We start from the raw sequence: 108,460 nt of genomic DNA, 5'->3' as shown, positions 1-108,460 counted from the left end.
AATTTCAACTCTTTCAAAGATTATTTGAGATTTTGGTTTTAGACGTTAGAGCTCTTTGGGATGGTAAAGCCATTATATATGGACTCAAGAGTTTGAAAGAGTTTGAAAGAGTTATAAGGATCAAGACTCAAGAGTGTGTTTAGATAGTGTGCACGTACTATTTCCTTAATTACTAACTAAATAGTAATACATTTATGTATTTTTAATATAATTCATATATATGATTTTGACATGTGTGTTTTCATGTATTTAGATTGTGACACGTAATTAAAAAATGACTAGAAATTAAACCATTAAACAAAAATTGATTCAAATAACTACATACAATGTATGAATTGTTTTTTTTTTGGTAAAACTCTGTATGAATTGTTGACCTTATTATTTATTTACAAATTTGATATGAAATGGAGTGGAATCTTTTGCAAATGTTTCTTTCATGATCTTTCTGGTCAACCGCAGATAGTCAAAGATTTAATAGAGATACACAAATTTGAAAAATAAAAAGAAAAAAAAAATCGTAAATTTGGAAAGCTTCGTTAAAAGTCTTAAACTACAAAATAGAAAGGAAAACAAAAAACAAAAAAAACAAAGGATGTGAAATGGAAAATATTTGCAAATAACACTGAAATTTGGCATACAGTTGGGCCATAGGCCCATATAAAACGGGCCAAGGGAACAGTAGTTAAACTTTGTTAAAATTGATTCCGGCTGGTCAGAGGTGAGTGAAAAAATGGCCGATCATCTTCCGGAGACATTGGAACCCTTCTTTCACAGAGCCACCGAAGCTGAGGTATCATCAATTGATTCAAACTTTGGGTTCTTTTTGTTCTCCGTTTTTCTGGGTTGAGTTTCTTTTGGGTTTTTCTAGAGAGTTACCTCTGAAACTGGGATTAGATAATCGGTCATTGATGTTATGCGATGACACGAACAAAACATTTCTTTCCACATTCCTACCGTTAATCTCTCGATTGGCGTATTATTTGGCAGGAGAGATTGGCGAGGCTTGAATCTGCTCTTGCGTCGACCAAGATAGGTTCTTACTTGCCACTAATCTCTTGAATTCTGAAACAAGTGATTGACTCGGATCTTGAGTATTTATCTTCGTCTTTTTAAGTTTATATATCCTATGTTCCCAGACACTCCGGATGCGGAACTTGTGGAGAAGATCACCCAAATCCAGTCAAAACTCGAAGAAGCTAACGAGACGGTGAAGCAAGAACAGAAGAAGGTAATCTCTTACTGTACTGTACGCATTATTTTCATTACCTTATTGTTACTTGTGTTGGTTTGTAGCTTTGCTTTTGGAGTTTTTGACTGTGGATTCTATTAGGTGAAGGAATTGACCACTGAAAACGAGAAGCAAAGGTACCGTATTGAGCATCTTGTGCGCTCTCTAAAGGCTGCTGATGAGAAGCTTGCGAAGATCTCAAAATGATCCGATTCTTGGTCTCTTCTTGTTGATGCGTTTCTTAACATCCTCACAAAGAAATGATCTATTTTTTTTGCACTAGACACATTTTGATGAAAGCTTTCCTTGTCTTGTTCTTGGTTTCTACTGGTGTTTCTAGAGCTTTGCTGAATGTTACCCTGATCAGGTCCCGGAGATGAGCATGTTTGATTTGATCATACGTTTGTTTGTAACCAAGGGTGAACGAAAATGTCCTTCACCTTCCTCTCTCTTAATTCCGAAAAGATACGTTGAAACACAAAAATTTAGAGTTCATTGGGTTTTAGAGTTCATACAGTATCTATAATTGGCAATTCTGAGTCCAACTTGAGTTCCTGGCTCAAGCTCGGCTCTTATTGGAAAATTTGTCCTTATAAAAATTGCTGCTGATAAATTATCTCTTTATATATAAAATAAAAAAACTGATGAAGCCACATCAGAGAGCGTATGACTCGAAAAAGGTAAATAAACCATTTCTCATTCTAATTTGTTCCATCAGACTCAACCTACACTAAGTCCAAATATTTGCCTATAGAGAGCGTATGCCCGGATCAAGTGTTAATCTGGGTGGATCTCAGTAGAGTAAGTAAATTATCACTAACTGTAATGTTATTATTATCTAGTAATATCTACTTTCTCTATATTATCAGACATAAGCTGAAACATATGATTTCTCAAACCGATTGCAGATTCCGTCTAAAGATGTTATGTGGGAAAGTGAAACTCCTTGATACCCTCTTATGCACTCGTTTGAGATATCTTTTAGTATTTTTACAAGTTTTGATGTTGTTTGTTGATAATTAGAGAAGAGACGACGCAAATTTTCTTAAAAAAAAAAATGAGTAAGAGAAAGAGAGACTCAAAAGAGATGAGCAATGGTATGGAAAAAATACCCGATGTTCTTATAGAATATATCTTAGAGAGACTTGGTGTAAAATATCTTGTAAGATTCACAACTGTTTTGAAGCAATGGAACTCGATGATCAAATCAACATACTTTGCATCGACACATCTAATCAGAGCGCAGTCACGGAATCCGTTAATCCTACTAGGCGGTTGCTCGTATTATGAATCTTCTCGTTCAGCATCATATTCTTATCTAAGGACATTGGAATTATTAGGATGTCCAATCTCGAAAAAGATCCATACTATTCCAAAACCAAAAACATGTCTTGCAATGACCAGAAGCTGTGATGGTCTTGTTTGCGTCTACGATTTTCAAAAAGAGCTGTATGTCATCAATCCAGCGACTAGATGGTGTCGTTCTCTTCCTCGAGCTAAGTTTCAACAAATTAACCGCATTAGAGAAAATCTAAATAGTACGTCAAGTTTCTCGATCACTTTTATATTCTTTTGCAGTTTTGCTTGATTTATTTGTTCACATACTACGTACGTAATTTTTTTTATTTATATACGTAAATATGCTTTGTATTATTTCACTAGTATTGCTTTGGTTAATAGTTAATACTTAATTGATTTGTAGGAAAATCCAAACGAAGTTGTCTAGGATTCGGTAAAGACACTATGACAAACAAATACAAGATGGTATGGCTATATAACTCTTTAAAAGTAGGCCTCAAACTAGATGCGAGGTTTTGAGTTTACCACTAATGCGTGGAGACATGTAATTGGCTCTCCACATCGGATCTGTGATGATTTCAAATCTGAGCCGGTATATTTAGATGGATCACTTCATTGGTTTACTGTCAAAGTTAAAGGAGAAACGAAGATAGTATATTTTGATCTTCACACAGAGGTTTTTCATGTTATGTCGGAAATTCCGATCGCCCATGCATCTCCAAGTCGCATTATCATGTGGAGTCTGAATAATCGTCTTTGCGTATTGGAGAAGAAAATCAACAGTCAAGTGATATGGTCATTGAACTCACACAATGTATGGGAGAAGACTTATAGCATTACTTTGAACCAGAGCTGTGCAAATCTCTAACTACGAGTGGACCAATATTTTAAAAAGAAGAAAAAATCACAAATACGCACCTGGGAAGAGTCGAACCTTGACAAGTCGAACCTTGACAAAGGTCAATCATAACACTAACACGTATTTACTTATTCAAAAACCAACTGAACTAACTTAAACTTTAGAAATTTGGCCAAAAAAAAAATTTAACTCCTATAGCCTCGAAGCACATGCTTCATTAGCCCTGTGCTCTGGCACGGCTCTGCTTTCAACTATTATGATGACTCAGGTTTTCCAGTAACACCCATCACATTTTTCAACAAAACAGAGTTACTATTTCTTCTTTACCCGTTTACCAAAAATCCTTGTTTATCGGTACAAGATACTAAAATAGGTAATTCATTATATTCTCCATATTTCATTACTTATGGTTTGGATCAAGCTATTTCTTTTGTTCCAAGCTTGATCTCTATTTAGTTGAAGATTGTAACGTTGTTTATGATATTTTTTTTCCAACGAATTAAACTTCTTATTCGAATGTTATACATATTCTTATTCTCTTATCACACGTTCTCATTTCAAAATAGCATTTTCTTATATTCCGAGCTTGATCTTTTAAGCTGATTTTTTTTTTTTTGTCAACGGGTTAAATTAAGTTTTCTTATATTGCTAAGTTTAATCTGAAGGCTCATATTGGGTTTAAGGTCTAAACAGACATCTGAAGTCTGAGAGATGTTTTTTCCACAGCTTGAATATCAACCATTCATTTTACAACAAAGAAGAATATAAATTCTCGAAACGAGCAATCTTTGTTTTTAGGCGACGACCAAAAAACTTTATTTCATATCCAAAATTGGTCCAAAGAATGGGTCACAGTTCCACAACCATAGAACGTTAAAGAAAAGAGAATAACAATTCCAAAATAAGTTTTAAGGAAATCAAGAGATTGGGTTGGTGGACACACAAAGACAAAATAATCAAACCCACACACCCAAACTGTTTATAAAACAAAAAATAATAAGAAAAAAATACCGGCAAACGCAAGACGTGTTAGATTTATACATATTGAAATCAGATCACTATCCCGGAAATTATATCAAAAAGAAAAAAATCATAATCAAATATAGAAAAATGATGTAGCGATCACGAGGAAGTGGGTCAGGCAGAGTCAGATGGACCAGAAGGAAGCAGCTCATAGCCATCGTGATGACGGTTCGACTCAACCGGTATGCATTTAAGACCAACGGCTAGAATCATACTTACGGATCCAATCAGAATGCAGAGAAGCCAATGTTGCCAGCTCAAAGGAACAGTGCTTGCAAATGCTCCAAGGAACTCAACAATGATCACTTGGAATCCAACTGTCGCAGTCATCACAGCAACAAACACCCAACTGTTGAACATTCCTTTAAACACGTTTATCTTCTCTATCTCTCTGCTGTTTACCTCGTTAAACACCTGTTTTGTGCAAAAAGCATTTTTAGTGTTGTTATTTTCAGAAACACTTTTTTCCCGTTTTTGTGGTGAATGTTGTTATTTCTGTTTTTACCTGGCAAAAGACAAAGGAGTTGAAGATGATGGTGTTAAGAACGGCTGTTGAATCTGGGCCGGTGAGGTTGAGTATTTGTTTTCCAGAAAAGTTGAGGATGCCGAGAACGATTAACTGATAAATGCTCTGACCAATGATGTTTCTCCACATGGCTCTGGTGATGAAGCTTGCAGTTCTACCAATTGGTTGACGTTTCATTAAACCTTCGTTGGGAGGTTCGGTCGCTAGAGCCAGTGCACCGAGCGTGTCCATGATCATGTTGACCCAAAGCAACTGCACCGCAGTGAGTGGTGCAGATCCTGAAAAGGTGTAAAACAATAATTGGTGAATCTGTTCTTAAAAATATTGTGCGTGTATTTTGATTTTTAGTTACCTGTGATGCAAGCAGAGACAAAGTTGATGATCAGAGCAACAACATTAACAGTTAACTGGAACTGAACAAACTTCTGGATGTTTATATACACAGCACGTCCCCATCTCGCCACATTCACAATCGTTGCAAAGTTGTCGTCCATTATGATTACATCAGCATTCTCTTTCGCAACCTGTGTATCCCGAGGAGTTTTAAAATGAGAGAACATTCAAATTTGTAGAACATGCAACGCTACCGAATTCCAGTGATACAATATAATCAGTAACAAAGGCTAACCTCGGTTCCAGCTATTCCCATGGCAAGTCCAATGTCAGATTCATGCAATGCAGGAGCATCGTTTGTTCCGTCTCCAGTCACTGCAACTACCTCTCCAATTTTCCTCAAATTGTTGACTAGTACATGTTTGTCCAACGGCAAAGACCGAGCCATCACCTGAAGTTAGAGAACAAAACAAAAAGGATATTCTAAGATGCTCTAAACATTTCAAAAGAGAGATGAGAGGATTAACGATCTGAATCAGCACCTGAATTTTGGGCAAAATGGTCCTCATTTCATGAGGAGGCAAATTACGGAATTCTGAACCTTCTATAGCTACACCTCCTGCTGTAAGTATTCCACATTCCTTTGCAATAGCTTTGGCTGTGCTTAAGTTATCACCAGTGACCATACGAACAGTGATTCCAGCAGCTTGACAAGTCTGAACGGCTTCTCTAACACCAGGGCGAACTGGATCCTTGATTCCAACAACTGCAACCAATGTGTAGCCACCATCAGGAAGATCCCCACTGGGAGCTTCATCAAGATCTGTGTAAACCAAGCAGAGTGTCCTCAGAGCCTCTGAAGCAAATCCCTCTATGACTTCAGAGATATTTGCAATCTTTTCTTCAGATAACGGAACAGATTCTCCGTTTGAATCCAAAACCTTCTCGCACATTTTCAAGACAATTTCAGATGCACCTTTGCAGAAAGCGCGTACACTGCCACCAGAATGAGACGTAAGAACAGACATTTTCTTCTTGTCTGAGTTGAAAGGCTCGATCTTGAGTATCTTATGTTCTCGGCGTTGCGTGTCAACATCACCGCCCAAAAGCAAACCAAATTCCAGTATCGCCCTTTCTGTAGGTGATCCCAGGATCTGGGTTTTTCCTTCCTTATCCTTCACGACTTCAGAACCAGTGTTCTGAAATATGGCCTGTATAAGAATATTCTGAACTTGTTCAGATAGGTTCAACTGGAAGTTTTCCTCCTGCCTCTCCTTGATATTTTCACATATCCAAACTTTGTTGACTACCATGTGGTTAGTGGTTAAGGTCCCTGTCTTATCCGTGCAAATGCAGGTAGAAGAACCCATCGTCTCACAAGCAGCCAGATGCCTCACAAGTGCCCTGTCCCTCATTAACTGCTTCATGGCAAATGCCAGACTTAAGGTCACGGCCAAAGGTAACCCTTCGGGAACAGCAACGACTATGATTGTTACAGCAATTGCAAAGTAGTCAAGCAGTTTCAGTGCATCTTCAGAAGACCACTCGGTGATACTACCAGCAGTGGCTTTCTCCACAACGAACCTTATGCACAACACCACAAATGTCAGCACTGCAAAGCCTAAACCAATCTTACCAATGATTGTGGCAACCCCGTTTAGCTTCACCTGCAGAGGGGTCTCATCCTCTCCACCTTCACTTAGAGTTTCCATCAACTTTCCCCACTCAGTCCTCATACCAACAGTTGTCACCAGCATTTTTGCAGAGCCGTTTTGGACTTTGGTTCCTGAAAGCAGAAACGGCTTCTCTTTATTCACGTGTGATGGTTCACTCTCTCCCGATAAGCTTGACTCGTCTATCTCAAGATTGTATCCGGAGACAAAAATCCCATCAGCTGGAACTCGATCCCCAATAGATAAATGAACCACATCTCCAACAACCAAGTCATCAATGGAGACCTCTTGTCTGTTCCCATCCCTGGTGACTTGAATATTAATCTTCTTCTTCTCTCTATCCAAATCTCTGAACTGCAAAGATTGCTTGTAGTCACTGATAGCAGTAACCATGACCACCAAGATTATACTTAGCAAGATTCCCGTCCCATCATACATGCCCTTTGGAAATCCTTCAGTGGCAACTCCAACTCCTATCGATACTACAGCGCAGACCATAAGGATGATAAGAGTAACATCTTGAAGCGCTTCCCAGACAAACGTCAAAAATGATCTGGCTGGTTTCTCAGCATATCGGTTTTCCCCATAGATTTTTTCTCTGATGTGTATTTCACTCGAACGGACACCTTCAGTGAGAGATACAGACACTTTCTGAGCAATTCCTTCAGCTCCTCCACTGTTCGTCAGGCTCTTTGTGTCATGATTGCGAACCATAGAAGCAAGTTCATCTGCTTCGACATAAAATCCCGCTTGTTTGACCTCATCAGTGAGTTTATATTCTCTCCGTGAACCAGCTGAATAGATACAAAATGAAGAGAAAAGGATTACAAACCATAAATCCCCAGTCACCCACCAAATTCTGCAAATCATGCATATCTGAAACTCAAACATTGCATATCTTACCATCAATGAACTGAAGAGCTGCCTTTTGAACGTAGAAGGCAACCCGTATCTTTTCCTGGTTATGAAATAAGGAAAATGTGAGCTGGTTGAAAAAAACTAGAACAGCTAAATCGTTGGTCACATAAGAAAGAACAAAACAGACATTACTCTTTATGGAAACAACGAAACATTCCAACTGTCATAAAGATTGATAGCTTATTTTGTTTGCATTATGCTTTCTTAGGCAGAAGAGGGTATTAATTAATCTTTCCTGCAACACCAGCTAACTGTTGTTGTATGCCAAAGTTTCAGTGATCCAACAAGCGACAACCGGAGCTACCATAATTAAATAATGTCTTTGCCTCTGAAACTAAAACTCAAGGACATTTGATATATCTGCAAGAGTTATTTTAGTTTGCTCAATAGCCATTTGTCATGATTATAGTCAAACAGCCTACTATTTTATTCAAATGTTGGTTTAAAAGTCTGTTGATGTTTCTATTTCAATAGGAGAATAAAAAATGACCAAAACTGAGAAGAAAAAGACCAAAGGACTTAAATTCAAAAAGATTCCAAAACTGCTTCTTTATTTTATTCACGCAAGTTGACAAATAAAGTTGATGTCAGTTTCAGAATGGTATGGATCCGCTCCACGAAATTTCCTCGCAACTTCCTAAAGGCTAAAGCTAAGAGGTAATTGAACAAGAAGTCAAAAAGAATACACTACCACAAAGTCAACAACTAGAATGAATATTAGAGACCGTTAATTAGATTACAACCAGTTTTAACGTCCAGAAAGTGCAAAATAAAACGTGCAACGATGAGACGCCAGGAAAAAATTAATTGATTCAAAATTAATTGATTCAAAATAAAACTCAAATGAAACTCTTAATTAATTTGAAAAAATTAATTGATTCAAAAAATTAAACGTGCAACGATGATGACCTCAAATGTATGTCATTTTGGAGCGAATAAAGAGCCGTATTATAAATACTCACTCATCCGTTACACGTTTGATTAATATTTACCCCTTCCCTTGCGGAATATTCTATATTCCTTCCTAAACAATTTAAAAGACTCAGTGAATCCTAACATACGCGTCAAGTTGTGTTTCGTTGACTGAAAATAAAGAAGGATAAAAGTATAGGGGTTCGAAATGAAATAAATATAATAATTTATATCCCATTTTTTGGCAATATCAGATGAGAAAAAATGATAACCGATTATTTTGGATCTTTCGTTGCGAATCGGGAAAAAAAAATTGGAAAAAAAAAAAAACTAGAATGGTGAAGAAAGATCTACAAAAGACGATTAGACTCTGCAAAAAAAGAAAGTAGTAAACAATAGCAATAATGGAAACAATTCCTAAACTCAAGGATCGTAGAACTTTTATTATTAGTTCATTTCTTCGTGATCTGTTATGCGAAGAAGGAAACACCAGAAACTGTAGTCGAAATGAGTAAATGCTACTGAAAACATTAAACCACAATAGGACTTTCCAGGCATTTTCCCGGAAACCAAATATTCTCCACGAATCCAGATTAAAATAAAAAAATCAGACACTCAAATTACACACTCCATCTACGTCGTATGCATCACGAGAACAGATTAAAACCCAGGAAATCGGAGAGAGGAGATAAAAATAACAGACCTGGATCTGGCATCTCTTCTTCTCATTCTCAGCGAGGGCGTCGAGATTGCTGATCATACGGAAACGACGAGCCCGATTTTTGACGATAGTGACGGAGGATCTCCATCGCTGGCGAGCCTCGAGCGATGGATTTTTGGGGTCGACCTCGAAATCCTTGAGGAGATTAGACATTTTTTTTTTCAAAAATCCTCTCTACTTCTCTCTCTATTCGTTTACTTTCTCTAGAGAGAGCTGTTTCAACACAGAGAAATCTTCGCCGGCGCGAAGGAAGCTGAAGAGGAGAGAGAGGAGTGAAGCCTCCTTCCTAATTTACTTATGCTAAATCTCTCTCTCTCTGTCTCTGGCAACGTGCGAGTTTGTTGTGAGAGTGCATTTTTATGTAGTATCAAAACCCGGTTTAGTCGGGCTATCGGGTCGGATAACCTTTTCGTATCACTGCCCCACTTGATCGTTTTTATTTGACTGCGTCCTATTTTCGTGGGTTTCGCCTGTATTTGACATTTGTTTAGTCCTTAAATAAATGCTGTTTCCAAAAGAACGGAATTAGATAAATATCCATATTCAAGATCCGACCCCAAAAACCAGCCGAGTATTTGGTTTTGTTGTAGCAAGTTTTCTATAAATGTACATTAATATTTTTCAAATCTCTGTTTCTGTTTCCACTAAATCAACAAAATGAGTGATTTTTATCACTCACCCGATTGTGAATATATTGCACTCGGAGGGTTCTGCTTTTGCAGATGATTCTCCATTTTAATGTTGGCTAATGTCTTAGATAACTCTTTCTTACAAATTATGTTTCTATTTTTCATATGAATCTATGTTTTGTCATTTTTATGCAAAGTCTCTACATGTATATTTAAAAATAATTTCTATTTCTTCATTATTATTTCAGATTTAAGATCATATATTAAAAAAAAATTCATAGCTGATTTATGAAATTTAAGAGCTATCCGATATCTGTAACTCAATCAGTTAAAATCATTAAAAAAGAAATAGTATTGATAATAATGGAGATAACCAAATTATATGTGAAAAAGAAATTGAATATATTACGATCTCTAATCCAGTGAGATTATCTCATAACCTCTTGGTTAACACAAAAAAATATTAAACAAAAATACGTGAAGTAAAGTAAATGGATCATTTGCTTTGATGGTGCGTGGGCATTATAGCAGATGCCATCCAACTTGCTCTGTTTTAACTTTTAAGGATTCACCTTCCTCGCTTTATGAGGCTGCGCTGCCTTGTCTTCGCTTACCAACCTTTTCTCTATTTTCTTTACGCACTTTTCAACACACCTTTCCTCACCAAATATTGTAAGACCGCGAAAATCCGATTAAAATCACGAATAGAAAATAGCAATTTTATAAACGATATGTTAAGGTAAGAGATTAAAACGAGAGTTAGAAAACCGATTGAAAACAGACGAAAACACGGAGTCGAGATATGATCTCTTTCCTTAACTCAATAAATCGCCCGTAATGTATGACGGTTTGTTTGCGATTTTTGAATCACAGGATACAATCGTGATGAGACTATTGCACAACACCCGTAATAGAATCTGCGAACTGAAATTATACTACGCTATAGCTCTCGAGACACTTACGATATTAAGACGAGAGGGATTTGCTGGAAAGAATTATTTGTTGTGTGTTTGGTGTATTCGAGAATTCGATGATTTAGAATGAGAGAAGAAGGCGTCTATTTATACTGGAAAGTTCAGTTTGATCCGCAAGGAATAAGCTTTGGCGAAAAAGGAATATTCACGAAATATTCTCCTTTTTTCCGCAAGTAAAAGGATTCGGAAATCTTCCGTTATTATCTGGACGCAATCTTTTATTTTCTAAGATTTATCCTTTCAATATGCAAAAAATATTTCGCAGGAACTAAGAAGCCCACGACCCACAACGAGCCCGGCACTGGCACCGGCGGCGGCGACAACGCGCGTAGGTGTTTTTGCATAACACCCTTTTACTTTCATAATGCTGTTGACCCTTATCGTGAGAAGGCCATATATATACTAGAGATTTTTCTCCTTGATGAGCAATGTGGGACAAATACACTTCCACTGAACTTCCACTTTTAGTTATAGCCAATAAGAACATTTCATTTCCATAGGCTAAACCCAAATCTCAAATGAATTTATAAGGCCCATTTGCTTATTAAATTTCATTTCTTATTCACACACAAACTCAATATTACAAGTTCAAATGCTTATTAATATTGGGTTCCAACAAATATTCAAGATTTTTTTTCTTCATGTACGCATTTTTTTCTTCGTACGCAAAATCCATAAAGCACATTGACTACTTGTTACAATTACAACAAATAATATATGAGACGGCTACAAAACGTGCTCGAAAGACTTCAACTCTATTTTTTCGAATTAGCTTTCTGTACATATATGTGGTTTACAACAAGTTGACAAACAAAAACTTTTTTTTTTGGATGAATAATGAAAAACAACTTATCACACATCTGGTGCCTTTAAATAATCCATGAAAAAGAACAGATCTAACAGACATCTTTAGACTTAAAAAAAAAATCATACGTCATAAGCAATTATTAGAAGAAAAACTAGTGAGAATTCAGAAAGCTGGTCAATTAAAAACACATAAATATATCTATAATAGTGTATAATGTGAGACTGAAACTATTAATGAAAGAAAAGCTTACGCCCATAGTCAGAATAATGCATTTAATCACTAATGGGGGCCTCATAGCTGTCCATTTGCTTGCCATCCATGTTTGACTCAGTTTCTCCGAATTAGCAAGTCTTTCTTTTAACAAACCCAAAAAAGAAAAAATTCTAGTATCATGTACACAAAATATAATAACAACCCTTTAAAGTTTGTATTTATATTTTAACCACAAAAAGAATGTATTTATATAATATGATATTAAGGCTGCCACTGCCAGAAATAAAAACCCCTCCCCTCTATTCATTTTTTTTTTTTATATCACCCCTCTATTCATATTTTCGTTCATGATATGTTGCTTTGTTGGCCTTCTTCAAGTAAATAAGCAGCACATACAATATTTCACACAATCAAGAAACACAATATAGACAATATTCTAACATTTCTGTTAAAAAAAATATAAAACCATATCATGACCATATATATAAGAGAAAGAATACATACATTTTATCGATTTTTTTTAAAAGGAATAGGATCAAAGTAATGTTTATCTTTGTAATATAATCTGAGTCATGGCAAAAGAGGCTCTTAGGGTGATTATGATCATTTCAAGCCATCATGATTACAGGAAACAAAAACGACTGAGAAGGAGATGAGAGCATATGGAGTGAACAACTCACAGCTTTAAAGACTGTCTGAGTACTGATATTGCTCCTTCTTAAAAATGGGAAGTTAGTTAGACCTTCAACTGTCCAACTTGGTATCAAGTATTAATTCAATGCATTTTGTAGTTAAGAATCATAGGCCCATGAAGAAAGAAGATATCCAATGAGAAAATCAAAAATTAGCTAATGACTTATATGTCTAGAGTAGATAATTCTCTTGCAGTCTCCATATTTGTCCAACAAAAATGTCTTATGGTAAAGAACCATCAGAGTATGAAAGCATGATCTTTGAAGGCATACAATTTGCTAATAAATCTGAAAGATGCATTAGGATGAAGAAGATTGACATTAGCTAGCCAAGGACAGCATCAAAATCTGTATATGCTTATATGAATGTAGTTTTAATTTGCCAAAAAAGTCGGATTTATAATTAGTTTGAGCAGTAAGTTGGCCTAAGCAAATACTACAATCAATTTGTAACAAATTTCAACTATTGAGTAACAGAGCGTTCAAATAATCTGCTCAGAACAGAAGATTGAATTAGTCATATCCCCTCCTCGCTCACTCTCTCTTTGAGACCAAAAACAGTCGCAACACTATCCTATTGAACCGAACCGGTTTTAAAGAACCCGGTCCGTTTCGATTATACGCATCAATAAATTACAGCCGGAAGAAAACCAGACCAAATTGCTAAAACTTAAGATAACCGGAAATTGTTGCTTGTCGGGTACCTTGTACCGACATTGGTATGCTGATCTCAGATTTTACCATTGGAACTGTGTCTTTATCTCGAGAGCAAATAGTGTCCTCCATTAGTCGTCTTGAAATTTCTTCCACATTCCAATCTGAAAATCCGATCGGTGAGAGAAAGAGAAACCCTAAATTCGAAGGGGCTCACTATACCTCTCGACAGTCTCATGATCATCGAGTTTCCCTTCTTTGACACTCGGTATTTTACTTCTCTTGATTCTCTCAATCTGTTGTTTTCTAGGGCATCGTTCGGGATTTGATTGCCTGAGGGAAAAATGGATGGAAACAAAGACGATGCGTTGAAGTGCCTGAAAATCTGCAAGGATGCGATCAAAGCCGGAGATCGACCTCGAGCTTTGAAATTCCTCTCCAAAGCTCGTCGTCTTGATCCAGATCTCCCGATCGATGATCTCGTATCTGAGCTCAATAACCAGGCACATGAACCAGGGTCTGGGAAATCGCCTGGATCTGCCGCCGCAAAAGACTCGACCAGTTCTTCAGATCGGCCTTCTTTACGCCAACGCGGATCGTCGACGACTTCATCGTCTTCTTCAATGTCATACACCGAAGAACAGATCTCTGTCGTCAGAAAGATAAAATCGAAGAAAGATTATTACGAGATCTTAGGTCTTGAAAGCAATTGTTCAGTGGACGATGTGAGGAAAGCGTACAGGAAACTCTCGTTGAAGGTACATCCCGATAAGAATCCAGCTCCTGGCTCAGAGGAAGCTTTCAAATCCGTCTCCAAGGCATTTCAATGCTTGAGCAACGAGGAAGCTAGGAAGAAATACGATGTCAGTGGATCCGATGAGCCAATCTATCAACCACGACAATCTACTAGGAGTAACGGGTTCAATGGAGGATACTACTACGAAGATGAATTCGACCCTAACGAGATTTTCAGAAGCTTCTTCGGTGGAGGAGGAATGCCTCCTGCGACTGCTCAGTTTCGAACATTCAATTTCGGAGCTACTCGTCATAGAACAGCCAATACTAATCAAGCTCCTGATGCAGGTTTCAATGCTCGTATACTTCTCCAGCTTCTCCCTGTGATACTCATACTTCTCCTCAACTTCATACCTTCTTCTCAACCAGTTTACTCGCTTTCTTCAACTTATCCTTACCATTACAAGTTCACCACACAGAAGGGTGTCAATTACTTTGTGAGATCGTCCAAATTCGAGCAGGATTACCCACGAGACAGCTACGATCGACAGACACTTGAAGAACAAGTTGAGAGAGATTATGTGTCTATACTTAGTCAGAATTGTAGGTATGAGCTGCAGAGGAAACAATGGGGATTTGTTCGCGAAACGCCACATTGTGACAGGATGAGGAATTTTGAGACAGCTTCTGCTAAAACCCACTGAAGCTAGTTACCAATACGAGTCACAAAATGGGTAAATGATCAGCTTACAAACGTTTTTTTCATGTCGATGCTTAAAAGAGTCAGAACTGATATATGCTTTTCGTTTGTTATTGTTTTGGATTATGATGCTTTAGAACCTAACATACGATCCTTGGATTTTGTGTGATTATCTCTGAGTTAAGATTTTGGTCTTGCTATAAAATACTTTTGAGCCAAGAAAAAATTTTGCTTTTATGTTGAGTAACAAAACTGGGTTCAACAGCTTCTTACAAGATCTTCTTAAAATCCAAAATATAATTAGAGATTCTTAAATTCAAAAGCTTCGAGCCACCTTCTCATACAAGTCTCGAGGCCAGTTCTGGTGTGTGTTGCTTGCAAGAAACCTGGCAATCTGCAAAAGAAACCATATCATGATCTCTCATGATCACCATATATGTATGCATTAACAGTTAATGATGTACCTTAGATCTCATGGCCCGGATCGATCCATCAGTGTCGGGTACGTTGTCCAGACAAGTCAGAACAACCTTCAGTAAATCAGGGACACAAGTCTGGAAGTAAGAGGATGCTCTCTGGAACTCGTCCGGGTTTGTGTCAGATAGTCTCGGATCGAGATGAAGGAACGGGAGCTTCACCACTTCTCTCAAGGCGTCTAGATGATTGCCTAGTCTGGCCAACTTGTGGATCGACAATATTGACTCAAGCTCTCGAAGTATTGTTTCTTGTTTCATGACCCGATCTCTTTCCTGGATACTGGTGCATACAAGAGCGTGACACTTGTAGTGAGAAACTCCTTATTCAACTATTAAAAAAAAAATTAAGACAAGTAAATAAATGCGTTTGTTAGAGTCTGAAATTTACCCGACTTCAGAGTAGTATTTGTAGGACTCAAGAATATCGTTTGCTGAGAGAATGAGTCCCGCTGTTCGGCTTTCGCCATCTGACCTTCCACGGATAAGGGAGCAGATGGCTTCAGATAGACACTTGTTTATTGTTTCCAAGGCAGCCGAATAGGCACCAACTCTCTTCTGTATTTCTATACACTGCATTGGACAGTAAACAGTAAGAGATTGAAACATGGTGAAAGAAATAAATGATTGGTATGTAAAATCACTTCATTTGAACAAAAAACCAATCGATAGTTTACCAAGCATGTTTCAGTTATGATCAGAAAGCTACTTACTTTGTCGTATAACCCAGCTTCTTGACATTGATGCGCAGCTTCGATCAAGAACTGCTGCCTCAATTTTGAATCAGGAAGAAATCTTCCAAAGCTCGCCTTCTTCACCAGAACCTCTACCACCAAGCATAAAGTTTATACCTCCTTCTCGTAATAAAATCTCAGTCAGTAGTTGCTTCAACATCAAGTTCCTTTGCCTTTGTTGATCCACATTACTTCTTCCGGACCAAGCTAGTTGTCCCCCACCTACCGCAATAGCAGCTTGTGCATAGTATTCCAGCGTCATCTGCAGATCACCATGATGCAAATACATCGACCCATATTGCCTAATCATGCTAGATGCCTCGGCATTAGCATCCATCACGCTTAGTTTGTGCCCAGTCCCAGATCCTTCAGATAGAACAGAATGGTCCACTAGAGAAATAGCCATATGGACAGCATCAATGTTGAAACCTTCATCGCCTGCTTCTGTGGACATGTGCATGATCGCTGGTAGTAACTGAATGCTAAGAAGCAGAACATAAGGGTATACTAGAGGGTCTTTGCCATTCTTAGTGTAATAAGAAGGCTCAAACTTATTAAGATAAGCCTGAAGATCATATAAACTGTAAGGAACTAGCCCATCATTGAAGACCACAGATGAAGATCCACTAGCAACGTCACGTATGCAAGATAACTTGAACCAGAGAAAATCTTCTATTGTGTTAAAAAGCGTCGAAAAATCCCTCAAGATGCGATCAATTTGCCTTCGGGAACCAGATATGATAGTGTAGAGTAGGAGCTTCTTCTTGTCATATGTTGTTTGGCCCAACCGATCACCCAACCTAAGCAATTTCTCACATTCTTCAGAAGCAATAGCGGCGTTATTTGCAGCCACAATACCACCTGCGGTAATCCATTATGTAAGCTGCCAAAAAAAAAAGCAAATCAAACCATGACTCCGGAATTTGAACGTAGGTAACTAAGACCTGCAAATATACCAGAGGAGCAAACTGTTGTTGAGATGACCGAGATGATTGGACAATTTTTCTAGCCTCCTCATAATAACCACTTCTCAAGCAAAAATATATCTGTGATTATAGAAATATATTTGATCAATCTTTTGTGTGGAACAGCAACGAAAATATTTTGTAGTTCAACTTAATTGTCCAGGATAATGGTGAGAATTCTAAGCATGAGGAAAAATTATGCGAAACCTGCTGCCAAGTAGTATCAAAAGGAGGTTGCCGACACGCATCACCTGAATCAAAATTTAAAATCCCATTATCCCTTAGACGAATCTGCACAGTATTCAAAAACAGAATCAAGGAAGCAAACAACTCAATGTATATGATTGCCAGTAAAAAAAAATTACTGTGTATATATGCTTTGTGTTAAGCTCTATTCTATCGCACTAACCCGAAGAAAAGCACGAATTCTTTGCAAATTTCCAACAGATCCACCAAGAGCAGCCTAGAACAAGATTAGAAAAACGGGATGTTATGAGTATTAACGCAGTTGAACTCAGACTGAAAGATCAGGGCACCTTTTCAGTTGACATTCTTGAAGTTATTATTTAAATAAATGCATGAAGAAAAATGTGACATGCGTCATCAAAAAAAATGTTACATGCGTTAGCATGCACACGGAAAATAAATACAAGACAGAAACAAGTACTTGTGTAGGATGACTTTGAATTGTATCCATTATATGTTTCTCATGCCCACATTCCAAGTGGCGCCTTGCACCTATCACGAGGGACATCCTCTTGGAAACACCCTGTTGTACTGCTGAATCTTCACCCGTCATGGCCTATTTTTACAGATTGTTAAAGGCCTTGAAAATGTAAGAACAGTCCTTAAAGGTACCTTTTGTTATAAAATGAGAGTTCCAATTAAAAGATCACCTGAATAAGTTGCCATAGTTTCTGCATGTTGACTGATTTTCCATGAGTCAAATCAATTCCTAGACTTTCATAAGCACCCTTGAACGATATTGCAGGCTATAAAATGCATGAATGGGAAATTAGTAGGGAAGAAGCCAAACAAATCAGTAGATAGTCAACGAGGGTAAATTAACGCTGCACTAAAAGCAGTCATCATCATAAGGTGTAGCATGTACATAATTCTTAAGCAATCCAGCTGGACTTCTGAAAGCAATAAAGGAAATGCATAATCTTCAGTTGCAATTATCAAACAGGACGTCGTTTAAAATGCAATCAAAGAGGTACAGGAAGACCATACCATGAATGGCAAGCCTCGTTCTCTTGAAGAATTTAGTTTCTTCACAACCTCTGCATAGACATATGCTTTCTTCTCATGAATTGGTTTTTGAGCCAGAGACGCAAGTTCTGTTCCAGGCTTTGAAGACACTACAAGAAAACAATCGTTTTCCAACGGTCCATTACGACGGTTTATAAATCGTCGCAAATTTACAACGATTTTACGACGATTTTACGTCTAATTTAAAAACCGTCGTAAAACCGTCGTATATAAAAATCGTCGTAAACTCGACGTACAATTTACGACGAATTACGACGATTATACATCGATCACGAGAGATTTACTAGTAAATGTAAATTACGACGAATATACGACGACTACATTTCGATGTACATATTACGACGATTGTACGTCGAAAAAGGAGTTAGGTGAAAAACATTTAAAACATGTTTACCTAACAATTGTAGATGAAAAATTTTATCTCAAAATCGTCGTAAACTCATTGTAATATTATTGTTGAATGTAAAACCGTCGTAAAAAGTCGTCGTAAAAGCGTTGTAAAGCCCGAAATTTTCCTATAAATAGATCTTCATTCCTTCATTCAATCACAACACATCATCATTCAAACATAAGAGCATCTTCATCTTGGAGACCCATTGTAGGTCTCCTAAATTTTAGTATAGTGTTGTAAATCCTTATATATTGGGTTGTCCATTGCTGAAAACCTGAATTAAGAGTTATATTACTTTGAATCAAAGAAGTAATAATATTATAAGGTTAATTTACTTCATTCACGTGGCTAGACGTGACACAAGAGACCACCTCCTTTATTGTCTAATCAATAAAAAGAGATAGTATTTTGAGTTTATTTTCAAGATGTCTATATACGAGCTAAGAAGTTGGATGTATATGCGTAAAGATTCAGATGGGGCGTCGACAGAAGAGTTCAAGAACGGGTTAGAAATATTTATGTATCAGACTACAAATATGGAGAGAACGAAAGATAGTGGGAAGATGTTTTGTCCTTGTTTGAAATGCAAGAATACGAGGTATACACTAACCAAAACCGTGTGGACGCATTTATTAAATAGAGGGTTTATGCCGCAATATTTTGTTTGGTATCTACATGGAGAAGGATATGGCAGTAATACTCATGGGAATGCTGGTAGTAGTAGTAACTATCAAAGTCATGTTGATATTGATGAATCGAATTATGGTCATCAGCCTAATCAGTATCAATATGACCAAAGTGTAGATCATGATAGGATGCATGAAATGGTGATTGATGCATTTCATGAAACGCATACGAGTAATGCTGTTGAGGAACCTAATGTAGATGCCAAACGATTTTATGATTTGTTAGACAATGCTAATCAGCCAATCTACGAAGGATGTAGAGAAGGCTTGTCCAAATTATCGTTGGCAGCTAGGATGATGTCGATTAAAACAGATCATAACCTGGCTGAGGTTTGCATGGATGATTGGGCTGATCTTCTGAAGGAGTATCTACCGGAGGATAACTTGGCAGCGGGAACATACTACGAAATTCAGAAGTTGTTTTAGTCTTGGTATACCTTCTGAGATGATAGATGTATGTGTTGACAATTGTATGATTTTTTGGAAAGACGATGATCAGCTGGAGGAATGTCAATTTTGCCATAAACCAAGATACAAGCCTCAAACTGGTGGGCGTAAAAGGATACCGTACCAACGTATGTAGTATCTCCCTATAACTGATAGGTTAAAACGGCTTTATCAATCTGAAAGGACAGCTGCATCAATGAGATGACATGCGGAACATACACAAGTAGATGGAGAAGTTGTTCATCCATCAGATGCAAAGGCATGGAAACACTTCAATATGGTATACCCAGATTTTGCTAAGTTCAAAAGGAATGTCTATCTTGGTCTGTGCACTGATGGTTTTAGTCCATTTGGTATGTCTGGTAGACAATATTCATTATGGCCAGTAATCCTAACTCCTTATAACCTTCCTCCAGATTTGTGCATGCAAAGGGAATTTCTTTTCCTAAGTATTTTGGTTCCAGGTCCAAATCATCCGAAGCGAGCTCTCGATGTATTTCTTCAGCCACTCATACATGAGTTGAATCAGTTATGGTATACTGGCGTTCGTACATATGACTGTTCTACGAGGAAAATTTTTACTATGCGGGCTGTGCTTATGTGGACAATAAGCGATTTCCCCGCTTACGGTATGCTATCAGGATGGACTACACATGGGAGGCTATCTTGTCCTTATTGTCTTCATCGAACTGATGCGTTTCAGCTAAAATATGGTAGAAAAACTTGTTGGTTTGATTGTCACAGGAGGTTTTTACCGGATAACCATCCATATCGGAGGAACAAGAGGTTATTTTTGAAGAACAAAAGTGTACGTGTCCCTCCACCCGTTAATTTAACAGGAGCTGATATATAGGCGCAAATAGATCATTGGAGGGCAGAAGAAACAGTAACTCGTGGGGGAAACTGGCACACTCCTGCAAATATGCCTGAAGGTTATGGAGTTCATCATAATTGGCACAAGAAAAGTTTTGATGTCATGCACATTGGAAAAAACTTTTCTGGCAACTACCTTATTGGAAAGATCATCTGCTCAGACACAATCTTGATGTCATGCACATTGAAAAAAATTTTTTTGATAACATCATGCATACAGTTATGAACGTAGCAGGAAGAACAAAAGACAATGGTAAATCAAGATTGGACTTGCCTGATTTATGCAACAGAAGTGAGTTGCATCTACTGAGAAACGGGAAAGCACCAGTTCCTGTATTTTGGTTGAGTGCAGATCAAAAGTCAGCATTGTTCAGATTGGTTTCTTCTAACGTTAAATTTCCTGATGGGTATGTCTCTAATCTTTCCAAATCTGTTGAGAAGGGGGTAAAGTTTGCTGGGATGAAAACCCATGACTGCCATGTCTTTATGCAACGATTATTTCCATTTGCATTTGCTGAACTCTTGCCCAAAAACGTCCATGAAGCTATTGGAGGCATTGGTGCTTTTTTCGGGATCTTAGTACACGAACATTATCAGTTGATGTAATATCACAACTGGCATTGAATATTCCAATCTTGTTGTGCAATTTGGAAAAGATCTTCCCACCATCATTTTTTGATGTTATGGAACATCTTCCTGTTCATCTCCCATACGAAGCAGAGCTCGGTGGACCCGTTCAGTACAGGTGGATCCGTTCGAGCGTTTCATGAAGCATCTTAAAGGCAAAGCCAAAAATCTAGCTAAAGTGGAAGGCTCAATTGTGGCGGGAAGCTTAACGCAAGAAACTTCACACTTCACTTCATACTATTTTGCACCGAAAGTACGAAGACGCAAAAGAGCTACTCGTCGATATGATGATGGAGGAGTTGGCCTTACATATGCCGTTGAAGGTGTACCTGACATATTCTTGCCGATCGGACGTCTTAGTGGAAAACTAAAAGATGTTTGGTGGTCCAATGAAAAAGATTATCACAGTGCACATACGTATATCCTGTTAAATTGTGAAGAGTTATCATCGTATGAAAGGTACCTTTTTAATTAATAATATCTTTATATGAGTTGTCAGTATTAATAACTATTTGTTGTTTTTCTCAGCACATTTGTTGATGAGGTTAAAGAATGCATATCTGGGGTTTCTGAAACTGAAATCAATGATCGTAAAGATCAACACTATGCCCAGTGGTTAAAAGGGCAAGTACGTATAAAATTTTAATTAAAAAGAGTACTACTTTAATTTGCTATATATCGAAATCAAGATATCAAAGCGGATTTTTTTTCTTATTAGGTGGACCCGAATGACCCGGATGAATTTCCAACATGGTTCCATGAGTTACTACTAGGTCCGATGGCAAAAATAACTACAGCCTCAATGTAATTCACTCGGGGCTATGTTTTTCACACATATCGTCACGGTGCAATGCGGGCGACAACAAACTATGGAGTTTGTGTGAGGGGTGAAATCGATTTTTATGGAGTTGTGCAAGAAATAATTGAAGTAGAGTATCCTGGATTGTTAAGGCTGAAAATTGTTCTCTTCAAATGTGATTGGTTTGATCCAACTGTTGGACGAGGGGTACGTCTAAACAAGTTTGGAGTTGTTGACGTGAACAAATCACGACGGTACAACAGGTTTAGGGTGTTCCACTTCATCAGGAAACTTGCGTAGATCTGTCTGAACGAGATGTTGATGAGGAGATTTTCTTAATAGACCCTCGGAACAGGCAACTTGAAGATCTTCCCGATGATACAGAAGAAGAAGGTGATGATGAGTTTGCTGAAACCGATGATGACGATTTGGCGGAAGAAGACGGTGATGGTGATGAAGTAATAGAGGAAGATGAATCTGATTGAGTTTCATGCATTGTATTTAGTGAATGTTTGTTATTTGTTTGTTTGTTTGTTTGTTTATGCAACTTTGTTTGTTTGAATTTTTTTAAAACCATATAATTCGATTTTACGACGGTTTTACGACGGTTTGTCTAAACCCTAAACCCTAAGTCTAGGTTTTAAGCCCTAAATGAATAGGGTTTCAACATTACGACGTCTTTACGACGAACCATCGTAATTTCGTTGTAACGTTACGACGGTTTTACGACGAGTACACTATTTCGTCGTAAAACCGTCGTAATGTTGAAATCCAAGAATTTGAATCTTATCTTATTGGTTGTAAGGTATTTCACAATTGTTTTTGATTGGTTATCTTATTTTATATGAAATGCTATCAATCTGATCAAAATTAAAAATTTGAAAAAAAACATACATATTTACAAGTTCATGCATGTTTTCGTAAATGTTAAGTGAAAGGTTATATATTTGATTACGGAATTTCATTTTTTACTATCTCATGTCATAAATCCATCATACTTGCAAAGTTGTAAACCTTTTATTATATGTTAGGATACAATAACCTCTGCATTGTTCTTTATGCAATATCACATTTATAAGATTTAGGGTTTACTCACCTTTTTAAAAAACATCGTAAAACCGTCGTAATATAATCGTAAATTTACGACGGTCTTACGACGATTAAACCCAAAATCGTCGTACAACCGTCGTAACGTTTGAACCGGATAGGCTCTTGATCCGAGGTACGAGGTTATAAAAGTTTAGTCTTTATGACAGTTTTACGACGATATTGGATTACTCGTTGTAAAACCGTCGTACAGTTACGACGACTGTACGACGACGACGTCACGACACGTGTCGTGTTATGCAGTGGACCGACTGTTATACAACCAAATCGTCGTAAAACCGTCGTAAAGTTACGACGGTTTTACGACGATCACAAAATCTATATAAGGGACGCGAGATTTTTTCATTCGTCGCTCATTCCTCTCAAACCCTCTCTCTCTAGAAATCTCTCTATCTCTCTAAAAAAAAATCTCTCCTTCTCTCCCTACTCTCCAGCCAATTAATCTGTAAGTATTTTTTTAAATGAATTTCATTACATATTATTTTAAATTTAGGTTCGGAATTTAGATTTAGGTTCGGAATTTAGATTTAGGTTTCGGAATTTAGATAGGCCCGGATTTTGTAAATTTTAATAAATTTTTTTTGAAAATTAGTAACAAATTTGTTTTAATTTTGTAGATTCTGTCTCGATGGCTCCTCGGGCTAAAAGATTTCACTACCGACAGCTCGTCGATTCTGACGGTATGGCCCCGTCTACCTCGGTGACCGGCTCAGCCACCCCGGAGTCCTCGGGAACACAACGGACGGTTTCCCAACCGGTCGTTGTTCCGCAGCTGCCACCGCCTCCACCACCACCAGCCGAACCAGCGGCTCCCGCACAGGCCGAGCCAGAGGCTGATCCTATCCCGCCTGTACCGTATGCCCAGTTTACGGTACAGGATCTTCTGGCGCAACCCGGTCGTGGGACCATGAACAAACTCGACCCGGATCGAGCCCCCGGCACCTTTTGGTACGTAAATTTTTGCCAACAATATTTTTAAATTAATTAATATTTAGTCTTATATATTTGATATTAATTAACTATTTCTCTTTCCATTTGACTAGGTTTACGACCGACTGGAAGAAGTTGGATCAGGCCACACTTGACACTTGGTTCAAGTGTTTTGCGGTAAGTAATTTACCATTTCCTTTAATTTTAATTTTAAATTTTAACTTTTTACAATAATTACTAACTTCTTTTTTTTCCTAGCAAAACTGGCATTGGGAAACATCCGCACACGGACGTGTGGAGACGGTCTTCAAGGAGAATGTCAAATACCGCCTCAACAACACCGTTTCTGACTGGAAACGGAAGTGGGAGGTCGACGGCGACAAGGCCAAGCCGGCGCCTATGTCCATTACCGTCTGGCGGGGCCTTGTCCAATACTGGTTGGATCCGCACAACCAAACTACGGCCGCCAAGTGTTCCGGATCTAGGTAAGTCGTAGTTAATTTCAATAATATTTACATTTTTTTTTTCCTTTTAATAGATTCTAATCAAAATATTTTTCAGGAACGCTACTGACGATGCGGGAAATAAGAAGAACGTCCCGCACACTTCCGGCCAGATTCCTTTTGCGGGAAGACGGCTTATGATGGTAACTAAATTAAAATCATTAATTTTTTTTCAACTAATAAACTCTTATTTCTTGATAATAATTAATTTTTTCATTTTTATTTTGTAGGTCGAAGATAACGGAGGAGAACTTCCTCCGATGACGAAGGTTTTCGCCGGGACGCATAAAAAGCGTAACGGCGAATTCACGGATCCTCGGGCGGAGGAGATCTACAACGCCGCCTGTGCGGCGATCGAGGAGCGACAGACACAGCTGACTCAGCAGGCGCGTCAAACGTCTCCCGGAGGTAGCTCGGTCAAATCGACCCCGGCGCTGACGGTGGCGGAGATGTACCAGATCTACGAAGAGGTACGTAATTAATTTTAATTACTATTTTTAATTAATGTAACTTTAGTTTTAAATTATATTTCTAACCATAATGTTTTTATATGTTTGTAGGTTGCCCCAAAGAAAAAGGGGCGGGTATTAGGGATGGGGTCCATCCGTGATACCCCGAGAGCTACGGCGACTGGTCACGTCCGGGTCCCGGATCCGGTTATCCGCCAGGAGATCGATCAGATGCGGACCCGGTACGAGACGAGGATCGACCAGCTCTACGGTCTTTTCGAGATCATGGGAGCCGGCAACCCAGTACTCATGGCGCAGTTGGACAAGCTGCGGGCTAAATGGGGTTGTCGGATCGTCTGCCGTCGGGTCATCTACTAGGACTCAACCGCCGGTGCAGATGGACGAGGAGATGTTCCGATCTCTCGGGGTTGAGCCTCCTAGAGCCGGAGATCAGGCGCCGGCGGAACCATCAAACCGAAGACCCGGCAAGAAACACGTCCAAGACGATGGGGAGGAGGCGGTGACGGGATCAACGGGATCGACGATTTAGATTTACATTTAGATCTGTAGGGTTTTTTTGTAAATTACAATTAATTTTAATCAAATTTTCATAAATTTTAAATTGTAAATTATTTTTTTTTATTTAAATTTTAATTCGAATTTTTTTTTTTAATTTTCAATTATATTAAACGTCGTATAATCGTCGTAATCGATTTATTCAAACTGTCGTAATTTCGTCGTACATTTATTCAAAGACGACAAATACGACGATTATACGTCCGAAAGTTACGACGAAATGAAGAAATACTTTACGATTGATTTACGACGATTTATGCGTCGTACATTTTACGACGATCTTACGTCGACCATTAACGACCACTTAACGATGGTCTAGGCGAAGACCAAGTCGACGCAATTCGATGTAAACTTGTTGTAAACTGTACGACGCATTTACGACGATTTTGTTTGCCTCGACGTTACGACGAAACAAAATCGTCGTATATTATACGACGATTTGTCTATTACGACGATGACTTTACGACGATTTTGAAATCGTCGGTAGTCCGTCGTAATGGCCCTATTACGACGAATTAACGACCATTTTGACCATTACGATGGATCTTCCTTGAGGACTCAATGCCACAGGCACTAGTTGACCACCATGAGTGTCTCTGCTTGTCTCGATCATCTTGGTCTTAGGTATCATTGAGATTTTGCTAAGACTTTGAAGAAAGTCACGCTTTTCTTTTCTACAGTCCTCCTGCTAGAAGAAGATTTCACATTGACTATGTGAGAAAGGACTCAACCAGCTTCTAACGAATCTTTTTAATTTGCAATAAGCACTCAACCAGCTTCTAACGAATCCTACGTCAAGAGTTTCCAATTCACAATCCATATACATTTGTATGGATAAAGAAAATACTCCTTCGTTTCACAATTACGGTCACATGCCAATATCATTTTCACATCTTTGTTTGAAAATACATAATGAGAAGAAACAAAAGGCGAGATAGATATACTCTACAAGCATTAGACTGCAATGATTATAGGAAAAAGATACGACGAATATAAGTAAAATGGAAATCAAGTCAAAAAAATTGATAGCAGTCAGAATACCGACCTCTAATACTTTCAACATATAATCATTAAAGCTTCGAACATTATCCTTTTGGGCCTCTTGTATAGCCGATACCATTGCCATTTCATGAACCTAGAGACATGAAGAATGCATATAGAACGATCAGTTACTCCAAAACAGATTTATCCGTATTCTAAAATAGGCCATTTTCAACGATAGAATACATGTTGCAAGTATTCTTCAACACTCGTTGTCTCGGCAGGGAATACATCCTCAAATGTCGTCTGTTAACCCAATGAAAAAGAAAAACAAATTAGGCAAGGGTCGTTCAGTAGCTGAGTAAAATGAAAGTAGAAAAGTATGTGAGAATCTTGCAGATAAGTAAGCAAACAAAAATATGAGTCTTATACTTGTAAAAGCAAAAAAGTTAACAGTAAACTGAATAAGTATCTGGTTGAAGCCAAAATATACATATAGGAGACCTACCCAAACACAGAGAAGCATAAGCTAGGGGATAGAGAGAGAAGACTAATAAAATGCTCACCTTCAACTCGAATGACCTTAGATCATGAGACAATTGCTCTGCATTGATTCCCTCTCGTGCAAGTAGTCTGCGCATCCAATGAAAAAATAAAGACTTAATAAAATCATCACTCAGTTGCATATCTACCACCTTCTCTTATGAAAGCTTTATCCACTTTCTGAAAAGACCGACCAGAAAATTCTACAGTGGTTGGCTCTTCGGGACCTGACTTAGGCCTTGCACCCTAAAATTCTTTAATGCCTAAAATTGAGTAACCAGTTTTAGATTCTCGGCCACAGTCAATCCGTTAGACTTCAACGCACGAAAAATGGATTAAAAAAATGGTGAAAAGAGTACCTAGTGGCAGCAATAGACTGTGAAGGAGCTTCGCTTCTTAGGGTTTTAGCCTTAAGTTTCCTCGACAATGCTTCCAATTAATCCAAATTCCTCTAAAAAAACCACACGGTTATCATTTACGAATCAAGCTCATCAAGAAAAAGATGCACAGAACCACAATCGAAAAGAAATATTTATTTACGATGGATAATCGAAAGCGAAAAGAGTAGTGGTGAGAAAAAGAACCTGAAGAGGAGGAAACTGAGCCGAAGGGACCGCTTGCTCGAGAAGCTTTGTCGACGAATGGAGAAGATCAGTCCATCCACTCATCTCCTGGTCGTTCGCCATTGATATTGAATTCGAGCTCTACGGGTAGGAGAAATGGAAAGGGTTTAGGATTTCAAACTTTAGAACATTTTGTTTCCCACATCGACAAACTTGGATACTTGGGAAGGGGAGGCTGCACTATAAGTAAGAGTCTTCATCTTCTTTAAAATTAATAGTAACCCATCCATACTGTGGGCCCGTAGCAAGCGATCCACTCTAAAATGGCTTGATATTGGGCACGATTTATATTAACTAGGAGAGAACTTGCGCATATGCGCGAATCTTGTTTTAATTTATATTTTAATAACTACTATTGAATTTTATGTCTACTATTAATATTTTTTGTATAAAATATTTATATTTTTTTCGATTTCTTTTTGATGATATAAAATTTATAATTCTCATCCAAGATGTGGCCCTTATCGAATTACTGAGTTCGATACCTTCCTGTTGGGCCTGTTTGGGCCCGATTCTGAATCTTAAGTAAGTTGAGTTTTTTAAGAAATCGGTTTAAGGCGGTATAAAATTGGTTAGGCGGGCAATTTTTTAAACTCAGGGACACGTGGAGAGAGGTGAACAACTGTTGAGCAACATTTATAGTATAGATTAGTCTTCGAGTTATAAATAAATCATCGAGTAAGTTGAGTTCTTTAAGAAATCGGTTTAAGGCGGTATAAAATTGGTTAGGCGGGCAATTTTTTAAACTCAGGGACACGTGGAGAGAGGTGAACAACTGTTGAGCAACATTTATAGTATAGATTAGTCTTCGAGTTATAAATAAATCATCGAGTAAGTTGAGTTTTTTAAGAAATCGGTTTAAGGCGGTATAAAATTGGTTAGGCGGGCAATTTTTTAAACTCAGGGACACGTGGAGAGAGGTGAACAACTGTTGAGCAACATTTATAGTATAGATTAGTCTTCGAGTTATAAATAAATCATCGATTTTCTAAAAAAATCGGTTTTAAGCGGAAGAAAATCGTCTTAAGCTGACCGCTTAGTCTTAAATCAGTTTAGTTTGAGTTTATTAAGAGACAAATCTAGTGGTATGCCAAGTATTCGACGAATTGTCCCAGTGAATTCCTTCGACGGAAGTGAGAGATATCCTTTGAAAGTTATGGAGGAAAAAGACTTAGAAGCTTTCTCGTCGAGTGAGAACAAATCTGGCTTTGCAGCAGATGATGACGAAGAGTTTCATTCTGGTGGTTCAGGGTCCAGGTTACAGTTCAGGTGGATTCAAATTCTTTAACTCGTTTCTGGATTTAAGTTGTCTGCGATAAGCAGATTATTCTCTTACAATCAATTTTTCGCTCTTTTATGTGTTCGCATATTGTAGAGTAGGATCTTCCAAGGCTCGTTGGATTACCGAATTAGGAATGGCTCAAGTTGAGATTAAAAGAGGGAAACTTTGGACAACAACAGGAATCATTCGTAGCGGAAAGACATATTGCTTCATAGAAGAAGCTTTGTATGTGGCAAACAATGTTTTTTAGATATCAGTCTTTACCAAAGATATGTTTTCTTAAAGATTTACAGTTTTTTACTCAGTCATCTGATGATGTAGTCTTTTCTTTTTTCCCATTCTCTTCTTCTCGTGGCAGGTATTTGAGTGAAATAGGAGAGTTGCAGATCTTGAGTAATGAAGATGATGATATAGTGATTCCAATGAAGGACTTGTATGAGAAAATTGCAGATGGAAAAAGTGGCTGCTGTTGGGAAAACTACGAGGTTTATAAATACTTAAAGGGTCTAGGTTACATCCTAAGCAGGCATGGAGTTCCTTGGACGTCAAAGGATGCTGCAATTACGACACCAAGTGATGAAGAAGAGTCAGTTTGTGCCGGTAACGAGGATACTGTTATTGAACTCTTGGGGGATATGCAAATCTGTGATGCAAGAGCTGTGTTTGATGTGTATTTACCAAACAGCCGGTTCAAAAAGTCTTCTCCTGGTGAACCGAGCTTTGTGGCTTGCTTCTTCGGGTAATAAGCCGTCTCTTTCGTTCCAACTATGAAACCAAGTTTCTTACATTACACATCTTACTCTCCTCTTTTTGCAGGGAGTCTCCACCTAGCAAAGAAGATATTAAACTCCTGCAAAGCGGTGTAGCTGCGCTGTTAAGGTTCTGTCATATTGCTCAGGGCCGTGTCAGTTTCTTTTTTTTCAGTTCCATAGACCTCCCTGTCTTACCATAAATGTAACAAAAAAAAATGCGTTTGTATTCTTTAGACAATGTAACTATGAGGTTTTTTATTACATGAGACTTGGAGTAACTTTGATGATGCATATTCACAAGGTGATATATACGAGTTTCTGTTTTTCTACAAGGCTTATAAAGGATCTTATAAAGGGCTCCAAAGAAAAATGTAAAGGCAAACGCTTCCTCGAGTGAGATAACATGTATTCTTCTAGAAGATTGATTTGTGCCGTTTTTTTTTGCCGTTTGCATCAGATGTAACCGTCATGTGACGACGTCCTTTTGTCAGTAGTTGTGGCCCACCCTAAATCTCGATTCCTAAGATACTGCAATCATAACTGGTCCATCTCTTTTTTCCCTCCTTTCTCCTTTAATTTAATCTAAAACACACAAAATTGTAAGATCAAGTCTCTTGGTTTAGTTCGAAGTATTTATCTAATGTTTTGAAATTTGAGTGTGTCTTGACATTTTACGAATCTTCGATTTTATCACTATGCAAGTATGAATGATGCAAATTTTTGTAATGTCTCCTGTGTGGAGGTTGATACAGAGTCTAAATCATTTAAAGAAATCTGCGCACAAGCCTGTCATATTATTTGTATATTTGGGAAAATAGACAGTAAATATCACGAAAGGGTTTTTTTTTTTTTGCCCATCCACATGCATATCTTAAGATTCAAAATAAATGCAATGGAGATCATACCTATATTAGAAGAAACACATCACATGCACTCTAGTGCATTCTCTTCCCAAGAAAGTGATCTAACTTGATACTTGTAAACTATAGGCTAATCTAGTTTGAGAAATCGTATCATGGAAATTTATAGTCAAAATCTTGTTATATTCAACTCAAATAAAGAGGATTATTTCACAGCCGGAATTAGAATGTGTGGTATATAGGAAATAAAATACTAACAATTATGTTAAGACCCCCCGAACTTGTTTCAAGTATGAGAAACAAAACTCATTGTATTTATGAATGGTGAAGTAGTTTAATACTATGTATTGTTTAGTGCGTTTTAATTTATAAATGTGACTGTATTATTTCATAGTTTATAATAAAAACGGGTTCATATATGACCTGAACCTAGGCAACTTTTTTTATTTTTACTTGTATTGGTATAGGTTGTAAAGGTATTTTAAATGTTCGGAAAAAAAATTATCCTGACCATTGAAATTCCACCATTGTTGGCATTGATCACCAATTCATAATAATAGAAGTGGTAAGTGGTAACTGGTAACACATCCACAGTAGTAAATATATTCCCTAATTTAGGCCATGTTGATTGTCCCACCAGCTGACTTGCGTAAATCACGAATCTTTTCATCACTTCAATTTAATTTTTCCTTAACATCCGGTTTACATCAATTAAAATATATATTTTATCTTAAAGAAATAAAAAAGTCAGAAATTAGCGAGGGAGGGAAAGTCCATCCTAAGTGCGATATCTGCATCTCATTTTTGTTTTTCTGGTCAACAATCTGCATCTGCAATATTATCAATTTTTGTTCCTTTAGAAATCTTAACGAAGATCCAAAATCTTAAGGCAGTATTAGAAGATTTTTTTGAATTGGAGCGATCGAGGCAAAAATTAAAGTCTTGTCACTGCAACTTTTAGTTGGATTGAACCACTATAAACCGAAGATTGGGTTGGTTTTCAGTTTAATCCAGGTTTCTATTACAAGAAAGAAAATTCCAAATTCAATTTTGGAGTAATTAAGATAGAATCGATTACTGAAAAGTGACAAACCGGAGAAATTTTCAAAGGAAGAAGGAAGAAGTAAAGCCCTTCTTCTTCTTTGACACGTCTCTCCATGCGCTTTCATATGCTGACGGAAAATACTCGATGAAGGCCTAAACATAAAAATTAAATTTTTAGAGAAGTTCATCGAAAGCAACCTTCAAACTCTGAAACATCCTCTCTGGAAAATCATATTTTGTCTGTTTCTCTCTTCATTTCTTGGTGTAAGAGAAAGGCAGCTAAACCCAATAAATAAAAAAATTGTCTTTAACCCTCTCATCTCTCTCTCCTTTTTGATAAAAAAAAAGATCTGATTTTTATATTCTTTCCGGTAAAGGTTCTTCTGGGTTTGCCCGCTTCTTTAGTCAGAATACCAAAAGTCCATCAGAAGCATCGTAAAAAATCGAAACTTTGCTTGTAGTTCTCTTCGCAATTTTTCTTTATTTCTTCGCAGAAATGATGCAATACCAGAGATTAATCAAAAAAGGGGAAAAGCTTAGAGTTACTGTTGAAGAAGATGGTTCCGGAGCCACCGCTGTCTCCGTAGCGAGCGGTGGCTACTTGAAAAGAGTCAATCAGAAGATTCTATTGATTATCTTTCTCTCTTTCCTCTTTTGCTGTTACATCTTCAGCTTCTCCTCTTTCTCTCTTCTAGGTAATCACATATTTTGGTTATTTAGTTTTCAAAACTTTTCTATGTTTTTTTCTCGAATTCTGGTCGTGAGTTTTGGCTTCCTCTGAGATTTTTATTAGCTTATTTTCTTGTGCAGGTGCTTTTAGCAGAGAAAGTGTAGGATTTGGTCCTTATGAACCATTCATTGCTCCTCTATGTTCAGGAATCTCCAATGGTATTTATCTTTCGACAATCTCTATGATTCTTTATAATTACACTCTAATAAATACTGCCAAATCTGATGCTTCAGAGCATTCCTTTTTGTAGCTATCTGAATTGTTTATGTTGAATTCATCTCAACCACTTCCGTTTATGATTCATCTCAATTACAGGAACAATTTGTTGTGACAGAAACGGTTTTAGATCAGACATTTGTATCATGAAAGGAGATGTTAGAACACACTCTGCTTCTTCATCAGTCTTCCTCTTCACTTCCCTCAAAAACAAGTCCAAAATCCCTGAAAAGATGAAACCTTACACAAGAAAATGGGAAACAAGTGTTATGGAAACAGTTCAAGAGCTCAATCTCGTTTACAGAGATGACAATTCTTCGCTCTCTGGTGACGAACATAACACCATCTAAGATGTAGTTTATGATGTCCCTGCAGTGTTTTTCTCCACTGGTGGTTATACCGGAAACGTGTACCACGAATTCAACGACGGAATCATCCCTTTTTCCATCACTTCACAGCATTTCAACAAGAAGGTTGTGTTTGTGATCGTTGAGTATCATCGTTGGTGGGTTATGAAATACGGAGATATTGTTTCTCAGCTCTCCGATTATCCTCCGGTGGACTTCAGTAGCGACAATAGAACTCACTGTTTCAAGGAATCTATCGTGGGGTTAAAGATTCACGACGAGTTAACTGTTGATCCATCGTTGATGCTTGGTAACAAAACGATTCTTGATTTCAGAAATGTGCTGGATCGAGCGTATTGGCCTCGTATCCGTGGATTGATTCAAGACGAGGCAGCGAACAAGACCGGTAAAAGGTTTCAAGAACTCGGTTTAAAAAAACCAAAGTTGGTGATTCTGTCGAGAAACGGATCAAGGGAGCTACTCAATGAGAATCTTTTGGTGGGTTTAGCTGAGGATATTGGTTTCTTTGTCGAGGTTTTGAGACCGGACAAAACAACCGAGCTGGCCAAGATATATCGATGTTTGAACTCTAGCGACGTGATGATCGGTGTTCATGGAGCTGCGATGACACATTTGCTTTTCTTGAAACCGAGAACGGTTTTTATACAGATTATACCAATAGGAACCGAGTGGGCAGCTGAGACTTACTATGGAGAACCAGCCAAGAAGCTGAGGTTGAAGTACATTGGGTACAAGATTAAACCGAACGAGAGCTCCTTGTATGATGAGTATGGCAAAGATGATCCGATAATACGAGATCCAAAGAGCTTTACTCGAAAAGGATGGGATTACACCAAGAAGATGTATCTCGAGCGCCAGAACGTGAAGCTCGACTTGAAAAGATTCAGGAAACCGTTGTCTCGTGCCTATGATTTCTCGATTAAGCGAATTGGACCGGTGTATAGTAGTTACTAACCGGATGTAACCATTTAACCGGGTTTGAGCTTGTATAAAATCATTTTGCTTAGCGTAAACAAAAATTAAAATAGAGAATTGTTAGCTTGTATAAAATCATTTTCGAAGATGTAAACATTCTGTAGAGAAATGCAAAAAATAGAAAATTGTTAGCTCTATTCCTTAGTGGTTCTATAGCCTCATATGACTCAAATTTACAAGAAAAAGTAAAATAATTGATTCTTTGTTGAAATCACTAACCGGAGAAACTAACTAAACTGAGTTTGAACAAAAAGGATCACAGAGTCAGAGAATTCATTTCACACCACATAAAAATGGGCCTTGAGATCCAAATAATTGTTATTCTGAGGCCCAAATAATCGGTGTCTACTTTTCGTTTCTTTTCCTTTTTCTTTTTCTTTTGACCGAGATTTGTGATGCAGAATTTGAATATAGAGCAATATCTTTTGTTTCTATTTACGAAAGATTGACTTCATATTTATAGGAAGAATATTCTATTTTTAGTTTTCTGTATCTTTTTGTGATTATCATCGCAATATTAATTTACACCCTACGATACAGAAAAGAAAGTAAAATGGAAAGAAATTGCATGTAACTACGACAACTGGTTGTTCTGTTTTTGTGTGATTGATATGAAATCCTTCTAATATACAAAATCTTTGAAATAAGAAGTGATCCTTTATCGGGTTAACAACAAAAAAGGGTAATATTCCAAGCGGTTTCCTGTAATATATGTTGGTTTTCTTAAAAAAATTATAGGAGCTATATGAAACAAAATATGGAATTTTCTGATAACTAATTTGTTTTTACTTTCTTTGAAGAAAACAAAAACTTAAGAAGTCACGGCAGTTTCGTATCGAAAACAAATACTCAACGCGTTAATGCCTTCACATATTGTAAATTTTAATGGATACGGGATGTTATTTTTGGTAACAACTAAAGATAGCAAATTGTTTCAAAATTTTTGTTTAGTGTTATAAACTTATAAATAAACTTATAAATAAACCATTTCGTATATGCTATTAACTTTTAATATTTTTGGCTTATATTATTAGAACTAGATGTTTGATTCACTTTCGCTTTGTTTCCTTACGGTTTTTGATTTTATCGGGATATATGATATATCAAAGCTTAATGAAATTTAATATAATATTAGTCAAGAATGTTTGATCCAGATACACCAAAAAGGGAAATGAATTTCCAATGCGACTAAAATGTTTTTTTACTTTCTAGATATTAAAACAACAAAACTGAATCTACACGAAGTTAAAAAAAATGAATAGATTTTTTAAATTAAATATATAATTAACCAAAAAACAAAAAGTAAAAATAAACTTCACCGCCATGACATTTGGTCTGTATTGTTTGAAAACCTGTATGATACCAAAAAACCGCACCAAAAGCCGGGTTTTAAACAACAAATATTTTGATTCTTAAATTAATAAAACAATGTGTAAATCGTTTTTTTCACAAATTAGATATGAAAAAAGAAAATATATATATATATATATATATATATATATATATAATTTGCTATTAGCATTAAATGAATTAAAAGTATATTTTCATAAATTGTCATTTCTACTACAAAACAAAGTAATCTTCTATTATTATTTAAGAAAGACAATTTAAAAATGACATTTATATCATGTGTGATTTACAAGAATGTCATAGTGATGTGTCATTATAAGAAAGTTTCTCAAAACACATATAAAAAATATTTGCTTTACTAGAATAATTATATCACTTGCTATTAGCATTAATCTGGTTAGAGATTAGTTTATATCAATTATATATTTAATACTTAACAATTAATTTGTAAAGATATTATTTTTCTTTCTATTTTTTAACAACCGATTTATAAAGTTTAACACATAATATTACTTAGGTTACTAAACACTATATTTTTATATCATATTTCATTGATTTTAATTTTGTTTTAAAAATTGAATTATCCATCTAATAAAAAAAAATTAAAATTTTCCATGCATATTATAATTAATTTTTTCTATTAAAATTTAAATATCTTAGTCTGATGTTGAATCGGTTAAATAAAACGTATTAATCCAATCAAATATGCAATTTTATTCATATAAAAGCTATTATTAAAATTAATTATAAAACCAACAATTATCTAACATTTATACAATTATACTATAAAATAAATATAATTGTAACTATTATTAATAATTGTATAATCAGTGCATAAATTTGCAATTATAAATATCAGTTAACAATTTTTTAATTGTAATTATATATATTATATTTACATATTTAAATTAAAAAACTATGAATAATATTTATTCCGAGTGCGGGTAATCACATAGTACAGTAGTATTCAACAAAATATTTGTTTACAAAATCTCAAACAGAAATTTGGTGATTTGATAGAACTTAGTGTTTTTTAATGTTTAGATAACTCCAAATACAATTTACTTTCCCTATATATAACTAAGATATAGTCTGTGCTATGTGCAAAACGTATGTAATTTACAAATTTTATCATCTAATATTATGTTATTTTTTAGGTTTTGTAATTAATTTAATTGTCTTATGAATTTAAAAAATATATTTATTTATTAATATTTTAAATTTATTCAATTTATAATTATTTATATGTTTTTATTCAGTAATACATATTTTTACATATTTTTTAGATGGTCAAGTTTTGTACAATTAATTATTTATTTAAAAAAATATTAACATATGAAAGCTTTTATTGAGTAATTTTTTTTATATAAGCTTATTCGTGGAAACTTATATAGAATTTAATGTTAATTTATTTGATTTAATCAAATTTAGGAATTTAGACTACTTTAATCTATTTGACTATAATTAAAAAAATTGTATACTTTAGATGTGTAGATAAACACAAAGTGGTGAAAGTAGAACTGAGGAAATCTGAATATATATAGATATCGGTTACAATAGAAAGTCCTCTTAAAAAGAGAAATCTTCTTTTCCTATAAATATAACAAATTCGGTTCAGGGGAAAAAGTAATTGTGAGATTTTACTATCTATAGAAAGCGTTAAAGCCACAGCTTTTGCTTTGCTTATCATATTCTTCTTCAAGCAAGGCCACTTTTGGCTTTTCTATTAGATCTTGAAAACTTGATAGTTGTTATTTTCGTATATTTCTTAATTATGTGAGGGCTAAATCTAAATCATTATTATATCTACATGGTGTATTTTTTACTTAAGATAAAACACTATATAATTTATAGATAACATTATTCATGTTGCAAAAAAAAAGTGCAAGTTATTTATACGCTATATTAAATTTCCAGTTGACTATGACTAAAACTGTAAAACAGTTGAACATATATATTTCAAATCAACGCTCTAATTTTTTTAAGTCATATCGTGAAACACGGTCAACTTTTGTGAAAATAGAAATTACATTTTTTGGTAAAACAATAGAAATTTAAATAATTTGGTAGATTGTGTTTTAGAACCGCCATAAAAACAAGGCCAAAAGCAATCACAAAAGAAAACCCTAGATATGGTATTATCTATATTATATATACAATAAAAGAAAAAAGAAAAAAAAAAGGAGGAGATTACAATTGGAGAAGAGAACCCAAACCAAACAAGGCGTTATAAAAGGGAAGAAGTTCCAAAAGAAGAAAACAGCCACTCACACCAAGCAAGCAAATTAGCAAAGCCACCAAATATGGAAAATTGCTACTTATAGTAACTCCATCTTTTTATGCAATACCCTAATTTTGGTCTAATTTTCCTTCCTTAGCCCCTTTCCCAATTGTCATATTTGATCAATTTCTAAAGAAAACCCACTCAAATCTCCTATATATACAAAAATCTCTCCATATATATATATACAGAAGGCTACTACTTCCATCTCTCTGTATATATATATATATATCCCATCTCTACCCTGTTTTTGATTTACAGAGCCCAGATTGATTGGATTGTTCAGAGAATATGGGGAGAGGAAGGATTGAGATTAAGAAGATTGAGAATGTGAACAGTCGTCAAGTCACTTTCTCCAAAAGACGAAACGGATTGATGAAGAAGGCGAAAGAGCTTTCGATTCTGTGCGACGCCGAGGTTGCACTCATCATCTTCTCCAGCACCGGCAAGATTTACGACTTCTCCAGCGGCAGGTAAAAAACATAAATTTTGAAAGTATTCTACTTTTTTTGTGGGTTTATGATTATCATCGATATGCATTTTCTTATGTTTATCTGGCTAAATCTTGGGGTTGATGGTGGAATTTTTGTTATGGGTTTTGGTTTAAGGACGATTCTTTTGGAGAATCAAGATCGTCTCTCTGTAATTTGGGGTTTGTAATCGGATAGTTGTGAGTTTTAAACCGTAACTGTTGAGGAAATTGCAATTTGGTACTTCTTTGGGATCAAAATTTGACTGATGCAGTTATGCGATTCAGCTTTTAGAATCTTAAGTGAAGAAATCTGAGGAAGATCTATAATTCTGAGATAAGTAGACAATATTAGAGTCGATTTTGGTGTGTTTATCTCATCTTTCTGAAGAAACTGAGAATGCAGAAGAAAATGCTAAGAGGATTTTCTCATGATTTTTTCGTGTTATGATCAATCAAACCAATTAATGGACATAGCTAACGGAGAGTTTCTCAATTCTGTGAAGTATGGACCAAATTCTTTCGAGATACGGATACAGTTCTGCGACGGGTGATCAAAGACAAAGAGAACAACAACTTCTTCTTTGTTCTTCACAAGAAAATGGAGCTGTGGTATATATATACAACCAGAGATTCTCTGCCACGAACTTTTAAATATCTTTTTCTTGCTCAAATTTGTTTCTCTTACATGCATTCCGTTGTGTTGCAGTTGCGAAGAGATGATTCTATGAAGAGCGAACTTGAGAGATTACAGCTTGCGATTGAGTATGTATCCCCCTTGCAACAATATTTGTGTGTTTCTTGTGTAAAGTGTCTGTCTTTCATTTTGGTTCATCGGTGTATTGTGTTTGTTACTGAGCAGGAGACTGAAGGGTAAGGCACTTGATGGTATGAGTTTCTCGGATCTCATTACTCTTGAAAACCAGTTGAATGATAGCTTGCATAGTGTCAAGGATCAAAAGGTGAAGACAAAGAACTAAATCATTCAAAGAATGAAACAATGAAACCGATTTGTGATTCATTCCTGACTTGAGAATTTTATTTTATTTTTGATTCAGACACAAATCCTGCTCAACCAGGTAGAAAGATCCCGTTTACAGGTAAGCTCATCAAATTCTTATACAGTTGTTATATCTTAGTATCCTTGTTTCATTGGCTTATAATTTATCAGGAGAAAAGAGCACTGGAAGAGAACCAAATCTTGCGGAAACAGGTCAAGATTAAGCCAACCCATTTACATTATAGCTCAGTTATGTTCTTCACCATATATGTATACTGAGTTCAAATGTAATTGACCTTCAGGTAGAGATGTTGGGGAGAGGTTCAAAAGGGATGAGTGAAATACCTCAGTTTTCTAGCCCACAAGCGGAAGCCGAGAGCTCTTCATCAGACGATGATGAGAATGACAACGAGGAGCACCATTCCGACACTTCCTTGCAGCTGGGGTAAACTACAAACCAAAAGCCCTACCTTCTGATACAATCTTTTATCTGTTTGGATTCAAAAAACAAAACCTTCTCGTTTTGTCTTTCTTAGGTTGTCGTCGTCGGGGTATAGTACAAAGAGAAAGAAACCAAAGGTCGAATTGATCTGCGATAACTCTGGGAGTCAAGTGGCTTCTGATTGATCGAAATTCAACTATTTTTCTAATTCTGGTATTTAGGGGTTTATTGTGTATCCACCTTGTTTCTGGGTCTTGTTTTGCTTTCCGTATCTCTCAAGTAGAATTTGTTTAACGAGTTAGGTGAACATTGTTCCTTGAATCAAGAAGGATTGATTAATCAGTAACATTAGGTTTTCTTCTCAAAGTTCCCATCACAGCACACTCATGATACTTTGTGATCAGTTACATTATCTTACAATTTTTTAACAAATTTCTTGAAAAACATCTCGAATTGACGTGAATATTAATCAGAAGAAAGAAAAATTCAAGTTGTCTATTAATTATTTGTTTCGCTTTCTATAGTTTTCGTGATACTACTAAACAAGGTTACTCGATTGCCGGCAACTCAGCTCAACACCAAATGTGATCATTAAAGCTAATCTGAGCTGCATCAACTCGTTTAACAGGATACTGTGAACGTTGACAATAAGCGAAATTCAAAGCCCACCCCAATATATCCGGGCCATTTATATAATGGGCTACGATGGGTTTTCTTTTTGAGATTATGGGCTTTTAAAATAGATTTATGATCAAATGTGTCAAGGCAACCGACAAATAAAATTATTAAAGTTCTGATTTTTATAGAATTAAAAAAAAAAAAGATAAATCACCAGATTGTTTGACAAGCGGCAGAAAGTACAAGTTGCTTTTTTCTCGTCAGGAAGTACAAGTCTTTACAATAAAAAATTGTTTAGATGAAAGCGGTGGACTAGTGTAAGTAAGGATCGTTTCAAACATACTCTCTTACTCGTTCATAAAAATTCATTTTGTGCTAGCTAATTCAAATGAGATTTGTAGTAAGTAAATGTTGATATATGTAAACTTTCAGAAAATTATTGATAGTGATCTCAGACATTTGTTTTGGATCGTTTGTATGATTGGTAATTTGTATCGTAGCGAGTCCATTATTATTTTAAAAGAATTGAGAAAACGAAATGTTGATGACTAGTCGACACAAAAAAATTGGTAATGAGTCTAAATGACTCCTCACTAAAGATATACTAATAAGTATAATTAAAAGAAAATAATAAAAAAGCACAAATCCCGGCCTAAAACGGGAAAATCTGCAGAAGAAGAGAAAGCCACGTGTGCAGGAGTTTCATAAGAAGGTTCCAATGACAATGAGGAGAATAGAGAATTAGAGAGATCCCACCGTCAACACACACACACACTTGTTCTCACGGAGTCCCAAACAAAAGTCAAATCACCCATTTATGGGTCCCACTTTGATATTTTTTGTTTTGTGTACAGTTAATAAATAGAAGACCATTTACTTCCATTCATTCATTACGATTGACGACCCTTCCTCATGTCTCTACCGTCCGATCACGGATCCTCGCTGTAATCAAGGGGGCAGATTTAATGAAGTGGGCCTTTACCACTAGAGTACTAATAACTGCCTTCTTCACGTACCTGACAATATTTTTTTCTTCTTGTATTTTGCCATTTTTGGATCTTAAAAGGATGATCATAATCCAAAACTTTTGATAACTAATTCATAATTAATTGGCCTATTTTTGTTGTTAGCTAGAAATATAGGTTTGTTTTTTTTAAATATAGTGTATCCAATCCCATTAATTACTCACTATTTGATAAAAGGATGTTGCATAGAATTCAATCAGTTTTCATTACTCACCAACAATCACCATTCGATTGCATTCAACTCAGTATTTTGGCTTCAATTCTTCAATGCATTATCATTGTCTCTAATCGTTAAATCAATAATCCTAGCGTAGTAAAACGACTTTTACACGAAAGTAAGGAAAATCACGTTGGTAAATGACATTCCATAATTGCAAAATCTTTGTTTTTGATAACAAATCGCTTCGAAACTCCATGATAAATTGCTTCAACAAACGGGTTAACCGGTCAAACAAAGTAACTTATTTACATATGCCTAAACTTTCAATGTTTCACATGGAGTGAGAGTACGGGTCAAACTTGGTTATAAAGAAAATTAGGCACACCCTTTAATACCGTGTTAATCAAATTGGTTTATTGATTACTAGGTACATAATACAAACTCTTTTTCTTTTAAAGGCTCGATACAATTAACTGAGGACCTCTCTCATGAATGTGTAAGTTATTCGGCGATAAACATGTGATCGTATTCATAGCTATTGAAGACATCTTATTACTGTCTAATTATTCGTATAAATATTAAAAATTAAAATTTCGGCTGCATTCGGTTAATATCTTCTTATTAATAAATAATCTACCCACATTTTGTTTTTTCCAAAACAAGTATCTGAACCGGGTGACCCGACCCGACCATCGTTTTCTTTGATATATATATAAAAAAAAGATTATCATTGATAAAATTTGATGCGAAATCAGAAAAAGCACATTCGAGAAGAAAGCCAAGCCAAGCAAAAAAAAAAGGCGAATGCTCTCAGTCTCAGCCTCTCGTCGCCACTAACCAGAGAAACTTGCAGAGAGAGAGAGAGAGAGAGAGAATGGGTTTGATATCATCAGCGAAAGAGACGAAGAACTCTAATAGCGGAAGAGGAATGGGTTTGCTCTTAGTCTTCTTCCCCGACCACAACTCCTCCGCCGTCGACAACAACAACGACTCTCCTCCTTCTTCATCTTCTTCTTCTCCGGCAACGACGAATCTCTTCCGCTCCAGATCTTCCCGTCTTCTCCTCTCCAAAGCCCAATCCACCATCTCCATCTGCATCCTCCTTCTCTTCCTCACCTTATTCCTCTTCACTCTCTCCACCTTCGAGCCTTCCTCTGGTTTTCCCGCCGTTTCTCCCCGCTCACACCGTCGTTTTCTCCTCAATCGCGACGTCGTCGGCGCCAAAACTCGAGCTATTAGTCGTCGTTCCAACAACTTTGCTCTCCAGGGAATGGGTACTCTGTTTCTCAGAGGAACCAAGAGCATGCACGATTTAGTTGTTGCTCATGTCGCTTCCGATACGACGGAGGAAGATCTCCGCCTCTTTATGCGGTTGCTCCATCGTTCCGGAGTCACTTCCCGATCCGATACCGTCCTGCTCTTTGATTCCCCTTCTTCTGCTTCGAGATTCGCTGAATTGATCGAGGAAGAGAACGACTCGTTCTCGAAACTCGTCGAGGTTCATCGAAATTCGAATTCGTCGAGTCAAATCGATTCGGTTTGGGGTTTCAATCTGTCCCGATTCATGAAGAACCAATCGAAGAAGGAGACATCTGAGCCTATCTGGGGGAAGAAGACCCATCGAGCTAATTCCACATCGAACGAGACCGAGTCAACTGAGTTGACTCACGGGTCGGTCGTGGGTTTCGACGTGACCGAGTTGGACCCGGAAAACTCGTTATCTGGGTTCATGGATCACGTCCCGATAAGCTTGAGGAGATGGGCGTGTTATCCAATGTTGCTCGGTCGAGTCCGTCGCAACTTCAAGCACGTGATGCTTGTGGACGCAAAGACCTCCTTGTTCCTCGGTGACCCGTTAACCCGGATTCGAAATCGGAGCCCCGACTCGGTCCTCTTCTTCTCTAAACACGGCAGCAAGAGAACCTCGGAGATTAACCCGGCGGTTTTGATCGGTGGAGCCAAAGGAATGAGGAGATTGTCGAGCTCGATGCACACTGAGATCGTGAGAGCGACGATGCAGCAGCACAAGAAAAGGAACTCGGTGTCGGAATCGGTCGTGCTGAGTCAACTCGTTGGGAATGTTCATATGACGAAGAACTTTGAAGTGATTACGCCGAGTGAGTCGGTTGCGGAAGCGAGTTCGCTCGCTGAGTTGAGGACGAGAAACTCGGTGGCTTCGTCGATAAAGAGTCATGATATAATACAACGCGGTAATAGTAATCATCCTGACATTATGGCGATTATTATGAAACGTATTTGTTCCTCTGAATTAGATTCTTCTGTCTATAATTACTGTTAGCATTTTATTATTTTGGGGGAAAAAAAATACAAAACAAAAATAGGAAGATTTACGTTCAATTTTTAAATAGATTTGATTTTTGTACACATTTGACATTTGTTATGTTCTTAGATTATATTTTTCGGATGTTTACGTCCACGTTCTACATTCGTTATTTGATTAGGTCTTCTTGTGATAATAATAATATTTTCCATTTTCATTTTCGAAATGTCGGTAATCACCATTTTTCAATTATTTATATTGAGATATACTCATATCTTGACATATACTCATATCATATATTTTTAAAAAATAAGAACAAAAAATGATATACTCATATCTTGTCCTCAATATCTTTGAGAATATTTTTGTACGTATCTCTTAGGGTTATCTTATTTATACCTACCCTTGTATGTTTAGATAAGGATTAGGCTTAACAACATATAATTTAGAGATGTAGGTTACAATTACATTGTACATATAGTATAAACTTAGGGGTTTTTATTTCTCAAAAGATATGTACATTCAAAATATCGTTTTTGAAATACACTTGGTACATTTATTTCATTGAAAATTTTTCTCATCACCTTTTTTTTTGTCAACTTCTCACCATCATTTTTATTAGACCATGTCCATCAATAAACATCTGAGAAAGGGGTTTTTTTTAATTTTTTGTCAACTTATAATTATTATTAAATCGTAAATGGATGATACAAAAAGTTAACAAGCCATATAGGCGGCATAACAAAAGATGAAAAACAAACGTCTGACTCATACGCCCTTTTAGCTAGACAATCTGCAGCTTGGTTCTTCTCTCGATTGACATGATCTAAAGAACAACGCGGTAGTTTTTCCATCCAGTGCCTAATATCATATAGCATGTTCCCAATCTCCAAATTATCTTCCCAGTCATTGATGACTTGTGTTAACTTTTTATTGTCACACTCAAACCATACATTCCGCCATCCAAGCGTCCAAACTGTTTGTAAAACATGTAGAAATCCGGATGCTTCAGCCTGTAATGATGTAGAAACCATCGGTAATTTCGAAAATCCTGTAATCATGTAAGAACCTTGATGATCTCTTATGATCCAGCCTACTGTAATATGAGAGGTATTTGGTCGAAGGCTAATGTCAAAGTTACATTTTAACCAACCTACCCCAGGTGGTTCCCATTGACTTGATCGATTTCTTTCGGCATTACTATCTCGAGATGATAGCGAGTACAATCCTTCTTGTGCAGCTAAGAACTCCGTAGCACATTGAATTCCACGCTGTGCATCTTCATTAGGAGGTGCATTCCTTTTGTCAAACAAGAATTCATTCATAGATTTCCAAATTTGCCATACAACCCAAATTGTATGAACCTTACCTGTTGTGATAATGAAGTGTCTGCTTGGATATCTAATAGTATTTGAATGTTCTCCTCCACATTTGTAGTTGTATTATCGAATTGAGTATAGTTTGCACTCCGCCAAATAGCCTTAACCTGGCTACACTCAAAAAGCACATGGTTTATAGTTTCAACATGTAAACAACACCTTTGACAAATTGGGTCAGCCTGAATACCTCTTGTAATAAGCCTTTCCGCCGTTGGTAATGCACCTGATAAAGCCCGCCAAAGGAAGTGTTGAATTTTAGGTAGTAGTGTGAGTGCCCAAATTTTTGTCTTTAGCATTATATCTCCACCAGGTGGCACAATCACATCATCTTGATCATGGTGAGTCGCAAACCAGTAACCTGATTTAACAGTGTAAACACAATTCTTTGTGAAGGGCCAAATATACCTATCTTTTTGAGCATACCGAGAGAGGGTAATTTGCTTAGCTAGTTGGGCATCTTCAGCAGTTAAATGTTGCTCCAGCTTAGCAGAATCCCATTTCCTTTCCCCTTCCTGCCACAATGAACATACCGGGAAGTTTAGATTTGAATCATTAGCATTACTAACTTTCCTGGGAGGAACAGTTGGTAACCAATGATCATTACTGACACTTGTATCTTTTCCATCACCAATTTGTTTCCTTAGACCTCGTTTTAGCAGATCTTTACCTGCTTGTATTGAACGCCAACCATAAGACGGTTGTACTCCACTCATCGATTCTAAGAACATCGATGAGTTATGATACCTCCCTTTATATATTCTTGCCAGTAAAGAGGATGGGTTGATCAGAATCTTCCAGGCCTGTTTCGCTAAGAGAGCAAGGTTAAACTTATGGAGGTCTTTAAATCCTATGCCACCTTCTTTTTTTGGTAAAGACATACGCTTCCATGATACCCACGATATTTTCCTCTTCCCATTATCTGTTCCCCACCAAAATTCTGATAGTAAACTATTAATCTCTTCACAGGTTGTTTTAGGAATAAGGAAACAATTCATTGCATAGACTGGTTTTGCTAAAGCCACAGATTTAATAAGAACTTCCTTACCAGCTGGAGAGAGGAACTGAGTATACCATCCACCCAGCTTTTCTTCTATTCGCTTGATGACAAACTGGAAAAGTTCCTTCTTTCTGCGACCAAACTGCTCCGGTAATCCCAAGTATTTACCTCCTCCTCCTATATTATCAATCCCCAAAATATTTTGTAAAACAGCTCTGCGTGTATCATCTATTTTCATTCCAAAAATGATTGAAGATTTTGAGAAATTCACCTTTTGTCCGGATAGCCTTTCATATTCGTATAGAATAGAAGCAATCTGTATACAATCTGCAGGAGTTGCTCTACAGAAGAAGAGTGAATCATCAGCGAAAAGTAAATGGGTAACTGTTGGACATGATCTTGCTAACTTCATACCTTGAAACTTTTGTAGACTCTCGGCCTTACTCAACATCTGACTTAATACCTCTGCACATAACAAGAACAAATATGGTGATAATGGGTCACCCTGTCTTATACCTCTAGTGGGTGCAAAGTGGCCATAAGCAGAGCCATTGATCAGTACAGAAAATGACACCGTTGACACACAGGTCATAACCCAGTCTATCCATTTCCTATCAAAACCCATCTTCTCCATTATATTTTCTAAAAATCTCCATTCAACTCTGTCATAAGCTTTGCTGATATCTGTTTTAACAGCAAGATAGTTTTCAGCACAATCTTTGTTTGATTTAATAGCATGTAACAACTCATGTGCCACTAGAATGTTATCCTGAATATTTCTACCCGGTACAAAAGCAGTCTGTGATTCAGAGATCAAACTACCGAGACACCTTTTTAATCGCAACACCATAATTTTGGAGATAATTTTGTAACTAACAGTACACAGACTTATCGGCCTATAATCACTCATCACCATAGCATCTGTTATTTTCGGTATAAGGCATATCTGTGTATGGTTCATACCTGGTTCCATTGTATTTGTTGCGAAGAACTGTTGTACCATTTGACAGACATCCGGTCCAATCTGTGGCTAGAATTGCTGATAGAAGGCAACTGTATATCCATCTGTTCCTGGTGCTTTATCTGGGCCGATTTGAACTACAGCGTCCTTAATTTCCTTCTCAGTGATTGGGGCTGTCAACATCAAATTCATGTCAGGGGTAACATTTTGTGAGATTTCTGGAAAATCATTAGTAGCCGTATTAGCAGTGGTTGTCGAAAACAGATTAGTAAAGTAATCTTCAGCAACCTTTGCAATTGCTTCATCTTTCTTGTGAATTATTCCTTGCTCATCCTCAATGTGTTTGATACAATTCTTTGAACGTCTCGCTTTAGTTGCTCCATGATAGAATTTTGTATTACGATCCCCTGCTTGTAACCATTTATTACGGCTTTTTAGTTTCCAGAACTGTTCCTCAGCATAATAAGCATCACCCAAATCCTTTTTAAGCCTATGGATTTCTGATACCTGCACAGTAGCATCTCGAAGTTTTTCATCAATCTGGTTTCGTAGACTTTGTATCCTTTCTGCTGCGTTTGTACGATTCCTCTTCTTCCATTGAGCCATTGTCGCCCTGCATTTAATCAGCTTGTCAGACAATCGGTAATTTTGGTTATTCCTGTGCTGCCAAGAAAAGAGAACTGCATCCACAAAGTCTTCATTATGATAAAGCCTTTTATCATATCGAAATAAACCTTGTCGTTTCTTCTCCTCATACTCTATGTTAACAATCATAGGTCTATGATCTGATTCTGCTAGATCGAGGAATTCCATTTGTGATGCCGGATATTCATTTTTCCATTCCGAGTTAACAAGTACCCTATCCAAACAACATTCCACCACCTCATTTCTACGTTTACCCACCCAGCTAAACGGATTTCCCGATGACTTGAGATCAGACATTCCACATACCTGCAACATTGTTTTGAAACCTGCACAGCTGCTTGCATTCCTTACTCGGCCACCCCACTTCTCATCCGGAGTGAGGATTTCATTGAAATCCCCACACATCATCCACGATCCAGTTCTAGTAAGAGATAGACGTTGTAGTTTCTCCCAAAGATAATGCCTTAGACGAGGTATTGGATTTCCGTAAATACTAGACAAGTAAAACTTGAATGATTTGAATTCAATAAAAAGATCTACAAGTCTTGCATCTGCGGAAATACAAGTAACAGAAATATAACTTTTCCAAAATACAGCGAGACCACCACTAAGACCTTCTGGTGGGACTATTTGCATTGCATCATAACCTAATAGTACTGCGATATCTCTAACATAGTCATTGTTTTGTTTTGTTTCCACCAAGAACAGCAAGTCAGGGAGATACACCCTCTGCATCTCCTGTAGACGTCGAACTGTCAGGCGCTGTCCTAAGCCTCGACAGTTCCAAACTTCAACCCTCATGGAACCTTTGGTGGATTCGGGCCCACCGCGCCTCTGAGAAGTGGAGTGTCGAACAGGTCTTCGACACAGTTGCTGTAGTCAGCTTGCAGCTTCCGTAAAGCATTCTCCTCTCGAACGTGGTTGTCCCCCTCCTGGACATGTTTGTCAACAACTTCCTCTTCCAAGCGTAAGCGTTTAGAAACCTGGTCTGCGTCAGCATTATCCATTTCATCAAGGCAGACATCACTAGTAAAGATTCTTTTACCTGCACCTTTAGTGAGGGGTTGTGTGGACTCCCGTTCTGACTGAACCGTAGAGCCACTGTTCAGGAAGCTCCCATATTGCATCAGTGACCCAACAGTGGACCACTCCTCCACTGTATCTTCAACGTTAGGTCCAACAGCACCTCCTGTGTTTGGTGTTGTAGGGATGACAGGCTCATAATCAGCAAGTAAATTCTCCACAAAACGATTCCTACGCATTACCTCTTGCAAGCCATACCGGGGTATCATCTCCCTCTCATAGTCTTCAAGACTCGCCAAATCAGCTTTGGTACCCATTTGTGCAGACGCACCATCTTTATCACCTCCAGGTTCATTATCATCCAGACCCTAATCTCGTCATGCATCTTCATTTGCCCTTGAACCTTCTACACCATCATTGGATGTTCCACTAGATGGATTCTCGAAAAGAGTAGCCAAGAATGCCTCCTTCCTCTTCTTTGCATTAGGACCCACAAACTTTGTTCGGTCCCTCACAAAATCCGCGAGACTGATATGGAAATTGTCATCATTGAAAGGAAGATATTCTTCTTCATTTGGACCCCCCTCTTCTTCAGATTGGTCATCATTTTATCCATCCATCGCCACATCATTTGCTTCATTATCCTCGTGAGGTTGTTCCTGGTCACCATGTGCATTCTCCTGAAAATCTTCATTCATGTCATCATCATTATTATCATCCCCTGGTGGCCCATCCGGAGCATTTTCATTAGGTGCTTGAAGAACACAAGCGCCGGAATCATGTGTTAACAAGCCACAGATATCACAAAACCCCCTTAACCGCTCGTATTGAAAACGTAGAAGGGTGTTGACACCAGGCGTGAACTGAAAATTCTTCTGGAACTTCAGAGGAGAATCAACATTCCAGTTAATTTTAACTCGCACAAATTCCACCGCCGCCGCTGCTTCTGGGTTGAAATCCACCGCAATGACATGTCCCAAACGATCTGCTATGTGTCTGATAACCGTCGTGGAAAGGAATTGGAGAGGGATCCCACGGATTTGGACCCAGAAAGGAATGCAATTGAGATCCATTTCTGTCTGATCCGGTGTCCACCTTTGGATAATCAGCATACGGTCGTTAAACGCCCAAGGACCACGGTTAAGGATTGACTGCATCAACTCCTCCGACGGGAACACAAATTGGAATCGCCTGCGCTCCACCACTCTGCCAGAGATGATTCCGGACAAACCCCAAAGACGGGGAAAAGTTGCGACAATCGTCCGGATGTTTTGCTTCCTCGGAATCAAGGCACGTCCAATCAGGGAGTATTGGTTAACTCTCGCCGCCGCTTGACACGCTTCCACCGGTAAAAGAATAGGTTCATCATCGACACCCAAGTTAATGTCTTGGATTGCCCTCCGCAAGTTGTCCGCCATTGAAATGTTTAAAAAGCAGATACAAGAGAAATTTTGATTAGTAGTTGCAGATATGTGATTTAAATGACGATGCAAATAGATCAGAATATATAGAAAAAGTATGCGGTGGTTACCCTCCACGAATTCCTCATAGCAGATCTGAAAACCCACTATGGAAATGGAAGATGGGAAAGTGAGATCGTGGATTAACCGCCCCACTACACCATCGATTGACGAACAAACCGCTTCAAATTCCAGAAACGATTTGATTTGAAAGAGCAATTCAAAAATCGCCCAGAAAATCGCCCTCATCGCCCAGAAAATCGCTCTATTTGATAGAGACAATCCAACAATCCTGAGAAAGGGGTTTATCCAAATATAATAATATTTTTTTTTGGATTTTATTTTTTATTTTTTTAAATTCGAAAATTATTTTTTTGGACTAATCAAGATGCTCCACGTGTGATGAACCTGGATGAACCTGAGTTCTTCAGGTTCGTCAGGAAGAACCTATACTATGAACCTCTATTTTTAAAATTATATATTTTATTGAATTTCGTCTTAAAACCTGTGCCATAAACTCTTGAAAAACTCCTGATGGACATGTTCTTACTGTCTTTCATATATACCATAACTTTTTGGAAAGGTTTAAAACCTGTACGACAAAAATACGAATCGATTCTTACAACTTATCGTTTACTAAAAAATATTGTTTGTATTAATATTTGAGATTTTTAGTGCCATAATTTTAGATATCTATTCTACAACCATTAGGAAAGGGAGAGAATGTCTAGCTACTATTATGCTATTGCTAACAATTTCAAAAACAAAACTAAAGTGACATACCACGATAACCTATGACTCCGCTAATTAATCAGACTCGGAAAGGAGGACAAGTAACTTATGAGTTATGATGATATCACATGTTTCATAATTAGAAATTTTAATTATTTTATTTTTAAAAATCTTGTTTTAACGACACACGTCGCATGTGTTTACATGATCTTTTGAGCTGGTTAAGGTCAATTTGTCCCACTTTTATTTTTGTCTAACACTAAAACTTTTTGAAAGCGTCTTTCTACAATTATTGAAACTATTATTTTAACAGAACAATAATGCCATCACGAGATTCATCGTTGGAATCGGATTCTCAATCTTACCAATTATCACAAGAGCCTCAAAGGGTGACATAAACATAACACGAAAAAGCTCATCATCTAATCACTTTGATTCGGTTGAAACTTTTTATCTCCACTCATTATAGTCACTTGTTATTTATCATCTTTTTTTTGTTTTGTTTAATGCATTATTTGTTGTTATGTCAAAACTTAGCCCAATTGATCAAGTTTCGTAAAAATATAACATTTAGTTAAATCATTGAATGTTTGTCAGTTATTCACACTAAATAATAGAGATTGATAAAATTTGGCGATATTCAAATAATATTAAGTTTATATCGAGTCACACATTTTTAGATGAAATATAACATTATTATAAGGGACGTATAACAATAATTGTTTTGGATATAGATGAAGTCAGTATCTTTGTATTGTCCACACACATTAAAAGCGTGAGGTTGCGAAGAGATATGAACAACAAAATAAAACAAAGGAGGAAATATAAAAAAAAAATAAAAGGTGGGGATTTGTTTCAAGGAGTATGAATTTAACTAATTCTTAACACAGTGTCTTCATTTAGAAGCCAAGAATTCCCATTTACCCAAACAAGCGTGCTTTGCTTTTTCCTTTTCTATAATCTCAACGGCTTTAATATTTATTCGTTTTAATCTTAAATATACAATTCAGGAATCAAGTAACAAACACATTATATTTGCAATAGAAAACCCCTTTAATCTGATATTGGAGTTTTCTAATGATCTTATATTGCAAGCCAGCAATGCGTGTGTGGTGCTTCCAACCTTAGACTACTTTTTATTTTTCATGTTCTTAATTAAGAATTTCTTAAGAAGGAGAAGAATTAACTAACTTACGTAGTTATGTCAAAAAAAAAAAAGAAAAAAAAAGAGAAACTAACTTTAATAAAAAAAGATATATTAAAATAAAGGTTAGAGCTTTAAAGCTCGCGCAGTCGCGGCTTTATATGTCTTTAATAGTAAAACACTGACAAGTGACAAACTTATAAATATTCATTTATTGAATTCACGAAGGAGCTTGCAGAAAATAATAGTTAAACTTTGAAAAGAAATACTTTGGCAATTGACAACGGAGGGTTATGATTTTTTTAATCAAAAATTTAAAAATTGCGGGTGATGTAAATTTTATTATCCAATTAATTTCTTTATGTAATTGTAGCCACTGGACTAGTCCACTCGCTGATTTTCTTAATGAATCTAAAATATAACATTATTTTGATTGACTGAAGTAGTTAAATATTTCGCATTTGAAAAAAAAAATTATTTGGAATGAACATATATATATATGTATATATATGTATATATATGTATACAATAACTTTTCAAGAAATGAAAACCATTAACCTACTACTACATAGTTTGGAAATTGGAAGTTTATGTTACATGATCTAAAGGATGAAAAAAAATTATAACTACTAAATTAACAATAACATAACATACTCCTTGCTAAAATGCATCTTGTTTATTCAATAATATTCGTTAGTTCTTTATATAAAAAAATATTCGTTAGTTAACTTATTGGAATATATATTTGTGGAGGTAAAAGAAGAGAAGAAACGTGAGGTTTATAATATGTTGATTTCTAAAGAATCATTGTTTACTAGTCTTTCTTTCAATTTTCTTATTTTCATCTATAAAAAAGTATCCTTAAGAAACAAAAGTACTATATTCACATCATAAAAAATAATGAGCCGGTGAAAAAGGAACCGACAATCGTTTTTCATACACGTGTCAATAAACCATTCGTGATTCGAGTTTCGTTTTTCCTTTCGAAGTGTGGGCCCTCTAACCCGGGAGAGTTCGTGCAAGACTAATATATGTCACTATAATATGGCTGCTCTCAATGATCAGCCTCTCGGCTTAAAACGTTGTTCGTTTGGTTTCTATTGCTCAGCCAAAAGTACTCATACTCCGTACGTAAATTCTACAGTAAGACTTTTATGTCCGTTTTCCAAGACCAACGTCAGATTAACGATGATTTTTTTTTTTTTTTCAAGTAATGTTTACAAACTACAAGATAAAACGAGTTTTGAAATTTTAGTTTTATTGTTTTTAAAATTTAAACGATTTTTGTTAGATAACGTTTAATGCGATTCGTATAAGTGCAGTTCGTTTAGGCAAAAGCAAAAGTCTCAAATAATCGCGTAGGCAAAGTCTCAAATATAGTCTGTCTTCATACTTTTATTTGATTCAACAGATCTTCTGTGTGTTTCATTATTAATCATCACGCGGGAAAAACAATGCAATTTAGATGTAATCATTCTGATTCCCAACTACATGTAATTTGTTCCCTTGATTTGTTGCACAGTAAAAAAAAAAAAAGAGAAAGATAAGAAAAAGATACCAAATTGGTGGAGACCAGGTCAGACATAAATGTGGTTGTTGCTCTGTAATTCCCTTTCTTTGATAGCCACTTTCATGATTTTGAAAGAGAATTCAAGTACATCTAAATTCAACAAACATACATTATAGGCTGCTCTAGTTTCGTTAGGTAACTAGAATTTATAAATAGAAAACAAGATTAATTATGGGATATATAGTTGCCAGTTTAAATTTAATTGTCAAAGAATGTATGTGCAATGTAGAAATTATAATTCTGTTATGTACTAATACAACTTCACCGATAAACTATAACATATATATACTGTATACACATAGAGGTAGAACAACTAAATTAAATGGCGTGTCTAAATTGTCAAACGCATAAACACTGATACATTGAAGTTTCATGAGTTTACAAGTAGACATTGGTCTTATAATCAAGTAATGTGAAAATCCAAATCAAAGAATTTACTAACCACCACCACACAACTGTCCTGGCCCCCAAAAAAAAAACAAGAAAGAAAAGAACACCAGTTTGTGATCAATCAATGATTACAAAAACACATCACCGTGATAAGAATAGGAAGAATCAAACCCAAAACCTAAAATCCAAACCCACCACCCATGATAGATCATTCTTTCTGATAAACCAAAACAATAAAGGGAAACTGACTTTTTTTGTTTTTTTTTGTTTATAAAGAAAGAAAAAATGAAGTGGTCATCGTCTTCAAAGCTGCAGCATTGAGGTCACCACGTAACCAGTAACACAATGACAAATCGTGTCTTTGTTCTTACTGTATCTGAATTGGAAGATCACGATGCTTCCCGCCTGGAATGTTTTGGAGAATTCTTAGAACAAGTCGAATTTCTTCTTGAGCATATCTTGCTTCCACCTAGGCAATTTGTAGAATGCTTCTTTCTCTATCCCAAATACAGTCTTGAACTCTTCCTCAGACAGGTAAGCCTGATGGATCGGTTTGAGGGATAAGATAACCGACAATTTATGCTCAAATTAAAAGGGTAGTTTTGCTCAACTGATTCACTCACCTCTCTGCGTTTGAAGTCAATTCCTCTCACTGGTTTCTCGGATTTCGCTTGTAGCTGTTCGTAGGTGAAGGTTGCTCCAGTTGTTTCTGCTTCAGAATCATCATCCTGCTTTGCTGCTGCTTCCTCAGCACCCGCGTCTGCTACGGGTGCGGGTGAAACTTCCTCTTCTTCCTTGGCTTCGGTAGATTCTTCGGATGCCTCCACTTCTGAGAAGGCTTTCTCATCTTTAGCTTCAGCTATAACCGCACATACAGTGTTATCAGCGTATTCGAACCATTACCAAAAAAAATGAAAAAAACAAGCTCACGATCAAGTGATTGAACAGTTCAAGATATGGCAAGATAAAGGACTAGAGTCTAGGCTTGTATATAGAGTTCATTTCAGCAGATACCAAATTCTACATTTTTTTTTTTTTACTTTTGTTTCCTAGGTTATCGTGTCTTGTCTGTTTTCGTAGTTACGGATGTTTAACTCGTATGCACTAGATCAAAACTGCTAAACAACTTACCGGAAGGGCTGGTATCATCTGATTTCTTCTTCTCAGCAGTGAGAACTTGCGAGAGAGCAGCCACTGCTGCTGCTCTTTGTGACGCCTGACTTGTCAATCCTGGTCTTCGTGGAGGCGACTTTGATGATGGTGAAGAATTGAATGCGGATGATAATGCCGCTAAAGCTTCAGCCCTTTGTCTTGGACCACCTTGATTTCCATTTGATCTGTCCCGGCTCTGCAGTTAAGTCAATGAGCATTTCAGTCAACAGATCAGGGACTTGGGACACTAGTAGACACCAAAACTTAAGCTTAGTCTATTTACCGGAGAGCTTGTCCTTTCGGAAGAAGAATTAAATGCAGAAGTCAAGGCAGCTAGAGCAGCAGCCCTTTGCCTTGGCCCTTGGTTCCCGCTGCTAGACTGATCCTGCAGCGGAAAGGGTAAATCATACACCGACATTTCAGGAATGTAATATACTGTATTTACAAAGGAGAGGCATCAACAGCAGTTTTTCCATCAGTCACATCTGTCCTTTATCTGCTACTATTAGACAAAAGCAAGGAAGCAGAAAACACAGGTATGTGGTATCTCCAACTTTTCACAGTAAGAATCTAAAGTAAGTGTTTACCTCCACAACATGGTGTGTACCAAGTAATAATGCTGCCTTCTTCTGGAAGGAATTTCCTTGCGCCTGTATTACAGGTAAAAAAACCAAAGCTAAATTTAATGAGAAAAATAAGCGAGAAGTTAACAGAAAAGTTGATGACAATAAGAGTTAACTTAGCATCTTTTGGCAGAAGACCTTACAGTGGCTTTAGTAGCATCCCACGAAAAATAAGTGGTGAAGAAGCACGGTTCATTCCCCTCAGTGATTTTGTATAGTGGAACTTTTGGAGACAAGCCTTCCAGGGAACCAGCCAAATCTATGTATCTCTGCGCAAAACTATACAATGAGCAAACAAGATAGAAAAGGAGAAACCAATGGATAACTTATGCTGAGAAGTAAAACTGATGAAGCATATTACTTGGCCAATCTCAAAGGCAGTTTGCTTTTCTTTGGGGTCCACACATTGACCAACCCAGACAAAAACTTCAGCGTGAGTGTCTAGTAAGTGCATATCTTCCGTCAAGAGGTCATCTTGATCAAAGTTGTGAATTTCTTCAACCTGTGCAAAGTAATGTTAAAACATCCGCGCATCAAGATTTTTTTTTCTTTTTAAAGTTGGATATTTTTTTTCTAAATTCTCACCTGAAATTTCCCTGACGATCCATGTAGACCCATTGGAAAGAAGAAGACAAAGTTAGAATATGCAAGTTTATCAACAAGTTAAAACATAGACCATTTTCCACTTATCAGATAATAGTGCCATAAATAAAAATAAGAATCAATATGACCCCTATATTGGAGATTCTTTGACCCTAATAATTGATGTTCCACATAAATCACCTCTTTTGAATGAAAAGGAGAACAAGTGAGGATCCCTGACAGTCTCAGAGGAAACCTTCTTGCTGGTGAAGTTCTGTTTTCCCCCAAGTGCAAACCAAAAGGATGAGCTCTCCGTTCCCTCCTTGGCGTGCTTGATAGTAATCCCAGGCTGACTTAGCAAGAGAGAAGATAATTAAATTTACCAATAAAAGAACTGTGATATGAAGAAAAAAAATAGTCTTATAAGCCTCGTACAAAGTTGTACAGCATATACTTGGAACAGTTTCATCTAAACTAAAATGAAAGATAATATTATCGAAACTACCTTTAAGAATTCAGCAACCTTGGCAGCCAGTTCTTGTTGCTCATGCGTACTTTGGTTTCCGTTCCATAGGAACATGGAAGTACCAGATTGTAGAAGGAAGCAATCATAAGAATTCAAAGAAGTTGCCACCTGCAGAAACACAAATGTCAGAGAGAATATGCGACAAATAATAAAACCAAAGAGTAATGTATGTGTTCTTAAAACAACAACCACGCATTCTTATTCAAAAATTGTATCATTTCACGAATAGATAGCCAAGTTTTGTGTAAAAGTAGGAAAAACACTTAGAAAGAGAGAAATGAAGGTAGACACGTACCGCTTCAACTTGTAATGCCTTATTATTGTGAACTCCAGTGCCAGACACTTGAATAAGTGCAATTGAATCCGGCGTGTAGGTTTCTTCAGGTGAACCTTTCCCTGTCATACTATTTTTGTAACCAGAGCTCAAACCACCCTAAAAATTAATGTAACCATATCGATTATCAATACATTGTCTTGCAGAAACAATCAGCTTTCATTAACAATCAAAACAAATACCTTAAGGACCACCATATGTTGAAAAAGGGCAACAAATTGTGGAGGCTCTGTACCCTCAAATATACGGGCCTGCGAGAAGATCAAGTTATTCAACAATCTTTTCGTGCTGGTAGCCATTGCTTACAATAACAAATCATATGTTACCTGCACTGGTCTTCCTTTCAACGAATTAGTCATTGCGCTTGCCAGACGAACTGCTGTTTCTTGATCCTCCTACACTTGGGAGAAAACAAAATTTAGATCGCTAAAAGTTGGACATGTTCATATAAATACAGAAATTCATCACAATATGTACCCAAAATTTGCGCTACCTCAAAATTCGAGAGGAAACAGCTCATAACAATAAAATACAATACTAACAGTCGCCCCCAATAACAAAAGAGCAAAACTACAGCACATTCACACATATTCATTTTACAACATATTGCCCCTTAAAGGCGATACCCCAAACAGAAGAAAAAAATCATACATTAGGAAGAAGCTAAAACATGCCGGCTTAGTCAATACACTAAATGTCTTAGCATCCTCTTTGCAGTTACTAATCGTGAAGCTAAAAATACAAAGGAAGTCAACTAAAACAAAGAGATTTGTTTTTATATAATATGAATACTAAAGATGCACTTTTTCCCATTATTACCTGAATACTACTCTTTCCAAACCAACAGCACAAGAAGTAGTCTTCTTTCCTTTCACCAGAATGGTAGGTATAAAGGACCAAATAGCAGTCCCCGGAATAGAGTTTTCCGACATCATCTTTGGACAGAGGAGTCTTGGACTTGCCATCAATGTACCAAACCTAATTACATGCACTTAATGAGTTCGGATGAAAATAACCAATTAGAATTAGCAAATAACAGCATAACAAGTCAGGAGACACAACAGACCTCCAACTTTCCACCCCCTTCAAGCAATGGTGGAATATCCTCATTCACCGGTGTGCTTTTTGACAGGCCTTTTAACCCAACACCTTGTTGCTTAAGTAATGCTAGAACATCGCAAAGCAATAAAGTAAGTCAGGGATAAGTAAAATCACTCATATTTTTTTCTTATTTTTTTTTGAGTATCAAAGCAATCTTTACCGGCGACTTTTCCTCGTCCTTCTTCGTTAGCAGGAGTTGCCGAGCCTGATGGCCAAGAGTCAAAGTTCGACTTGAACGAATGGGGCTCATAACCTTGGATAACACGGGTTATGCGTGTTGCCTTAGGCCTATTTTCACTAGCAACAAAATCCTGAAGAGGAAGGTAAAAATGAGAACCAATGCTCAGCGATACTCCAAGGCTAAGCAAATTAGACGATTCCAGTTTTACCTCAGCAGCATGGATGGAAGTTTTCCTCTCTTCGACTTGAGTTACTCGGCCAACCCAGATAAATACCTCAGAACCGCAGTCCAATAGGTAGCATTTACTGTTTTCCAGCATAGATTTGGATAACACCCCGCCCATAGATTCCACCTGACCATCAGTGATACTAAAAAAGGGCAAAAATTAATCAACTTCCATACAATAAGGCCAAAAAAGGGTGATATATAGCAAAAGAAATTACTGTCAGGCCATCAGGGTAGCGTTTACAACAGTGTTTAGAGCAGAAAGCATATAAAAAACCAACAGAGCAGAGCCAGATAAAAAGGGAGATAAGTACCTATAAAGCTTAGGTGGAGTTGTCTCCGGAATAATGTCATCCTCACTAGCTACTTTCCTTGCTATTGGTGCAAAACCCCCAAAGAGGACCCAGAACGCGCCAGAATCTGATTCTGTATCTAATTTTCCATCATCTGTTATGCAAGGAAAATATTATAAATGCATGAGTACCACAATGCATGAGCATCAAGCATCCAACTGTAATTGAGTCTAGTACAACTTACCAACAATAGCAACATCACAAGTTCCTTCATGAAACTTGTCTTTCAAATATTGAACTACTACCAATGCTTTCGCTCTCTCTTGGATATTTGAATTTGCACCATTAAACTGATAAATCTTTTCCTTGGTATCCAAGATAAACACATCATCATGATTCAGTGATGAGCGAGCAAAAGGAACCTACACCAAGAAAACAGATAAGCTCAAATATATAGTAAACACTCATGCGAAGAGAGCACGTCACTTCCAAAGATTAGCAGAAAAAGAAACCTGCTTCAAGTGAACAGCACGTTTCCCTTTGCAGGTATACAACCGGGTTTCAAACTCCTCCTCCTCGGGTTTTTTAAATCCAGACGCAACACCACCCTCTAGAGGTATAATGCAAGGCTTGAAGTAAGACAAGAATTTGTCAGATTCATGACCTTGAATTTCACGGTGCTGGACAGCGCGACCTCCAAGAGCTGCATCAAGTTCAACTGTCTTCACAGCTGCTGTTCCAGCTTCATCCTAGAATCATCAATCGCATTAATAACAACGACGATTCACCTTTACTTTTCTTACACAAACTTAGAACATAATACATCCTGTCATGTCAAAAATTTCGAAAGCAGATACCTGGCTTGTATCTTTACCAATCCAAAAATGTATATCAAATAGATAAGCACCCCCTTTATTCTGTGTTGTCTGCACAGATAAAAGATAATAAGCGGCATTTATTTTATACATATGATCAGACAAGAAAGTATGTTCTTCTGTCTGTAAGCTAAAATCAAGTCATTATCTTATAATATTTCTCTTGATGTGCATATATAAAGAGGAGAAAATAACAGTGGAGGAAACCCCAAACCTGCAAGACAATGTAGGTATCTCCCATATAGAACTTTCCATGTTCAGACTTCGGCACTAGAACTGGTTGAAAATTTTCGATTCTCCAGATTTCAGTTCCTCTAAGTAAAGTTAAGTTCAACACCTCGGGGCTCAGACAGCAGTAAAACATTCAGCAATACCAAGAAAACTATTGCATGCAAAAGCGACACCCACAAGAAATTGCATTTTCCTCTCTGTACTTTTCCATTAATCAGCAGGAAACAATTCTATTGCTCTCCTGACATCTAATATTTAAGCAAAGCGGAAAGATAAAGATTGTAAAGGATACGGTTTCTGCCCGGCTCCTTGAAATGCAGGATCCAATACTTTTGTTGACCCAGACATTTTCTATATAATGGTAAATCTTTTCCTTCAAGTGAAAAATACATAAACTACCTGCCAAGAACAATGAACAAGTGGAAAAATAAAAAGGTAAGAGATTGTTTATATGCTGAAATTGGCGACTGGAGATAATGCTGTGCAAGCAATAAGATTCATATAAAAGGGGCAAAGAGGAGCCTTTCAAAAAAACTAAAGAGCAACAAAGAGTTCAAGCTTCTATAATTGAATGTCTAAAATGACAGTCATATATTAACTAGGATAGCATCAAGATGGAATACTAGCCTATGCTTCCTTATAGTGATCACGGGAATATCCTTAATTTCCATGAGATTACTCGAACATTTCACGTTATAGTGATCACAAACCACTTGCTTCACAATAAAACTCCAAGACATGAAGCAATGACCCAGCTTTGCAATATTATTGTTAGTCAAACCTGATATACACTCCCAGATTCTCTCCCTTTGCATACTGCACCTCTTTTTTCTTTTTCTGGGTTTCAAGCTCTCCACAACATTCAATATTTGCCTTAGCCTACTTCATCAGCTACTTGTTCTTCATTCTAAACGGCTAAGGCTCTATAAGCCTTAATATTGATAAAACTAAACTTAAACGATTACCAGGAAATAATCAAAGCTGATACAGAACCGATAATGCACAGCTACAAATGACATAAATAAAAAACCAAAAGGGAAAAAAAACAAACAAACCAATTAAGCGAGATCAAGCACGAAGCAGATCGAGAAAACCCGATTCAAGTAAAACCAATCAGGGATTCCATTTCATGAGCAGGAAAATAAAGATATGAATCGAAAATCAGCTGATCCATACAAAACCCATCGTACCTGAATAGATAGATCTCCGAGTAGCACTGTGAAGGAGAAAGAAATGGAGAGAGAGAGAGATCAGGAGCAAGAAAACATGAAAAGGAAAGAAAAAGAAAAGGAAGCAAAAAAATTGAATTATTATAGTGAAAGGAGATGTGCGCTGTGTTAATAGCTAGCGTCTCTCTCTCTCTATACCTTTTCTTTTTATTTGCTTTTTGCTTTATCGAATTTGATTTATAGAATCGAGTTTCGTGGAGATTTCTGATTTTACAGTATGCGTAGACGAGATGAAGAGGAAGAAGAAGAAGAGGAAGGAGACAGAGAGCCACAGAGGTTTGAGGAAAGACAGAGTTACTACGAAATTTTAAGGCGAGAATTAAAGATCCGGTCGTGAGATGCCACCAGCAATTATATTTTGAGCAATGTTTCTCTTGTATTAAATATCATTATACGAAATAATTCTGAGTTTTGAACTTGGCACGCGAATTTAAAGCTCGAAGATGAACACTAAAGGAATAATAAAAAGGAAGTTTAAAGCATATTATAAGAAAATAACTTATACTTTTACATTACTGTTATTTATTTAAATTTTTTAAACTCATCATTTCAACACGACATTGGGTCCATTTCGCATGTGAATAGGCACAAACGACCAGGATACATATACATTTTATTTTTTTATGCATGCAAACTTTCCGTATAATCATAGTCATAGAAATACAATATTACTTTATCTTCTTTCTTTTGGGCTCAACAATCATCATATATATAGTCTTACATAGATATAAAAATAACCTTCTAAGATGGACATGGGTGGGCTATGGTTTCTTTATGCTCCTTATGGATGAGAGCGGTTTTGCCCGTCCTAGAGATGTTCGTTTGTAGTTGGTTTTTTTTTTTTTTCAAGATTTTTAATAAATTAAGGGGACTCCGCCCCCGGTTTTAATTTTTTATGCTTCTATGTTAGCCTTTTTTATTTTTCTCAGTGGAATATTTAAAATCACATGTCTTTTTTGGTATTTATTATCCTATTTATAATAAAACGATTGGTCGTTTTAGACTTTATAATTAAAAAAAGAAAAGCCTTACGCGCAGAGGTGATGCCGGTCACCCGATCTCCGCCGGTGCCGACCAATCAACCTCAGCCAATTTTTAATATACCTTTGCTAACCTCACAACATTAGAATGGTGGTACCTTCGAGGCTTCGATATTTACTACCACTCTTTTTTTTTGGGGAAAAGACACTGTTAGGAAATTATGTATCAAATATTGCTGTCAAACAAAATGTTATAAAAATATTGAAAATATTAAAATATGGATCTTTTGATTTTTTTGTTTATAAAAATCAAGAAGCAAAAGCCAACTCATCATGAAGGCCATACAATGACAACTCGAAAGAAAAACTAGAACCCTTGTTACAAAAAAATAAAAAATAAATAGAGATTGGTCGTTTTCACTACTCATGCAGTCAAGAATCCATATATATACACTTTGAATATAACCTATTTGTGTTAATATTTAACGTTCGCCTAATCAAAATAATATTTGTTTGTTGCCAGGTCATAGCAGATGACAACGATGAAACTATTAAAAATATGGAGTATTTTTTGTCATAGAAATAAATTTATACGTATTAGGATAAGGTCACTCCAAGTGGATAATAATTCTTTTGTCAAACCTCAAAACATGATAAATCTAACATGTATAGTTTTTTCTTCTTCCTTTATTTTCTTCCATAGAATATTTACCCAACAAGAAACCTTGTTCCTTAGGCAACTTATTAGACCCAAAAAAGCCATCCTAAGAATAATTATTATATAAGCTACATTTTTGTAAAATGATATAATCTATATTTGAACATTTGTTTGTTTTAAACTTTTATTAACGAAAATGTGATATGAATATATATATTTCTAGCTAACACGCATGTGGACAATTGGGCCTTGTAATTGCTTGGGAATGAACCGGCATTGTACCGACAATTTTCTTGACCAGTTCGGCCTGAACCGAATACCAATCGAACTTCCCGCCTCCCGACTGGTCTCACCGTTGCGCATGATTCCGTTACCTTAAAGGAAGAACTCATTGTTCTAAATCTGAATCCAACCGAAACTCCCCAAACCAAAACCAAATCAACATATATAAATTAATCAGTTGGTAACGTTATATTTATATACCAAACAAACTGAATTACGGAAACCGAACCTAGTGCAACCAAACCGAACCAAATAAAATGAAATTCATAAAAAAGACATAAATAATGTATCTTTTTGAAATTAATTCTTTCTTTTTTATTTGGTTTATTTAATAATCCAAAACCCATGAACCCAACAACTAACCAAACGCCCACCCCAAGAACCGAGATACATAGCAACTTGATGAGTATCTTGTATCTAGTCGAGAGAACTTAGTTTTGTCGGCTTGAAGTAAATTTCACTAATTGAGAATTGTATCATCTTCAACATGATTATCTCAATACACAAACTCATCAATAATTTATCCATACCAATAAAGGACATAGGATGAGCATAGGGTCATCACATTTGTTTCTCTGAATTACAATTTTTTTCTATAGTATACTCTTGTTAGCATTATTAATTTGGAAATCTTTTAAAAAAAGGAAAAGGTACTAAAACAAAAATTGGGAAAATTTTCGTTATTTTCTTAATAGATTTTTGTACACATTTGTAATTTGTTATGTTCTTAGATTTTAATTTTTTTCGGATGTTTATTTTTGTCCATGTTCTACATTCATTGTTGATTTGGTCTACTTGAGAATCAGGAAAATAAGAATATTTTGGCATATACATATAAAAAATGTCCGCAATGCACCATTTTTAAAATTATTTACATCAGGATATATTCGTGTAATCTTTGTGAATATCACCATCTGTATCTATGATATATTCTTATCATAACAACTTTTGCTGTTTGTTTATAGACCGACCTAGGGTCTTAGGGATAGACCCCAAAAAACCTATAAATACTTTTATTGATTGTATAAGTTAATGCATAGAAAGCCGCAAATTAAAGTAGAAGCTATACATGGACGCACTCCTCCCGTCTCCTTGGCCGAATCAGCTAGACAATAACGAGCAATCCAAGCTAGAGATGGGTGTTTCAAAAGCTGCATTCATCGGAGCCGAGAGATTCGAAGCCGAATTAGAAGAAGACGGCGCCGGTATGGTCACAAGTATCAAGGGTTGGCTCTTCGTAAGTGTCTTCAACATTCTGGCTTGCGTCTTCTCACAACAGAGGTTCATGGAAGAAGATACCTCAATATGCAAGTACTTCGACGAAGAAACCTATTCATGGTGGGCTCCAGGACCATTGTCATCGATATATATCTTCTTTTGCCGCCATCTAGTCTGGGTGCAGATCTTTCACGCTGTCTTCATAATCCAAGCCGCCACGTACTTGATAATCCACCGATTATCAAGTACAAAGAATCAGACAATGATGGTAGCTTTTAACGTTTCCCTCGGTATTTTTTGCGGTTTACCTGGTAAGTCTACTGTGGACTCATGGGGCGGTAACGGCAAACTCTGGCTTTTTTTTTGGGCAATGTTTTGCCTTTTGCTTCTCGTTGCAGATGTTATCACATTGGCTATAGGGTCCAGGGACCAAATCAAGCAGTACTATGAGTGATTATGTTGGTGCTTAATTTATCCGTCGCATTATTATTTATCGTTACCATTGCATTCTTTTTTTTTTTTTGCTTTGTTTTTTTTGTGGGACTCGAACACTCAAGCTATGAACACGCTTGCGCTCCAGATACCTCTCATGCTTTTATTTTAAGTTTTTATATTATATCCATAAACGAGGAAACTTATATCCATATACCTTCCAACTTTTGGAGACGAGGAAACTTATATCCGTAAACAAATTTCAGAGTTGCTGGAGGCAATTGGTTGGTCTTCTTTTGCCATTGTAACAGTTCTTTTGGAAGGCTTTTATTTTTGGCCGTTTTCAATTTCTGCTACTGGTAATCCTATAACGTCTAGATTTGGTCTGTCTTCATTTTCATATATATAGTTTGCCGAAAATAAATCAGTGTTTTGTTAAACGAGAGACTTATGCTAATATTTATTATGTAGATGAGGAAAACTTGTAAAAATCCAAACTTAGGGGGTCCAAGACTTGTTAATCCATATATCTCGATAGCAGCTACATATCATATGAACAAATCAACTCATTTATTTAACAAACAACAAATGGAAAAATTTAACAAACCGGACTTCAAGTTTCTGACGAGGAACAAATCAACTCTTATTCAAAAAAAAAAACAAAATGCAGGTTTCTCAGTTTCTTCTGACGTGTCTTCTGATGGGTCTTGGGGGATCATTCCTCCTAATGTACCAGCCAATAAACCTGTGGCTCGCGATCATGAAAAGTGCAAGATAGAAAAATATTTCCAAGACAGTTAATAGGATTGCGAAGATAGTCTCCGAGTCTTTGAGTCCCAAAAGCTGATACTTGTCAGTCAAGCTGTGATCCAGAATCCCCCAGTTCCTACTAGTCACTGGCTGCTCGGGATCATATTTGTCAACAAGCTCAAATATGTAAACCTCTGAGGGACCTCCTTTCCTCAGTGGTGTGCCAGATCCACGTCTCAGATGACCAATCAAAGACCGCAAAAATTGCCCACTGTAATACGGCGTCGCATCAATCTCACCGGCATCGATTCCCGAGCTAGGCCAACCAGTCTCCGCCACAATCACCGGAATATTCTCGTGTCCCATGACGGCCATGGAGCTTATCACAGCGTCAACCATCATATCGAAGAGATTATGGTACCTAACTCCGGTGGCGAGATCCTCTCTGAAATTAAAACGTGAAGTTTCGAAAATGGCAAATCCGATTGTAATCGAAGAGCTGGATCTATACATCTGGTAGGGATCTATCTTGATCATGAAAGATGAGTTGGTTCTCTCAAGGAATTGCAGAATCGGCCTGATTATCGCTTCTCCGTTGCCCTGTTCGAACTGCGCCGACGACGGAGGGAAAGCCTTTGGGACGATGCTGGAGAAAGAAAACGTCGTGGATACCGATATCTTGAAGATTCCCAGATTCTCCAGAGATTTTTGAACATTCTGCATCGCCCTGAGGAGAAACAGAGGAGGATCGTCGGGCGAATACGACGAAATCACGTCGTCTCCGACGGAGATCACTGAGATCTTAGTGCGCGGATAGAAGGCAAACACATTGTGGTAGACCCAAAGCGACGCGAACGAAAGATTTGAAGCAAGGAGAGGAACCATCGGATTCGGAATTGAGAGGAAGATAGCGACGTTGGTGCCCGCGAAAGCGCGAATCATCTCCGGATTCGAGTCGAGAAGCCTCACCGCCTGAATATTCATCGCAACGACCTTCGCAGCGATTTTTTCCGGCGATATCGGAACGGAGCCGTAGATGGGCGCTGGATTCGAGTAGGTGACTCCGATCGTTGTGGCGGAGGTTGTTGACGAGATAGCTATGGCGGTAATCGAGATGAGTAGGAGGAGGAGATTTGACTGCATTTTTCTTCACTCGCTTACTTTCTGAGAGAGAGATTAGAGGAATCTTCCAGAATATGAGAATCAATCTGTTCAAGAGACGAGAAAGGTAGAAGACGAAGTTGGGCGGGATAATTCTGTTAAGAGTAGTTAGTGATCCTGTGTGCTATAGTTTATATTTGATACCGTAGATGTTATTGACGCTGATGTGACGACACGCGTCCTCCTCTAGGGTAGATGTTTGACTAAAAGTCTTCTTTTGTACAATTAAAATAGGGAGAATTAATAAAAGAGGCCAAATTTTATAGGAAAATTGAAGAAGTATGCCAAATCTTTTAAAACTAAAATTTCAGCCCTTTTTGTATGAAATGTTAATTAAATCTTTCTGAATTTCATAACAAACTAGAAAACATTCCCTAGTCTAACCTAGTTTTCGTCTTTCACTCTCTCATCTCCAAACTAGAAACATCAAGAATGAACATTATATGACTACATGGAAAAAAAAGTACATCAAGAGAGCCAAAAAAGAATCGATAAACCCATTTTCGTATAACACAAATGTATTAATTTCCTATTTCTAACAACCATTCATTGCTGCAGCTATAATACTCTTTGCTGCATGATTCCGTTACTTACAAGCGAGAAAAAAAAATTGGTCTCTTAAAACTCTTTTTAATATAGTTTAATCCATAAATAATTGGTAAAAAGGAGAAAAAATGACAGATATATGCTTGGCAAGAATCGAACCCAGTCAAACCTCTAACCAAACCTTCTTTCACCTCTTTACAAACTACTTGGACTAATTCAAACTTTGGAAAATTGACCCCAAAAAACTATTTAATTTCTCTGGATCCTGAAACACATGCTTCATTAGTCTGTGCTCAAACACGGCTCTGAATCCAATCGAAACTCTCCAAACCAAAACCAAACAAACATTTATAAATTAATCAGTTGGTAACGTCATAATTATACCAAACAAACTGAATTACAGAAACCGAACCTAGTGCAACCAAATCGAACCAAATAAAATGAAATTCATAAAAAAGACATAAATAATGTATCTTCTTGAAATTAATTATTTCTTTTTGTTTGGTTTATTTTATAAATCCAAAACCCATGAACCCAAAAACTAACCAAACGCCCACCCCAAGAATCGAGATACATAGCAACTTGATGAGTATCTTTGTATGTAGTCGATAGCTTAGATTTGTCGGCTTGAAGTAAATTTCAGTAATTGAGAATTGTATCATCTTCAACATGAATATCTCTCAATACACAAACTCATCAATAATTTATCCGTACCAATAGGGTCATCACATTTGTTTCTCTGAATTATATATTTTTTTTTGTTCAATAGTTTACTCCTGTTAGCATTATTAATTTGGAAATCTTTTAAAAAAGGAAAAAGTACAAAAAAGGGAAATTTTTCGTTACATATTTTCTTAATAGATTATTGTACACATTTGTCATTTTTCGTTATGTTCTAAGATTCTAATTTTTCCCGGATGTTTATTTTGGTCCACCATTTTTAAAATTATTTACATCAGGATATATATTCGTATGATATTTGAGAATATCATCATCTGTATCTAGGATATATTCTTATCATAACGACTTGTGTGGTTTGTTTATAGACCGACCTAGGGTCCTAGGGATAGACCCTAAAACCTATAAATACTTGTTATTGAATGTAGTTAATTAATAGAAAGCACAATCAATAGGAAGAAGATACAGAAGCACCATCCAAGCTAGAGATGGGTGTTTCGAAAGCTGCATTCATCAGAGCCAATGAGAGATTCGAAACCGAATTAGAAGAAGATACAGAAGGAGACGGCGCCGATATGGTCGTCACAAGTATCATGGGCTGGCTCTTCGTATGTGTCTTCAACATTCTGACTTGCGTCTTCTTCTCACAACATAGCTTCATGGAAGAAGATACCTCAATATGCAAATACTTTGACGAAGAAACCTTTTTATGGTGGGAATTTCCACTGATAATATATAAGCTTACAATCTTTCTTTGCCGGCATAAAGTGTGGTCGCAGATCTATGACGCTGTCTTCATGTTCGTGGTCGTCACGTACTTGACAATTCATCGTATATTAGGAACAAATCAGACAACGGATATAGCTTTTAACGTTTCTCTGGGAGTTTTTTGCGGTTTATATGGCAAGTTTAGTGTGGACTCATGGGGCGGTAACGGCAAACTCTGGCTCTTTGTTTGGACCATGTTTTGCCTTTTGCTACTCATTGCAGATGTTATCACAGTGGCTGTACGGTCCTATAAATGTCACTTGAGAGAGACCAAATCAAGCAGCAGCACTATGAGTGATTCTGTGATTGGTGCTTTATCTGTTTAGTGATCTCTTGCCATTAGCGACGTACCGAATCCCTCTTTGCATTGTCATTATTATTATTATTATATTGTTACCATTGCATTTGGAACTTTATCTTATGATTTCTGAGCTTTTTTTTGTTTTTAAACTGCCTTGTTAAAGTGACTTGGAGACGAGGAAAACTAGACCATATGTATTGGTAGTCTATCACCAAGTCTAAGAGACTCTTAACCCCATATTATTTTGCTATTAGTTTGATTCCTTTTTAAAATTAAAATTTAATAATAAATTTGAATTATATTATATCGATATTTATTTGTTGAGAGACTTTTGATAGACTCATGAATGCAGATGCTCTTATATCCATAATTCTGAAGTCAGGTTGGACTTGTTTTGCCTTTGAACACAAATCTTTTGGAAGGCTTTTTATTTGTGGCCGTTACCAGTTTCTCGTATTGACAATTTTATGCCTCCTAGTAAAAAACCAAATTTATTGGGTCCAGGACTTGTTGTTCCATATCTCGATATAGCAGCTATTTCATATGAATTCTTGTTTAACTAAACAACAAATGGAAACAAACCTGACTTCAAGTTCAAACAACAAAATGTAGCTAGGTTTCTCAGTTTCTTCTGACGTTTCTTCTGATGGGTCTTGGGGGATCATTCCTCCTAATGTACCAGCCAATAAGCTTGTGGCTCGCGTTCATGAGAGATGCAAGAGGGCAACCAACTGTCAAGAGAGCTAATAAGATTGCGAAGATAGTCTCCGAGTCTTTGAGTCCCAAATGCTGATATTTGTCTTTCAAGCTGTGATCTAGAAGTCCCCAGTTCCTCCTAGTCCCTAGCTGCTCGGGATCATATTTGTCAACAAGCTCAAATATGTAAACCTCTAATGGACCACCTTTCCTCAGTGGTGTACCAGATCCACGTCTCAGGTGGCCAATCAAAGACCGCAAAAATCGCCAACTGTAATACGGCGTCGCACCAATCCCTCCCGTGCTAGGCCAACCAGTCTCCGCCACAATCACCGGAAGATTCTCGTGCCCCATGACGGCCATGGAGCTGATCACAGCGTCGACCATCATGTCGAATAGATTATGGTACTTAACTCCGGTGGTGAGATCCTCTCTGAAATTGAAACTTGAAGATTCGAAAATGGCAAACCCGATTGTAGTCGAGGATCTGGATCTGTACATCTCGTAGGGATCTATCTTGATGATGAAAGATGAGTTGGTTCTCTCAAGGAATCGCAGAATCGGCCTGATTATCGCTTCTCCGTTACCTTGTTCGAACTTCGCCGATGACGGAGGGAAAGCGTTTGGGATAATGCTGGAGAAAGAGAACGTCGTAGATACCGATATCTTGAAGATTCCCAGATTCTCCAGAGATTTTTGAACATTCTGCATCGCCCTGAGGAGAAACAGAGGTGGATCGTCCGGCGAAGAATACGACGAAATCACGTCGTCTCCGACGGAGATCACTGAGATCTTTGTGCGCGGATAGAAGACAAACACATTGTGATACACCCAAAGCGACGCGAGCGAAAGATTTGAAGCGAGGACAGGAATCATCGGATTCGGAATTGAGAGTAAGATAGCGACGTTGGTGTCCGCGAAAGCGCGAATCATCTCCGGATTCGAGTCGAGAAGCCTCACCGCCTGAAAGTTCATCGCAACGACCTTCGAAGCGATTTTTTCCGGCAATATCGGAATGGAGCTGTAGGTGGACGCTGGATTCGAGTAGGTGACTCCGATCGTTGTGGCGGAGGTTATTGACGGGATAGCTATGGCGGTAAACGAGATGAGGAGGAGGAGGAGATTAAACGCGGCAGACTGCATTTTTCTTCAATCGCTTACTTTCTTCGAGAGAGATTAGTGGAAATTTCCAGAATATGAGAATCTATCTCTGTTCAAGAGACGAAAGGTGGAAGACGAAGTTGGGCGGGATAATTCTGTTAGAGTAGTTAGTGATCCTGTGTGCTACAGTTTATATTTGATACTGTAGATGTTATTGACGCTAATGTGACGACACGCGTCCTCCTCTGGGAGACTAGGATAGATGTTTGACTCAAAGTCTTCTATTGTTCAATTAAAGTAGCGAGAATTAGTAAAATAGGTCAAATATTTTAGGAAAATTAAAGAAGTATGCCAAATCTTTTTAAATTACAGTTTTAGTCCTTTTTATAGGAATGAATTTTATAACAACTGATATTAATTGATAGAAAACATTCCCTAATCTAAACTAGATTTCGTCTCCAAACTAGTAGCATCAAGAAGGAACATTCTAGGAATTCATGGAAAAAAGTTACATCAAGAGAGCCAAAAAAGAATCGATTAACCCATTTTCGTATAACACAAACAAATGATTTAATTTCCTGTTTCTAACAATCATTCATTGCTGAAGCTATTACATAGTCTACATGTTTTGAATCATACCAATTCCATCAAAAGTGGATCGCCTTTGGCCATCTTTTGTACCAATTTGATGAAATCTTGTTCATTCGAGATGCTCCAAGGATGAACCGCTGGTGTTTCCGCAGAATAAAAACTCAAAGAAGTGTTTAACGAAGCTGGTTCCATCTTCTTATATACCATCGAACCAAGAACCGGGTCAAAATTCTGAGGCGAATCCATCGACAGGAAGAACATAGGCAAAGCCACTTTGTAATGCAAATCCATATCCCCCACGAGATTAACAAGATCGGTAAAGTCAGCAACGAAGCGTCTAGGGACATAGAATACTTCCGAGCTGCAAACCGTTAAGACTGTTTCATGGCTGTTCTTTGTGGCTTCCTTGTAATTGACTTGGAAATTAACCGGCATTGTACCGACAATTTTCTTAACCAATTCCGCCTGAACCGAATACCAATCCGAATTCCCAGCTGGTCTCACTGTTGTCCATGACTCAGTAACCTGAAAAGTGTCTCCATGTATGTTAATAAACCAAACTGAGTAAACTCAAAAACAAACCAATACTGAACTACGTGCAATGCAACCAAACTGAAACTAAAAATCTCAACTTTAACTAAATCTATGGTACCTTGTTTGTAGTCCAGAGCTTAGTTTTGTCGGCTTGAAGCAAATTCCAGTAATTGAGGATTGTATCATCTTCAACAAACAAAAACCCGTCTGCGCTGCTGTACCGATCAAATATCTTCGGTAGACGCCTGAAATAGAAATAACAAGAGTCACAGTTTAGAAAGCTCGCTCACATTGTGAAAGAACAGGTTGAAACTAAGATCCAGAGGAGTTTCTTAGATTACTTGTAAATGTGATCGAGTTTAGCTTCTTCAACGTAAAGATCTGAGTTTCTCCGAGTGGACAAAATGACAACGGTTTTGAATATCCGCCCATAAAGCAACCTCCATTCAAGAGCTGTCCTTTCGACAGGTCCGTTACAGAACATAACAAGCACGACGTTTCCGAAATTCTTCCTCCACCTGATTAAATTCCCAATTTCAGAGCTCGCTGTGCCTATCTCCTCGACCCCGAGGTGAACCGAAGGCAATTTCCTAGGAACAAACTCTTTTCTATCTCCGTGTCCTATGGTTGCTCGCGGGCGATCCAGTTCAAGTGACATTAACCGAGGCTGTTGGTATCCGACAGTAAGCAAATCCTGGAGCCAAGCAGCTGTGAATTTCACATCCAGCTCTGTCCAAAACCCTTGCTCAGCCATAACAAAGCTCAAATCAAGAATCGTCTCGAAGAATCTATGCTTATCTGATCTCCAAGCAAGCAAGAACTTGATCAAACGACCGACATTGACATGGAGATCTTTCTCATCCGAGAAAGGGTAAGCTTCGACTCGATCGTACCGGTGAACGGTAGGTGGATAAACAACAACGTAACCACCAAGCTCCCACAGAAGCCTCTGTCCCCAGTAACCTCTAAGCACATCCGAAGCCATGGAACTAACCGAGACAGGAAGCATTAAACCCCAAAACGCCGAGGAATGGTACAACGTGTTAAACGAGTTCACAGGCACCATCATGCCTTGAGGCAACGCCACTTTAGGAGAATGCTCATCGAATCTGATATCAAACGGTTCAAAAGTCGTCTTCCTGGTGAAATAATACACAGAATCAACATCCGGTAAGCCGTTTGAAATCCCTTGCTGTATAAACTGCTTACCACCAAAAACCTCAGTGTAATACTCTTCGTGGTTGATCTCGCCTACGTTCTCTAATGGCAAACCTCTAGGCCAAACAGACCGTTGCCCGAAATGGATATAAGGATTCACCACAGTTCGATTCGGGTTCTCGTGACTATACTGCAAGATTGGTTCTTGCCTTGCGTCTTCACCTACCAACTCGACATCGAAATGTTTCCCAAGATCTCCATCGATCACTTGGCCACGATCATCCGCATCGTAGATCTTCTTTGCACCGTGCTGGATCGCGAACAAGTAACCAACGCTTTTGCGCACGAAGGAATCGTAAGGCAAATGATCCAGAATCCGGTAATTCAGGTCGGCTTGAGCATCGAGAGATAAAAAAATCGCACCTTTGAGATCCCAATCTTTAGGGGTTAAAGAGTTTCCGATCGCTAGAACTTGCCATCCTTTAATCTTGACCAAACCCTTGAGCTCCTCCGTTGGGTACTTCGTCACCGACACCACGATCCATTTCTCAGTACGGAAATTAGCGTACGGGGAGGTTTTGTCGGAGACGATCTGGATCGAATTCCAGTTGATTTGAGGACGAGTGAGAGACTGAATCGATTGAGTTGATTGGGACTGGAAGCAAAGGAGGGAAGCAGTGTCGGTGGTGTTGTAGAGGAAGAAGAAAGCTGCGACGGTGACGAGGACGAGGAAGAAGACAGCAATTCTATAGACATTGTCGGAAAACCATGACGAGAAATCTAGGTTTTTGGGTTCAGCGAATCGGTGGCTATGTTGCTGAATAGAAAGTTCTCTGATTCGAGATTTCGGCGGCTTAGGAGCCACACGGTCCTGAACCAACATCAGATTCAAGCCCTAAAACCTCCAAAACCCAGAAACCAAACTCTGAATCAAGTCACACACAGCCAAAAGATTGATACCGAGGATTAGTGTAATTTGCTTTCCCGGGAAAACATAACAGTGATTCTCTGCAAATCGGTTGTTGTCGGAATTGAAGGGTTGCTTATGCTTCAATTCAATGCAAACTGCGAAAGCGATGTTGTTCGTTGAGCTGGGAGGTCAAATGTCTTCGTCAATCTCCCTTTTTGGAAATTTCTTATTATTTGCTTCTTTTATCTTGTTGTTTACGTTTGATTACAGAACTGGAATTCCACCACTATCACTCATCTCCTTCTATATGTACAACAAAGAGACAACTAAAGAAAGAGTGATGGTTGCTGCTGATCTGTAGGACCAGACCACCAAAAGTTAGAAAATCAATTATCTTAACTTATTTATGTTTTGTTTAAAAAATTATCTAAATTATTTTGCCAAATATAATAACACATTTGTCCTTCAAGAAGATGTGGCAAATAAAGAATCAACGTATAGACTACAGAGACCAAATATGATGACACCAAATCAAAATTTTCGTTTTCTCTGTAGTTGAGAATCAGTAATAGTAAAAGTTTGTGAAACGATTCTGCAATCATGCTTTCTCAGTGACGAAGTTTAGCTTTTCTTGCTCAACTGTGTAGTATATAATAAGAAGAATACACGAATCAACAACACTTACAAGATATACAGTCAAGAGAGAAGAGACTTTTTTCCGTATCTTGTCTCTCACCAATAGTCTCCACAGGAGCAAGTTCCATTCTTGAAATGATGAAACCTCCTAACATCTCTCAAGATAATTTCTCTGTCAACAATCTTTGAGATGAACTTTGTAGCAAGATGACAGTCATTACAAACCCTGAGGTTTTTAGCCACCCTAATGACCGTTCCCGGCGACGTGTTAAGTATCCCAAAGGCAATTGCTAGCTTCTCACTGTGTCCACAAAGCAAAACCTCTTTTTCATCTTCTTCTACATTGTGAAGCACACAAGATGTGTCAGGTACATATCCTTCTTTTCTCATTTTCTCCCACAAGCTCTCCAGATATCCATGGAGCTTTTCGCTTTGCGGGTGAGACGAGTCACCGGCTACGAATTTATGTACCCCATCGCCATACTCGATCCAGCTACATCCAGGTTCTTTTCTCACACCTTGCTCTTTCATTTTTCTCCTTACCTCTGTTGCTTTATCCCAGAGGCCTGCTGATGAATAAATATTGGCAAGTAGCACATAGTGACTAGCTACTTTTGGTTCCAATTGAATGAGATTCTGAGCAGCGATTTCTCCAATTTCTTGGTTATTCTGAATCCGACAAGCGCCAAGGAGGCTACTCCAAGCTCCAGCTTTGTCGAAACCAAGAGGCATCATGTTCATGAGCTCATACGCTTCTTTAACTCTACCAGCCCTTCCAAGCAAATCTACAACACAAGCATAATGATCTGAGCTAGGTTCAACCCCGTAGTGCTTTTTCATATTGTAGAATATCTTTAATCCTTCATCCACCATGCCTGAGTGGCTACAAGCTGCAAATACTGAGATGAGTGTAACCTCGTTTGGTTTTACTTTCTGAACCATCATCATTTTGAGCAGCTCTATGGCATCTTGCCCGTTTCCGTGCATCCCATAAGCCATTATAATCACATTCCAAGTTATAACATTTTTTATTGGAATCTGATCAAACACTTTTCTCGACATGTGTAGGCACCCGCATTTTGCGTACATGTCAACTAAAGCGCTTCCTACAGCCACATCGGTTGCCAAATTGTTCTTGATAGCGTAAGCATGGATTTCTTTTCCCTTTGCTAATGCTGATAGTGCAGCACAACTGGGGAGGATTGTCATAAGAGTGATGGAATTAGGTTTCAGACCAACTCGGCTAACACCCTCCCCCACCTTTCTTTCAATGTTTTGCATCTTGTGTAGCACAAGAAGCGCATCCTCATGACATTCTGAGAATACATAACCCGTAATCATCGTGTTCCATGTAACTAAATCTCTATCTTCCATTTTACAGAATATCATCTCGGCGATATCGATCTTCCCTAGCCTCGAATACATATCCATCAGTGCATTCTGCACAAACCTGTCTCCGTCTAGACCTCTTTTCATAACAAATCCATGGATCGCTTCTTTTCTGGAGAATGCATTGGAACGGACACAAGCAGGGACAATACTTGCCATTGTGGTTGTGTTAGCCAGAAGCCCAGTAGTTTCTTCCATTTCAATAAACAGTGACAACGCTTCCTCGTCATGCTCGTTCTGGGCATACCCAGCGATCATAGCATTCCAAAGGCCAATCCTTCTATCAAAGATTACATCAAATACTCGACGAGCACTCAACACCTGCTTGCAATTGCAATACATGTCAACCAAAGCACTGCCAACAAAAGAATTCTCATCCAGAGAGCCATTTTTCAAAGCGTAAGCATGCATCTCTTTTCCTGTGCGCAGCATCTCCAAGTGTGAACAAACAGGAAGAACACTTGAAATAGTGAACCCATCTGGCTCAACACCTTTGAGCACCATTTCGCGCAAATACTCCAATGCTTCAAGAAACTGCTCGTTCTGACATAACGAGCTCAACACAGTGTTCCATGTCACCAAGTTACGGCCTTCGAAAGTTCCAAGTAAGATTTTGGAAGATGCCAATTTTCCCAGTTTACCATACATAGCCACCAACGTGTTGATGATAAACGAATTCAAATCACCTTTTCTCAAACTATAGGCGTGAACCTGCTTACCCATCATCAATCCCTCGGGGATAGGCAAATTCGAGCAAGCAATAGCCACACTCACCAAGGTAAACGAACTAGGCTCCACATTTTCATCCAACATACACCGAAATGCCTCTAACGCCATTTCCCACTTCTCAAAACTGCACAAAGAAGAAATCATAGAATTCCAAGAGACTTGGTTTCTCTCGGAAATTCTATCGAACACCTTATAGACAGCCCCGAAATCTCCACACTTTCTATAAAAATTCACAAGAGTATTAGCAACAGTCACGGAATCCACTCCGTACCCGAATTTATACACATGGGCATGAATCTGTTTCCCCAAATCCATGTCCTGAAGATCGGCTACAGCCTTGAGCAAAGCAGGGAACACAAAATTATCGGGTTTGATACCCAGAAGAACCATGTCAATGTAAGTGAAGACGGCTTCACGGAGCAAATTGGATCGAACCTTCGACCGAAGGGAATCAATCCACCACTCCGTAGAGCGTGATCGAGAGACAAGTTTCGAAGATGAGCCATCAATGGCGCCGGTGACTTCCGCTGCTGCAGAGGTTGGAGTGGCGCGTAGAAGATAAAGAGGTTTGTGGCGGGAAATGGAGAGAGGTTGAGAAGGAAACGGGAAAGAGACGGGAGGGAGAAGGTGAAGGCAAGAGGACATGACATCAAGTTTTTATTATCTGGAAAATGTCGTTATAGCGTCTCTCTATCTCTGTGCCTGTGCTACTCTGAGACTGTGAGTCCAGAAGAATTTCTATTGGGCCATAACTAGGGCCATTAATGGGCTTAACATAAGGGCTCGCCGATTATTGCTCCGCTCTATTCAATGCACGCTGGTATATAACAGAGTGAGAATGTGCGAGTGAGAGAGTAGAGAGAAATAGAGAGAGAGAGAGAGGGAGGAATTCAAAACTCAAGAGGAAATCATATCATCCCGCCATTAGCAGAAACTCAGAGAAACCTTGATTCGGAAGTAAAAATTAGAAGATGACGAAGTTTCCTTCTACGATAGAGAGAACCGTTGCTTCTTCTCTTCTCCTCCTGTCCTATGAACCGATGTTCTTCTCGCCTACAAGGTCGCATCGCACAGCCAATCTGTTTCAATTTATGAGGATCGCGATTCAGATCTGTGTTATCTTCCTCGTGGTTTTCTAATAATCGAATTGGGTGATAATAGGTCGGGATCTGTAGAGGAATCGAGCTATGTGAGGAAGTGGTGTGACGAAGGAAGCTCGAACCTGAGCTTGATGTTGGGGTCTACAGGATCGAGATCGTGCGTCTCCGCTCTGTCCAGCGACGGTTCGTTTGGGAATGGTAACGATCGCGGATTCAAAATTGATTATACTGGAAATCAATTTCATCTCTTGGATTTCAAGGTGCGAACTCTTGATCGCGTCTCTGTTTCAGTGTATTCGTTTTGCCGTTTTCTGGATCTGCATTTGTTCGGAAGAATTTGAAATACTGAGAAATTAGATTGACTAGTCTCTTGGTGGATTTGTTCTGTTGATTTCCTTCATTCGTTTGGGCTTTAGTTTTGATGTTACTGTTATTAACCTGAATGATAATCGCTAGTTCTGAAATATTCAAAATCTCCTTATGCGATTCTGGGTTAATGTAGAAACGGAACATTTCTGGAGTTTTAAATTTCGAATACATGTAGATATGTTCAAACTCTTGTGAATTTTGATCGACAAGCCTCTTCTGGATTTGACTTGTTGAATTCCTCTGTTCGAGCTAAATTTTGTATGTTTACTGTTTCGATTCTGGATTAATGATTATGATTTTACCATATACGGATCATTTGGAGTTTGAAATTTCGAATATCATGTGACTGTTGGATTTCTTATGCTCTGAATTCAGTGAGAAACAGACCTTCCAGATAAGAAACTTGGAGTCGGTGTGTAAATTGACGGAGATCATTCCTAATTTCAATGAGTGGTTTATGCAGACAGCAAGAAAACGCCGTTCTCAGGTTATATGGGGATCTTTCAATATTAAGCCAACACAGTTGATGATGGATTCTGTGTGTGATCTCTCCACATGCTCCGTTGATTCCATCGATGAGTCGTCATGCTTGTCAACGGGCTCAAGTGAAGTTTCCAGCATTGAGAGCAGACTCAAACTCAGAAATCAGAAAATTTACGATAAGATAAGAGTGGTAGAGAAGGAGAAGAAGAAAGAAAGTAGCAGGTCGATATCTATACGCCGTAGAGCAAAAGAGATCTTGGAGTTACTTTCCTCAGCCTCTTCTTCTGAAGTTCAGATCCGTCAGATTCTTGGCGACACCCCCGACACCAGCAAAGCTCTCAGGATGTATTCCCTGCTTCCCTCTCATACACACTTGTTAAACACTTTATCCATGAACTAGGTTTCATTTCTTAGATTAGCAAAAAAAAATTAAGCCTTTGTGCATGCTGGAGTCGACTAGAAGATATTGGTATTGGCTTTAGTAATGGTCAAATAATCGCAACCTTATGGCTTATGAACTTGATATCTTGATGCAGGTTGTTGAAGATGGAGGAAGTGAAGAGGGTTGGCACAGGAGGAAGACTTAATCCCTATATTTACAAGGTATGAAACTCAACCTTCATATTCTTCATTATAACATGAGATATTTGACTTTATCAACAACAACAACAAAAAAAGACATGAGATTATATGATTGAATAACATACAAATCGTTTGAAATTCGAAAGCTACACAAAATTTCCCTTTACACATTGCCTCCTTTTTTGTTTGTTTGTTTTGTAGATTGCATGAAAATTTAAGACATTGCTGGGAGCAGGTATGAGGTATATCCCTTTGCAACTTTATGGTTAAACACAATATATGTTGTCCTGATATGGACTAGGGAAATGAAAACTATATATATATATATATGGTCTACAACGCTAGAATTATAAGAAGTGGTTCTGTTACATTACATACACATAAAAAACTATAAAATTTAGAGCCAAGAGAGTTAAGACATCATGTTTGTTTTTGTGTGAATCTCGGACTTGGTTTCCCTTGTGAGCTGAAAATGGGTTGATGCATGGCTAATCTTATAAATCTCATCTAACTCCTATTGTGACAAATCTGATAAATGTGATTTTGCAAGAAGTTTAAAACTTCACTAATGAGCAAATCATCAATAAAATTGATAAGTGAATAAATCATGTCAGTTTGATTTGTTTACTTAAAGGAAATAAAGGAGGACGAGCTAGCTTTTCTTATAAGTAATTCAAATTCAATATATATTTTTAGATATATGTAAGCTATTATTGTTTTAATTTTATGATAAAATTACTTTATATTAAACAAATCTAAAATTACAATACTAAAGACTTACACAAACCATTTGACATACGCCAAAAGAGCAAACATCAATTGACAATTGTAATTTGCTGTAACAGTTATACAGTATTAAGTTCATAATGGAACGTGTCATGTTATGTTAATTAGGTTTGAAAATATTCTAACAAATACCCATACGTTACAAATGAAATGAAAGTCCAAAAAGTCTCTTAAAGTTAAAACTAGTCCAAAAAGTCTCTTAAAAGTAAAACTAGTCCAAAAAGTCGATGATATTAGTCCATCCATCGGCAATATGCTTAAAGTAAACGCTTACTTTTCAAGCGACTTTTGCGGTTTTGCCGCAGTCAAAAAGACGCGGCGACGGTCTGGTAGGAGTAATTGGTAGGGTCCTCTGACGCGGATTCATTAATTTTAATTGCTGTATGAGAAAATTCAAACAAGGAATCGTGTAATAAATTTTGTTAGTTAACCGAATAAAAATAAAATAAATTAAATTAAATGGAAAGGAAGCTGGCAAGAAACGCTAAATTTGCATCTCAGAATAGTATTTTCAAATTTCCCTAATTTCGACCCTATACTTTTATATATTGAACTATACAGTCCCACAGGTTTTCAATAAATTGCAATTTAATACCCTAATCGAGTCTTTGTCTGGTAATTAATATTTATGATTATTTATCTATATCATAGATCTAAAAAAATACTCATTCATGATGAACTCAAAGAATCTCATAAAGTAATAATAACTTACGCGGTATGTTAATTGTCCATTAAAAAAAGGAAACTTATGGTAAGGTAAGATTTCAAAAGAATAAAAAGGAAAGAAAGAAATAGACTTGAGGGGCAGATTTGAAAAAAAAAGATAGGAAACGAAGGGACAAGGAAAAAAATACCGAAAAGAATTATAAAACCCTCAAGATAAGAAAGCGGAGACTCGTTCGCTTTTTCGTGCATCCTATAAATTGGAGGCGACTTGGAAAATCATCACCATTGTCTCCGTCTCTCTCTCTTCAAGAGAAAGACCAAAAAAAAAAAAGAAGTAAAAATAAAAAAATAAATAAGAAGAAGATCTTTCAAAAAATGGGGAAATACACGGAGATGCTGGATGCAGGCGTGAGAATAGCGGCGAGATTTCATTCTCATTGTCCTCAGACGGCGCGTCTCTATTATCATCCTCCTTCCGACGGCCACCATCATCACGGCGTCACCGATTTAATCGGAGGTAGTGTTCTTGGTGGGTCGGGTCAAGATTCGACCGGTTTGGTTGGTGGGTTAGGATCCGGAACTGGTGGTTGTGGTCACAAGGCTCCTAATGGTTATGAAGACGCTAGGGATCTCTTGTTGTTCTCTGTTGTTTGATCGATTTATCAGAAAAAAAAAATTCATATAGAAATATTATTAATTTTTTTTGGTTTGGAGGAGAGATTTGATGAGCGATGTTTGATTTTTATTTCTTTTCTGTTGTTTTATTATTGAGAAAACTGTTCTTGTGAGGTTTTGTGATACATTTAACAATCTCTGGACTCCAAGTTGGATGTTGATGAGAAATTAAAATTGATTATTTTTTTGTTCTATTGTTTTTTTTCTTTGGTTGCCGCATCTTTGGTTTAGCTCCTAAAAATTTATTGACGAAGCCATTTGCCTTTTGGAACGATTCCTTGCTTACGTCTGCAACTTGATAATCTTTTAAATTATGTGCAAGTTGTTTCTTTTTTTTTTGTCGGATCCTTGAGAACATTATCAATATTGGTTCAAGCCCAGCATTGAACCACCACCACACCCGAAGATTCTGGAGTTAACAACGATTTGTCGGATTTTGGACAATAGAGTCAACTGTATCTTATTAGCTGTCCCAATGTTTAACATATGGACTTGAAGAACTGATAAAAAAACCCAACAAAATAATATAGTATTTAACACAACCAAGTGATAGAAGACCTTTTGATACCATTCTTATCTTTGCTCGACAAAAGCTGCAATCAACATAACTTATAATCCGTGTTTTTCAATGATAAAATTCTGTTTTGTAACAATCAGATGAATACAGAGTCGCATATAAAAATATCGTTTTTTTGGTATACGAGTGTTTGTGTGTATATCGTTGCAAAGAGTTTGGGACCTCCTCACAGTTTGAGCTGGCTGCATCCTTTCAACGATCCGTATAGAGGTCGAGACTTTCTGAAACCAACAATGTTTTCGATTTCTACGAATGGTGATACAACTTTGTCTTTGTCAGATGCCATTTCCTTCAAATGCTGGCTTCCATAAACGCATATGCTCAACGATTTCTTTCTTGGTGCGTCAACCTTTATGTATTCGTCAAAGAAATCTATCAATTCTTCCTTCTTTAGCTCTCGTAGTGCAGCCACCTAACCCACAAAGACAAACCACCCCCAAGAAGCTTTGTTAGTGGCTTGAACATTGCTAAAAGTTCTACACTTTGTTGTCTATTACCTCTGCATCTATGCGGTTGAATTTGAATGTCCCGTTTTGAATCTCTCCCCAGTAAAACCAAGATTCCTCCGTCAAGTTCTTGTGTTTCTCAAGCTTCATGTCTATCAAAGCCGTTACATTGCTCTGAGGAGAGTAAAGTCAATGTCAGTTAAATTCTTATAGAGGCCCAATGGTGAGACTGTGGGAAGCCTATTGTTATCTTAAGCAAAGCAAATATTGATCTATATAATATCTGCTTGTGTCATATCACCTTGAACTCCTCATCGCTTATCTTGTAAACTTTAGTCTCAAGATCCTTGAGTAGTGATTCGACCCTTGAATCAATATGTCCAGGACCCTATTAACGACAAACTCAAAAAAGCAATTAAGGAGATATGCAATAACTATACAAAACTCCGAGTAGCAGAGAGGCAAGAACAGTTGGTACCTTAACTGAAGACTGGATAATGAACTTTACACCATAGATACCAGAGTAGTTGCTGTGTTGCAGAAAAAGTGGTTATGCTTCAAGTATAACTCAGGGATATTCTAACACAGAGAAAAATAAACACATACCTCCGAGAAAGTGAAGTGATGTAACCAAGTTGCTCGACCGTTCTAAGCTGGTGAAAAGTGGCTTGCTTTGCGATGAGACAGAAAAGTTGAAGTTTGCTATTCATGGCACATTCATCTTGATGAACCTGTTCATTGCATATCAATTTCCCTTTAGTAAGAAAACAAAGATCTACAAGAAGAAACTCTCCAAACTCACAAAGAGTTGAAGTATCAAGTTCTACAAGACAATCTCTATAACACATGTAACTAATCTGGTCGCAAATATACCTGAATATAATGCACGAGAGCAGAATTTTCATCACTGGGGTTTGAGCCTTGTTGATGGTAGAAGTATTTGATTCCTGTTCCCAGCTCTGCAACCCTGTTTGTCAAGAACTGGGATGGGAATAAAGGACGACAAATAGGTTTTAGGTCGTTAAAAAGAATATCTTCAACATGCTTGACCATTGACTCAGCTTCATTCTTCTCAACATTTCCTGCAATGAGTGTCTAATTATATACAAAAAAACGACAGAAAAATGATTAGAGAGCAAAGACTACAGGGATGATATTCATACCTGCTATGTAGCACTCAACAAAGGTCCTGGATAATAGCATTGGAACGAAATTCACCAAGTCTTGAGCTTCTAAATGAGAAAGAGCATCTAGCTCCTCTGTCCAAGGCCAAGTGTGATCTTGTAATACCATTGAGCAGTAACTCGTGGCTTGTTGATATGGTTGTTGGAATTTGTAATTTTGGTATGCTTTGGTGACTGTTTCCTATATTACATGATAATAGATAAGGAAGTAGAAAATCACATTATATTATTGGATGTTGTTAATATCATACCAAAAATTGAAAAGGAGAGTCATGTTAATCTAGAAAGAGGGAGGAGGTCTACTAACAAAGGTTACCTTGATAACAGAAAATCTGTCAGGTTTAACTTCAAATTTTGCAATCTTTTGCATGACAGCTTCCAGCAAGATCCTCAATTTGTGATTGAAGCCAACAAGAGTCAGCTGGAAATGAGAAAAAACATAAGATTCATTAAGCAAAGGACAAGGAAACGTCAGAGTCCTTTTACAAAACCCACCTCAAAACCATTGTCCGAAAGACCTAATCCGTAGTGAAGACCAGCAGACTGAGCATAATAAGCTGAAACATTGAGGTAAAGATGACACAACAATGCTCATGATACAAACACCAAACAAGAAGGCTCATAACTTTTGGTACTTGTCTGATATTGTGACAGAACAGAACAGAAGGGCATCCAAAGAAAGTCGTTGTCGAATCTTACCATATTCATTCAAATAGTCCACCAGCAACCAAACAAACATATTTGAAAGAACTACAGCATCCGGAGATGTGACTGAAAGGGGACAGTTGAAATCCATCTTAACATAAGCCTTTGGTTTGAAGAACATTGTATCAGGTTTGTACCACAATCTTGAGAATGCTGACTTTCTCAACAAAACAGGATAGATGTCCTCCTGTTCCACAATTTGATTACCTAACATTAGATAACTGCTTCATGCATTTCTAACTCTAGGAGATACTTGAAACTAGAGTGATGGAACTGAACCTTATCTTTAACATCCTTTAATGACAAATCCGTAGGAATGAAGACATTAGGTATTGGTAGAAGCAAGTTTACATCAGGGGCAGACTGCATCCACTCCTGTAATTATTAAGCACAAATAAAAAAAATTGGACTTACCTCCAGAGTAACAGGAAAATCTTGAATCAAACAGGATACAATTTCAGTTAATATATCAAAAGCCAACCTGAATGGTGAATTCGGTTATCTTCTCAAAAGAATAAGCAGTGTTGTACCATGGCTCAACCTTGTCAGTTTCTCCTTCAAATTTATTTGATTTCCAGAAGATTCTACAAATGTAATGGTATTATATTCTGCGGCACCACGAGCTTACTTGGCAGTGAGTTATTAGGGGATTTCAATGCTTGGACTACATGTAAATTCTACACATTCAGGGCTGCTTAAAGTGAGACTTACCGAACATTTCTAGGAGAAAGCTCATCAAGAACCTTTTGTATAGTAGCTGGATTAAATTTCGAAGGCAGTGATGATCCAACGAGCCAATGCTTGGTTGGGTATATCTGAAGCACAATTGCAAAAGATCAAGATCAAACTTCATATGGGTGTAATGCTTGAATGTAATTTTTCAAAAAAATATGCTTAAATGTAACAGAGTTAAGCCCTGTAACTAAGCATCTATTCTACATTTTTTTCACTGGAAAGGCCACCCATATATCAAGCAGATGAAGATATATAAGAAGTTAAAACGATATGAGAAGTGAACAGCTGAAAAAGAAATATACTATTACCGTCATGTTTGATGAAATATCCTCTGCATAAGAAATTGGATCTATTTTGGCTCGATAATGAAAACTTGCCTCACAGATAGCTGAGAGCTTCAACAACAAATTAAAAAAAAAAAAAAAGAGTATTAAACTCTAGTGAATCAATAGGAATACTGGCAAGATTAATTAAAAGCAGACAACAACAGAAAAAAAGTCGTACAGCTTAATAATAATACCAATACCTCATCAAAAATCCACTGGGAAACACCAGACTGTTGTAATAGCTTAATGTGTCTGAACAACAACCCTAAAATATCTTCCATATGCTCTATATACCAAGCAAGAAAACAAAAACCATATTGAAGATATCAAGCACGTCGATATTTTACATTTTAGAAAGATTGTTTCAAGATGATGGGTTATAAACCCACCATGGCCAGCATCAGTAAGATTAATCGAAACATTGAAGAAAGAATAGTCCATAGTCCACTCTCCTTCGCCAGCATACAGTCCAGTTGCCCAACCTGTGCAAGTATTAGTAAGAATTAAGCAAGACTAGTATAGTAGATTGATTATATGGCACGCCAAAATAAGGGCAGAAATTTTATAGCTACTAGAACAAACAACAACTGTAGTTTCGAAAGAAACTTTTTTCTAAATTATCGGCTAGAAAACCTCACAAATCTTCAAAGTGGATAATTATAATGATCAAGCAACACCCTTGAAACTAATTCACAGGAAACAGCTAATCATTTTGAAAACAGGAAATATAGAACTGAAGACTACAAGTAATATCCCTCTTTCAGTTTCAGGTATAAAACATTATAAGTTTGGATCCAAAGAAGACCTACCCAAGATTTTTAAGGCATGAAACAAACTTCCTTCTCCTTCATGACCAATTAGATGACCAAGGTACCTGCATGGTGCTTCTTCATAATGATGGATGCTAGGCGTTACAGGCCATGAAACAGTAAGCTTGTGACCCTGCCTTATAGGTACAGCCTTTACAAGAACCTAAAAACCAATGAAATAAAGAGCCCTATTAGAAACATTTCTCGGTGACTGAAGTAATAATGCTAAAGCTGAAATAAGGTACAAAAACCTGCAAATGGTCCAGAGTACACGGCTGACCAGAAAATCTAGGGATACCCTTATTGGTGTTTCGAATTTCCTGGAACATCTCTTCCACAAGACCTTGAGTTTTATCAAGGTTTTCTGAAGATAGCAAAGAGATGTAACAAATGTTATATAAGGTTTTCTGAAAGTAAGAGAATTTGAGTTTTTGGGTTAGCTTCAAAACCTACCCTTGCCATAAACAACCAGATTCATGATGTTGGCAGAATAGTGTTCATCATAGAAGTTAATTAGTTCACTCCTTGTATCTATTCCTTTTGCTTGGGGTCGTACATGGAGAGTATCCATATTCCCTGAGGAAACACATCACTTTATAAGCGGGAGACCACTAACTTTTCTAATGCACCATAGCACGAAACCTCGTTACATGAACGCCAGTTAACACCAATCAAGAATAGGTCGAACATGGACCTGTGCTAAATTTGTGATATGGATGGTCTTCTCTGCTTAGATGCTTCTGCAGCTGTGTGAGCAAAAAAGGAAGACAAAAACACTCAACAGATGCACACTTAATTTCCGTAGATAATCAGTAAAATGAATCTTTCAGTGCTAATAACTAAATGGATACATATGACACAAATAACCCATATATTAAGATCTTGAGAACAGAGGAAAATACCTGGCGCATACGCCGAGAATCAGACAACAAGTTTTTCTTATTCTCTGGATGAGAAGGAAGTCGTTAGCAAACTGCAACAAGAAAGCTATCTGAGAAAGTGTTAAAAAAAAAAGGCTAACCAGAGTCGACAGCCTTGATCTCCCTCATGGTGGCATCAGCTGACATCAGCGGTTTGATAAAGAACTGTGCAAACCTGATTTACGCAATAAAGAATCCAACACTGTCAAATCAGAGCAGATTAGCTTTAGCAAGAGATTAAAACAAATGCGAGTGGTCAACCTGTCCAAAGCCTCATCGAAACAATCTGTGTTGATATCGAAATGGTAGTTTGTATCTTCACTGGATGTATAAGCATTTGTGCGCCCTCCATGCTACCAAAAAAAAAAAAACAAGATAATTCAATTAAGGACATTCCAGTTTCTATTTTTTATTCAAGTTTCGTTAACGTAAGACAAGAAACCGATGCAAGAAGAACATCAAATTATGATCAAAGACTTGTATTTGAACATTACCTCCGAGATGTACTTCATGTAACAATCTTCCTCTGGATACTTTTCACTTGCATAAAATAGCATATGCTCTTGACACACCCCCACATCCAAAATAACAAAACGGCCAGCATAAAAATCAGATATTATTTCTTCATATATAGAAAGAAAATGAGAAATAAATCACTGTTTATATCTCAACTCAGTGACTGAATACTGCTATGAAGAATATATATCATTAAACTAAAAGAAAGAGAAAAAGTAAAGTACCAAGGAAATGAGCTAGCCCTTCTAGTCCTTCAGGGTCGGAGAACGATCCAACGCTAACATTCATTGAAGCAGCACACTAAAAGCAAGGACACAGAGGAATCGTCAGAGGAACTAATATTTTTTCTTTCTTAAAAGGAGTAGAAATTAGAGCATGAATGAATCGATAGTTAGTAACCTTATCAGTCTCTGGATCGCTGATTAACAACACCTTAAGCGAGTTCTTGAGAACGATCCTCCGATACTCTCTCTTGTCCGTACGTGGCTTCACTATTACTTCTTCATCTTCCATCAACGTCGACGTCGCGTTTTCCTTTCCTACCGCCATTAAGTCTTGCTCTGAGTCTTGGTCTTGGCAAATCTGAGTCTTGGTCTTGCGTCTCTTATATGTCCAACGTCGTCCTTAAAATAAAAAATAAAAAATAAAAAACTGTAGTCTTTGTTTTATATTATTTCAGAGAGAAGAAAGTGTCTGGCGTGTGTTAAGGAGTCTACGTCTGCCTACTATCCAATCAACGGTGTGTATTTGCCACCTCATAGAGATCAACGACCCCGATAGTGCAGCCCCACAATATTAGTTACACACGTGCGGTAAATCATATGCCCACACGTTGATTTGTTGTAAAGTCTGTACTATGTAATATGTTTCTGTCCTCTTTTCTATTGTCGAACTGAATAAGATGTTATAAATATCTAAAATTTCGTAAGAAAATAAAATTTTATTTTAGTGAAAATATGTTTGTAATATACTTAACGAAAATAAGTTTTTTAGTTTTGTTAAATATAAAAACTGCACGGCGAATGACGGGAGAATTCTTTTTATGTAGGAAAGAAGAAGAATGTGAGCAAAGAATATACTCCAAGAAAACCATATGCGTTGAAAACCATATGATCTGTATGATTTGTAGGAGTATAATAGACAGGAGATTTGTTTACGATTTTCTAAACAAGAAAACCAAAACCGGTCAAAGAAAACCCGATCTCAAAGAATGTGGTGTTACAAAAAAATAAAATAACAGTGATACATACAAATCACACAAATATTAATCACTTGGGCTTCTCTGCATTTAAGCTTTAGAAGTGCCACGATGATCTCTATCGATATGCTTCAACAGATCCACCGGATCACGAAACCCTCTGCTGCATTTCGGACAAACATCAACCGTTACTTTGCCACTACTCTGTTTTCCATTCCTCTCCTGCCTTTTCTCTAAATTACCATCGCTGCCACTCCCAAACTGTAACTTCTGGCTAATATCGTTACCGAGTTTGCTAATACTTGCCTCCGCTGAAGCTAAAAGACTAGACCATCTCGATGATGATGTTGCGGGAGCTTCTTTTGTGTTTGTACTCAAGAAACCACCAATGAATGAAAAACTCGATTCAGGTTTCTTCGGTCCTGAACAACTATGATCAGGTCCGAACCTATGTTTCAAGCAATGGTCGACGCCGCAATCTCGACATTTGATTGTGTTAGAGAAAGTTAGCGATTCTCTGCATCTTGGGACAGGACATTTCTTCTTCTTGACAACTTTTTCGTAGTTTGATGGATCGCAATCTGTATTCACATGTTTCTCCCAAGTGATGTTTGGATCTTCGTCAGGGTTTAACCGAACTCCTTTAGCACATAACGGACATATAACCACAGTTAAATCTCCTCTGTTTCCTTTTGGACAATTGTGTTTCATATAGCTACGATGCTCCAAACAAAACACCTGATTTCTCAAACCCCAAACAAAAAAAATTAATCACAAGATTTACCCGTAAATCTTCAAAATGCCAATTATTAATGGAAATCTAAGAAACCGATCAAACTAGATTCAAATCAACTACTGAATTTGAACATAATGAAATGACAAAAATAAGCTTACTGTTTCAAAACCACAAAATCGACCAGAGATTTAAGAAGTCATGATATTTGAAAAATCAAAATGATATCATAGATCGTAGAAACTAGCAGGATCTATCTAAGAGAATGGCATTATATAAATTATTATTCTATTAAGACGGAATCAAAAAGCGAACCTGAATGCAGCGATCGCAGGTGAATGGCAAGAAATCGATCTGCTTGCAATAATCTACGGAGCAGTGTTTCCCCAGATCTGGAAATTCCGGAGTCCCCATTGAGACCGAGATTTCAAAAATACAGAACAATTCCGACAAAAAAAAAAATACAAAATTTATTGCTTGAAGATGTTCAAGAATAGACTAATAGGATTCGGAACAGGATAATTAAAACGAGTCCTCGACTCGAGTTTCCCGGCGAAAACAAATAAAAACTCAGATTCCTAGAATTTAGATGAAGAGAGAAAACTCGCTGAGCCGGGAAGAAAGTTGGAAGAATTGTAAAGGAATGTCAACGTGACCTCCATCTTCTGTATTTCTTCTTATTCAAAGTCAATATTTCCAAAAGTTCCAGTCACCAACCAATTAATTAATTAGAATTATAAATGGGCTGGGCCTTCTCAAGGCTTTATAATAATTCAAAGTTGGGCTTTCAACCCGATTCAAATTACAGTGATTGCCGTTTGATTTTGCTTATGTAAATCTTCTTATTTCTTAGTCATTTTGTCTCACGCAGCGTATTTGTGCAACTCCCAAAATTTAGAAAATTCGTATGATTGCATTGAAAACTTCAAACAAACACAACTTTTAAAAACACTATTTCAAAGACAGAGAAGCACATTTCGAACAAAAAGCTGACTCGGCTTGAGAATATACTCTAGGCTTGTTGGTCTTCAACTTCGGTGATTTGCTTGCTGCTGAGAGGCTTAGCCAAGAGATCAGTGTACTCTTGGTATGGTGATTTTACAAATCTTGTCTCTTTCCAAAATTCCGGTGTAAGGAACCCGTAAGTCTTCTGAAGACAATCGAACGTAGCCTGACCATAACCCAAAACAACAACCAAAAACTCATTACATTTAAGAAGAATCCGATCAAACAAGGGCTCAAATCCGATCAAATGCTCAACCCAATTACATTCAGCAAAAACCTAATGTCTAATATGAATTCACTAAATTGGTACTAGTTCGTAATGATACATACAATCAATTGCTTATCCACTACCTAATTTCAGCTGATTATTGAAGAAAACAGTTGATAAGAAAATGCATACCTTGACGAAGTTTCCCAACGTTTTGGTCGATCCTCTGGAAGAAGTGAAGACATCATCAATTCCGGCGAACTGTAGAACCTTCTTAGGAACCCTAGCCGCCACGATACCAGAACCTCTTGGTGCCGGAACCATCCGCACCGTAACAGAACCACATTTTCCGGTAACCTTGCACGGGACCGTATGTGGCTTCCCAATCTTATTACCCCAATAACCCCTTCTAATCGGAATCACAGACAATTTCGCCAGAATAATCCCTCCTCTGATCGCCGTCGCCACTTCCTTGGAACACTTCACTCCCAATCCGACGTGGCCGTTACTATCTCCGACGACGACGAAGGCCTTGAATCTAGTCCTCTGACCGGCTCTGGTTTGTTTCTGAACCGGCATAATTTTCATCACTTCATCCTTCAGCGTTGGACCGACGAGCAGATCCACGATTTGGTACTCCTTCACTGGTAGAGAATGGAGGTAGATCTGCTCCAGCTTCTGGATTTTACCTTCCTGTACAAGACGACCAAGCTTCGTCACTGGGATCCATTTCGTCTCCTCTTGAGCACGACCTCCACGGCGACTACGACCTCTCGGACCTCCTCTTCCACCACCGCGACCGCTAAATCCACGTCCGAAACCGCCGCGTTCACCACCACGTTCTCCATCACGCTCACCGCCACGTTCCGCCATTGTCGACGACGCAACTCGATTTTATGCGTAGATGAGCTGTAGAACCCTAATGGCGGTAAAATTACTCTACATATAGTAGCTCAAGAGTGAAGACGATGAAACCATAAAGGTGATTAGGGTTGTTGAGTAAATTGAGCTTGTTGGATTTCTAAGCCCAATATACTCAACTCAGGCCCAACAATTGATGTGATGTGCTGAAAAATTGAGCTTGTTGAGCAATTGCGTGATTTTCTTATAGTCGACAGATATTTATGGGTAGTGACATTTTTTTTAACATTATTGAGCTGACACATTGTTATATTAAAAATAAGAAGAGGCAGAGATAAAACAAGATGAACAAACCCCACCATTGATATCACCTGCAAAAACTTAACAGACAAAAAAAGCCAAGGCCACATAAATCTATATCAGTTACTAGTGAGTTCAAAGATAATGTATAGATATATATATGTATGTATTCATGATGATCACATTTATTTGTAAGAATAAATAATGTTTAATTGAGTCAAAGGGGGCTCAATAGAAAGACAAGAAGCAGACGAGAAGTGGGTAATTAAAGTGTGGTGGGGACAACAAAACAAACACCTCTTCGTTTTAACCAAATGCATGTGATTTTTTGGGTTTACAGACACTGAGGACAAATTGGGAATTGCAATTTAATTTAATCATATACTACATTTTAATTTTATTATAAAGTCGATCCATATAATTATTAATTAAACACACTCTCCACTTCAAGTCTTAAACCTTGGCTCCCACAAGCCCACCTGAAAGGCTCTCACTCTAACTCTCTCACTCTCACTCTCTCTAAACTCTCTGATCTCATGTTCCGAGTCACGGCAAAACTCGATGACCAACTCGGCACCACAACCACACCGACCACCATATACGTGGACCCACCTTCCCAAGACCAGCCGAGTCACAACTCGGACCACCGTTCAATAGAAACACTCGTCGTCGTCTTAGCCGTCATCACCATTTTATCTGTCTTAGCCGGCGTTTTTGCTCGGCTCTGCGGCGGCCGCCATTTATCTGACGGCGGAGACCACGACATCGAAGGTTGGGTCGAGAGAAAGTGCCGTAGCTGCATCGATGCCGGCGTTCCCACCGTTGCCAACGCTCCTCCTCCACCTCCACCGCCGCCTCCGGCGACGACAGCAACGGCGGAGGAGCAGAACAAGCCAGCAACTGAAGAGCAAAGCAAGAATTGAAGTAAAGAAAGGGTAACAACTACATTCTTGGATTTTGCTTTTTAACTTTATCTAATCTCATTAATTTTGAAGACACTTTTTATGTACCTTATTCTACGGACATTGATTTCGGAATTTCCTCAGATGTTTTATGATTTTTTTTTTAAAGGCTAAAGTTCTTGCCAACTTTTAAAGTTATCCGTTGAGATTTGAGACCAACGGCATTAAAAACAAAAAAAACAAAAAACAAAAACAAAAATTAAACACAAAAATTTGCATCAAGAATTTGAATCGATGACCTTTTAGAAAAGTAGGCAAATAAAGAGCTAGCTGAAAGTCAGTTTATTATGGGATTTATCATTTTTCTATTAGTGTATAAAAAATACATCAAGATTTATTCAAAGAGCTTTTAGTAAAATAGGCCACAAAGCAAAGAGCTCACTGAAAAACATTGGTTTATTTTGGGATTATAGTTGTACAACTATAAATTAAGATAGCTAGGCACAAATTCGGCCCATATGATTTGTATCAACAACTATTTGCGCAACATGTTTCTTTTTATAATATATTACTGTATGTTAGACAAAACATTAAATATTAAACGACTTTACGGAATTTTGTATAGTTTCCACCACTTTTGAATAGTAATACAAAATATTAGACAAATAATCTTATTCATTTATTCAGGGAAATAGAAACAATCAATATTACTTATTATATTACATATATATAAGACAAATTAAGACTAGTGTATGTATAATCCCATAATATCTTTACTATTCTACATATATCAAGACTCAATACGTAGAGTACACCATCTACATGTATATCAATATATATATATATATATGTATGTTATATTACATAAGGAAATAATTGGAAGAACACCGAGGAGAAACGGTGCCTTGATCCTGTACATTGGCATTTTTGCAAGAAGCTGTTCCTCCTTTGATATTAACGTTCTCAAGCACAATTCCCTTGCATGGATATTTCTCACTGCAATTAAACGTTATTGCCACATCCGTTGCACTCGTACCGCTTATGTTCCGGTACACCACATTGCTCACTTGCACCGCCGATTCCTACCCAAAACATATTTCATATTTCAATACGAGTGAAGCTAGCTAGTTTAGCAATAACAGAAAATGAAACAATTCTACTAAGTAAAATCAATCAGTTACCTGTTGCTCGCATTTTTCCTTGTCGCAGTAGTTCTGATCGATTATGATCGGATTCTTGACATTTTCCATACGAATATTTTGAAATTGAATGTTCTTGGCAGTTCCCGATCCTCCCTGAGATCAATAGTTAAGGGGGTTTTATTGGATGTTTCAAAACAAACGGCGAAAATCAGAGAGATTTGTAAAAGTGGGGCTGTTTGTGAAAAAAAGAATAAAATCGATCATCACCTGGTAAGTTTTAATTCTAACTCCATTGTCAGTAGAAGAGAGCTTAGCACCATCTACATTAATCCCCGAGACATAAGCTTTCGAATTGTCATCCCCCAAACTCCCAATGCTTCACATCAGAAAAATCAAACAATTATCGATATTAGTTATATATTTACTTATATTACTTTAATTTTAAATAATTACATTTATTAATTTTTTGTTTGTTAAAGATTATAATATTAGTTAAGAACAAGTGTTTCCTAGTACGATTTTGTAACCCTTAATTATTTTGGAATTCGAAAAACGATACTTTCATTTACCTGATCCCGTGACCGGGGCCGCAAGTTAAGTCATTGATCTGAACATTTTGGGATCCATCCTCAATGGATATACAATCATCACCTATATAAATACAAACATCCAAGAACATTTTTTTTTATAATGAATCAAAAAATGATAGCTGCCGACCTCAGTTTAGTCTTAGCTTCTTGTTACACATAAATGCATCACAAAACCTCAATTATGTAAATTTATGGATCATTACCTGTTCCAATTTCTGAATTGGAGATCTGAATGTTTTGGGTATTAGTGATGTGAATACCGTCCGTGTTGGGACTATCGTCAGGAGCAGTGATTGCGACATTCTTGACTTTAACATTGTTGCATTTCTCAATCGAAATCTGAATCTGCTGCGCATTTTTCACCCTCAGATTCTTCACATTCAATTTCTTTAAGTTGTAGAGAGTAAGAGCCTGCATATGCATAACACACAAACATGCCAATTTTATAATCAAACTTTCACTTAGTTTGCGTGTGAAAAAATTAAGTATATGCATATAAATATATATATATATATATGGGGCTTTTGTATTGTATTTGCGTACCGTTGGTGCTTTTGTGCATGGCTGCATAACACAAGGAAAAAAAAAAAAAGACAAACCAATTTAATTATATTGTTTAGGAGTATCTTAAATAAGTATATATAAAGATATTTTTGTGTGACACATATACATACCTTAGATTTGTCGATTTTGCATGAGTTTTGCCACCAGATTTTTCCGTTGCCCTCAATAATTCCCGTCGAGCCGCCATCGATTGATAGATTGTTAACGTCCTCCAAGATAAGCCAATGGTTTTTGTCGTTTTTATAATCCGATCGTTTTGTAGATGCTGATAAAGTGCCTAGAATCTGCAGTTTAATAAGTTAAAAAATCAAGTAATAAAATTTAGTAACTAACCGAATATTATTAACTAATGATTAGACTTACAGTAAAGAAAACAAACAAAATAGTACCTGAAAGTTACGTAGAGATTTGCAAGGGCCTCTGAATCGAGTAGACTTAAGGAGATAAGTCTTGCCTTTAGGGACTAAGAACTTAGAAACTCCATTTGTCGAACATGCTTTCTTCCATGCTTTCTTGAAGGCCTATTTAAGCATACATATTACACCCATGCATGCATGCATCATCAATACAAAATAAGAAAACATTTCTCTGCTGAATTTCTGATCCGTACATCTTTTCACACCGAAAACTACCATAATTTCCATAACTAGCTTTATAAGATATATAATTTCATATCTAACGTTTTAAAAATGTAGAATATACCTGAGTATCATCCGTTTTTCCATCTCCTTTGGCTCCGAAATCGGAAACACTAACAGTTGATGATGCCGAAGTGGTATTATCATCAGAGCTTATCAAGGTAAGGACGTCGTCGTTTTTATTGAGCTTGAGTAAGCTATCGGATTCGAAGCTTCCATCTTCATGGCCATATCCATCATCAACGTTGCTACTCAAAGCTTCGCACCACGAGAGCATCAAAAGAATACATAAGCAAATAGCAAGAAGTTCGGAACAACGGGCCATATCGAGTTTAGCCTTTCGAGGATTGAAACTGTATTCTTTAACAAAAAAGAATGTAGTGTTGATTCTTGTGAGTAAGATGAGACTCTTTGCTGTTTATTGAGGGGGTTTTGGAATATGAAACTGAATAAGTATAAGGTATGTGTACAATGTATTTATAGGCAAATTAAAGGAGATAAAAAGTTAGGTCTATCAAAGTTTTAATGGCGTTGGAGGTATGGAGAGAGATTGAGATTGATACGAAAACATCACTTTAAGCTTCTACCCTTACCTCCTCTCCCCCTATTTCAATTTATCTTTTTATTTATTTAGTTTATTGCTTTCTTGATTGATAGAGAGTTTTACATTTCAGTTAGTTTTTTTCTTCTTTTCTTTATAAAAAAGGTTTATTTTCATCATCGTATACCATTCGCAGTAACATTTCATCATGCGTAATTACTGAGCTAAGCAGTACGTGATGTATATCCATACATAAATATAAAAGTTGACAACATATAAGCAAAAGTCATAAGAAAACGTCGTCGTCTCCTGTCTCTCAAAGTTCGGTATTAGTTTTGGGTCTCTTTTAGTCTTTCTTGCTTTTTAATTTTTGTGTGTTGCTGATATTACCGTTGTAGTATTTTTAATCACATTGTTGTTGTAATGTTTTTTAAGTCTCACATTTCTCGGCGTTACATAACATATATGTATATAAATCAAGGGAATTATTTTCCTTGGATCGGGGACCAAAACATATTACGTTAGTTTTGTATTCGTTGCCTGTGCTCGAATTCGCGATCTTTCTGTCTTTCTCTTTGTGTTCGGGATTTTCCTCGGATCGGGGACCAAAGCCGGTTAGGTTGGTCGAATAGATGAAGTATTTTTTCAACCGTTACTCATGTTAGTTGGTTTCCTATATATTTCAGCTGGTTAGAGTTAGCTATAGATTTATTGAATCTTATCACCAAGTTGTGAGGTGTATCAGTGTATGGTGATGATGATATCTTCGATCCATGATTTGAATCTGCGAATATAAAACTAAGATATAAAATATTTATGCAAAAAAAAGGTATTTTATAAAAAAAATCTATTTGAAGACTAAGATATAAAATATAACTATATGTACAAGAAACAAAAAAAATGCATAATTTTCTTTTAATATAGAAGTATAAATTCAATAAAATAAAACACATAAATAAATCAGGTTTTTTCTCAGTAAATGAAAAGGTGACTTGCAATTAAACCGAGATTAGATTATTAGGTCGCATCGCACAAGTGAGATTAGAATTCAGTACATATGTGTCTCCCACTGTATTAAGTGCAGATTTTCTTACTAACTATAGTCGGGGTCAGGAATCAATAGTAGATACATTTGAATTTTAACACGAGGATATTTTTCCAAATATTTCAGTGTGTATATGAACTATGAAGTAGTGAAAACTCCTTTAATCTCGAATTAGAAAGGTAGGATTATACATAATGTGTAAAAATACCAAACTCAAATTAGAAATGTAAATACGTAAACGGCACTAGAAATGCCATATGTAATGAGTGACAAAATGTGTAATAATACGATATAATTAAATCATGAACGGGAGTATTATTGTGGAACTTAAGTCAATTAACAAGTTTATCCTTGGGAACGGTTTTAGTATTTAAATCAAAAGTGCCAAATGATTTTTCTAGTATGGAAGACGTCCCAAATGTTGAAAATTATTAGCCTGAAATTCTCTAACGACACGTCTCATAAGTTTGGTGGTTGATTAGTTTATAGGTTCAGTATTTATCATTAATCAATACCTTTTAAATTCCAGAACATTTCAAGAAAAAAAAAAACTCAGAAAACTTGTTAGGTTCAGTATTCTTTTGTCCACTAATTGTTTAAACGTGAGATTTAACTATCGACGGGTTGATTCAATATAAAAATTTACAATCTAGAGATTTGAGATCAAATAAGACTTCATAAATTGTTTGAGAGACCAGTTTACAAGTTGAGAAACACATTAAGATAATATTATAAAGAGTAATGTATTCAATCAAGTAAAATGATGAAGTGCATTATCCGTTATAAAGCAAACCAAACTGTGAATGGTGAGAAGCGTATTCGTCGTCTAATTAATGTGAGTCATGTGACTATATATATAGTTAGATGATATACATATGTATATCTCGTCATTTTAAGTTTTGATGTAATCATTAAAACAAAATATATTATATCTAGTCTTTTATTAACACGAAAAGTATTAACTTACGGCTTCAAGTAACCTAATATCTAAAAAGTACTATTATACATCAAGAACTACGATAAAGACTCATAAATATGCCCATTCATACTATGTTCTTATGATCTTATCGATTAACAACCACAAAAGATCACGTAATTATCCGTTACATATAAAATAATTACTTTGAATGTTTTGTGATAATTACCAATTAATTAGTACAAATATGTACATTTATACGTATGGTGCGAACTGCGAAGTTTGCTTGCCAGACTTAAAGGTATGGTGGGAAGTCTTTTGGAAATTTATCCAGTCGCTATTCTAACTTTTCCTTAGTTATTGCTTCCTTCTTTGAATTTATTTTGTTGTATTTTTCGTAATAAATGTTTAGGATTCAACTTGCTCATCATTTTCGTTGGATGTCAATATTTCAATTATACTTTCATTTTACTTTTTATATTTTAATTACTTGGTGTCGGTAAAAGAGCAAAGAAAGAAAAACTCAAAAACTGAAAACGATAGAAAAGACATGTACGTTTAAAATTGAATGCTTTGGGGTTTCGTGCGCCGTATCAGGTTTGATATATTGATGAGCTAACTAATGTTTTTCTGATTTTAATGTTGAGATATTAATGTCCTATTACGTTCGATGTAAATGCTACAGGTCGTAATCCAATTAATACCTAGTGTATGATCAAATAATCCAATTAAGTTTATTACTCTCTCCGTTGTTATTTTGATACATTTCACACAGATTAAAAAATTAATTAAATATATAAATATATCCTTAATTAATATGATTTTATAACATTTAATTACAAAAACTATTATCTTTAAATGAGAGATAAAAAATGAAATAAGAGTAAAAAATTACATTGAAAATGCAAAATGACATTCTTTTTGAAACAAAAAATAAAATCTAAAACAACACTTATTATAAAACAAAATGAGTAAATAATTGTACTAAAAATGAAACATAAACGCAAACATGACTGGCGTAATAAAAAAATACATAGAAAAATGACTAGTTGAACAGATAAAAAAGATACAATCATCACCAAGTAATCTAAGATCTTGAACATGTCTAATGTTTGACCAAAAAAAAAGAACATGTCTAATATAAAATATTTTAAATTTTACAAAGAGTAATTGAATGTATTAAACAATAGAAATTCCAACTTTCCGTTGTTATATACTTCTTCTGTTTTTTATTAGTTATCGTTTTAGAGAATTTTGTTTGTTTTAAATTAGTTGTCGTTTTCAGTTTTCAATGCAATATTTATTAGTTTTTTTATTTTTTATAATTATTTTTATTATACAATTTATTTTATTATTAGTTGAATTGTATTTAAATAAATAATTAATAATGTTTTTATATTGAAAAACTAATGCAATTAATATTTTCTTAATCTGTGTGCATAATCTTAAAACGACAACTAAATAAATCCGGAGAGAGTATGAAATTGAAACCAAAATTATGAATTTTACATAAATTCCAATTTCTTTTGTTTGTGCATTAAAACATTATTCCATATTTAAATAAGGATCAATTAAACAATATAAATGGTCACAAACATCAAATAAAATGAATTTTTGTATAGAAACTTGAAAAAACCAACAAAAGAAAACTTTTTCCAAAAACATTTCATATAAGCAGAACGGATGGAGTATTTATGATCAAAATAAGTAAACCACGTCTGTTATCAAAATATTAAACCTCTGATCAAATCTCCTAAAAACGATATCATTTACACACGTGAAGAACATTACAAAATATAATTGAACTTAAAATAAGAATCTACGATTAATATGCATGGTTGGGGGAAGCATGCCAATTAACGACCAACAGACCAAAACTGGAATATTTGCTCGACACGCAAAAAGGAAATTGTGGGCAACACATTCCATTAGCATACCGTATTAAGAAAACAAAATTATATATATTGACACAAATCTAAAAAATATTAACTACAACTTTGTTATTATAGTTCAGGTAAAATAAGAGATCATAGATGAGAAAATTTTGACGAGATGATGATGTAATCCTGAAATTTTTGTTGTTAAAAATAATATTATGGTAAAATCGTTGGTACTAGACGCATGGAATGTGGCACAAAGTTGATGATCGTATAACTGACTCTGTGAATTGTCATCATTATTCGTATTGACCCCTTAAATTACGTATTCTCTCTTTCTCTCTCTCTGGAAGTAATGTAATTCCTAACTCTTTCTATCTTTTATTCTTATCACCCTCCTTTTCTGTATATATATAATTAATTGCATATATAAATACTATCAAGGGTGTACATATAGTAAAAGTAAAGGTGTCGGTTTATCGATTTATTTGCCTAGAGGCCTAACTGCCTAATATTTTACATTTGTTACTAAACGCCCTACTAATTCTAAAAAGAAAAAAACATTATGGTTTTGGATTAATTCCTACAAAATAGACCTGATAACATAATTTAATTTTTGTTAGACATATCCGTTTCAGATAAATAAACTCTCAAGTTTAAGAAAAAATGCTTTTACCAGTGTTCGTTCTTCTTATTTGTGGATTTGCGGTTTGTCAGAATCAGACACTAAAAGAATAGATTTGGTTTTTCTTTTCTAGTATTCTTTTTATCATTCCTCAAACCAAAGTTTAAAGTCCAGTTTCATATGAGAAGAAAGAAAAACCAAAATAAAGATATGGAGTTAAGGATTAATTTTATTTTTAAAAGAGTTTATTAGTATAAAACTACAGAGAGACATCGGCTCCCTAATTTAAAAAGGTAACAACATTATTACATGCGAAGATACTACTACTACTACAACCATGCATGTCCTAAAATCTTAAACATCTAATACAATATAATGATGAATGTGAAGAAGAAAAATAACCCCAAACTATATAGATCTCGAGGTTTTTTCCAATTTTAGACCAGAATTTCTACACGCCATCTGAACATTTCCTCCCTCGTCACCGGCAGACTCAACGTCACAAGCCCAACCTCCGCATCGTATTTGAAATCAGTCTCGGTCTTATCTACGGTGCATCTCAGTGGACGCTGAGAAGAGTAAGCTCCAAAACGACCACAACCTCTAACACTTAGAGATACCAGAGCTGTTGGAGAACGGTTCTCGCTGAGCGCGGGAGAAGAGGAGACCTCTCCATCGAAGAGCTCTGCTTTCTTGTCGGTCACGGTATTGATATCAACGGAGTCGATAGCCCCACTTGAGTTGAACATGTCTAGTAGACCAATAGGTGCGAACGAGATGTTTGCAGTGATTTCCTGTATATCCAAATTTCAACCCAAAAAGGAAAAGATTCTTCATTTTCATTGTGATTAGAAAATCAATAGCAGTAGTATATAATAATACTAAATTTTTATACCTTCAAAGGAGAGATGTGGAAGAGTTCATATTCAAGGACTTTGAGAGTGAGTGGGATTGAGGCACCTTTTGGTAGTCTTACCACCTCCCCTGTAGAATTGAAACCAAGCTCGTGTTTTTTAAGCATTGCTCTGTAATGTTCTGAGTTTTTGTCTTGTCTGTGTAAAGTAGATTTTTTTTTTTTATTACCTGATTTGTAAGCGTAGACTATTGAATCTCCACTCCAATCTGCACCAGCAACTTGAGAAATGAGATCAGCATCATCAGCACGGACCGAACCAGTGAGTGTTCCAGGAGAAGTATCATGAATCCTGTTCTTCTTCGTTTCCTTGCACCAACCAGCACCTTGACAGTTGAATACACCAACCATACCAGTGAACTTATTCATGTTCCATATCTTGAGCAAGCTGACAAATAAAAATTCAGTTTTCGCAAAGTGTTAGGCTTAGGAGGGTGAAAATTAAAGAGGAAACGAGTTAGAAAGAAAACAAAAGCAAACCTTATCCCATCTCTAGCTGGATCAGCGAATAAGCAGTCACGGGTAGGCCTACCAGGAAGCTGAGCACGAAGAACTGATCCATCTGGAAGAACCAGCTTCCTCAACAGATCAAAGTTGTGGTTCCCTGGCTTATCACTGCTCATGTAATTTTACAAAACACATCTCTGGTTAGAACCTCGGATTAAACACTTACCAAGTCAGAAAAATAGTGTTAAAGACAAGAGGAAAGGTTTTACCTGACATAAATTGCACATCCACCAACAGCACGCGCTGCAGCATGGTACTCTGCAGTTGGGTGTAAACTCTGGAAACAACAAAGCTTCATTTATAAGTGATCTCATTCTTTCTAGACATCTAAAGACAAAATCTTTCTTCACTTACATGGAACATGTCCCAGTCAGGTTGCATGAATTCCCCAAGGAAAAGGGTGTTGTATGCAACCGATGCGATGTGGATGGTGTGAGAGGCAGGATCTCTCGGGTAGTAATCATCGGAAGCTCTAACAATAGCGGTTTGCTTAGCGCTATATAGTCCATCTGTGTTGTGACACATACATGAAATGCAACCATTATCTGCGAAGTTCCGCGCAATGGAAGCTTCTAAAGCCTGATGGTAGCTGCGAGTGAGAGAGACTCTTCCGCCAAGACCAGCACCAAGTGTTTCGATGATGTTCTGCACATCGACTTTGACTCCGTCTATACCACATGAAGCCAGATAGGAATGCAGCTCGTTGTAGAAGTTGTACACTTTCTTAGGGTTGACAAGACCGAGACCATGAACAGCGAGGCTGTCCATTACTATATCTGGTTGGTTCCCTAAGACACCTGGGGACTGAATTGGGTATGCTAATGCACTGTCATAGTGTTCCATTCCAGAGGCAGCGGGTTTAACTCCACCCCAGTAGCCAGCTAAAGCGTGCCACGCATAAACTTGCCTGTGAATAGAGTAGTCAAGCCGTGTAAGTATGCAAAGCTAAATGTTCTAGCTAATAAAAACTAACCAGCTTGAATAATCACAGAGAGTTTAACAAATTATAAGATGAAAAGACATACTTCACATTATGGCGCTGCTTCGCATTGTCAACTACACTCTTAAGTCCTGATGCTGGCGTATCCTTCTGATCATTCTTCTGAAATTTTGCATTCTCCTTGATACCAACAAGCCTGGTAGCAAACCTGAATATATATATATGAATGCAGAAAAACATTAGCATTTTCCATGCCAGTTTCGTCTCCATGAATACAAAAAAAAAAAAAAAATGACCGAGAGATCTTACTGTGCTCCTTCCTGGACAACGCAGTTTGTATCTTTCTCTTTGTTTTCTATCTGTTGCCAACCATCATCTATGATCAGAAACCTAGGAGGGGTACCTCCTTCAGAAAGACTGCAATAAACCAAAAGGTATCAGAGACTCGATCAACTTATAGAGCTTTGAAACAATTACCATTATATTAACAACATGTCACTCTACTTGGTATACCTTCTAAGGCCTTCATCAACGCCCTCGGCAGTCACGTCTGTGTAGAACGCATCCCATGTACACCAGCCAAACCAATCTAGGAAAGAAGGCAGCTAAACAAACAAAGAGGAAGAACATAAGGAGATCATATAAAATCTAAGTGAGCTCTTTCTCTGTGACCATAACCGTGGAATGTTTACTGACCTTCTTCTTCTCACGGTGATGAAATGTCTGCATGTGTCTCTCTACAGCTCTGTACACAACGAAGGATTACCATGTGTTAGTTGAGCACACATAACCTTAACATCCAGGAAACTCGAAACAAAACGTAATATTTTCGGCTATTTTCCAAACATACTTTACGGATTGCTTGATAACTTCAAAGGGATTGGTTCCAGCATGGACATAGACAAGGTGGGTTCCCTGGCTAGTTTCAACCGCCTTATCTCCTGCGAAAAGAAAATCAATCAAAACAAAATATCAGTTTCTTGAGTTCTGGAAGTTGTAAGATGGAACACCTGCAAAACTAGTTAGTTCACTTACCGCTCTCGAGACAAATCTCTATCTCATTCTTCTCATTCCCTTGAAGAACAGCTCTGAACTGGCCTTCAAGTAGAGGGAGAAAGACGGTATAGATGGTCGGAGCATCATCTCCATTTCCTTCAACTTCATCCTTGCTCTCCAGTAGCATGAACTGTGTCTCCAAAGGAATGTCTTTTCCACAGCTTCCCATTCTCTGAGTCATCCACCATAGCTTAAAGCGGAAACAACACATGAACCGAAGGCCCCTGAAAGTGAAAGATTTAGAAACAATAAGTTCCAACAACCATCTTAATTGCTCAAATAATGATAGAAAAACACTATCGCAGGGAAACTCAAAGTTTGGTACTTACTCCAAGACACCAATTGGGAACACATGGAGACTCTTGCTTTGTTCAAATGTTGCACCTATAAAAGCGCCGGAAACAAATCCAGCACCGGTAACCGGAGTTAGGATAATGTTGTCGGGGATTTTGGTCAGGATTGTCTTCCCTTGGACAACGAGGTTGTCGTTTTGGACAGAGATATTTGATGTAATCGTCATCTTCTCAAGACCGCTTAAGTTAACTGTTTCACACAATTCACAACAGATAAACCAACGTTAAACAATAATCTTTTGCGGTCTAATTTTATAATCTTAACATTTAGACCCCAAAAAAACAATAATCTTCTTGCTCTACGCTCTTCTTCAAAACATTCCATCGACTAAATACCTGATGACCAATATCCAAGCTTGAGCTGGATATTTTCTACATCCCTAAGTGACAAGTTCAAAAAACGAAAAACAAAAACAAAACAAAAAGCCTTCTCTTGGGAACAAATTCTGATTAAAACATTTCCAAAAATAGATTATTAATCTAAGAAAGAAGCAAACTGGAGATTTCAAATATCTCTCATTTCAGAGTGTGAATGGTAAGAAAATTTAGAGTAAATTAGACGAATTGCAGAATTCATGGATTGAAAGATTTACTCTCAGTTGATAGAGTAAATCAGAATTGTTTCATGTTTGTTTAATTTGTTACTTCCACCTATTCTTCATTTTTTTTATAAGAGGGAGAAAAAAAATGAGAAAACAGAAAAGACACGACGAATCAACGAAATCACAAATGACCTAGAAATGCAACAAAAAAATGAATTCGAATAAATCAGCGGAACTCACCGGATTGCTTCCCGTTCGTCCGAGACTGAAAGAGAGAGAAAATGCGGTGGTAAATAAGAAAGGAGAGAGAAAGTCAACTATGCAGGACCAAAATGTTGCTTCTACAGGAGAACACGGAATCGCCGCCCAAAGCTGGTGGCTCCGTCAATGGAAAGAATCACTGGTCAAGATTCAAGAATCGAATCGGTGTTTGTTTGCCGAATGATGGTGGTGGCGGAGAAGACGGTTTATATATGCGAGGAGATTTGGGAAGAGCCGTTACGATGTCGACACGTGTCGTGTTGCTTTTTCCGTGGAAATGGAAAACTCAAAAAAAGTGATAGAAAAATCATGATATTTTTCGTCTCTAGCTTATTGCTGAATCAGATACAACTCATTAAAAAAAAAACAATTATTAACTACTTTTCAATTTGTCACCTATTTTTACTGTCCTTTCATCTTTTGATTTTTTTGGGGGTCAGTTTTCATACATTAAACCAAATGTTTTTATATTCCTTAAAATAAATAACAATAATAATTTTATATGGATATAAGTTAAAAAATTCCAGTTAAAAAAAAAAGCTTATGAAAACAAATTGTTGTTAAATGTCAATTAACTCTAAAATGAAACCGAGATTATTTAAAATCTGAAATGTTGAAATCATGGTTGTTTTAAGGCTGTAAAAAAAAATCATATTAAATATTGAATCAAATCTTAATACGAAAACTATAAGCGTAGTTAATCGATCTCTTGGCACAAATGATAAGAAGTCCCAGATGTACAAGAAAACTTGTAACGTTGTTCTATACGCGTCTTTTTATATATATTTTGAATCGCGTGCGGCGTTTCTTATGAGAAGGCCAGTAGTATATACACATATAATCACCGATTCACCTATCAGTTTTACAGATATTTTAGTTAACACTATACTTTTTATATCTTCTATAATGATGACGTACATATTTGCGATAAATTTGGAAATCTTATGGGCTAAGTCAAGTCAGGAGTTCTGGTGCAATGGTTTTAAAGCACATGGACGGTACAGGTACTCAGGTGTCTTGAATTCACAAATTTTGGATATTCTTTCTTTAATTTCTCCATCTAACAGTACACCTACTGTATATTCTTCGTTTATGCTTCACAAAAATAATCTTCAGATATATAATAACGAAAACGCTACAAAACATATTACATATATCGTTCTTATCCCAACATAAAATCATTGTCTAGTTATCGCTTAATATAAGGTGAGATGTGTTTAAATCATTTAGCAAAAAAAAAAAAAAAACGAAGGAGACATCTTGTACATGTCAAATCTAACGGCTTGGCTTTGTTTTAGGATTTGCTCATCCCAAGGAATTGATGACTGAAGTGACTCTCTATTAAAGATTGGGTCACACTTAAAAACTGTCCGCAGATTCTCAGAATATTATTAATTTCATCGCTATGTATAAAAGCTTTGCAACAGAACGAGTGAACGACCTTTGTTATATACGCCCCCCAAGTCTATCTTTTTACGATAAAAAAAAAACCATGTTGGTTTATTGTTTTATGTTTCTGTATGATTGAGAATTAATAATACAAGTTGGGTTTTATTTTGACTCCTTTGCGGCGCATATCATAACAACGTAGTCGTTGAGAACTTTGAGATACAGACCGTCACACGTACCCACTTGATATGTCACTATCCTTATCCACTTATCTGGAACCATGTTTGTGGTCAACACTTGGCGACTCGGTTGTAACCGGGCTGGTTCACTTGTCTGCTCTTTCTTACTAAAAGCCACAAAATTTTCGTTATATGGATAATATGCCATTATTGAATCGGAGCGATACTAATATGTACGTATATATAGGAAGTTTAATATTACATCTCGTCTTCTCGTATATTCTGTATGCTCTTCGTATTATATTATTATTTTTTTTGCTAAATTGAAATTTTCGTGTTAATGTTAATTAACTAAACTATATATGTATATATGGTCCATATTCGTGACTCGGAGTCTCAAACCCTTCACTTCCGAGTTTCTAATACTTTTTAATTATTTTAAAATAGAGTAAAATGTTTGCGTAAAATTTCTCCTTTCTTTTTTGACAAAAGTTAATTTAATTTCTCCGTATAGAGAGATTCTTTAAAGCTTATACAAGTAGAGTGGAGGAGAGATGAGCGTGAGAGAGAGGAGATGATTGTTCTTAATATCGTATTCGTCCTAGATGCATTTTAATCAAGCGAAGATAAAAAAAACATAATCAAGTGAAGATAAAAAAACATAATCAAGCGAAGCAAAAAAAGCATAATCAAGCTTTTCTAATAATCTCTTCGCATACAGTCATCTACTCATCTCTCTAATAATTGCATTAAGTTCGAATAAAGAGAGACGTGTTAAAGAAGAGAGGATAATTATCCTCATCAAATATCACCGACTTACCATGTCGGTAACTTCTCTTATTATATTCATAATGTTTGCTATAAATATGTTGTTACCTTCCCTTGTAAACTAGTAGTTACACGAGTGAAATAAGAAGAACATCTCTTCTCTTCTCTCTCTACTCCTTCACTCATCGTCTTCTTCTTACCCCCACCACACAAAACAATACATATATATATACTCACCTATATAATATCATATAATACATAAAACGTTATCAGCACGAGCCATTCTTATACCGTTCCTATACCGAAAAGGTGAGGTTTAATTTATGTTCAATCCGTTTACTTTTATGTTTATATTTTATGGTCGGGATGATAGGCGCTGCCTTCTCCGAACCGATCGTTATGGAGGCTATGCCTTTACGATCATGATCATATGGTAGACTATGTCTCCTCAGATCAAATATATGGAGGTAATGATCTCATTGCTAGACCGTTAATATTGAGAACAAAGCTCCCAATTTCAGTATGGGGTCATGCTATCTTGCATGCAGCAGCATTGCTTCAGATAAGACCGAGTTCTTATAATAAATATTCCCCAATACAATTAGCATCTAGCCAAGAGCCAAATGTA

At 36.9% G+C, this 108,460-nt stretch overlaps 23 protein-coding genes and 2 long non-coding RNA genes across 26 annotated transcripts; 10 read left to right on the top strand and 15 right to left on the bottom strand.

The window, feature by feature from the left end:
- Positions 1 to 706: 706 nt before the first annotated feature.
- Positions 707 to 1,712, top strand: LOC18019964. Its single transcript, XM_006402828.2, has 4 exons — positions 707 to 790; positions 988 to 1,033; positions 1,137 to 1,228; positions 1,331 to 1,712. Exons 1-4 carry the CDS (start codon positions 731 to 733, stop codon positions 1,433 to 1,435), a joined length of 303 nt encoding a protein of 100 aa, XP_006402891.1. The 5' UTR covers positions 707 to 730; the 3' UTR covers positions 1,436 to 1,712.
- Positions 1,713 to 2,624: 912 nt separating this feature from the next.
- LOC18019963 (F-box/LRR-repeat/kelch-repeat protein At1g09650) lies at positions 2,625 to 3,395 on the top strand. The gene is made up of 2 exons (XM_024157167.1): positions 2,625 to 2,766; positions 3,160 to 3,395. Exons 1-2 carry the CDS (start codon positions 2,625 to 2,627, stop codon positions 3,393 to 3,395), a joined length of 378 nt encoding a protein of 125 aa, XP_024012935.1.
- Positions 3,396 to 4,259: 864 nt separating this feature from the next.
- Positions 4,260 to 9,840, bottom strand: LOC18019962 (putative calcium-transporting ATPase 11, plasma membrane-type). The gene is made up of 7 exons (XM_006402825.2): positions 9,475 to 9,840; positions 7,845 to 7,899; positions 5,811 to 7,735; positions 5,564 to 5,719; positions 5,288 to 5,459; positions 4,915 to 5,213; positions 4,260 to 4,823 (listed from the first exon to the last, which is right to left on the bottom strand). The coding sequence occupies exons 1-7, from the start codon at positions 9,643 to 9,645 to the stop codon at positions 4,524 to 4,526; spliced, it is 3,078 nt and encodes a 1,025-aa protein (XP_006402888.1). The 5' UTR covers positions 9,646 to 9,840; the 3' UTR covers positions 4,260 to 4,523.
- Positions 9,841 to 13,597: 3,757 nt separating this feature from the next.
- Positions 13,598 to 15,123, top strand: LOC18019961 (chaperone protein dnaJ 49). Its single transcript, XM_006402824.2, has one exon. It carries the CDS (start codon positions 13,807 to 13,809, stop codon positions 14,899 to 14,901), a length of 1,095 nt encoding a protein of 364 aa, XP_006402887.1. The 5' UTR covers positions 13,598 to 13,806; the 3' UTR covers positions 14,902 to 15,123.
- Positions 15,124 to 15,213: 90 nt separating this feature from the next.
- On the bottom strand, positions 15,214 to 27,939 carry LOC18019960 (nuclear pore complex protein NUP93B). Its single transcript, XM_024157218.1, is given in 17 exon segments — positions 15,214 to 15,291; positions 15,362 to 15,653; positions 15,762 to 15,943; positions 16,084 to 16,170; positions 16,172 to 16,987; positions 17,061 to 17,150; positions 17,277 to 17,360; positions 17,479 to 17,532; positions 17,737 to 17,871; positions 17,966 to 18,061; positions 18,303 to 18,419; positions 26,268 to 26,414; positions 26,775 to 26,864; positions 26,957 to 27,016; positions 27,277 to 27,343; positions 27,613 to 27,704; positions 27,838 to 27,939. Coding segments are annotated over 17 exon segments (2,589 nt in total).
- A 1,039-nt stretch (positions 27,940 to 28,978) lies between these two features.
- On the top strand, positions 28,979 to 30,192 carry LOC18019959. Its single transcript, XM_006402822.2, has 4 exons — positions 28,979 to 29,145; positions 29,252 to 29,383; positions 29,517 to 29,897; positions 29,975 to 30,192. Exons 1-4 carry the CDS (start codon positions 29,033 to 29,035, stop codon positions 30,108 to 30,110), a joined length of 762 nt encoding a protein of 253 aa, XP_006402885.1. The 5' UTR covers positions 28,979 to 29,032; the 3' UTR covers positions 30,111 to 30,192.
- Positions 30,193 to 32,078: 1,886 nt separating this feature from the next.
- On the top strand, positions 32,079 to 34,100 carry LOC18019958 (EGF domain-specific O-linked N-acetylglucosamine transferase). The gene is given in 3 exon segments (XM_024157166.1): positions 32,079 to 32,509; positions 32,625 to 32,702; positions 32,860 to 34,100. Coding segments are annotated over 3 exon segments (1,518 nt in total). The 5' UTR covers positions 32,079 to 32,310.
- Positions 34,101 to 37,685: 3,585 nt separating this feature from the next.
- Positions 37,686 to 39,991, top strand: LOC18019957 (agamous-like MADS-box protein AGL18). The gene is made up of 8 exons (XM_006402820.2): positions 37,686 to 38,207; positions 38,710 to 38,815; positions 38,913 to 38,968; positions 39,066 to 39,165; positions 39,262 to 39,303; positions 39,375 to 39,416; positions 39,506 to 39,648; positions 39,740 to 39,991. The coding sequence occupies exons 1-8, from the start codon at positions 38,026 to 38,028 to the stop codon at positions 39,828 to 39,830; spliced, it is 762 nt and encodes a 253-aa protein (XP_006402883.2). The 5' UTR covers positions 37,686 to 38,025; the 3' UTR covers positions 39,831 to 39,991.
- A 2,208-nt stretch (positions 39,992 to 42,199) lies between these two features.
- On the top strand, positions 42,200 to 43,892 carry LOC18019956. The gene has a single exon (XM_006402819.2). It carries the CDS (start codon positions 42,323 to 42,325, stop codon positions 43,745 to 43,747), a length of 1,425 nt encoding a protein of 474 aa, XP_006402882.1. The 5' UTR covers positions 42,200 to 42,322; the 3' UTR covers positions 43,748 to 43,892.
- Positions 43,893 to 45,466: 1,574 nt separating this feature from the next.
- Positions 45,467 to 46,216, bottom strand: LOC112087199. Its single transcript, XR_002899961.1, has 3 exons — positions 46,154 to 46,216; positions 45,776 to 46,045; positions 45,467 to 45,620 (listed from the first exon to the last, which is right to left on the bottom strand). It is a non-coding gene; the product is annotated as an uncharacterized LOC112087199 (long non-coding RNA).
- A 10-nt stretch (positions 46,217 to 46,226) lies between these two features.
- LOC112087200 lies at positions 46,227 to 46,608 on the bottom strand. Its single transcript, XR_002899963.1, has 3 exons — positions 46,520 to 46,608; positions 46,377 to 46,446; positions 46,227 to 46,282 (listed from the first exon to the last, which is right to left on the bottom strand). It is a non-coding gene; the product is annotated as an uncharacterized LOC112087200 (long non-coding RNA).
- Positions 46,609 to 49,342: 2,734 nt separating this feature from the next.
- Positions 49,343 to 50,152, bottom strand: LOC112087148. Its single transcript, XM_024157165.1, has one exon. It carries the CDS (start codon positions 50,150 to 50,152, stop codon positions 49,343 to 49,345), a length of 810 nt encoding a protein of 269 aa, XP_024012933.1.
- A 3,824-nt stretch (positions 50,153 to 53,976) lies between these two features.
- On the bottom strand, positions 53,977 to 61,732 carry LOC18019955 (villin-3). Its single transcript, XM_006402818.2, has 25 exons — positions 61,521 to 61,732; positions 61,344 to 61,369; positions 60,446 to 60,552; positions 60,137 to 60,236; positions 59,905 to 59,973; positions 59,560 to 59,796; positions 59,292 to 59,469; positions 59,069 to 59,201; positions 58,738 to 58,897; positions 58,509 to 58,659; positions 58,314 to 58,414; positions 58,067 to 58,225; positions 57,574 to 57,642; positions 57,430 to 57,498; positions 57,209 to 57,346; positions 56,893 to 57,021; positions 56,589 to 56,736; positions 56,391 to 56,401; positions 56,167 to 56,307; positions 55,949 to 56,074; positions 55,770 to 55,832; positions 55,466 to 55,567; positions 55,162 to 55,378; positions 54,654 to 54,889; positions 53,977 to 54,570 (listed from the first exon to the last, which is right to left on the bottom strand). Exons 3-25 carry the CDS (start codon positions 60,499 to 60,501, stop codon positions 54,457 to 54,459), a joined length of 2,907 nt encoding a protein of 968 aa, XP_006402881.1. The 5' UTR covers positions 60,502 to 60,552; positions 61,344 to 61,369; positions 61,521 to 61,732; the 3' UTR covers positions 53,977 to 54,456.
- Positions 61,733 to 65,627: 3,895 nt separating this feature from the next.
- On the bottom strand, positions 65,628 to 66,845 carry LOC18019954 (glucan endo-1,3-beta-glucosidase 7). The gene has a single exon (XM_006402817.1). The coding sequence runs from the start codon at positions 66,843 to 66,845 to the stop codon at positions 65,628 to 65,630; it is 1,218 nt and encodes a 405-aa protein (XP_006402880.1).
- Positions 66,846 to 69,777: 2,932 nt separating this feature from the next.
- LOC18019953 (glucan endo-1,3-beta-glucosidase, basic isoform) lies at positions 69,778 to 71,499 on the bottom strand. Its single transcript, XM_006402816.2, has 3 exons — positions 71,496 to 71,499; positions 71,141 to 71,234; positions 69,778 to 70,999 (listed from the first exon to the last, which is right to left on the bottom strand). The coding sequence occupies exons 1-3, from the start codon at positions 71,497 to 71,499 to the stop codon at positions 69,778 to 69,780; spliced, it is 1,320 nt and encodes a 439-aa protein (XP_006402879.2).
- Positions 71,416 to 74,418, bottom strand: LOC18019952 (probable glycosyltransferase STELLO2). Its single transcript, XM_006402815.2, has 3 exons — positions 72,420 to 74,418; positions 72,197 to 72,323; positions 71,416 to 72,069 (listed from the first exon to the last, which is right to left on the bottom strand). Exons 1-3 carry the CDS (start codon positions 74,117 to 74,119, stop codon positions 71,587 to 71,589), a joined length of 2,310 nt encoding a protein of 769 aa, XP_006402878.1. The 5' UTR covers positions 74,120 to 74,418; the 3' UTR covers positions 71,416 to 71,586.
- Positions 74,419 to 74,696: 278 nt separating this feature from the next.
- On the bottom strand, positions 74,697 to 77,817 carry LOC18019951 (pentatricopeptide repeat-containing protein At3g57430, chloroplastic). The gene is given in 2 exon segments (XM_006402814.2): positions 74,697 to 77,511; positions 77,514 to 77,817. Coding segments are annotated over 2 exon segments (2,670 nt in total). The 5' UTR covers positions 77,551 to 77,817; the 3' UTR covers positions 74,697 to 74,878.
- On the top strand, positions 77,475 to 79,911 carry LOC18019950. Of its 2 annotated transcripts, XM_006402813.2 has the most exons (5): positions 77,475 to 77,960; positions 78,062 to 78,260; positions 78,833 to 79,197; positions 79,389 to 79,455; positions 79,636 to 79,911. In XM_006402813.2, the coding sequence occupies exons 1-5, from the start codon at positions 77,872 to 77,874 to the stop codon at positions 79,642 to 79,644; spliced, it is 729 nt and encodes a 242-aa protein (XP_006402876.1). In that variant the 5' UTR covers positions 77,475 to 77,871; the 3' UTR covers positions 79,645 to 79,911. The 2 variants fall into 2 exon arrangements, with proteins under 2 accessions (XP_006402876.1, XP_024012960.1); XM_024157192.1 differs by lacking the exon at positions 79,636 to 79,911 and having other exon boundaries at positions 79,389 to 79,461.
- A 1,224-nt stretch (positions 79,912 to 81,135) lies between these two features.
- Positions 81,136 to 81,799, top strand: LOC18019872. Its single transcript, XM_006402812.2, has one exon. The coding sequence runs from the start codon at positions 81,262 to 81,264 to the stop codon at positions 81,538 to 81,540; it is 279 nt and encodes a 92-aa protein (XP_006402875.1). The 5' UTR covers positions 81,136 to 81,261; the 3' UTR covers positions 81,541 to 81,799.
- A 309-nt stretch (positions 81,800 to 82,108) lies between these two features.
- LOC18019871 (insulin-degrading enzyme-like 2) lies at positions 82,109 to 88,394 on the bottom strand. The gene is made up of 26 exons (XM_006402811.2): positions 88,179 to 88,394; positions 88,004 to 88,079; positions 87,758 to 87,825; positions 87,525 to 87,616; positions 87,365 to 87,438; positions 87,246 to 87,289; positions 87,038 to 87,089; positions 86,797 to 86,919; positions 86,595 to 86,707; positions 86,344 to 86,506; positions 85,924 to 86,016; positions 85,735 to 85,820; positions 85,517 to 85,603; positions 85,185 to 85,288; positions 84,955 to 85,057; positions 84,753 to 84,848; positions 84,468 to 84,660; positions 84,264 to 84,325; positions 84,085 to 84,189; positions 83,748 to 83,949; positions 83,458 to 83,666; positions 83,191 to 83,315; positions 83,063 to 83,114; positions 82,886 to 82,972; positions 82,636 to 82,758; positions 82,109 to 82,550 (listed from the first exon to the last, which is right to left on the bottom strand). The coding sequence occupies exons 1-26, from the start codon at positions 88,326 to 88,328 to the stop codon at positions 82,305 to 82,307; spliced, it is 2,928 nt and encodes a 975-aa protein (XP_006402874.1). The 5' UTR covers positions 88,329 to 88,394; the 3' UTR covers positions 82,109 to 82,304.
- Positions 88,395 to 88,882: 488 nt separating this feature from the next.
- On the bottom strand, positions 88,883 to 90,349 carry LOC18019870 (zinc finger AN1 and C2H2 domain-containing stress-associated protein 13). Its single transcript, XM_006402810.2, has 2 exons — positions 90,026 to 90,349; positions 88,883 to 89,715 (listed from the first exon to the last, which is right to left on the bottom strand). The coding sequence occupies exons 1-2, from the start codon at positions 90,122 to 90,124 to the stop codon at positions 89,068 to 89,070; spliced, it is 747 nt and encodes a 248-aa protein (XP_006402873.1). The 5' UTR covers positions 90,125 to 90,349; the 3' UTR covers positions 88,883 to 89,067.
- Positions 90,350 to 90,532: 183 nt separating this feature from the next.
- Positions 90,533 to 91,878, bottom strand: LOC18019869 (40S ribosomal protein S2-4). The gene is made up of 2 exons (XM_006402809.2): positions 91,116 to 91,878; positions 90,533 to 90,881 (listed from the first exon to the last, which is right to left on the bottom strand). Exons 1-2 carry the CDS (start codon positions 91,794 to 91,796, stop codon positions 90,723 to 90,725), a joined length of 840 nt encoding a protein of 279 aa, XP_006402872.1. The 5' UTR covers positions 91,797 to 91,878; the 3' UTR covers positions 90,533 to 90,722.
- A 667-nt stretch (positions 91,879 to 92,545) lies between these two features.
- On the top strand, positions 92,546 to 93,121 carry LOC18019868. Its single transcript, XM_006402808.2, has one exon. It carries the CDS (start codon positions 92,621 to 92,623, stop codon positions 93,005 to 93,007), a length of 387 nt encoding a protein of 128 aa, XP_006402871.1. The 5' UTR covers positions 92,546 to 92,620; the 3' UTR covers positions 93,008 to 93,121.
- A 532-nt stretch (positions 93,122 to 93,653) lies between these two features.
- On the bottom strand, positions 93,654 to 96,351 carry LOC18019867 (polygalacturonase ADPG1). Its single transcript, XM_006402807.2, has 9 exons — positions 95,985 to 96,351; positions 95,672 to 95,803; positions 95,393 to 95,566; positions 95,262 to 95,282; positions 94,922 to 95,129; positions 94,698 to 94,779; positions 94,396 to 94,504; positions 94,168 to 94,281; positions 93,654 to 94,068 (listed from the first exon to the last, which is right to left on the bottom strand). The coding sequence occupies exons 1-9, from the start codon at positions 96,243 to 96,245 to the stop codon at positions 93,847 to 93,849; spliced, it is 1,323 nt and encodes a 440-aa protein (XP_006402870.1). The 5' UTR covers positions 96,246 to 96,351; the 3' UTR covers positions 93,654 to 93,846.
- Positions 96,352 to 101,138: 4,787 nt separating this feature from the next.
- LOC18019866 (probable galactinol--sucrose galactosyltransferase 2) lies at positions 101,139 to 105,669 on the bottom strand. The gene is made up of 14 exons (XM_006402806.2): positions 105,476 to 105,669; positions 104,670 to 104,883; positions 104,320 to 104,564; positions 104,135 to 104,225; positions 103,981 to 104,029; positions 103,798 to 103,889; positions 103,594 to 103,701; positions 103,370 to 103,492; positions 102,699 to 103,251; positions 102,554 to 102,621; positions 102,318 to 102,452; positions 102,008 to 102,225; positions 101,820 to 101,908; positions 101,139 to 101,718 (listed from the first exon to the last, which is right to left on the bottom strand). The coding sequence occupies exons 2-14, from the start codon at positions 104,858 to 104,860 to the stop codon at positions 101,362 to 101,364; spliced, it is 2,319 nt and encodes a 772-aa protein (XP_006402869.1). The 5' UTR covers positions 104,861 to 104,883; positions 105,476 to 105,669; the 3' UTR covers positions 101,139 to 101,361.
- Positions 105,670 to 108,460: the final 2,791 nt, after the last annotated feature.

The sequence above is a fragment of the Eutrema salsugineum genome, unplaced genomic scaffold, assembly GCF_000478725.1.
Source record: "Eutrema salsugineum unplaced genomic scaffold, Eutsalg1_0 scaffold_19, whole genome shotgun sequence".
In the NCBI taxonomy this organism is placed as follows: Eukaryota; Viridiplantae; Streptophyta; class Magnoliopsida; order Brassicales; family Brassicaceae; genus Eutrema; species Eutrema salsugineum.
Note: the sequence above shows the minus strand (reverse complement) of the source record. Positions and strands in the feature narration are given on the sequence as shown.

Excerpts from the sequence above, each read along its gene's own strand:
- LOC18019964 (XM_006402828.2), top strand. The coding sequence starts at position 731 with ATGGCCGATCATCTTCCGGAGACATTGGAACCCTTCTTTCACAGAGCC. Across the intron at positions 791-987 it reads ACAGAGCCACCGAAGCTGAG|GAGAGATTGGCGAGGCTTGA; the intron begins GTATCATCAATT and ends ATTATTTGGCAG. Across the intron at positions 1,034-1,136 it reads TCTTGCGTCGACCAAGATAG|ACACTCCGGATGCGGAACTT; the intron begins GTTCTTACTTGC and ends CTATGTTCCCAG.
- LOC18019963 (XM_024157167.1), top strand. The coding sequence starts at position 2,625 with ATGACCAGAAGCTGTGATGGTCTTGTTTGCGTCTACGATTTTCAAAAA. Across the intron at positions 2,767-3,159 it reads CATTAGAGAAAATCTAAATA|TTAAAGGAGAAACGAAGATA; the intron begins GTACGTCAAGTT and ends TTACTGTCAAAG.
- LOC18019962 (XM_006402825.2), bottom strand. The coding sequence starts at position 9,645 with ATGTCTAATCTCCTCAAGGATTTCGAGGTCGACCCCAAAAATCCATCG. Across the intron at positions 7,900-9,474 it reads AGAAGAGATGCCAGATCCAG|GAAAAGATACGGGTTGCCTT; the intron begins GTCTGTTATTTT and ends TTTCATAACCAG. Across the intron at positions 7,736-7,844 it reads AGCTCTTCAGTTCATTGATG|CTGGTTCACGGAGAGAATAT; the intron begins GTAAGATATGCA and ends GTATCTATTCAG.
- LOC18019961 (XM_006402824.2), top strand. The coding sequence starts at position 13,807 with ATGGATGGAAACAAAGACGATGCGTTGAAGTGCCTGAAAATCTGCAAG.
- LOC18019959 (XM_006402822.2), top strand. The coding sequence starts at position 29,033 with ATGGAGGAAAAAGACTTAGAAGCTTTCTCGTCGAGTGAGAACAAATCT. Across the intron at positions 29,146-29,251 it reads GGGTCCAGGTTACAGTTCAG|AGTAGGATCTTCCAAGGCTC; the intron begins GTGGATTCAAAT and ends CGCATATTGTAG. Across the intron at positions 29,384-29,516 it reads TGCTTCATAGAAGAAGCTTT|GTATTTGAGTGAAATAGGAG; the intron begins GTATGTGGCAAA and ends TTCTCGTGGCAG.
- LOC18019957 (XM_006402820.2), top strand. The coding sequence starts at position 38,026 with ATGGGGAGAGGAAGGATTGAGATTAAGAAGATTGAGAATGTGAACAGT. Across the intron at positions 38,208-38,709 it reads TACGACTTCTCCAGCGGCAG|TATGGACCAAATTCTTTCGA; the intron begins GTAAAAAACATA and ends AATTCTGTGAAG. Across the intron at positions 39,304-39,374 it reads TAGAAAGATCCCGTTTACAG|GAGAAAAGAGCACTGGAAGA; the intron begins GTAAGCTCATCA and ends ATAATTTATCAG.
- LOC18019956 (XM_006402819.2), top strand. The coding sequence starts at position 42,323 with ATGGGTTTGATATCATCAGCGAAAGAGACGAAGAACTCTAATAGCGGA.
- LOC112087148 (XM_024157165.1), bottom strand. The coding sequence starts at position 50,152 with ATGGCGGACAACTTGCGGAGGGCAATCCAAGACATTAACTTGGGTGTC.
- LOC18019955 (XM_006402818.2), bottom strand. The coding sequence starts at position 60,501 with ATGTCTGGGTCAACAAAAGTATTGGATCCTGCATTTCAAGGAGCCGGG. Across the intron at positions 59,470-59,559 it reads GTGCTGTTCACTTGAAGCAG|GTTCCTTTTGCTCGCTCATC; the intron begins GTTTCTTTTTCT and ends TTCTTGGTGTAG. Across the intron at positions 57,499-57,573 it reads TGAAAGGAAGACCAGTGCAG|GCCCGTATATTTGAGGGTAC; the intron begins GTAACATATGAT and ends ATCTTCTCGCAG.
- LOC18019954 (XM_006402817.1), bottom strand. The coding sequence starts at position 66,845 with ATGCAGTCAAATCTCCTCCTCCTACTCATCTCGATTACCGCCATAGCT.
- LOC18019953 (XM_006402816.2), bottom strand. Across the intron at positions 71,000-71,140 it reads TACAGTATCAAATATAAACT|AAAAATGCAGTCTGCCGCGT; the intron begins GTAGCACACAGG and ends AAGCGATTGAAG.
- LOC18019952 (XM_006402815.2), bottom strand. The coding sequence starts at position 74,119 with ATGTTGGTTCAGGACCGTGTGGCTCCTAAGCCGCCGAAATCTCGAATC. Across the intron at positions 72,324-72,419 it reads AAACTCGATCACATTTACAA|GCGTCTACCGAAGATATTTG; the intron begins GTAATCTAAGAA and ends TTTCTATTTCAG. Across the intron at positions 72,070-72,196 it reads AGCTCTGGACTACAAACAAG|GTTACTGAGTCATGGACAAC; the intron begins GTACCATAGATT and ends GACACTTTTCAG.
- LOC18019950 (XM_006402813.2), top strand. The coding sequence starts at position 77,872 with ATGACGAAGTTTCCTTCTACGATAGAGAGAACCGTTGCTTCTTCTCTT. Across the intron at positions 77,961-78,061 it reads ATGTTCTTCTCGCCTACAAG|GTCGGGATCTGTAGAGGAAT; the intron begins GTCGCATCGCAC and ends GGGTGATAATAG. Across the intron at positions 79,198-79,388 it reads ACCAGCAAAGCTCTCAGGAT|GTTGTTGAAGATGGAGGAAG; the intron begins GTATTCCCTGCT and ends ATCTTGATGCAG.
- LOC18019872 (XM_006402812.2), top strand. The coding sequence starts at position 81,262 with ATGGGGAAATACACGGAGATGCTGGATGCAGGCGTGAGAATAGCGGCG.
- LOC18019871 (XM_006402811.2), bottom strand. The coding sequence starts at position 88,328 with ATGGCGGTAGGAAAGGAAAACGCGACGTCGACGTTGATGGAAGATGAA. Across the intron at positions 85,058-85,184 it reads CTTTCTCCTAGAAATGTTCG|AATCTTCTGGAAATCAAATA; the intron begins GTAAGTCTCACT and ends TTACATTTGTAG. Across the intron at positions 84,661-84,752 it reads TAAAGGATGTTAAAGATAAG|GAGGACATCTATCCTGTTTT; the intron begins GTTCAGTTCCAT and ends ATTGTGGAACAG.
- LOC18019870 (XM_006402810.2), bottom strand. The coding sequence starts at position 90,124 with ATGGGGACTCCGGAATTTCCAGATCTGGGGAAACACTGCTCCGTAGAT. Across the intron at positions 89,716-90,025 it reads CCTGCGATCGCTGCATTCAG|GTGTTTTGTTTGGAGCATCG; the intron begins GTTCGCTTTTTG and ends TTGAGAAATCAG.
- LOC18019869 (XM_006402809.2), bottom strand. The coding sequence starts at position 91,796 with ATGGCGGAACGTGGCGGTGAGCGTGATGGAGAACGTGGTGGTGAACGC. Across the intron at positions 90,882-91,115 it reads CGTTGGGAAACTTCGTCAAG|GCTACGTTCGATTGTCTTCA; the intron begins GTATGCATTTTC and ends GGTTATGGTCAG.
- LOC18019868 (XM_006402808.2), top strand. The coding sequence starts at position 92,621 with ATGTTCCGAGTCACGGCAAAACTCGATGACCAACTCGGCACCACAACC.
- LOC18019867 (XM_006402807.2), bottom strand. The coding sequence starts at position 96,245 with ATGGCCCGTTGTTCCGAACTTCTTGCTATTTGCTTATGTATTCTTTTG. Across the intron at positions 95,804-95,984 it reads GAAAAACGGATGATACTCAG|GCCTTCAAGAAAGCATGGAA; the intron begins GTATATTCTACA and ends ATGCTTAAATAG. Across the intron at positions 94,069-94,167 it reads AGGAAAAATGCGAGCAACAG|GAATCGGCGGTGCAAGTGAG; the intron begins GTAACTGATTGA and ends TGTTTTGGGTAG.
- LOC18019866 (XM_006402806.2), bottom strand. The coding sequence starts at position 104,860 with ATGACGATTACATCAAATATCTCTGTCCAAAACGACAACCTCGTTGTC. Across the intron at positions 102,622-102,698 it reads CTGACTGGGACATGTTCCAT|AGTTTACACCCAACTGCAGA; the intron begins GTAAGTGAAGAA and ends TGTTGTTTCCAG. Across the intron at positions 101,719-101,819 it reads TCCACATCTCTCCTTTGAAG|GAAATCACTGCAAACATCTC; the intron begins GTATAAAAATTT and ends TTGGATATACAG.